The following is a 115,936-nucleotide window of genomic DNA, read 5'->3' on the forward strand; positions in this document are numbered from 1 at the left end:
AGAATGTCAAAGCAACTTGGCCATCTGTTCAATTTCCATTTTATCTTGGAAGATTTCCTTTGGCTGAGTGTATACAAAGTTGACTTTTGATTCAAGAAGAAAGCAGGATAAAGAAAAAGAAGGGAAACTAAGTAGATATTGGGGGAAAAGGGAGCATTTATTGAGATCTGACTATAGCCAGGCATTTTGTATATTTTGTCCCTTTTTATGTCATAAAATCCTGATAAATTGGTATTGTGTCCATACTATTGATAAAAGATACAAGATTTGAAAGACTGCCTGGTTAACTACCAAATCCATTTTCTTTCTATTACGACTTGGAGAATAATAAAAATGTGAGAAGAAACAAGTTTGAAAGATTATAACCCATTCACCTCAGGGGTTTGTTGAGAAGTTGGTGCAAGAGAGGTGTTGAACTCAAATGAAGGGCTAAGGTGAGAATGAAAGCTTAGGAAGTGTCATTTTAAAAGGCTGAGAATCAAAGACAAGGTTCAGATACAAGGTCTGGCAAACCTCCTGAAGCCTAGACTTACATTTTGATGGTTTTAGAGTGTTTGGAAGAATTTTGTGGTTCTTTGACTTAACCTAAGTGAATGGGGAGTGATGAAGACGGCAGTGTGTTCTATTCAATAAGGAGCAGAAGTCGGACAGGTGCCAGACATGAGCTAAGTATTAAAAAAGTGAATCTGCTTACTTTGTGGAGAATGGACAATAAGGACTCAAATTAAAAAAAAAAAAAAGCAAACAACCTAGGGGTTAGGACAGTAGTCTAGGTGAGATAGGGTGATGGTAAGAACCAGAGTGGTAGTGATGGAGAGAGTGAAAAGTGGTTGAATTTACATTATATCTTCAAGGTAGAGCCAATATCATGGCTGATGGATTGGAGGTAATATGTGAGACAAGGAGAGAAGTCAGGGATAATGCTGAGATATTTTTTGACCTGAGCAATTGATTGAAACTGTGATGGGTGATTATCTGTGGAGAAATATATTTTTTAAAGTATATTAACAAATATATGTGGAATCTAGAAAAATGGTATAGATTATCTTTTTTGCAAAACAAATAGAGACACAGATGTAGAGAGCAGACATATGGACACCAAGGGGGGAGAGGGGGTGGGTGGTATGGATTGGGAGATTGGGATTGATATATAAAATAAATGAGAACCTACTGTAAGCAGAGTCCCTGGTGGCTCAGAGGTTAAAGCATCTGCCTGCAATGCGAGAGATCTGGGTTCAGTCCCTGGGTTGGGAAGATGCCCTGGAGAAGGAAATGGCAACCCACTCCAGTATTCTTGCCTGGAAAATCCCATGGATGGAGGAGCCTGGGCTACAGTCTATGGGGTCGCAGAGTCGGACACGACGGAGCGACTTCACTTTCACTTTCCTTTCACTGTAAGCACGGGGAACTACACTCAGTGCTCTGTGGTGACCTGGATGGGAAGGAAATCCAAAAATAGGGGATATATATATATATAAAACTGATTCAGCAACTACACTCCAATAAAAATTAATTTTACAAAAAGGTAGAGGAGGAATTGAGTCCAGGTTAGGGTAGAAAAACTATCATATCTAGTGGTTATTCAAGTGAAATTATTGGGAAGACAGGTGAATGCACAAGTCTGAAGACACTGTATATGATTTGGATATCAGGGCTGGAGGTATGTACAGAAATGTGTTGTTGTTGTTCAGTTGGTAAGTCAAGTCTGACTCTTTGCAACCTCATGGACTGCTGCACACCAGGCCTCCCTGTCCTTCACTATCTCCCACAGTTTGCTCAAATTCACGTCAAGTCTGCAATGCCATCTAACCATCTCATCCTCTGCTCTCTTCTGCTTTTGCATTCAGTCTTTCCCAGTATCAGGGTCTTTCTCAGTGAGTTGGCTCTTCATATCAGGTAGCCGAAGTATTAGAGTTTTAGTTTCAGCATCAGTCTTTCTAGTGAATATTCAGGGTTGATTTTCTTTAGGATTGACTGGTTTGATCTCCTTGCTGTCTAGGGGACTCTCAAAAGTCTTCTCCAGCATCACAATCCAAAAGCATCAATTCTTCGGCACTCAGCCTTCTTTATTGTCCAACTCTCACATCAATACATGACTACTGGAAAAACCATAGCTTTGATTATATGGACCTTTATCAGCAAAGTGAGGTCTTTGCTTTTTAATACCCTGTCTAGGTTTGTCATACATACAGAAATGTATGGCATTTAAATTCGTAAGATTGGGTGTGTTTCCCAAAGGATTATAGAAGGAGCAGAAAATGTTAATCCCCGTGAACCTAAAATGTATCCATAGCCTGCCAGAGTGGGGGCCATGGAGGCTGGGTGATAAGCAAAATTTTAGTCTAAATCAACCTCACAGTGGACCTAAGTCTCTGAATTTGCCTCAGTTGTAAAGACCCTGATACTGGGAAAGACTGAAGGCAAAAGCAGAAGAGAGCAGAGGATGAGATGGTTAGATGGCATCACGGACTCGACATGAATTTGAGCAAACTACGGGAGATAGTGAAGGACAGGGAAGCCTGGTGTGCAGCAGTCCACGGGGTTGCAAAGAGTCGGACATGACTTAGCAACTGAAAAACAACGCCACATTTCTGTACATACCTCCAGCCCTGATATCCAAATCATATACAGTGTCTTCAAACTTGTACGTTCACCTGTCTTCCCAATAATTTCACTTGAATAACCACTAGATATGATAGTTTTTCTACCCCAATCTCAGTTCCCCCTAAGTTCTTGAATGCACGATTGAAATAGGCCCACTGGTAACTGGCAGAATCACCACCTTCACTTGCGGACTGAAGGCTAATAAAGTAGGGAGATCCAAGCAGAAGACCCTGGGACTTCTTTTCCCTACCAATCCCTGGGTAAACTGCAACAGTTGGTACCACCATTGAAGGCTTGAAAGACACAAAAATGGTGATTCCTTCCATATTCTCACTTAATTCGTCTGTTGGTCTAGCCATAAGGCAGATGGGTCTTGGAGAATGACTGTGGGTTTTTGGAAAGTTAATCAGATGTGATTCCAATTGTAGTGGCAGTATAGCTGGAGTAGGTGCCATGGAAGACTGAGCCACCTGTTTTTCCAACTTGCTTACGTTTTAGAACCATTTCAGCTCAATTACAGCATGGTGTTGTGCATGCCTAATGCTGTAAACTCGGATTCAGATAATCCTCAGCTCTTAGTGAACAGCCATGATGAAATTTTACCTTGGGTTCCATGGTCAGGCATTCAGTCTCAGCTAGGGCTCATTAGTTGGCCAGATACTGTTTCTTATAGGAAAATAGACGATGAGAAGAACACAACTTTGCTCCAATACCTTTGGGTTCTGGATGATTCTGGGGCTGGACAGAAATTCTGTATAGTATCCTTATCTGCTGCAGACACTGCTCATCACAGGATCTTCTGAGTTACAAGGCCCAGGTGGCCGGGAGCTTTCATTAATTGGACTAATTTCAGAGGCTTCTCTTGCTTTTGGCTGAATAATCTGGCAAACTCGTGGGTTTCTTGGTCAATGAATCAGAGTAATTAAGCACTTAGATGTGTAGCATGAGCTTCCTTTCTATCTGCCCAAGCCAGTTCCAGCTGATTCTAAAAGATGAAATCTCAGCCAACACAGAGTCTTTAATGTCTTATTCTCTTGGACGCTTTCACTCTTACATAGATCTTCACCATTTTGGTGGTGTCCTGCAAAAAAACTTAGATTTTTATAGAACTTCAATATTTCACTCCCTTGGACAAATGCCATGGTTTGCTGACCATTGTTCTAGAGTATCTTCAGTCAAACATATTCTGTCATCACAAGAACTCATTTCTTCCAAAATCTTACTTCTGACCTACCTCGGAAGTCCCATTAGAACAATTCTTCAGCCATATTAAGAACCATGGACTCTACCACTTTTTACTTTCTCTCATCCCCCCTCATAGCCTTACTTCCCTCCATATCCCACCTGGTTCCACTGATTGTCATTAATACAATAACTAGCTCCTTACTCATACCAGTGATTCTCTTGCTATGCCCTCTCCCCAGCCCATTACATATCTGGCAAACCCCAATTCTGGGGAAATCTCTCAGCTTTATCTGGGCCTCCACACCAGCCTGCAGCCTGGTCTCGCTCTAAATTGATGAGCACACATTACAAATGGATCCTAGGTCATCTTAACCATATTTCCTTCATCAATTGGTCTTTTACTTGAGTCAGCTTGTCCAAATTTCCTCCCTTCTGTGAACTTTCAACCCCCAAGCCCCTGCTCTTCATCCACTTATGACATTACCTCTTAATTCAGTGAGAAAATACTCTCCCTTCTATGGCTGTGTGTAAACAACTCTTGCTTCTAAGACTCCTCTTTCAAAAAACCCTCCATGGTCCCACACCAGCTTCAGCTACCGACCTCTTGTATCAGCACTCCTTGAAAGACTTTTCTCTATTTTTCTCCTCCCATTCTCTCCTCATCCATCTGCAGTCCATCCCTCCACTGAAACCACTCCTCTGAAGGCCAACAGAGACTTTCGTCTTGTTTTGCCAATATTCGGTTCTCTTTCCTTATCTGACTCAGATTCTCAACAATATTTGAAATAGGTTTTCACTAATCCTTCTCAAAACCCTGTCTCCACTTGCTTCTGGGATACCACGCTCTACTGGTTTCTCTTCTATGTTTCCAGCCACTCCTTCTTCATCTCCTGTCTGGCTTCTGCTGATTCTAACCTTAAGTCCTGGAATTCCCCAGTGTTCAACCTTAAGATTGTTTTCCTGCTCATTTAACAGGTGATCTCAAATAATGAAATAATTTAAAATATCATTTATACTCTGTCTGTGCATTCAAGCTGCTATAACAAAAAAATACCATAGACTGGTTGGAGTAACCAGCAAACAATTAGTTCTGGAGGCTGGCAAGCCCAAGATCAAAGTGCTTGCAGATTTTGTTGCATGAAGGGGGACCCCTTCCAGGGCCTGAAAGGGGGCTCTTGTCTAACACTTGGAAATGAATTGTCTGAGGAGACACATGTGCTGACAAAGCAAGAGACTTTATTGGGAAAGGGGCACCCAAGTAGAGATCAGTAGGGTAAGGGAACCCAGGAGAACTGTTCTGCTATGTGGCTCGAAGTCTCAGGTTTTGTGGTGATTGCATTAGTTTCCAGATTGTCTCTGGCCAATTACTCTGACTCAGGGTCCTTCCTGGTGGCACATGCATTACTCAGCCAAGAAGGAAGACAAAAAGGATTCTAGGAGGTGGTAGGAAATATGGTGTCTCCTTTTGAACTTTCCCGAATTCTTCTGGTTGGTGGTGGCTTGTTAATCCTATGTTCCCGACCAGGACCTTCTGTCACAAAATAACTTATGCAGCCGAGTCTAATTCAATGAAACTATGAGCCATGCCGTGTGGGGCCACCCAAGACGGACGGGCCATGGTGGAGAGTTCTGATAAAACATGTGCCAGCAAATTTGGAAAACTCAGCAGTGGCCACAGGACTGGAAAAGGTCAGTTTTCATTTCAATCCCAAAGAAAGGCAATGCCAAAGAATGTTCACACTACCACACAATTGCACTCATCTCACACACTAGCACAGAGAAGGCAATGGCACCCCACTCCAGTACTCTTGCCTGGAAAATCCCATGGACGGAGGAGCCTGGTGAGCTTCAGTCCATGGGGTCAGTACGAGTCGGACATGACTGAATGACTTCACTTTCACTTTTCACTTTCATGCATTGGAGGAGGAAATGGCAACCCACTCCAGTATTCTTGCCTGGAGAATCCCAGGGACAGGGGAGCCTGGTGGGCTGCCGTCTATGTGGTTGCACAGAGTCGGACACAATTGAAGCGACTTAGCAGCAGCATCAGCACACACTAGAAAAGTAATGCTCAAAATTCTTCAAGCCAGGCTTCAACAGTAGGTGAACCATGAACTTCCAGATGTTCAAGCTGGATTTAGAAAAGGCAGAGGAACCAGAGATCAAATTGCCAACATCTGCTGGATCATTGAAAAAGCAAGAGAGTCCTAGAAAAACATCTACTTCTGCTTTATTGACTATGCCAAAGCCTTTGACTGTGTGAATCACAATAAGCTGTGGAAAATTCTGAAAGAGATGGGAATACCAGACCACCTGACCTGCCTCCTGAGAAATCTGTATGCAGGTCAGGAAGCAACAGTTAGAACTGGACATGGAACAACAGACTGGTTCCAAATAGGAAAAGGAGTACGTCAAAGCTATATATTGTCACCCTGCTTATTTAACTTATATGCAGAGTACATCATGAGAAACATGGGGCCAGATGAAGCACAAGCTGGAATCAAGATTGCCAGGAGAAATATCAATAACTTCAGATATGCAGATGACACCACCGTTATGGCAGAAAGTGAAGAAGAACTAAAGAACCTCTTGATGAAAGTGAAAGAGGAGAGTGAAAAAGTTGGCTTAAAGCTCAACATTCAGAAAACTAAGATCATGGCATCTGGTCCCATCACTTCATGGCAAATAGATGGGGAAACAATGGAAACAGTGACAGACTTTATTTTCTTGAGCTCCAAAATCATTGCAGATGGTGACTGCAGCCATGAAATTAAAAGATGCTTACTCCTTGAAAGAAAAGTTATGACCAACCTAGATAGCATATTGAAAAGCAGAGACATTACTTTGCCAACAAAGGTCTGTCTAGTCAAAGCTATGGTTTTTCCAGTGGTCATGTATGGATGTGAGAGTTGGACTAAAAAGAGGTCTGAGTGCCGAAGAATTGATGCTTTTGAACTGTGGTGTTGGAGAAGACCATTCAACCCACAATATGCACAGTTATTTCTTACCAGGATCAGTGCAATAGCTTTTTAATTGGTTTCCATATTTTAATTTTCACATCCCCATGAACACACACACGGAATTTATTTTACAATAAAATATAACTTCTTACCATAGCCCACAGAGTAGATAAATCTGGCCTCTGCCTATCTCTGATCTCATTTATTAGATACTATTGATATTATCCTAGCTAGTAGGTGACCCTCAAACAGAGAAAAGGGGCTTCCAGGTGGCGCTAGTGGTAAAGAACCTGTCTACCAATGTAGGTTAGACAAAAGAGACATGGGCTCGATCCCTGGGTCGGGAAGATTCCCTGGAGAGGGCACGGTGTCCCACTCCAGTATTTTTACCTGGAGAATCCCATGGACAGAAGGGTCTAGCAGGCTACAGTTCATAGGTCCCAAAGAGTCAGGCATGACTGAAGTGACTTAGCACGCACACATGCACACAGGGCAAAAGGGGGGCCAATCAGATTCTCATGAGCACGGAAGGCCAGCCATTCTAAGCAGGGGTAGGGAAATAACACACATCCAGAGGCTTGAGCTGAAATCAGTTTGTAAACTTCACAGAGGCTGCAGGGAGCTTGCAGGCAGTGAGATGGTTGAGAACACCTCTACATGTTAAGTCTCAGAAGCAGGGTGCAGAGAAGACATCAGAGGGCGAAGACTCACTTACTTGTTGTCCTGTCCCTAAGTTGTGTCTGACCCTTTGTGACCCCATGGACTGCAGCACGCCAGGCTCCTCTGTCCTCCACTGTCTTGACTATCTCCCACACACTTATGGGGTGTCTTACCAATCTTCAGTGCTCTGCCTTCATTATGGTCCAATTCTCACATCCATACATGACTACTGGAAAGACCATAGCTTTGACTATGTGGACCTTTGTCAGCAAAGTGATGTCTTTGCTTTTTAATACGCTGTCTAGATTTGTCATAGCTTCCCTTCCAAGACTCAGTCATCTTCTAATTGCATGGCTGCAGTCACCATCTGCAGTGATTTTAGAGCCCAAGAAGAGGAAATCCGTCACTGCTTCCACTTTTCTCCACCCCACCCCTCTATTTGCCATGAAGTGATGGGACTAGATGCCACGATCTTAGTTTTTTTAATACTGAGTTTTAAGCCAGCTTTTTCCCTCTCCTCTTTCACCCTCATCAAAAGGCTCTTTCGTTTCTCTTCACTTTTCATGGTCAAATCACAACCTACTATAATCTAATTCTGCTGCTGCTGCTGCTAAGTCGCTTCAGTCATGTCCGACTCTGTGTGACCCCATAGACGGCAGCCCACCAGGCTCCCCCGTCCCTGGGATTCTCCAGGCAAGAACACTGGAGTGGGTTGCCATTTCCTTCTCCAATGCATGAAAGTGAAAAGTGAAAGTGAAGTCTCTCAGTTGTGTCCGACTGTTTGCGACCCCATGGGCTGCAGCCTACCAGGTTTCTCCATCCATGGGATTTTCCAGGCAAGAGTACTGGAGTGGGGTGCCATTGCCTTCTCCAAATCTAATTCTAATGTGTTACAAATCAGGTACTAAATCTAGTCAGAACTGCATATTAGATAAGAACTGTCAGGGTTCTCTGGTGGCTCGGTGGTAAAGAATCTGCCTGCCGATGCAGGAAACATGGGTTCCATCCCAGATGGGGGAAAATCCCACATACCCTGGAGCAACAAATCCTGTGAGCCTGTGCACCACAACTAGAGAAGAGCCTGCGCAGCAACGAAGACCCAACACAGCCAAAAAAAGAACTGTCAAAACACTGGATGAGCATTTAGGCATTGCCTATGGGTTCTAGGCAGATGAGAAAAGTTCTAGGTTGAGAACAAGCAGCAAGTTTGGGAGCTCTGTATGTGTGCATGCTCAGTCACGACTGACTTGCTGTGAGCCCATGGGCTGTAGTCTGCCAGGCTCTTCTGTACATGACATTTTCAGGCAAGAATACTGGAGTTGGTTGCCATTCCCTACTCCAGGGGATCTTCCAGATCTAGGGATCAAACCCTTGACTCCTGTGTTGGCAGGCAGATTCTTTACCCAGGAAGCCCTTGGGAGCTCTAGATGGTATGAATACAGGGAAGGATGGGCAGATGTTGTAAGTTAGGATCAGATTCTAACTTCAAAAGGATTCTGAAATCAAGAGGCTAGTGCTAACAAGTATAGCTGTAGTCCTGTTGGAGCAGAGGATGTTTTCTCTCTGCTGATACAGACTGCTTGCCAATCAAGGTGGAATTTACTGTAAATATGAAAGAACTGCAGAAAGCAGGGAGAGGAGCCCAGATGAGTCAGTAAGAAAATTCTTTTGGAAATTACCTTGTGGAATTTTAATCCTGCAGCCTCCGCCAAAAGAGTAAAAATTCTCTGTAATTTCTAGACTTGGTTTTTAGCACTGCACCTCTTTTTCAAGTCACTCTTATGTATTTTGAAGATATGAATATTAGCACTTTTTCTGGTATCTTAATCTTGCCTTAGGTACAGAGGTGAAGGTCCTCAACCAGCACACCTTAGAAGTCCATGCTCAATGAGAAAATGTAACTGGACTTCCAAGACAGAGCTGGGAAGTGTTGACACAGAGATGCTCTTAGAGCAAGTTTGTGTGCTTGATGCACAGCAAGGCCAAACAAACCGAAATGTCAGAGTTTGGAGCAGAAAAATTTCTGTTGCAGGGCCATGCAAGGAGTCCAGTGGCTCATGCCTTTGTCAGCTCCAAATTGGTGATTGCCAAGGTCATTTGCCAACTTTCTCTGTGTTGATTGCATCTTGTGCTGCTGTAGCTGTTGACCTTTGACATGCCCTGAAAGGGGTTCGGGGTGGAGAGGGAGGCATTCTATGCTCTAGGAAAACTGGTGAAACAGGTCTGCAGATAGATAATGTCAGGAACTGATTTCATGATCCCAATCCTTGTATCTCCTCATATCTAGAAAAGCACTAAATCCCTTCATGGTGATATCAGCTTCTTGTGACTAGCAGAAAACCTTTTGTAAAATAAGTACTTGATTACACTGAACTTCCCCTTCATGAAAATCATATATACTGACCTTGCCCTAATACCTCTTTGGAGCAGTTTCTCAGAGCTGTCTGAGGTACTCTCTTCCAGGCTGCAGTCCTCATTTTGCCCCAAATAAAACTTAGCTTGCACTCTCACGTGGTACATCTTTTTTTTTTTTTTTTATCAGTACCCTAAAAAGCCCTGAGCTCACCAAAGAGTTTGGGCAAGGCATTTTAAGAGCCAGCTAAGGGAGTTTGTGATCAGCTTGTGCACAAGTCTTTGGTTGATGGTGAGGAAACAGGGTGGTGTCACAGGGGTTAACATAATCAGTCCCCAGGCTCTAGGACGTCTGAGGCTATGGGCTCATTGTATCAAGTAGTGAAGTCTTTCATTTGGTGGTGGTGGTGGTGGTGGGGTTCATATCTGTAACTGTTCGTATCTGTGACTCAGGAAATGTGCATCAAATACTGTTATTTAGATATTTCAGACAGGAGCTAAAGCAGAGAGGAATGGGTAAAGGTCTTGTCCCAGGAACGCCCCATAGCATCCTGCTCAGTTGCAATTCAGAGAAGGCGATGGCACCCCACTCCAGTACTCTTGCCTGGAAAATCCCATGGACGGAGGAGCCTGGTAGGCTGCAGCCCATGGGGTCGCAAACAGTCGGACACGACTGAGAGACTTCACTTTCACTTTTCACTTTCATGCATTGGAAAAGGAAATGGCAACCCACTCCATTGTTCTTGCCTGGAGAATCCCAGGGAGGGGGGAGCCTGGTGGGCTGCCGTCTATGGGGTCGCACAGAGTTGGACACAACTGAAGTGACTTAGCAGCAGTTACAATTGGGCATGGAGTTCAGGCCGGCAAGGGGGAAACTGCAATGTGAATGTAGATTGCACCTTTCTAGACATTCTGCCAGCAAAAGACTCAACCAGGATTTTGCCCTAATTTCTGTCTAGCCCCCAGTATCTTTAGAAAAATGTGCAAGATCTGAGCAAAGGTCAGCTGTCATCAGGAAGAGGTTTAATACTGATTAGTGAAGAGTAAACTCTGACTCTTAGAGAACGAATTGCATTTAACAAAATATCTTGACAACTATGTTTTGACATGAAAGAGTATCCCTCAAAAAATTTTCTGGATTGGCTGGCATCAATCAAAGAAGAAAAAACCATTTCTGCAAAAATGATGGAAGCAGAATTTTGAAAGCCCAGGGGCAAGGTGAGGCAGCCCCTATCTCCTTTATTTTCCTCCTTTCACCAAAGGGACAAGGAATTTTCTAAGGGAAAGGGAGAGTGGGTGTTGGGGAGAGGACTTACTGAGATGCACACAGCTGAGCAGAGATAGGCAGAGATCCTGTATCCAAGCTTAGGGAATTTGTAGGGGCTGTGATCTCCCTGTCTGTGTCTCAAGATTCTTAATAAAACCCTTCTCTTCATAAGTGCCTATGTGGTAGTGCTTTGGAAAAACAAGGAAAAGAGACTGAGCACCAGCTTTGGGTTGCTACAAGTTGGAGAAAAAAAAAAACGTTGCAGGAGGGAAGATGACAGAGAGTAGGAGAATTCTATCAAAGGATAGGATGAATCAAGCAATTGAAGTCAAATCAAGCCTCTGTACTGCAACACTGAATTATATCTTGGAGACAGAGTTTTGGATGAAATAGAAAAGAATAGCCTGCTTTGCCAGGCAAAGGGCGCCACAGCGGGCTAATGCCCTCAAAACTGTGTGTCCCAACCTGAAGGGGCTAGTGAGGAGTTTTATAGTACTGGACTTGTTCAGCTTATGGACATTTTTCTAATTGGTTGGTGGTGAGGTAAGTGGGATGCAGCATCACCAACATTTAGGTTCCAACTGGTCCCGGGTCTCTGTGTTTGTGGGCAGCATACCTTTAATTTCTCCCACTGGTGGGGGTTTCAGTATTTGCAAAACAACTTAAAGATATTGTTATGTACATCCCTTGAGGGGGAATCAGAACTCTGACCCAAGGATTCCGGTTGTTTCTTTTGACTATTCCTTCCTCATCTCTTCAGCACTTCATTTCCCTAATTAGCAACTGTTTGAACCTGCCCCATGGAACTCAGGGAAGGTTGTGGAGGTTGAATGAAGTCTATTTCCTGTAATCAAGAAATGAGGGACACAAAAAAGCTCTTTGCCCAGGAGCCCCACGGCGTCCAACTCAGAATCACAATGACTGGAATATACAAGCTTCTGAAAATTCCCAGTGAATTGTAATGAAAGGAGTATGTGTGCTCATATGTGCAGGATCAAGTCCAACCCAACTTTTATTTAAATCTCAAAGTACTGGTCATCTGGATGGGCTCAAGAGCATTAGGGCACCCAGAATCAGCACAGTCAGGAGCTACAAGGTTCGGTTTAAAGAAGAGGAAGGTGTCCTGCCATTGGAACAGATAATTCAACTTCTTAATATTCCCATTATCTTCTTGGAAGATGTTAATAACTTAACTTTCCAGAAGCCAGGGAGGAAAGCTTTTTTTCTAGTATTTCCTAGCCTTGTTTCCTCCTGTACTATTGTCTGACTGGCCAAAGTGGTCTTCTGCTTATTTCTAAAAGCATCCCTGTACTTTCTTCCCATTTTACACAACAGGAGAGGATACTGACTCATGCTTTGCGGGCTTTAAAAAGCACAAAGTACCTCACAGGACCTCCTCTTTGTTCTTTAAGGCTTTCAAGATCTTTGATGGAGATCAATAAAATTCTATCCCAGTAAATATTGGGTTGGCCACAATGTTTGTTTGGGTTTTCCGGTAACAGCTTAATGGAAAAACCCAAATGAATTTTTTGGCCAACCCAATAAGTTAACTGCAGGTTTTTAATACTTGATGAAAGGGTTTTCCTTTGAGAGGATAATAGCTTTATCCAATTAGAAAAAAATGGATCCTCAAGGATAAGTCACACATCTCGCTGCCTGTTGCCCACAGGAGGCTTCTAAAGATTTCCCATCTGGATCTGAAGTCATGTTGTATAAAGGACTTTCTTATTATGGAAAGGGACAGGGCTGGGTGGAGGAGTAGGAATAGTCAGACAGCTACATGTGTTCTTTGGACGGTTCTAGGGGAACCTTTCAAATGCTTCCAAAACCTAGCCAAATGCTTCCCCTGAAACAGTGAAACAGAGTATCTGTGGGAAGTTTCGACACCAGGCCATCTAATGCTTTTAAGAACCTTATTCAGGGCCAGAAATCCTTACTCATCAGAAAGGATTTTGTGGGTGAAAGGAATGTTCTGGACAAAGTTTTTTCAACTTCAAGAATAGAACCAGAGTGAAATTTGCAGTAAATAAAGGTTAATAAATAATTTCAGCATTATTCACAGTAGCCGAAAGATGGGAGCAACCCGTGTCCATCGATAGATGCATGGATAAACAAATGTAGTATATATATATATATACAGTGGAATATCATTTGGCTTTAAAAGGAAGGAGACTCTGATACACACTACAATGTGGATGACTTTTGAAGGTATTATGCTAAGTGAAATAAACCAGTCACAAGCATGCTACGTGATTCCACTTATGTGAGGAACCGAGAGGAGTCAAATTCACAGAGACATAAAGTAGAATGGTGGTGGCCAGGGTCTAGGGGGTGGAGAATGAGGAGTTACTGTCTAATGAGTGCAGAGTTTCAGTGTGAAGAGATGAAAATAGATCTGGAGAGGGATGTTGGTAATGGTTGCACAACACTGTGAGTATACTTAATGCCACTGAACTGTAACAGTTAAAACTGGTGGCAATGGTAAAAAATAATAAATTTTATGTTATATATATTCCACAACAGTAAAAAAAAAAAAAGCTTAGTGAGAAAGATACTATGCTGTTGGCAAAATTTGTATTTCTTTTGATCATATTTTCCCACATATACTCTGTGAAAGCATTTATGAGAATAAGATTTTCTTGTTTGAATCAGCTGGGGAACTCTCCATACACAAAGCATTAAGTACAAAAAAGTGTCTGATAAGACTTGCACTGACCATTTTAAAGCTTTGTTTGATCCAGCTTTTCTATGTATTTGACCCTAGAACACCTTTTCCAGAGATCCCTTAAACACCTGTTAGAACTGGTATTCTGCAAAACATCAGCTTGGAAAGAACTATTTAAGTCTTCTTCCAAACTGCATAAGAGATGTGTTTGGAAAGTAATGGGTGATTTTCTATGGAAGCTCCATTCTTTGTAGATACACCTAGTGAACTTGTGATCAACAGTTAGAGATTAATTTGTTAGGCTGTATTAGTTTGGTAAAGAGATGGTAAATAAAAAGCTTTCAGTGTGTGGAGAGGTACTCTGACCCACGTACTGTAAAATTAGTTTGAATTTTGCCAATAATGGAGGCAAATTCCATCACCCTGGTGGCAGCTACCTGGATCATGGGCATGTGATTGGCAAATAAAAATCAGTCAGTTGACCATAACTGTCCACAACTGGCTTTTATTTTTAATCTGCCCAAAGGCTCCCCTTTTCCTTGATTGGTATAAGTGGGCTCTTAGGCCTACATGGATGGAAACACTAATGTAAAATGACCTTGTTTTCACAGTTATTATTTCATGCTTGGATTTTGACCTACCTCTCCATCCGGAACAGCTGCAGAAAAAGACATTATCTCATGGTGTATCTTGTGCCCACAGATCAACATTTTGGGCAAATTATTTCCACCTTCTGGATTTCATATTCCTCATCTCTAAAACAAAGCGCTTGGATTAGATTGCAAAAGTTCCTTCCACCTTAAAAAAAAAAATCACTTTTTTTCAGATAAAAGGAGTCATTTTCCCTTTTCTTGCAAGTCAACATTTCTGCCTTTACCTTATGAAGATTTTGAGGTCTGTATGCTTCCAGTTTTATAAGCATTTGCAATTTGCATACAATATTTTTTATATTTCATACCTACCAGACACTTTTCTTAACAGTTCTGTTGTTCTTCTGGCACTTTTATTGCTAAGTTTTTGACCGATTAGTCTTAGAAAAGGTTCAAGGCTTGAAACTATGGCTGGTTTAGAAAATAATAGAACATTTAAAGTGAACCAAAGCAGTTTTAAAAACACCTATAAATTGGACAACCATTATAAGAACTGAAATGCAGGGTGAAACTTCCAAGCTAGAAAAGAGAAAAAAATGTAATAAAAAAGTAAATATGCCAGGAACTCAATATTTTTTTTTAAAAAAAAAAAAAGGAAAGAGAAAAAAATTCTACAAAAGAAAACACAAAGAAAAATGGTAGAAACACGCCCAAATGTGTAATCAATAAAATGCAAATGATGTAAGTATATTAGTTAAAATAGACTTTAGAATGATTTTGAGAACGGTATTCAAAATTCAACCATGTGCTTTTACAAAAGATGTACCAGAAACTTAGAAACATGGGAAGGTTAAAAATGAAAAGGGTGGAAAAAGATGAAACACATAAATCCTAAACAAAAGACAGCTGGCAACAAGATAATAATTTTAGATAAAATGGACTTTAAGGTAAAAGTCATCTTTAGGAATAATGTGATCTCCACATAATATTTTTTATTGGAATATAATTGCTTTACAAGGCTGTATTAGTTTCTGCTATACAGCAATGTGAATCCACTGAACGTATACATATATCCCTTCCCTTGTGAACCTGCCTTCCTCCCCATCTCCCATCCCACCCCTCTAGGTTATCACAGAGCACTGAGCCGAGCTCCCTGTGCTGCACAGCAGCTTCCCACTAGCCATCTATTTTACACATGGTGGTGTATATATGTCGATGCTAGTGTCTCAATTTGTCCCCCTCTTCTTCCCTGCCCCCGAGTACCATTTTTCTAAATTTAACATATGTGTGTTAATCTGCATTATATTTTATTTATAAAATGGGATGCAGTGCACCTCTCCAAGTGTAGGTGGGTGATATGACATAAAGTATTTGAAACTCTTAGCGCAATGCTTAGCATAAGTTCTCAATCATTGATGGTACTTACTATTATTTGTTATTTTTCAAAAAGCTCCGGATCAGCAGTTGCTGCTGAACCTGATGATAAAGTTTCAATAACAGTCTGGTTGAAAGCCATGGTACTTTGTGGATGAATATCAGATGGATGAATCTATTTTTCCACAAGTCCTAGTTTTTCAGTTTTTGTCATTTTTAGCCAACTTTATAGTTTTGCATATTTGAGGTCCACAGCTGGCAAAATTGAATGTTTTGGTTACTATTGGCAGTTCTTAGTGCGCTAAGAATTTCAGAGTCAGGGTAATGCAATGTGTCTTTCTTAGCATCCTGGTCAAAATGCTCACTTTCTCCTGGACATGTCTAGACAGTTTAATGTGATATTTGCATAAAACTCAGAATCTGAAACCACCAACTTTTTTTCTTTTTTTTGGCCTCACCTTGTAGCATAGTTTCCCTAGTTTGACTAGGGCTCAAACCTGTGCCCACTGCAGTGGAATCTCAAAGTCTTAACCACTGGATCACCAGGGAAGTTCCCTGAAACCATTAACTCTTTAAAAAATTTCCTTGTTAGTCATTGCCTGTTTACTAGCTGCCATTTCATTTTAAGAGACCACTTCCAAATGTGTTGAGGATTCACAACGGACTATGGCCCAGTGCATTTCTGCTGTCATTTATTTAATACATCAATAAACATTTACTAAATTCTTCTTAAATGACAGGCACTTTCTGTGTCAGGCATAACAGAGAGCGCAAACATGAATAAGGCGTAATTCCTACTCTGGAGAATCTCACTGTGTGTGTGTGTGTGTGTGCTCAGTTGTGTCTGACTCTTTGCAGCCCCATGGTTTGAAACTCACCAGGCCCCTCTGTCCATGGGATTTTCCTGACAAGAATGCTGGAGCGGGTTGCCATTTCCTCCTCCAGGGGAGCTTCCTGATAGAGGGAGCCAACCTGCGTCTCCTGCATCTCCTGCGTTGACAGGTGGATTTTTCACCCCTGAGCCACCTGGGAAGCTCCCATCTCACTGTTTAGTTAGGAGAAATGACAGATAAAAAATATTGGTCTCTCTAAGGTCAGGAAAAAGGCAAGGATATCTACTCATCACTTCTATTAACATTGGTCTGGAGATAATAACCAGTATAATAAGGCAAAAATTAAAAAAAGAGAAATGATAGTATAAATAATAGAGGTGAGTAATTAAAACTCTTTATTTCAGACAAACAAAATGTCTTTGTATTTCGTCACAGTCTTTGTTTTAGTGTCTAGTTTGTCTGATGCAAATATTGCTACTGAAGATTTCATTTCATTTTTATTTGCATGAAATAATTTTTCCATCTCCTCACTTTCAGTTTCTGTGTGTCTTTAAATCTGAAGTGAGTCTCTTGTAGGCAGCATGTACATGAGTCTTCTTTTTATATCCTTTCAGTCATTCCATGTCTTTGACTGGAGCATTTAGTCCACCTATATTTAATTATTGACAGGTATGCAATATTGCATTCTGTTAATTGTTTTGAGGTTGTTTTATAATTCTTTCTTGTTCCTTTTCTCTTCTTTTGCTCTCTTCCCTTGTGATTTATGACTGTCTTTAGTGTTGTGTTTGGATCCCCTTCTTTGTCCGTGTGTGTCTATTCTCAATGTTTGGGTTGTGGCTACTATAACAATTCCAAAATGGTGCTCAGCAGCACTGGTGTCCTCCTGGTAGAATGAGCTCCCCCAGAATGTCTGCTTCCAGGCTCTGTGTACCCTGGGTCAGTCCCAGTTGCTCCCACCTCTCCTCTCTGGGAGATTCTTCAAGATCAGCAAGCAAGTCTGACCTAGGTTCCTTTCAAATTAATACTTCTGCCCTGAGTCTCAGAGTGTGTGAAATTTTCTGTGCATCCTTTGAGAGTACAGGCTCTGTTTCCCATAGCTCTCTGAGTTTTCCCAAAGCCAGCCCCTTTGGCCTTCAAAGCCAAACATTTTGGGAGCTCATATTCCCAGAGCAGAAGCCCTGGGCTGGGGAGCCCAGTGGGAGACTCTGACTCCTCACTCCTTGGGGAGAACCTTTGCAATTGATTATCCTCCCATTTGTGGGTCATACATCAAGGAGTGTGGGTCTTGACTATACCGCATGTCCCCTCACTCCCACCCTCTTGTTATGGTTCCATCCGAGAGTGTTAATAGTGTCGGACACTTGAGGCCAGAGGTCCCCAAGCGGCAGGAGGAAATAAACTGCAAGTGGCAGACGCTTTTTTAAAAATTTCTCTTCTAATCCTGTGCTGTCATGGTGACACCTGGTTCTGCCCGAACTTAACTCCATCTCAAACCTTGAGCTAACCAATGTGTTTTTCTTATGGAAATATTTTCTTAAGCTATGTTAATGAACTATGTATTTGCTTGGAAATCTGCCTTTCTTTAAGATCCATGTCAATTGTTTTATGGCCGGGCATGATTCACCTTGTGCCAATTCAGTTCAGTCGCTCAGTCGTGTCTGACTCTTTGCGACTGCATGGACTGCAGCACACCAGGCCTCCCTGTCCATCACCAACTCCCGAAGCTTACTCAAATTCATGTCCATCGAGTCTGTGATGCCGTCCAACTGTCTCATCCTCTGTCGTCCCCTTCTCCTCCCACCTTCAGTCTTTCCCAGCATCAGGATCTCTTCAAATGAGTCGGTTCTTTGCATCACGTGTCCTGTTGGAGCTTCAGCTTCAGCATCAGTCCTTCTCTCAGGGGAGTGTATAATTTCTTTGGTTCTGTCTCGTCACAACAAAAATTTGAAGCGACAGACGTTAAAGCCCTCGGCATGTCACAAATCTCGGACAGTGTTACAGCTCCATGTTACTGCTCAGTTTTATTTAGAAAATAAAGGAAAATAGATCCTCGAGGTGTGAGGGTATGCTGACCCAAAAGACATGAAAAGAAGAGTGAGAGAGAGAGAGAGAGTGCGTGCACGCAGGGGAGAGACACCCCTAGCCCTTTGGCTCCTCTTTTTATGTTTTTTCCTCCCCCTGGGCCTGCCCTGTGTAAATTGGGCTAGCCGGGGGTGCTGTTTGCTCTTCCTGAGGTCCTCACTCTGGTTCTCAGACTTTCCTTTGTTCTATTTTCGAGGGCTTTTCCCTTCCGTGTCTTTCAGCCACCGCCATTCTGGACTCCTTTTTCCTATTCTAACTACCTAAAACTTCCAATGAATATTCAGGACTGATTTCCTTTAGGACGGACTGATTGGATCTCCTTGTTGTCCAAGGGACTCTCAGAAGTCTTCTCCAATACCACAGTTGAAAAGCATCAATTCTTTGGCTCTCAAATTTCTTTATAGTCCAACTCTCACATTCATACTTGACTACTGGAAAACTGTAGCCTAGATGGGCCTTTGTTGCAAAGTTATGTCTCTGCTATTTAATAAGCTGTCTAGGTTGGTCATAACTTTTCTTCCAAGGAGCAAACATCTTTTAATTTCATGGCTGCAGTCACCATCTGCAGTGATTTTGGAACCCAAAAACATAAAGTCTGCCACTGTTTCCACTGTTTCTCCCTCTATTTGCCATGAAGTGATGAGACTGGATGCCTTGATCTTAGTTTTCTGAATGCTGAGTTTTAAGCCAAGTTTTTCACTCTCCTCTTTCATTTTCATCAAGAGGCTCTTTAGTTCTTCTTCACTTTCTGCCATAAGGGTGGTGTCATCTACATATCTGAGGTTATTGATATTTTTCTCAGCAATCCTGATTCCAGCTTGTGCTACATCCAGCCCGGCATTTCTTATGATGTACTCTTCATATAAGTTAAATAAGCAGGGTGACAATATACAGCCTTGACGTACTCCTTTTCCGATTTGGAACCAGTCTGTTGTTCCATGTCCAGTTCTAACTGTTGCCTCCTGACCTGCATACAGATTTCTCAAGAGGCAGGGCAAATGGTCTGGTATTCCCATCTTTTGAAGAATTTTCCACAGTTTATTGTGATCCACACAGTCAAAGGCTTTGGCATAGTTAATAAAGCAGAAATAGATGTTTTTCTGGAATTCTCTTACTTTTTTGATGATCCAGCAGATGTTGGCAATTTGATCTCTGCTTCCTCTGCCTTAACCCTAAACCTAACACCTTGTGCCAATGCTATCTCAAAATGCATGTTGTGGGTGAGGGGCCTGATGCAACTCTCTCAGTTTTGAGGAGTTTCCTTTCTCTAATTAGCAGCTTGCTAACAAGGCTATGGTTTTTCCAGTGGTCATGTATGGATGCGAGAGTTGGACAGTGAAGAAAGCTGAGTGCCGAAGAATTGATGCTTTTGAACTGTGGTGTTGGAGAAGTCTCTTGAGAGTCCCTTGGACTGCAAGGAGATCCAACCAATCCATTCTGAAAGAGATCAGCCCTGGGATTTCTTTGGAGGGAATGATGCTAAAGCTGAAACTCCAGTACTTTTGGCCACCTCATGCGAAGAGTTGACTCATTGGAAAAGACTCTGATGCTGGGAGGGATTGGGGGCAAGAGGAGAAGGGGACGACAGAGGATGAGATGGCTGGATGGCATCACTGACTCGATGGACGTGAGTCTCAGTGAACTCCGGGAGTTGGTGATGGACAGAGAGGCCTGGTGTGCTGCGATTCATGGGGTCGCAAAGAGTCGGACACGACTGAGCGACTGAACTGAACTGAACTGAACTGAAGGTTCTTAAGGGTTAAAAATAGTAATATAATTAAACCTACTAGAAACAATAAGAAAAATATTTCAATATTCAAGGCAAGTAGGATATGATTCCAGTAAAAGAAGATATGAGGAATGTAAATGCATTTTGTTAAGGTTAAAAGAAAGTGATTTTGTCCAGAATCTGGTTATTTCTAAATGAGAAAGAAGATAGACAAATTTAGATATGGTAGATTGTGGGTGGTTTGTGGAAGAGGTGACCTGAGAAAAGATAGTGGTCAGGACTAGAATTTGGTTTTCTCTGTTAGGAGGACAAAGTTTTCTCAGAATATTGATCTGTTTTGATAATGGATTGTGAAAGGTCTTTTTTTTTTTTTTTTAATACATTATAGCAATCTGTTGTCTTTCTGTATTTGCCTTTGAAATATTTTATTGTCACTTTGCTTAAATTAATGACTAAATGTTTTTCCATGGTGAATTACTTGACTAAAGGTTTTAAAAAACCTTTTTGACATTTTGAAAAAATTTCCCATGTTCAAATTATAACTGAAGTCCTTTGGTTTAGAACTAACTTTGAAATATTTTTCTCTCCTAAACTAATCCAGCATGTTGTCATGGGAAGCATTGTCAAATAAAAAGTAACATTCAGCCTTCTTTATGTTGTTACTTCTTTATGTTGTTACTATCTTTATGTTGTTAGTAAATATGCAAAATAAGTGTCCCAGAAATTTTTATGTGAAATTCCTGGAAGTCTTATATGTCCTGACATGAAATGTTATCTTTCATCAAAATTGAGTCTACACTAAATAAGGAAATGGCAACCCACTCCAATATTCTTTCCAGGAGAATCCCATGGACAGAGGAGCCTGACAGGCTACAGTCCATGGGGTCACAAAGACTGAAGTCATGACTGAAGCGACTTTCATTTTCACAGAGACTGAACTTGAGCATCAGGGAAATGCCCAGTTTGCTCACATGTGAAGGCAACAGCAAAAGAATCTGTGAAGATTATGTTGCTGCTAAGTCACTTCAGTCATGTCCGACTCTATGTGACCCCATAGACGGCAGCCCACCAGGCTCCCTTGTCCCTGGGATTCTCCAGGCAAAAACACTGGAGTAGGTTGCCATTTCCTTCTCTAATGCATGAAAGTGAAAAGTGAAAGTGAAGTCGCTCAGTTGTGTCCGACTCTTAGCGACCCCATGGACTGCAGCCTACCAGGCTCCTCCGTCCATGGGATTTTCCAGACAAGAGTACTGGAGTGGGGTGCCATTGCCTTCTCCGGAGATTATGTTATGTATAGATAAAGTCCATGCTACTGCAGCGGAAATTAACTTCTCATTGTCAGACTTTTGCCATCCTGACATCCTTGTAACATGGCAAATGTCTGCTCCTAACTCAGAGGAATTAAGATGAGTGAGGAATAGCTGTAAATTAAATAGTTGGGCCTTGGGAAACTCAAGTTGACTGCTTGGCTCTTCCTGGATTCCTGGCAAACTCCACTTTTCTTTTGATGGGTTAGAGCTTCCCCTTACAGCAAGGCTGATGCCCTCACAATGACAAAGGAACTACTGGAAAATAAATGTGTTTTCTACTTGGGGTATATCGTCCACAGTCTCCCTGGGCCAATTCTATGAGCCTTAACAAAAACCTTGCAAACTTCTTGAGATGATCACTGACATTATCACCTTCCATCATCAGGCAAGAGTAATAAAACTAAAGGAAAAATTGGGTTTAAGCAAAACAAGAATTAGTTCTATGGGTTGAATGAACTGATAAATAGAATAATAATTTTAGTGACTTTGTGATCTGAAATATTACTGGCTTTTTATCTTTCTTTTTCAGATATAAGGAAACATTTCCCCTAAGCTAATTATGAAAGTGAAAGTCGCTCAGTCGTGTCCAGCTCTTTGCGACCCCATGGACTATACAATCCATGGAATTCTCCAGGCCAGAATACTGGAGTGGGTAGCCTTTCCCTTCTCCAGGGGATCATCCCAACCCAGGGATCAAACCCAGGTCTCCCGCGTTGCAAGTAGATTCTATATGAGCTGAGCCACAAGGGAAGCCCAAGAGTAATGGAGTGGGTAGCCTCTCCCTTCTCCAGCATATCTTCCTGACTCAGGAATCAACCCCAGGTCTCCTGAATTGCAGGCAGATTCTTTACCAACTGAACTATCAGAGAAGCCCAAGCTAATTATGACTTACACAATTTGGTAAATTAAACCTTTGTAGTCAGAATGAAAACTTTTGTCTTTCCTCTCTACCTGTTTCCACCAGAATGTGGAGTATTCTTAAGTTCATGATAATAGTTACTCACACGAGTTTAACAAGAATTTTTTCTCCTTGTATTGATTGTTGTTGTTTAGTCGCCAGGTCTGACTCTCTGTGAACCCATGGATGGCACCACGTCAGCCTTCCCTGTCCTTCACTCTCTCCCGGAGTTTGCTCTAACTCATGTCCACTAGTCAGTGATGCCACCCAACTATCTCCTCCTCTGTCACCCTCTTCTCTTGCCCTCAATCTTTCCCAGCATCAGGCTCTTTACCAATGAATCGGTCTTTGCATCAGTGGCCAAAGTATTGGAGCTTCAGTTTCAGCACCAGTCCTTCCAATGAATATTCAGGGTTGATTTCCTTTAGGATTGACTGGTTGGATCTCCTAGCAGTCCAAGGGACTCTCAAGAGTCTTCTCCAGCACCATAGTTCTAAACTCTCACATCTGGACACGCCTACTGGAAAAACCATAGCGACTGTTAGACCTTTGTTGGCACTCAGCCTTCTTTTATGGTCCAATTTGTCATCAGAGACGGCAATGGCACCCCACTCACATCTGGACATGTCTACTGGAAAAACCAGTTTCACTTTTCAGCATTGACCTTTGTTTTGCCTAAATCCCAGGGATGATGTCTCTGCTTTTAGATTTGTCTAGATTTGTCATAGCTTTCTTTCCAAGGAGAAAGCATCTTTTAATTTCATGGCTGCAGTCACCATCTGCAGTGATTTTGGAGTCCAAGAAAATAATACTTGTCATTGTTTACACTTTTTCCCCACCTATTTTATGAAGTGATGTGACTGGAGGCCATGATCTTCATTTTTTGAATGTTAAGTTTTAAGCCAGTTTTTTCACTCTCTTCTTTCACCTTCATCAAGAGGCTCTTTAGCTCCTCTTTGCTTTCTGCCATTAAAGTGGTATTATCTGCATATCTGAAGTTGTTGATATTATATTAATAGCAAGACACAACTGGAAACATTGGCAATATTACTATGGCTTTGATGGAAATGTCATATTTGGGAATATACTTGAAATAAAGTATGCCTTAATTAACAAACGTCTTAAAGAGAATAACGTGTATATTATGCCAGCTACTCTCAAATATTAAATGTCATACAGATAACTTTTGGAAAACCTGCAAAAAAAAAAAATAAATCCATGCTTTAATACTGTGTTAAGAAAGCTTCCAGTTAACAAAGCTGTCAGTGAGATTGTTTGTGCTCCCTGGAGTTTTATCTTTCCATGTGGCATTAGAACTGACCCACCTTCTCAGAGATGGGCACATAAATGTCTTTATGGTAAATAAAATAATTATGTTAAATAAAATAATTAGCCCATCATCTCTGTAGAAGGCAATAGATGAACCTTCTTTCTCTTTTCATTATGGAGTCAAGAGATCCATTTTAGCAGAATACCAAGATAGCTGGTGGCAAAGTCTTTGGGGAATCTTGATTCTTAGTGCAGGAGTATATGTCCACAGAGAGATGATTAGGAATCTATCAGTCACTTTTGGTCAAAGGACAAAAGGACAAAACTTGGCAGAGGACAGTGCAAACAACATTAGAGCACAACAGACATCCCTCAACCGCTTAGTCCAGGTAGTACTGGATAACAGGGCTGCCTTAGATTTTTTGCTGGATAAAGAGATGTTTGTGCCATTGCTCACATTTCTTGTTGCACTCATATCAACACCTGAGGAAAAGTAGGTTATACATTTAGAAAAAAAATTGCAAAAAAGCTAAAAGATGTATGGGAAACAGATCCTTTAAACAATCTGGTTAGAGTCCATCAGTAATAGGCAATTTGTTTCAGCTTGCTTTACAGAGGATTATCATCGTCATAGTATGCCTTATTATTCTTTTCCTAGCTGTCAAGGTACATGTGATATGTACTGCTCTTTGCTCTAAGCTGACTGCTAAAAGCACATGTACAATGTTGGAGCAACAATTTGATATAATTGATAATATATCTTATAAAATGTTTACCCATCATCATATACCTCTGTGTTTACTTTGTTCCATTAATCAATTTAGCCTTCCCTGGTAGCTGGAGGTTAAAGCGTCTGCCTGCAATGCGGGGGACCTGGCTTTGATCCCTGGGTTGGGAAGATCCCTTGAAGAAGGGAATGACTACCCACTGCAGTATTCTGACCTGGAGAATTCCGTGGACAGAGGAGCCTGGAAGGCTACAGTCCATGGAGTTGCAGACATGACTGAGAGACTTTCACTTTCAATGAGAGTAATTCGGCAACTCTTTTCCTATAAAAAATAAAAAGAGAGGAAGTCCTAGCCCTGAGAGACCTGTGGGTAGGGAGCAACTACTCTGGCATCAAGGGACAAAGAATCTGGTCATCACTGCTTTCTGTTCAAAGATTTTGTTTGATCACAAAAGGGAAATGATGGTGGAAATATTCACATATGGAGGCATGAGGAAGCCATTCTGGCTTATCCATGAATTAACTTAAACTTTATCCTAACTAGCACAGCCTGTTTTGTGACTTATTAAACATATGTTGTACATCTGCTTTAACAGTAAGAAAAACTGGGTCTGCATTGACTAGAGTGAAACTGTCTATTTTAAAGATAAATGCCTCCTTTCCTAAGACACCAGTTCTGGTGCTTCTTGGGTGATAAGCCTTCTTTCCCAGGCAGCAGGGCTTTCCTGACTCCCTATGTGTGTGCTGACCTGTCTTTTTTGAAACTATGAAGAAATGTACTCCTATCATGGTAGATGTTTTTATTTTTTTCTGACAAGATATAAAACTTCCCCAAACCATGCTTTTCTGGAACTGTTTTTCAGAACTATCGGAGAAACTGCCTCCTGAACTGTAGGCCTCAGTTTGGCTCAGATAAAACTCTCTTTTATTATTGTTATTGTTGGAATTATTATTATAGATTGATTACTGATGATTGCTGTCACCAAGACATATCCCCAGGCATTGCCAAAAGGCTCCTGGGATGGGCATCATCTCTTCCTGGGTAAGAACTACTGTTTTATGTTGACCAGTCATCCTCGTTTGCCCTGGACTGAGATACGTCAAGGCTTTAGTGCTAAAATCAAGACATCTGGAGGCAAACTGGGAGGATCAGCCACCCAACAAGTGGAATTTCATCTCCTGCTTAAGTGGAGGCTGTTGTGAGAGGGGCGTTGGTTGATCTCATGGTGGTTGTCCTGCCAGTCTTTGGTTTCTCTAAGTTACTTCTGTACAAGCACGTCTGCTTTTCTCCCTCCTTGTATCCTTCAAGGGGTATAGGGAAAGTGACCCACCTCAGAGAGGCTAGCGGAGTAGGAGACCAGAGAGAATGCTGGTGTGTATGTGCGTGTGTCAGAGACAGAGACAGAGAGCTGTGAGGGGCATTGGGGGGCTGGACTTTAGAGCCCATTGGTGGTGTCAGGTAGGTGATATGCATGTGTGTTTATACCAGGAGTTGATGGAAACTGGATGGGGAAGGTTTTCAGCTCTGTATTAATTTGGCCTATACTATAAGATAGGCATATTTTATTTGGTGCAGTATTTTAAAATATGTTTATGAGTTATTCTGACAGTTTAATCTATGGTGTTTCATGGAGAGAAACAAAAAGGAAATCTCAAAAATGGTTTGTTATAAGGATTATTTTTATTGTGCTGTTGAGAATACATTTGCAACAGAAAAAAAAAGTTCGGTTGTTTGCCAATTTACAAAGCACTTCCCAAATACATCATCTATCCCTCAGCCTTTTGCTCTTGATGTCATTCATTTGCCCATTTACAGATGAAAATCAATGAGTTCTGAAAGTGAGAAGAGACCTGCTGGAGTCAAATGCCAGAGTTTGCATCTGAAGCACTGGACTCTGCCTCTGGTGACTCCAGACTCCTCCAGCTCTGGGAGAGTGAGCCCTCTGTTACGTGCTGAGTCTGGGCCTCTATAACTAAATGGCGAGATGGCAAGTGTGGACTTGCAGGATGTGACTCATCTCTACTGCCGACTGTGACCATGACCATGGCCCCTCTCCCTTCTCTGTCTTCAAGTAGGGGGATGAAGCAGTTGCCATGTGGGTGAGGCCTAAGACACACGGTCGTCTAGCACCAAGGCTGTATCCACTGTGTCTTCCTCTGTGCTCTTGGACACACGTGTTGGGGGTGTGATGAGCTGTGTATGGCTGTTTGGATTTTCATTGATTATGTAAACTGCTGGCTTGTGCCAAGAACTCTCCATTCCCAAAGCTCTGAGCTTGGTCCCTCCCCTGGGCTGACTTCATTTCCTTTTTGGGGGAGGTGTATTTGTCAAGTTGCCGGGCAGTGAGGCAACTGGCAGTGCCTCTTGGGCGTGAGGTACCTGGAGTTCAGGGACCCCCAACCTGTTGACAATGACAGCAGATGAATTGGTTTTCTTTGTGAATGGCAAAAAGGTAAGCAGAAGCTGACTTTTCCTCTGGTTTCCCTGATCCCTGGGAGGAATGTTTGTCCTCTCTATTTTGGGTTCTCACTCACTTGTTCACCTTCTCTCTTTCTCTTCCTTCAAAGCTATTCCTGAATTTGGGGTATCACTGGGGAGAGAAGACTTTCTCGGGTCTAGAACCCAGTCAAGATCTTCATGGGGCAGAGGAGCGATGGGGAGGGAAGAGAGAAGAGGGGTATATGTGAGCACTTCCCTCCTCCAGGCTGCCAGCCTGTAGAGATGCTGGCACCAAGCTCAGAAATGTGGACAGGGTTCTCAGTGAGATTGGAGGTCACCCACCCCACCTGTATTTTGGTGTCTAATCAAATGTATCCTAAGGCTTTTGTTGCTTTCTTTACTGAGAAAAGCAACAGGAATGTGTTTTCTTGTTAATCTCAGGGTATAACGTGTACACAGCTTTGATTCTGAAATTTCATCCATATCATTGTAACAGCTAACTTGCGTGAGGACATATACTGACATCTTGTGGCAAGTCACAATTCTTGTTTCCTGAAAGGGCATGGGTTCCCCACCCCACGCTTGGTTATATGTATAAATATTGCAAACCTCTTACTTTGATAAAAATTGCCCACTTGGATCAACTTCACTGTGTGCATAGGGACCTAGGAAAAGTGGGGATGGAATGGGGCAGAGGAGGGTCTTATGACATGGGTACCAGTCCTTGCAGCACCCGAAGGGTAAGATCTTTGCAAATTTTAAGGCAGTTGGAGAGAGCTGCAAACACATCGCATTGTCTCCCTTGTCGTCCACTTGCCCTCCCTCCTCCTGTGCTGAGGTGCTTGCTTCAGCTCCCTGATTGGGAATGAAGTGGACAGTAAAAGGGTAGCTGTGGTTGTAGATTGAGAATGGCCATGTGGATTTTATGAGCGAGGACCACACCCAGGAGTCAGAGCAGTTTTGTTTCGCAATATTGGCAATTTTAAGTTGAGAAACTAGGCGACTTTGGAGGAAGTTTTCAAGAATTAAAATGCAACTAGTGCTGAAATTGTCGGGTGTGTTTGGGTGACTAGCAGGGGAATGCTGTGAGCTGCTGCAGTGTAAGGGGCTTCCAAGGTGGTCGCATTCACTTTCAGTGGTGTCAGCGGGTGGCCCTGGGGAAGGAGGTCCCCCGCGCTCTTTCGCTCTTTCGGGTGCAGAGTGGTTTCCCTGTGTTGACTTGCTTTCAGGGTTGGCCTCTGACAGCAAACCAAGAGGTAAGGCAAAGCTTCCACGTTGGTGGTTGTAAGATTTCTGCAGCCAAGAATTCCAACAATGCTGTCACACACAGCAGGTACATTGGAGAGATTAAGAAACAGTTGCTGAATAGGTCTTCTTCACGTATTACTTACACAGAGGCATCTTCCGTGGCATTTTTCTAAGTGATTTTTGTAATGGGTGAGCAGCTGGATTCAGTGACTTAACTCAAAGGTTTGATGATTTATGAAGCCATCAATTCATGTGTGACAGTGCAAGGTTCTTGCTTTAGGGATGGTTGCTGCGATGCACCAAATCTAGAAAGCAGCATTTCAAGGTCAGTCTGGTTTGTTGAAAATTGTTTCCCTGTGTATTTTATTTTCACCTTAGGAAAGCAATTTAAAAATTTTAGATGGTCTTTGTAGTAGAGCCTGAAGTCAGGTAGGTTGATTCCTCCAGTTCCATTCTTCTTTCTCAAGATCGCTTTGGCTATTCCTTCCAAACTGTTTCTCTAGCTCTGAAGAATAATAGCTTGATAGGGATTGCATTGAATCTAAAATTTTTGTAAACACGGACTATATTGATTCTTCCAATCCATGAACATGGTATATTTCTCCATCTATTAGTGTCCTCTTTGATTTCTTTCACCAGTGTTTTATAGTTTTCTATATATAGGTCTTTAGTTTCTTTAGGTAGATATATTCCTAAGTATTTTATTCCTTTCTGTTGCAATGGTGAATGGAATTGTTTCAGTAATTTCTCTTTCTGTTTTCTCATTATTAGTGTATAGGAATGCAAGGGATTTCTGTGTGTTGATTTTATCTCCTGCAACTTTACTATAGTCATTGATTATTCTAGTAATTAAAAAAGAATACATTTGAATCAGTTCTAATGAGGTGGATGAAACTGGAGCCTATTATACAGAGTGAAGTAAGCTGAAGGAAAAACATAAATACAGTATACTAACACTGGAATTTAGAAAGATGGTAACAATAACTCTGTCTTCACTCAGCAAAAGAGACACTGATGTATAGAACAGTCTTATGGACTCTGTGGGAGAGGGAGAGGGTGGGAAGATTTGGGAGAATGGCATTGAAACATGTAAATATCATGTAGGAAACGAGAGTCCAGGTTTCTGTGGTGGTGAGAGGGCCTTGGGGAGGGAGGAGGGAGGAGGGTTCGGGATGGGGAACACATGTATACCTGTTTCATTTTGATATTTGGCAAAACTAATCAATTATGTAAAGATTAAAAATAAAATAAAATTAGAAAAAAAAAAAAAAAAAAAAAAAAAAATAAAATAAAAATAAAAATTTTTAGATGGTCTTATGGCATCAAACCCTACCATCTCTTGAAACTTTGACTAGCTCCAGTCTCTGTGATGAATATTGGCACATTTAATTTTGTAAACACGGACTTTTGAGAATCTACTGGAAAGGTGGTGAGGCAAGGCGAGGAGAGAGGAGGTGGAAACAGTGCTGTAAACCTGGACCAACCAAGGAATTCCCAGTCAATAGAGGCGGCTGTTTCTTCGCGATTCTATTCTCAAGGTGGTCTAGATCTCTCTTTACCAGACACTGTGCAAGGAGGTTACCAAAGAAGCTGATGGAACCTGCTGACTCACTCTTAAATGTGCACTTCCTCCTCTTCCTGTTTCAGACCACTGTCTAGGACTCTTGCCTTCACTCACTGTGATCCTGGAGAGGGTGTAAGATACAAATGATCAAATACCTCCAGAGCCTTCTGTGGTGGTGACAGGCCTTGGTGACTATGGCTTCCACTTTCTCTGATTTGAAGTCAGAGTCAAAGGGAAAGAGTTGCCCAGTATTTTGGTATCACTGTAGTGACCATGCTTTTGGCGGGAATCCTTTTTTTTTTTTATGTATTTTTAATAGGAGGATAATTGCTTTACAATGTTGTGTTGGTTTCTGCTGTATGACAACGTGAATCAGCTATAAGTATGCATATATCCCCTCCTTCTTGAGCCTCTCTCCCAACCGCCATCCCACCCCTCTAGGTTGTTACAGTGCACTGAGCTGAGCTCCCTGTGCTATACATCTGCTTCCCACCAGCTATCTACCCACACATGGTAGTGCAGACATGTCAGTGTTGCTGTCTCAATTTGTCCCGCCCTCTGCTTCCTCCACTGTGTCCACACATCCATTCTCTATGTCTGCCTCTCTGCAGTCCATTCTCTGTGTCTGCCTCTCTGCAGTCCATTCTCTGTGTCTGCATCTCTGTTCCTAGCTGTGGGGCGGTTGGGTTGGGGGGGCGGGAGTGCTGTATTCTTGTTATTCAAACAGTCCCTCTCTGGTTAGTGAAGATGTTGACCCCTGGAGAAGTCTAGAAAATTCTGCATGGAGGGCACAGCTGAAAGTGTCCAGGAGTGACGCCCACGAGAAGCAGCAGTCAGTGATAAGTCAACATTCAGTCACCCACCCACCTACTCCCCTTGTTATCAACATTTACAAGCTCCTCCCAGGCCTGAGCCTATGGGACACACAGGCATGAGAGGAATACAGTCTCAAGACCGGGCATTTACCATTTGGGAGCTAATGAACGGGTTGGCAGAGTAGACTGTGATCAGGTAAATTACCATATTCCAAAATGTATTTCAAAGACAAGAATCCCCACAAAATGCTCTTCTTAGATATTCTTAGACCATTTTGTTGGGACATAGTAGGTGCCCAATTAATGTGGAAAGGATGAATGGATGGATATCAAAACCCTGAGAAATCCTCTACTAAAGAAATTTATTTTTCAAACTTTGAACTTTAAAAGTTAAACTTTAAAAAAAAGTTAAACTTAGAAGGAAGTTGCAAGAAGAATACAAAGAAATCTTGCTAAATGAATGCCAACAAAATGATATATAGGTACCTAGATATATAGATCTATAAGTACATAATTTTATATATTTAAATATGTAATTAGTTGGGATGAACATATAAAGTATAAAATTTTCTTTACGAACCATTAAGGATAAATTTCAGATATCATACTTCTTTCTCCCTTAAACTAAGAATAAGGGTATTCTTACATAACCACAATCTGTTTATAAAAATCAGAAATCTAGTGTTACTATATCATTATTATCTAATCTATAGACTTTATGCAGCATGACTCCAATTTTCCTAAAAATGTAATTTATAGCTTTCTCTCCACAACCCGGGACCCAGGATCATGCCTTGTACTTAGTTCTCAAGTCCGTTTTTGTTGTTGTTATTGTTCAGTCACTAACTCATCTCTGACTCTTTGTGACCTTATGGACTGCAGCATGCCAGGCTCCTCTGTTCACCACTATGTCCCAGAGTTTGCTCAAGTTCATGTCCATTGAGTTGATGATGCCATCCAACCTCTGTCTCATCTTATTTGCCCCCTTCTCCTCATGCCCTCAATCTTTCCCAGCATCAGGGTCTTTTCCAATGGATTGGCACTTTGTATCAGGTGGCCAAAGTATTGGGGCTTCAGCTTCAGCATCAGTCCTGCCAATGACTATTCAGGGTTGGTTTCCTTTAAACTTGACTGGTTGGATCTCCTTGCAGTCCAAGGGACTCTCAAGAGTCTTCTCCAACACCACAGTTCAAAAGCATCAATTCTTTGGCACTCAGCCTCCTTTATGGTCCCACTCTCACATTTATACACAACCACTGGAAAAGCCATAGCTTTGACTATACGGACCTTTGTCGGCAAAGTGATGTCTCTGCTTTGTAATACTCTGTCTAGGTTTATCATAGCTTTTCTTCCAAGGAGCAAGTGTCGTTTAATTTCAGATACCTTTTCCTTATAATTCAAGAACATGTAGGACCCCTAGTACAGGTTTCTCTAAAGAAACTCTTATCACACGTCTCTCTGTGTGTGTATGTATGCTAAGTGGCTTCAGTTGTGTCTGATTCTTTGTGAACCTATGAGCTGTAGCAAGCCAGACTCCTCTGTCCATGGGATTCTCCAGGCAAGAATACTGGAGTGGGTTGCCATGCTCTCCTTCAGGGGATCTTCCCGACCCAGGTATCGAACCCTCATCTCTTATGTCTCCTGCATTGGCAGGCAGGTTCTTTACCACTACTGCCACCTGGGAAGCCCCTTATGACATGTGCTCTCCCTTTAATCACCCCAATCATCGAAACCCTATTGTGCTTGATGATGCCAGAGGAGAAGTGAAACAGGTTTTTATAAATTTCCTTCGATGATTTCCATCAGGACCTGGCACTGCACTTTGTAAGACAAGCTTTCTATCTTATTGAACATTCTGTTCATGGGCCTTTGGTTTGAGACTTTTCCTCCATTTCTAACCCGTGTTAGTGCTGTTGATTGTGATAACCCAACTCAAATATACTCTGCTATGATCACAGGCCGACCGAGTCTGGCCATCTACTGCCTAAGAGTCTACTCTCCAGGAGGCAAAGCCAGAGGTCTGTCCCTGGGGTACACAGATGTTATCCAGCAGTTGGAAATGAAATGATATACTTATCTTAAAGGGGACTTTGCCTTGATCAGCCCAGCATGGCAGGTGCCACACCTACGTGTCTGTCATGGGTCCAGAGCCCAACATGAATACAGAATTTTAGAATTTCAGGGTGTCCGTTTGCACACAATTTGGCTTGCAGATAATATGTTCATCTTATGGAATGGTCAAGAAAAGTACCTTCATTTTCATGATATGTTTAACACACCTCCATTACCTCTGCAAATTCTTGGGTGAGACAATGGCTAAGTATGTGTTTGATATAGTTTTCTTTTGTGTTTGTTTTTATAGGTGGTGGAGAAAAATGCAGATCCAGAAACAACCCTTTTGGCCTACCTGAGAAGAAAGTGTATCCTGACTTTGGAGTGAGGATGAGGGAGAGGGGCCACTGGGAACTCATTCTCTGGGCCCTAGGCCATTTGCTAGTAACTGGTCTGGAGGCCATGGAGTACAGAGAAAAGAGTGCTGGATTAGGGCTCTGGATCTCTGCATTTTAGCCACAACTCTGTCACTTGGCAGCTCTCTGACCCCGGGAAGTCATTTGAACTCTGTGGGTCTGAAATTCTCAGCTGCCAAGTAAGAATGTTGTCCTTGATATTCTTCAAGGCCTCTTGCATTTAAGACTCCAGTAACACTGAGGTTTAATCCTGGGCCTATAAAACAAACAGTTCAAAAAGGCCATCCTTAGCCCTGACCAGCTTCATGGCCTTTCTCCTCCCCACCAGGAAGAATGGGTGTGGGGCCTGGCTCAGCGGACCTTTGTTAATGCAGGAATGCGCTTCCCAGGAAGGCTTTCAAGCTCTGCGAAAGGAAAGGGAAACTCAGAGGAGGGGGTATTCTGGGGGAAAGGGATGCCTGAGGTGGGAATCGTGAAGAGGCACCATCCACTGTGGGAGTGGCAGGTGCCGGGAAGCATGGGGTGGGGGACTCCTGGGGGTGGGGTGTTGCTCCGCCCCCAGTGTGGGGAGGGCTTCTGTAAGATCCCGCATCCCTTTTGTTCTTTCGTAGTAGGAAAGGATTCTGAGACCTTGGAACAAAACCAACAGTAAAGACAATAGGAGATAACATCTATTGGGCACTGCCCATGTACAGGCAGAGTGCAGGAGATTTGTGTAGGCTGTCTCACTGACTCCACAGCGATCCCTTTGATAGAGGAGGAAGTGAGGCTGGGAGTGTTCAGGCACCTGCCTCCCCCACATCATGTTTTCTGGACACATGCTGGGAGAGCTGGACTGAAGCCCAGCGCCAAGGTCTGAACCTCCCACCCACCACTGGAAACTTTCTAGGGGTCTGCTGTAGAGTGATGCCCATCCTGACCTCTGTCAACAAACCCTTACAGCTCCCAGAGGTGGGGGTGTCTTGTGGCTCTTTCCAGTGATGTATTTTGGAACAGCAAAAAGGTGTTCGCACCCACAGGAGCGAACCTGGACTCCATGGCCTTCCCTCTTGTTCTTTCACCTCCTATCAGAGAGTGGCTGGCTCTAGTGTACTTTGTCCTGGATTTTTGACCTGGAGGGGGCAGGTCTGGAGGTTCACAGCACATGGACCTGATGGTATTTTTGTAGAGGCAGAGTCACTCAGCAGGATGAGGGAACTGCACGAAATTCCATTTCCAGCCCATCTACCTAGGCAGCCTGGAAAGAGAGGCTCATTCTTAGATTCTTGGCATCAATTTTAGTTTTCTAATAAGGTTGTAAAGACCCAGCAGGCTCAGAAGTTCCTGATCATAGCATTGGTTGGTTTAAATGCCGAATCTCAAATAAAATCCAACCCTGAAAGATAGCTTCATGTAAATATGAAGTCCTTGTGGCTTGTTGCTGCCTGTGTTAAGAGTTTATTTGTCAGAGTTCCAGGCAAGAGAGAAGACTCTAAACTTGACTTCTACCTTGGCTTCCAGAAAGATCCCCAGGCTAGCAGAAGACCTCTAGACTACTTTGGGCTGCTTCCTTTCATCCTCATGAGCCCCTAGAATGATCTCAACTGCTAATCTCATAGGTCCAGATTAGTGAAAGGAAAAACTCTAGATCTAGAAAGCCCTCTTCAGCTGTACCTTAAAAGAGGCAGCAGCATGGTGAAGGAGGAGGCCCCAAATCCAGAATCAGAGGACTGTGTTTGGGCCCTAACACTCAAAGTAACTGACTGTTACCTTGAAGGGCTCACATTACGTCTTGGGTCTCAGTCTTTCCTCCTTCTTTCCTTCCTTCCCTCCCTCCCTCCTTTCTTTCTTTCTTTCATTTCACTGTTTCTTACAGCAGTTCCTGCCCTACTCACTAACCAAATTATTGTGAACATCAAACATGGGTATGAATGCTTTCCAAGTAGAAGATGCTCTATCATTGTTAGTTATTAACTTTATCTTAAAATTAGGGAAATAGCCAGGAGATAAGATACCCAGCTCTCTCCATCTTTAGCAGGAAGCTGAAAGGCTTGGAGGCCTGGGGGCTTGAGGGAGAAGCAGCAGTGGAGCTTGTGTGTCCCATGGGAAAGAGGCCACCATAATTACTGTTCTCCAAAGCAGCCTATTAGTTAGGCACTTTTCCAACTTCAAAAAGTATCAGAGTCTTAATTTCTCCCAGGACATAAGCGATGTCTCCAATATTGGCTTTTGACCCCAAAATATCCTCATTTTAATTTCCTTTCACATATCTTATGGGATGGATATTCAGAAGCCCTTAATGCAGCTCTAATTTTTGTCCCCAGACTTCATCAGTCCAAGAGGTTTGGCGAGGGAATGAGGGAAGCCAAACTCAGCAAGTCCTATACTGGCCTGAGTGGCTTCACTGCATGTCCAGCTGGGGTGATGAGGGTTGCCCCACATGCTCCATCTTTGAGGCACCTGATTCACCTGCTCAGTGAGCCGACCAGTTTGGGGGCCTGTTAAGGCCACACCTAGAAGACTGTGATCCCAAGAAGATCTCCAGGTATAGAGAGCAGTGGTGCTCCAGTCCCAGGGGAATGACACGTGGGCCAGGGCCTTTCCTCCTCTGCAAGTGGAGCTGGCCCCATCCCTGCCTCCCCGGGCTGCAGGGCAGCCTCTCTGAGTGGGAGGCTGTTTGGGCCTCGGGGCTGAGGGCCCTGAGCCGTGTGCAGATGGATGGCTGTTCACTTGCAGCTCAGCCCAGGCATTTCCCAGCAGCCCAACAAAGACTTTTTTCTTTGAGTTCATATTCCTTAACCCTTGACTTTCCAGTGGGGCTGAGAGGAACCAAGCTGGGCTGTGGAGAAGGGGGCTGTGGGGCTTGTACAGTGATGCTTTCCAAGTATGATCGTCTCCAAGACAAGATCATGTATCCTTTGCTTGCTGGCTGGTTGCCTTTGGGGACTAGGATGCAGGGGTCAGCTTTTGAATGATGGTGTATCTGTGTGTATCTGTGTGCATGTGTGTGTCTGTATGTGTGTGTATGCACACATGTGGGTAAATCCCTGTGTTCCTGAATAGGCTTTGATCATGACCAGGGATATAATAGAATGATTTCTTAGGGAGCATCTTCCTGGCTTTTAAATATGGACAAGATTCTCCACTGCTGATAAAATGAGCTTTCTAAAATTCAGACTCATTTCACATCCCATGAAATCCTTCAATAGGCCTCCATTGCCCCCAATCTAAGTCCAATTTTTTTGCTCAACATGTGAGGTCTTTCAATTTGCCCCACCTTTCCTCTCCAGTTTTCTTTCTCTCCATGGGTCCAGCACTCCGCTCATGCAGAAACAGATATGAACTACCAATGCTCCATGTCCACTCATTTCTTGGTCTCTGCACAAGCTGTTTCCCATCTTGAATGTCCTTTTTTCAAGGACTTCTCTACCTGACTAACTCTTATTAACACCTTAGGACTGGGCAAAATACCACCTCCTCCAGGAAGACTTCCTTGACCTCCTAAGATTGGGTTGGGAGCCCTTTGTGCTGGTTCTTTGGTGCCACGTGCACAGCCCTCCTGCAACCCTTTACCATAAGATATTTAAACTGCATCTTCACGCTGGTTTCTGCTTTCCTGAGTTGAAGGCAAGCTATTAAAGGACAGAGGTTTTGTCTGATTCACCTTAATTTCCTCAGCCCTCAGCAGGGTGCCTGGTATAAGGTTGGTCTTCAGTAACTGATGTTGGTTGCATGAGTGAGTGAGAGATGAGTAAAAGGATGGAGGTGGGGAAGCTCTAAGGGCTATTCATCTGGGGATTTTTGCCTCCCTCTTTGAATGGGAGAAATGGAGGTGAATGAAAGCAGAGAAGCAAAAGTGACAGGAGGTTCTGAAATTGAAGTGGCTAAGGGCCTCCCTAGTAGCTCAGCTGGTAAAGGATCTTCCTGCAACGCAGTTTGATTCCTGGATTGGGAAGATCTCCTGGAAAAGGGATAGGCTACCCACTCTAATATTCTTAGGCTTCCCTGGTGGCTCAGACTGTAAAGAATCTGCCTGCAATGCAGGAGACTTGGGTTAGATCCCTGGGTTGGGACGATTCCCTAGAAGAGGGCATGGCAGCTCACTCCAGTATTCTTGCCTGAAGAATCCCCGTGGACAGAGTAGCCTGGCGGGCTACAGTCCATGGGATCACATGACTGAGCAACTAAGCACATAGAGAAAAAGGGACCTCCCAGAGGCTTCCTCTTAGCTCAGCCTCCAGGATCTACCTGAGTAAGAGGCAGCTGAAAGTGCCCCTGGCTTCCATGCTCCAGCCCAGAGGCCTAGGGTGCACCAGCGTGACCCCACAGGACACTGGAGGGGCTCGGGCCCTGGCCTGGGTAGAGAGATGAGGATACCTGTGGAAAAGAGAACATAATGTAGAGTGAGGAGAAGTGACACAAGCATCACAAATCTCCCAAACCCTGCACTCGGGTCTGCTCTGATGGCCTAAATGGTCAATGGGATGACCTTAATCTGGGGTTCCAGCCACTTTTCTGCCAATGCCTGCCTGGCTCCCATCTGCACCTTGCACCACGTGGCTGTGACGACTGTGGAAGGAATTGGAAGCACCAAGACGAGGCTGCATCCTGTGCAGGTAACCAGAGGCTCTTCCCAAGGCTGCAGACTTGCTCTGGATTGCTGGGATGAGGATTGCAGCCTGAGGCAAGGATGCATTCTGGCCAGCCACCCCCCTCAATTCCTTGTGGAGGTCAGGAGCTAGCTGTGAGGTGGCAAGAGGAGACACCCGAGCCTGAAGCTCTCTCCTGTGTTTGAGTGGCTGGTGACATTGCATGGCCCCGTGGGAATCAAGAGATCAACTGGATCTGGTGGCTGGAGGTCTAGCTGTACCAGAGCTGGGGGGAGGAGGGGCAGAGGACCTTCCTCTCTGTGCCCAAGTGTGCTTAGGAAGCCCCCTGCCTTCTCGGATTGAAGATTCCAAATGCTGTGTGCCTTTGATCAAAAGCCCACCTACTCCCTGCTCCCTCCCACAGGAATTCCATTGCACCTCTCACCTCCCTCCCACAGATCACCCAGACACAGGCTCATTAAAATGGCGGTTAGCAAGGGCTGAGTCAGGGACACATGGGTGTCTGACCAAGGCTTTCTCCCTGATGGTATAGAGCACCTGATGATGGGTTGGGATTGGGAACTCTTTGGGCAAGAGTGGGCAGTAGTCAGGGTTCTGTGGAGTGAGAAAGGATGTTCATAGACTAGGTGGAAGAGGGCCCACACGGGAACAGAGCACAGTGGAAGGAAAGGCCACTGTTCCCAGTGCTCATGTTAAACTGAGGTCTTTGGGAGGGTGTAATCACAGAAAGTGTCTGAGCTAGACCCTTTTCTTAATATTCCCTGTACCATATCATTCGGATCTTGTCTTCCTTGCATCCCTGACATGAATCCTGGAGCCAGGGCTGCCAGTTGAGCAAGCCAATTATACCCCGAGATGGAGCATCTTGGACCAGTCATAGTGGGGTGAGGTGGTATTACATCAGAGTGGGGCGAGGTGGTATTACGTCACCTGTGTGGCTTCGCTTCCTAGGCAGGAAAGTGGTAGGTTACTAAACTTCTCCAACTTGCAGCAGGGGTGAGAGGGTTAATGAGGGCTTGTAATTTACTTTGAAACAAATAGACGAAAGAAAGAAGGAACTATTTAAACACAGGGATCACATCCGTAGAATCAGGGGAAAGCCCTCCCTTTCCAATGGTACAGAGCCTTATTCCCGATGCACTTCTTTTGGCTCCAGATAAGCTTAGATTCCATTTTCCCTTGTCCGTTTGCATTTTCCTCTGGGATTCTATGACACCACATTTCCCCCTCCCTCCGTGGTGGAACCATGTGCAGCCCCTCCTCAGCTCAGTCCCTGACCGCTGCAGCGCCCTGGGTTCTGGCCTGGGCCCAGTCCCTTCTCCACCTTCATACTCTCCCGACATGAGTTTAAGGCCATCTCCATATCTTCAGGTTCAACCTCTCCTCAGAAATCAGACTCCGATTTCCAGCTGCCTACTTGAATCACTAGATGGATGTCTGATCTCAGACTTAACAAAAACTCTATTTCCTCTCAACTTCGTTCTCCTCTGGTCTTCCTCCGTCTGAGTCAATGGCAAAGCATCCACCCAATTGCTCACGACAAAAATCTAGGAGTCCCCTGTGATGTTTGCATTCCCTACACCCAGTCCATCCAGAAGTAATAGCTACTCTGCCTCCAGACTTTACAATGATTCTTCATTTGTTTCTCTGTCTCCCCTACTACTGTTTCATCCAAGTCACATCCCCTCCCGCCTAGGCCACGTCAGTGTCACGATCCCCTGTGTCTGCTCATGCCCCCACAGCCATTCTCTACTCAACAGCTAGAGTGATTCTTTAAAAACACAAATTCAATCATATCAAGCCCTGCTGAAATTCTCCTAAAGGCTTCCTGTCATCCCACCCAGAATCACAGTCAGGATCCCTAATCCTGGCTGTGAAGAGCTGCAGCTCTGGCTGCTTCCTATTCCCCCAGCTGACATCTCTCGTCCCAGGGTTCCACCTGTCCCGGCCTTTCAGCAGATTTTCACACTGTCTGTGCTCAGAGCCTTTTTACTCACTGTTCCTTCTGCCTGGGTAACTTACTTCCTTGTTCCAAATCAAGTTCACCTTAAAGGTCGCTTTATCAGAATGGCCCTTCTGACCACTCCAAATAGCCACTAGTCACTCTGAGTCATGTCATCTTGTACTAATTCTCTATATAGCACCAACCTGCACCTCGAATTTTCTTCTTTGTTTTTGTCAGTATTTCCCCCACAAGGATGTGAGCTTCATGAGACCAGGGACTTCATCTCTCTTCTACATGCTCCATCCCCAGGGCCTATACTATGCCTGGCACATAACAGATTCTCAGTAAATACTTCTCAAATGAATGACTATCTGTGCTAACATTCTAGCAATTTTACTTGACGTACATTCCGAGAGAGATTTCCAAGAGATTAAAAACTAATGTAGATGAGGAGAATTCCGTTGTAATAAAGATCTGGCAGGTCTGAAAACTCTGTGATATTCAATGCTTTCAGTGAATTCTATAGCACACATTCCCCAATTCTTAAATCTCCATCCATTGGACTTCAAGAATTGCCTTCACTTAAGAATACAGAGTCGTTCTAATTTGGAATAAAATGCATTCATCTGGTTGATTTTGGATTGTGGGGTAGTGTAGTTGAAAGAACCTGACACAGTTCTTGCATTCCCCACGTGCGATCTTACGCACATACGTAAATCTCTTAAATCTTCCTCCTCTGTCTTTAGTGAAGAGAGTGGTTCTAATTGCTGCTGTTCTTTGAGGGGGGTGTTCTATTTATAACTGCCACTGGTTGACTCCCTACTCTGTGCTAGGTATGATGGCTAAGCATTTTACATGAATGATCTCACTGAATTCTCAGCACAGTTCTGGAGATAAGTGCTAGGGTAGCGCTAAACAAACGGACAAGGTTTAGGGAGGCTTGGTAACCCAGCCGAGGTCACAGCTGGTAAGTGGGGACACTTGGGTTTGACTTTGGGCAGCGCAGACCGTCAACGCGGGCTGTCTTCAGTTGAGTCACGTAGGGAGCCTGGCAGGGGTTCTGTCAACACAGGTGTCTATGTCATCTGCCCCTTTTAGGAGAGAATCGCCAAAAGTCACGGCTCTCAGTGTGGGTTCTGCACCCCCGGCATCGTCATGAGCATGTACACACTGCTTCGGAATCAGCCCGAGCCCACTGTTGAAGAAATCGAGGATGCTTTCCAAGGTATGGGCCTTGTGCAGGGCCCAGGAGCCAAAGGGGCAAGTGGGTTTCTGAGGAGGGTAGGGCAGGGGCAGAGTGCAAGCCAGTAATGAACTAGAATTTCCAGGAACTTTTGAGGGAAAGGCTCAGGCTATCCCATCATGGTAGCTAAGATTTACTGGGAAATTGGCCCTATCTTAATTTGAAGAGCACTTGGTTGGTTTGAAGACTTTCTGGGTTCTCCTGCCTTGGTGTCCATCTTCCTGCACTGTCTTCCTGACCCCACTCTGTGCTGGGAAGGGTGACCTTGAGTGGCTGGCGTGGGAGGAGATCATCTGTGAAATTGCACGGAAGCCAATGACATGGCATCTGCCCTGGCAGCTTCCCCAGAGCAGGGTTCCATGGGGCAAAGGCCATGTATGAGGAAGGCGGCCCTGATTCTCAGTCTTGGGCAGGGACTGGCTCCCCACTTTGCCTTCTGCGAATGGACCCAGGTGGCTGGACCTGCTATGTCTTCCTCTGAATTGAATAGAGAAGGCTTCCCATCCATTCAATTTCTTTCAGTGCATCATTTATTCCAGTCAGTTATATGAAGTCTGGTCATATGTCAGGCACTAAACAGGGTACAAGGACACAGGAATGGAAGATAGCCCCTCTCCTCAAGGAGTCCATGTTCAGAAGGGGAAGAGAGTTTATAGTTTGATAAGCTCACTGATAAAGCTTTGACTAGGAGTCACCATGGGAGGACTTAGGGGGGGGCACTCAATTCAGTCTAAGCATTCTAAAAAGGCTTCTTGGAAGAAGTGGTAGATGTTTGGAAGTCAGGGGTACAAGTAAGAGGAGGATCATTCCAAGTAAAGAAAATAGAATATGTAAAGAGAGCATTTAACTGAGCTGGGAGCAAAGCCACAAACCCCTTAGCTGCCCTGGGGCCAGTGCTGACATTGCAGGTTTTTCCTCCGCCCACAGGAAACTTATGCCGCTGTACAGGCTACAGACCCATCCTCCAGGGCTTCCGGACCTTTGCCAAGGTGAGTGGGGGCTCTGGGACAGCAGTGGCCCAGTTCCTGAAGCAGCAACACTCAGGAATCACAGTTGGGAGCGATGCCAAGGGCATCTGGGTTACAGAGAAAAAAGATAAGTTGACCAGCTGGCAGGAACTTCTGCTGTAGGTACCTGGCAAGGACGCTGGGCTCTGCCATTCTTTTTTGGGGTGTGGGGGGAAGTGGTGGTTCTCATCAATAGACCAGAGACTTTCCTTCCAGGAAAGGCCTGGAGAGCTGGCTCCTGAAAGAGACACGCCACCTAAGAGTAAACTTCCTCCAGGGCATTCGGGCTTGGCATCCTGCCTTGGTGTCTGGCATGCTCAGCCATGGTGCAGGTGCTGAATGTGACATTTAGTAACAACCCAGCCTGACTCAGCACTCGCGTCCCTCCTCCCTTGCCATCCAGGCTGCTTTCTGCAGCTGGCACTCTCCCGGATTTACGAAACTGCTGATTAGATCTCTAGATAGTGTGTGAAGCCCTGCAGTATTCATATAACTCTGAGTGAGAAACCACAGCTGGGATGAACAGGCACCGATTACATAAATGTAGCACACACACCTGCCATATGGTAGGGAGGACCGAGAGCTGGCTTCCCCTTTCTTTGCTTAATCTCCTCAGATTTCACCTGATTCCCCAAATGGGTCAAGTTGATCCTAACTCCTATCAAACTGTCTCATCTCAGTTTGATTCTGGGTTGAGGGGAGAGTCACAGACTCCTGTGTCTTTCACTGACCTTAGAGTTGGTACAGTGCAAAAAAAGGAGTATTGTGTCCAAATAGTCCAAAAGGGTGGAGGTGGGACTTCTAAGGATGGGAAACAGCACACCCTGGTGAATGCTGTTGATATTGAGGAACCAGGAAGTATGAATTTAAATGAAAGTGATTGAAAGCTTAGATTCAGTCTGCAGACCTGGGTTCAAATCCCATTCCATCACTTAATTGATACATGATATTGGGCAAATTTCCTCATTTCTAAAATAGGGATTATAATAATACCTACCTTAAAGTGCTTGTGGAAAGAACTCCTTGTAAAGCTCTTAGAACAGTGCCTGGCAGATCCTACATTTTCAGTAAACGGCAATATAAATTATGATGCTGGTACGTTTTTTCCCGTTACCCAACATTTAATCTTCATGTGCTGCTTAGGCTTCCCTGAGAACCATGGATTGTTAATCTTGTCCATGTATTTATTTCGTAGGAGGCTTCTCAAAGAAAGATAATCTGACCAGTCCTCCTAGTTTCTCAAAAGAGAAGGACTTTTGGGTGTAGCTGGAAAGTATCCTCCTTCTGAGAGTCAGAGTTTTATCATTGTTGAGATGTCTCCTAAGCCCCCTTTATAGCCATACCTCCCTCAATCCTGCTGCCTGGCATGTAGAGCAGAGTCAAGTAGAGCTGGGTGCTTTAAGTAGCCCAGGTGACCGGCACACAGAGTGTGCTCAGAAGCTCATGCATGTTACTCACTGGAGCCCCCAAGGCCCTCTTCAGAGCCTTTTAACTCTTGTTTTACACACAGTTCTGACAAACTCAGGTATCTAGTTTACATGGCCACACTGGAAAAGAGTGAGGAAGGTATGCTATAGGAAGGCAGCCCGTTCACAGCAAGAAATGATAACAAAGAAGGAAATGAGGAATCATAAAAATAATCTTGAGCCTAATCATTTTAGCCTGGACTTCTCAGGTGGCACAGTGGTAAAGAATCTGCCTGCCAATGCAGGACATGCAAGAGATGCATGTTTGATCTCTGGGTTGGGAAGATCCCCTGGAGGAAGAAATGGCAACGTATTCCAGTATTCTTGTCTAGAAAAGTCCATGGATAGAGGAATCTGATGGGTTACAGTCCATAGGGTTGCAAAGAGTCGGACGTGACTGAGAGACTGAGCATGCACACACCCAGAAAGGGGAAATCTCTCTGGGGAAAAACCCTAATCTTATCCAACCTCAGCAGACCTTGAGGGCAGTGACACATAATCGTACATCACAACAAATTATGTCATAAAAAAAATCAGTGAATTATTAAGAAAAAATATCTAAGTAAGAATATGCTGGTACTTTAATTATTTGTGAAACATACTTTTGTGAAATACATCCTCCCCAACAGGGATCAGGCGAGAGAGGCTGTTGTCTTACTGTATGCAGGGCCTAGTATTCCCCTACATTACTCCTTCTCCAAAAAGAGAGATGAGAAGAGGCCCTCTTCTTTCTGTCCAAACACAGAGGGGAAAGGCAAAGTGTTGTTTAGTCTCGAAGTCATGTTCGATTCTTTGTGACCCCATGGACTGCAGCATACCAGGCTTCCCTGTCCTTCACTCTATCTCCTGGCGTTTGCTCAAACTCATGTCCATTGAGTCACTGATGCCATCCAACCATCTCATCCTCTGTCACTCCCTTCTCCTCTTGCCCTGAATCTTTCCCAGCATCAGGTCTTTTCCAGTGAGTCGGCTCCTCATGTCAAGTGTCCAAAGTATTGGAGCTTCAGCCTCAGTCCTTCTAATGAATGTTCAGGGTTGATTTCCTTTAGGATTGACTGGTTTGATCTCTTTGCAGGGACTCTCAAGAGTAGTGGGGGGGAGGGTAGAAAATAGACAGCTCTGAGATCCAGGGGTAAAGTAGTGACTACAGGAGGGGTCTGCCAGCAGGGTGGTTGAGGCAAGCCTGAGAATTCTTGCAGGTTTCCAAAGGACCTTCAGCCTCCTTGGCCCTCTGAGAACTTCTTCAGGGACACTGATGAGCTGCGACACATCGTTTAGTAAATGGTGGCATGAACGCTGTCTTCCATGATTCATGTAGAGAAAGGTTCCTCCCGACTACTCCCCTAGGAGCTGGCTGCTCTGGAAATGTGTCTAGGACTGAGCCTGGGAGTTTTCCCCACTCTTGTAGAACTCCACGATTCTATAGTGTCTTCTGGGGCCCTGAGCTGAGACTTCTGCCTCCTTAGGGCAGATCAGTCAGGTAAACACTCCCTTTCCCACCTTCAGTGCATTGGTTTGGGGATGTAGCAATCTGGGCCATAGTCTGTGCTCCGTCATTGGCACCTTGAGAGGTCTTGAACAAGTCCTCTGTCCATAGGTGTTGAGTCAGCAGACCTGTACATACCCTCCCGAACAGGTCCATGGTGAGGAATAAAGAGTGTGAACTTTCTGGCAAGAAGTGCCTGATAAGGAGTGAGAGGCTGTCAGGCACATCCCTGACCCAGTTCTGGTCCTAGACATCTTTGGCAGGAGCCCCACAAAGACTCCAGCCTGGGAGGTGCCCAGGACTTGATGGTTTAGAAGTAGAGGCATGAGCGCTGTGAGAACCAATGGGAATTTCTCTCGGGAGGCTTCCTCAGGAAGCAGTACTGAAGCAGGAAAGTGAGCACAAAAAGATGTTTTGATAAAATAGGACCTAGGTTTTATGGAGAAATTTTCTTAAAATTAAATTTCTCTGTTACTTCCAGGAGAGATCCTGTTTACATATCCTCAAGTTATTTAATCTATATTTATCAAATGAGAGAAAGTAGCTAAAGCAGAGGCCCTCCCTATGGGCAGAGGCAAGTGGGCTGTGGGGGTGCAGTATCTGCTGCTCCTCTAGATGCTGGGGTGGGCTTCAAACCCAGGTTTCATTTGACAGGAATAATCTAGGTTCTTTAGCTTCTGTGAAAACTCTGCAAATATCTTTGTGTGACATTTGTGATCATTTCTCTAGAATGGTGGATGCTGTGGAGGAAATGGGAACAACCCAAACTGCTGCATGAACCAGAAGAAAGACCACACGGTAAGTGGGTCTTTTTGGGCTTGGAAGCCTGAGGGCCAACCTCAGGTCAAAGGAGCCAGTGGGCTATCTCCACACTCTGGGCTGTGGCAGCTGGAAGAGGAAACCATTATGTTCAAACTGTGAAGTTGGTGAATGTACACCTTAGCCCTGGATCCTCTGGCAAAACCTCTTTGTCCCTGCTTCCTGGGAGCTACCTCTCCCCCAACCCAACCCCCACCCCAACCAGCCTGCCTGGGGGCTGTGGATGAGCTCACTTGGACAGAGGGCTGGGCCAGCCCTATGGGGCATTTTAATGCAGGGGACAGTGTATCCCTTATCTTCTCCCCTTTCTAGCAGGTTACTCTCTCACCATCTTTATTCAACCCAGAGGAGTTCATGCCCCTGGATCCCACCCAGGAACCCATCTTCCCTCCCGAGTTGCTGGTAGGTGATGCCCCCTGAGCCCCTGGAGACCTGCTGAGTCCCACTAGCACCCACTGGGGTCTTTGTGTCCTCTTTCTCCTCTGGGTTTCAGCCTGAATTTTCCTTTGTTTCTCTTACTCCAGGTCCCTGTGCCGCATGTTCCCACAGGGACCCACACTTCTCCTCTTCACACGTGTTGCTCACATGTGAGAAGTGGATCTGTCTGTCATGCCGCGTACAGTAGTAGGAGCTCCAGAAGTGTTTGCTTACATTCTGCCTAAATCTTTTGTCTAAGCCCCAAAGCAATGCATTTTCCTTTCTGTAAGCTGTCCATTTATTTACAAAACAAACAAAGGAAAAAAAAAAAAGCCGTGTTCAAAGGACACAATCCATGATCTGCAGCCCTGTCTTAAGGACCTCTCATGCCCATTTTCTCACCTTGATGATCTTGCTCCTCCACACCAACGTTTACGGCAAACAGAAAAAACTCAAGCCACTCTCAAAGATTCTCAGGTGCAGACTTTTCTAGGGGTGGTGAACATATGAAGATGACTTTAAGAGTTCACTGGGCCAGAAAGAATGGCTTTGTAGCAGACCACCAGAATATCTTTCTCTGGATCATGAAACTTTAAAAAACCATCAGTTTGATTCGGGGATTTTCCCTCCTGACTCTGCATCGCCCCTCACGCACTAGAAGCGGCCTTCCATTATGTTCCCTTCTGATAGCCCTGCTCCTGCCACCCCGTCCCCCCCTCTCACCTCCTGGAGACAGTGTAGGACAGTTGAAGTCACCTTGTGGCGGCGACCTTCAGCAGGTCCCGTAACCTTGATCCTCAGGCTTCTCCTTTCCTGCAAAAGAAGAGACTAACAGCACCTTCTTCCCCGAGCTCTTCTAAAGACTAAATGAAATAACGTATGTGAAAGAGCCGCGACCCAAGTCCTGCCTCAGTACCAAGTGTTTCCCCTCGCTTCTTCCCTGACATGCACTTTCCCTCTGAATTCAGTACGAAGCAAATCCATAGTTGATCCTCTTGCAAACTGAAAGCAATGGCCCTGGGAATCACAGCGGGGAGGAGGAGGTCACACGGTAAGAAAATGGCATTTTCCAGAGGCTGAAAGACGTTCCACCAAAGCAGCTGCGTTTTGAAGGGGAGCGTGTGACCTGGATCCAAGCCTCCACCTTGAAGGAGTTGCTGGACCTCAAAGCTCAGCATCCCGAGGCCAAGCTGGTGGTGGGGAACACAGAGATCGGTAAGGGTGTGGGGCAGCTCTGGGTCAGTCTGTCCAGTTCAGCCCCTTGTGGCTCTGTGTGTCCTACTCTGCCTTCATTTCCCCACTTCATAGGTGGAGGTGATAGTGCCTCCTCTAAGGGGCTTCCCTGGTGGCTCAGACAGGAAAGAATCTGCCTGCAGTGTGGGAGACCTGGGTTTGATCCCTGGGTCGGAAAGATCCCCTGGAGAAGGAAATGGCTTCCCACTCCAATATTCTTGCTTTTAGAATTCCATGGACAGAGGTGCCTGGTGGGCCACAGTCTGTGGGGTCACCAAGAGTTGGACACAATTGAGCGACTAACACTCACTTTTCAAGGGTTGCTCTGAGTATTAACTGAGATCCTTGCTGATTGTTCTCCATAAACATTGACAGAGACCTGGCCCTATGCCAGGTATTCTGGGGGAGCCAGGGGTACCCAGATCACCTAGACCAGACTCCTTCCCTTGAGGGTCTCCCAGTCTGAGGGTAAGGGAGCAACATGAGTCAAGCGTCTGGGCCAGTACCTGACAGACCCTAGGGGTTCCATGAATGTCACTCTCCTGCCCCCTTTTTCTGGAGGTGATGTGGTAAGGCAAGGGAGAGGAAAGGCCCAAGTGTGCTTGCTGTGTTGCCCATGTCTGTGGCCACCTGCCCTGTGGTGCCACCCCCCAGACATGAGCCTCACAGAATGTAAACAGGCCAAGGAGGCTCCAGAGGTGCCGTTCTCAGCCCTGGTGCTTGAAGACTCAGGAGCAGAGATGCCCCAGCCCCTGCTAGGCTCAGTCCATTCCTACACCTGGTGTGGCCCGTTTCCCCTTGGCTGGGTCCCCAAGCCCAGTGAGGATCCGGGGAGAGGATGGAGGCACAGGTCAGGATGGTCTCAGAGGACCCTCAGAGGCCAGGGCCGTCTCAGAGCAGCCCATTCTAGCCTGTCGGGGCTCCTATCTCTGGCTCTGGAAGAACCCCCCCACCCCAAGCCCTGGGTTCTGGTTGGTTCTGCAGCTGCAGAGAGGAGGGCCCGGCTCAGGTGTGTACTGGCGAAGTGCAGAACTGAGCCATGCTTGTGAGCACACGTGCCATATGGAGTCCCCCGCTGCAACACCGGGACTCACTGGATGGCAGGGTGAGACGTGCTTCAGGGGATAGGATCGTGACGGCCTGTGCGGCCATGACCCGAGGGCCCGGGGTCACAAGAGCTAAGGTGGAGAATGACTGGCTGGAAGAATCTTTGGGGCCCTTGGAGGTATGGCATATTCCTTACCAAGAATCACACAATGTCTTGGACTTAGTTAGATTCTAAGAGGAAATGTATTCACAAAGATACTACAAGCTCCAAATTAGAAAGAATTGCCTAAGATCACTCCACAGCTCTACTCCTCCTCCCTCCCACACCCTACCTCCCCCAGTGTAACCATCTACTGCCGTGATGTTGGGGGAAGCTGGCCATCGAGAAAACCTTATCAAGATGAACCACTTATTGCCCTCTCCCTTCTTTATTCTATGAGCTGATATTCAAACAGACCAGGCTTCTCAAAGCCTGCTCCACCCTTCAGAGACCCTTCGCAGCACGTGAGAAGATGGCGGACGATGCACAGATATTTCCTTTTTAACCTTTTCTATTTGCAACCCTGTGGGTGGGGCTGGGAGGGGTGCTGTGCTGACTGGGTCTGAGGAATAGAGGCAGGTCTGTTCAGAGAGGTTTCTTGGTTCACTGGAAGGACAGAAATCAAACACAAACATTCGGTCTCATCAAGCCATGCACCGTAAGAACTCAGACAGATATTGGGAACTAGGAGTTGATTTGAATTTTTCTCTCAGTCATTTTTCCTTTTTGTCTGAAAGTTAGACCTTCACAGTATATTACTATTATATCTCAACTCTAATAATTGCCCTGGTACTGAAATGTGCCCATTCTTAGCTGTATAATTTAGGAAAGAAACTTAACCTCCTTGTGCTCCAGTTTCCTATCTATTGTTGTTTAGTGGCTCAGTCGTGTCTGACTCTTGGCGACCCCATGGACAGTAGCCCACCAGGCTCCTCTGTCCATGGGGTTTTCCAGACAAGAATACTAGAGTGGGTTGACATTTCCTTCTCCAGGGGATGTTCCCGACCCAGGGATCAAACCCATGTCTCCTGAATTGCATGCAGATTCTTTACCGTTGAGCCACCAGGAAACCCTTCTTATCTATGAACAGAGAAAATCACAGTATTTCATAGGGTTATTATGAGGATTAAATGAGTTATGTAAAGTGTTTAGAAGGGTTTCTGACTTATTTTCATGCCCTTTTTCTAATATTGTGAATAAACACACATGCACATAGACACACATGAAGTCAAGTTCATCTTATTTGAGTTCTGATGAGAGAGAAAAAGACATAGCTTCCTGGCTGATCATGTGGAAACTGCACTTTATCCCATGTCTTGTCCATTGCACCTCCAAGTCCTGAGACACCCACCGAGCATGTGAAATCCGTGCTGTCTGCAGAGGTGGGAGCCCTGCAACTTGGGGCTTTTCATTTCTCTCGAGGCATTGAGATGAAGTTTAAGAATCAGCTATTTCCTATGATCATCTGCCCAGCCTGGATCCCTGAGCTGAATGCAGTGGAGCACGGACCTGAGGGTAAGGGGGGGCCTGCCTGAGCCCACAGAGGGGCTGGCATCCTGGGGGTGGGTTGTGCAGAGGATGGTGGCGATCCTGCTGCACCCGCTTTTTCAAGACTCACCCTGCACGGGGGAAGCGAACACCCTCACTGCTCTCCTCCACTGAGCATCCGTGGTCGGGTACCAATGGGCTCGGGGCTTGATATTTTCAGTGATCATTCTCAATCCTGGCTGCACACAGACTCATTCATGAGAATAGGGGGTAGGTGGGGAGGGGGGTTGGGGTGCTTTGTTAAAAAGAAATGCCAAGAGTTCACCCTCAGAGATCTGATTTTATTGCGAGTCACTGGTTTAGAGAGAAAAGCACTCTGGTTTTAGGCCTGGGCTTGAGTTCTGGCTCTTTTATTAACTGTGTGGCATTGGGCAGGTCACCAGACCTCTCTGGGCCTTAATTTCTTCACCCATATAAGGACGTGCATCCTGGTTCATCCTTACTCAGTTGCTATGAAGCTTCCTAGGAGCTGTATGTGGAAGTGCTTCTTGAGCTGTGAGGTAGATGGCTGTCATTCCGAGCATGTGTTCCCAGGGATCTCCTTTGGAGCTGCTTGTGCCCTGAGCTCTGTGGAAAAGACCCTGCTCGAGGCCGTTGCCAAGCTTCCCACCCAGAAAACGGAGGTGTTCAGAGGAGTCCTGGAGCAGCTGCGCTGGTTCGCTGGGAAGCAGGTCAAGTCTGTGGCGGTGAGTCCCTAGTTAGGGGCCCAGGATGGGCACTTTCCCAAAAGGCGAGGGGGCCAGTCTGGGTTCTATTACAGCCCGAATAGGCCTCAAACTTGTGTTTAGGATTTCCTGGGGCTTGTTGAAAATGCAGACTCCTGGACCCCGCTCTCAGAGAACCTGACTGCAGATCTGGGTTGGGGCGCAGGGGTCAGGCTTTAACGAGCCCCACGGGTGCTTCTGATGTGACCCGAGGGCCACCCTGGGGGCACGCGTGCTGTGACTCCATCTTCACCCCTGAGGCTGGAGAGATGGGGCTGCCTGCCCATCTATTTCTGAACTTAGCCGAGGCTGCCAGCAGGTGGATGAGAGATAAATTAGGGAGAAGCCAAAACAGAAAGGCGGACTGCCTTTCAGAGTCAGGGGTAGAACCAGAGGTAAAGCCCCTTGAGAGGAGAGAGAGGCCCATGCGTTGACTGCAATCAGCCTTCAGACGAGCCCCCAAATCCAGGGTTTGCAGACGGCGTTCTCATACTTGGCGCCATTTGAGTCTCACAGCTGTTGATGGGGTTGGGAGGAAAGCTGACCCTTCCGTTCTACTGTTGTAGCTGTTGTTTTAAATTAGAACAAAAAACAAAGCAAAACAACCTACTCCCATTCCCCTCGCCCTACCTCCAGCACCTCTTCCAATTACAGATAAGGAGACGCAAACCCAGAAAACTCTAAGTTCCCCAGTTCAGATGAAATCTATTTGTGGGAAGGATTTTTTTTCCTCCCTGGAGCAACTGGTTTTCTTCCCTTTTTCTAATAATGGGAACTCTGTGTCTGATTCTCCTTATATTCTTTGCCAAGGAGGCTCAGCTAGAACACATTGTTCATCCTTAAGGCTTCCTATTCTCTTTCCTTGATCTTTGTCTTTTATTTCTCTTTCACTAACTCTCTACAGCCTCAGTGATAAACCGTCTCAGCCCTTTCAGAAAAAGGTTGGGTGAAATCAATCAAACAAACAAATGTAAAGGAGCTGATCCTGGTTTACATATAGGTAAACTTCAGAGCTGGGACCCAACCCCAGGCATTGGAATCTCAAGTTTTGCATGTTGCCCAAATGCCCGGGTTCTTACTGTGCTGGTCTGGTGTCTACAGTGGGTGGAGGATCTCAGAGCTCTCCCTTCAGATGTCCCCCACCTTCCGCATTTGGGAGCCAGATGTGTGAGCTGGACTTTGCTGGGGTGGGCTCTCACATGTTCTCCTTGCTTGTCCTAGTCCCTTGGAGGGAACATCATCACAGCCAGCCCCATCTCTGACCTCAACCCTGTGTTCATGGCCAGTGGGACCAAGCTGACCATCGTGTCCAGAGGTGAGCTGCCTCATGCAGAGGTCAGGAAAGAGGGCCAGGGCTGGAGTGGAGTCTCACAGGATAAGTCACTTAATGCAGAAGCAGAACCCAAAGTTCAATAATGCAGCTTTCCTAAAGCTTGGATCCCTGGAAACTCCTTTTAAGGAGATGCACCCAGGCTGGGGGCCAGGAGGGCTGGACCATCACTTTATTAAGAATTCACAATAGGACCTGTCACCCAGGTCACACCACTGAGCCATACTCAGTGGTGTGTGCTGGGGCCAGAGTATGCCACTCAGCATAGCTGATGGCTGGGTTTTCAGGGAGTCTGAGCATTTGTTAAGCATGGCTATTATTAAACAGTAAACTCTATACCCTCACAATGAAATAAATTATATTAAAAACAAAGGTAATAAATACTCAAAATTCACCATTTCCTCATTATTTTCCTTCATGTTACAGCTGTCTATATCTTTGAGGTTATTTCCATTTATTCCATTTGTAGACTAGAAATGCTATGTAATAGTTTACTCCTGTGCCTCTTTCCTTGCTCAAGGGTTTCCCCAAGACCACCTCTAGGTCTAATGACTTTCAGGAGGACAAGGAAGACTCACAGGACTCAGTGTTGAGTCCGCTCATGGCTATGACTTATTACAGAAGGAGAATAGAGAGCAAAATCAGCAAAGGGAAAAGAAGCATGGGGCAGAAGAAACCAGGCACAAGCTTCCAGGGCCTCCTCCCAGGGGAGTCACACAGGACACTCTCATTCTCCCCAGGAATAATTTGAGCTGTGACAACACACATGAAGGATTGTCTACTGGGAACGCTCATTAGAGACTCAGCACCCTGGGCTTTTAGTGGGGCTGGTCATGTAGCTCTGCCTGGCACGTACCAGAAGTCCAGACTTCCAGAAGGAAAGTCAGGTGTTGACCATAAACCATATGATTTATACAAACATTTTAGGCATTGTGAGCTGTTCTTATCAGGGAATGGTGGGAACTCTCCTGAAAGCTAAGGTCCCAGAGGACAGCCAGTGGCCAGCCTTGTAAGCAGACCTCTCAGAGGGTGGTAGGCCTGCTGTGTCAACTCTTTGCTACCCTCTTTTCAACTTCACACTGAGCTATGCTGCTCTGGTAGCTTGACATTGGCCGTTGTAGAAGTATTTATACCACAGAAGCTTGTGAATGCTGAGTCAGGGCTTTTTCTTAAAGAACTGATTGTTAAACTGTCACCAGCACATCAATGCTTAAGGGTTTCGGATGGAGCACCTGGGTCCCTGCCATGCCAGCCACTCCCTCTGACTATGGGCATCAGGGGCCAGGAAGGAGAATTCCCCTGGTGATCTGTCCCGTGCTTTCTCACACCGGTCCCTCTCTGTCTTGCCTCTGTACAGGCACCAGAAGAACAGTTCCAATGGACCACACCTTCTTCCCCAGCTACAGAAAGACCCTGCTGGGTCCAGAGGAGATACTGCTCTCCATTGAGATCCCCTACAGCAGGGAGGTGAGATGCTGTCAGAACAACCCAAATCAGCCCTGCTCCTGCCAGGCTCCAGACGAAGAGATCAGAGTCTGCCTCAAGGACCACGCTTAGCATCTCTCCACTTTAACACTGATGTTCTTGTCTCTGAGCCTGGCCTTTATTAACAAACCATATTCCTTTCTGGAAAATGAGGAGTTTCAGGGTATTGGGCACAGGGCACAGACAAGGAAACCAGACAGGTAGATGTATGGTTCTGAACAAGTCATTCATCTTTCTGAGCCCCAAATCCTCATCTGTAAAACGGGCCCATATTTACTGACTGTGCAGATTATTGCGAGGACCGGAAAGAAAGGATTCATAAGGTTCCTGGCGGGTGTCTGGGAGTCGGTGGGAATCAGCAGCTGGTGCTAACGACACAATTCCAAGAATATACCCAGCTGTGGTAAATCTCTGCCCCAGTTTTCATATGATGAGGTATGCAATGTGCGTGCCAGATGGAGTGGCACCTCCAATGTGAGTCAGGTCCTCATCTGTTAAACCTGGGCTCGACCAGGTGCTTTTTCACTGATCATGCCCTGGGTTCCCTTGGATGGGTTTCTGCTTCATGGGAGGATTTTCTGGCCTGGTGGTGCAGGTCTGGGATCCTCTGGCCACCTTGCTTGTGTTCCTTGGGGCCTGTGGTATCCTGACCTGGCGTAGTTTTGTCCTACACATTCCATGGGCATTTAGAAGAGTGATCTGGGAAAGGCCGGGCACCAGCAGTAAAGGAGAGCATTAAGGGTTTACAGAGCTGGTGCTCTAGCAAGTGTTACAAGGCATGCTTGCCCTTGCTGATTTTGACCTCCTTAATGAGAATGCTGATTAAATTAAAGCAGTTATGTCCCTGTGGTGTTTCTTAATGATTTTCCAGCTTGTCTTTATGGGCTATTTTGAACAGTGATTCCCAGAGTTTTTGTATTTCACAGATCAATATATTTTTTTTAAAAAACTTATGAGATGGGGAAAGAAGGAGGAAACGGTCCAGTTTGTATTCTCCTGGGTAGAGACATAAACAAAAAACATTTCATAAATGAAAGATTTTCACACCAAGAATTTGGAAGTCTTTCTCAAGAAAGAACAGCCGATGGCCTGACTCTGACCCTGCATGAACCCTGGGGAAAATGTTGCTTTGGGCTAGCACAGTCCTGGAAGTGGTTGGAACCTGTGTTCCAGAATCAAGTTCAGCTCTGGGCTCATAGCCCCAGTGCTATGTTAGACATCAGAAATCTCATCAGGAGGGCTCTCCTTGGCTTCTTCAGCAAAAGCCCGGGGTCATTTTGAACCTCAACAGTGTTTCTCCAATACACTTTCCCTTAAACCTCCCACCACTGATGTTCATCAGAACTTGGTGCCAGGGACAGTTCAAACCTTGTGCAGAACCTGACACAGATGGGTCTTTACCTAGAAACTACTCACACTCTCCTCCCATCTCCAAAGAAAGAGCCTGGCTTGGACCCAGGGGAAATGTATGCTCAAAACACAAAGAAAGCTACTGTTTCATAGTGTGAGTCTTCCTTTCAGGAAAAGAGAATTCTAACTGAAGCCAGTAGACTGGTGGGAGAGACAAGTCAGGGAGAGCATCTATGGAGGCCCCAAGCTGACACTGGGTTTCAACACCCTTTGGCATCTCATTGTATCTGCTTGAGAGGCAGTCATGTTGATAGAGGCTTTGGCACAGTGCCTGGCTGTGTCCCTGGACTTCCTGTTTTCCTGACCAATGGTCAGAAATCCTGACCCTTTCCCAGTTTCTGGGAATGTTACCTGGAAATCCTCTGGGAAAGGCGGTAGTTATGTCCTTATCTTTGACCCCTACCACCAGCTCCTGGCTGCTCTGTGATGGTCTTCTGACTTCACTGCACCCTTCCTGCTTCAGACTCATTGTTTGCAGCCTTTGCAAAGCAAGGTGGGAAAGAGGTATTTTTCTGTTATTTTTAGGATGAGTTTTTCTCAGCATTCAAGCAGGCAAACCGGAGAGAAGATGACATAGCCAAGGTGACCTGCGGCATGAGAGTCCTGTTCCAGCCAGGAAGCACGCAGGTAAAGGAACTAGCCCTCTGCTATGGCGGAATGGCGGACAGAACCATCTCAGCCCTCAAGACCACGCAGAAGCAGCTGTCAAAGTAAGAGCTAAAACTGTAACAAAGCTCCTGCTGCTCCTGCTACTGTGATTACCAGTAGTGCTACCATTGCTGCAACTATTGCTATTACTACTGCTACTACTAGAGCTGCTACCACTACTATGATTACAGCTGCCACTAGTGGTATTACTATTAGTAGTATTGCTGCTGCTGTACTACTGTTAGCATTACTACTGCTGCTGCTACTATTAGTACTATTACTACTTATTTCTACAGCCACAACTACTATTACTACTGCTGCTGCTGCTTTTATTACTCCAATTACTACTGCTGGTGCTACTCATCTCATTTCTTCTACTACTGTTACTATTGTTCTACTATTATCATTACTGCTATTCCTACTGCTATCACTACTATGACTAATACTACTATTGTGGCTACTGCTACTATTACAGTTGCTACTACTGTGCTGTCTCTTCTGCTGCTAATACTATTGTTGTTGCTACTCCTAGTGTTACTGCTACTGATGTTTCTGTTACAGAAGCTATTATTAATGCTATTACTACTACTTTACAGCTACAATAACTATTACTGTTGCAGCTAGCACTGCTGCTGCCACTGTTACTGCTAATAAAAGTATCCCTATTGCTGGTGCTGTTCTCCTACTAGTAGTATTGCTTGTACTGTTGCTATTACTACTGGTGCTTCTCTTATTTCTACTATTACTTCTGCTTCTACTGCTATTACTATTGCTTCCACTACTACTATTAATGCTTCTGTCACTGCTAGCATTACTAGTACTAGTACTGCTGCTACTACTATTGCTGTTGTTACTACTACTGTTACTGCTGCTACACTATTAGTACAGCAACTGCTATTACTAAGGCTATCATATGGCAGCAGTTGTAGCAAGCACTTTGCTGGCACTGTTCTATGTAATCCTTACAGTAACCATATGTCTTGATAAAGCTTAACTTTGGAGTTAGGCTCCTTGGTTCCAATTCCTGGCTTGAACACTTGACAGATGGGTAATATAAGTCAAGTTACTTAATTCTCCCATATCTCAGTTTTCTCACGGTAAAGTGAGTATAACAATTTTCCCTACTGTACCTTTTAATTTACATTAAAAGTAATGTTTCATATGAAGCACTTAGGACATTGCTCAGTGTGTGGTAGGAACTCAATAGATTTAACTATTATTTTTTTGTGTGGTCTTTTAAAATTTGTATTTAATCTTAAAGAAGAGGAAATGAAGCCTTAAGGAGGTTAAGTAACTTGTGTGAAGTGAAAGTGAAAGTTGCTCAGTCGTGTCTGACTCTTTGCAACCCCATGGACTGTAACCCCCCAGGCTCCTCTGTCCATGGAATTTTCTAGGCAAGAATATTGGAGTGGGTTGCCATTGCCTTCTCCAGGAGATCTTCCTGACCCAGGGATCAGATTCAGGTCTCTGCATTGCAGACAGATTCTTTACTATCTGAAGCACTAGGTAAAGTCACATAACTGTAAGTATCTGAGTCACATTTTTGAGCTGAGGTTCATGACTCCACTCACACAAGTGATTCTGAGAGCTGGTTGGGAACACTCTCCCATGACCTGCTCTCTGGCAGGTTCTGGAATGAGAAGCTGCTACAGGACGTGTGTGCAGGCCTGGCGGAAGAACTGTCCTTATCCCCAGACGCCCCTGGAGGCATGATTGAATTCCGACGCACCCTCACCCTCAGCTTCTTCTTCAAGTTCTACCTGACAGTACTGAAGAAACTGGGCAAGGACTCGAAAGATGTGAGTGTGGAGCCTGGCGAGGCCGAGCACTTGTGTGCTCCTGGAGCACTTGTGTTTTGGGATCTGGGAAGCTGACTGAGGTAGGAACGGGCTGTGGACAAGGTGGCAAATGCTCCTCTGGATGTCTAAGGACAGAGGAGTAGGGACCAGGGACCCAGCCTAGAAAGTCACATGGAAATGAGCCAACTTGGTGGTTGAGAGACAGAGCACTGGGCTGGGAGTCAGGGATGTGGGTTCTTGTCCTGGCTGTGTCATTACCTCAGATGAGAACTTGAATAGGTCACCACTCTTGCTAAGCATTAGCTGTAAAATCTGGGGGTGGGTAGACCTGATGAGCCTTCTGCAGCGTAGCTGATACAACTGTGATTATGTACTTTGAATGGGAGTGTAGTGTGATAAGAATGTGAGGTGGGGCTGCTGCAGCCAGGGTGGGTGGGATTGTTGTGCATTCAGAACAGGGTGTTAGTTGAAGTGGAGCCCAGCTCCTGAGGTGGGTTTGCCAGCAAGCATTTATTTCGTACTTTTTATGTCATAAGATTGTACTGCACATGGTGGGTGGCTAAGTGTGGGAGAGAATAGGATCAATAAAGGCCAGCCTGGTGTGACTACTGAGGCGAGGGAGTTGGGAGGGGGGAACACCAAGGAGAAAAGGCTTCACATCTGTGGGGACAGCAGAGATACCTCTTTTATAAACATTTATAATAATTTTTCTGATTATGGAAGTAAAAAACTTGTGGAAAACTTTAGAAATACAAAAATGTATAAAGAAAAATTTAAAATTACTCTCAGATCTTAGATAAAACCACTGCTAGTATTTTGCTTATTCCTCTGATCTTTTCCCTATGCCTATCTGTCCAATCTGTGTGTAATCCTTTTTGTCTGCCCAGTCTCTCTGTCTCCCTTCCATCTGTCTACCTATAAACCTATCATCTTCCTGTCTTCTGATCTGGATATATTATTTTCTAAACAGATTTGGTATCATGCTGCATACAGAGTTTCACATGCCACTGAATTTTGTTGAGATTATATTATGAATAATTCCCCTATATTAAATATTTCCCACAAAATTGAGGGGGAAAATAATGACTTTTCCAGGAAGGCTGGGGGAGAAAGATATTCCCAACAGAGCAGCACACATCAGTGCAGGAAGCAGGGAAACCTTGGTTGGGTATGTCAGAGGAAATAGGGTGCAGGGATGGGAGAAGAGACGCTGACAGAGCCCACGTTAAAATGTTGAGATAGATCCAGCCAGTATCAGAAGGAGTGCAGATGAGGAGATGAGAAAGCTGTTACTTTTACCACTTGGGAGCAACCAAGGTTGGGAACAGTGATAGAAATAGTCATGATCACCTGTCACCTTGTCTCCACAGAAGTGTGGTAAACTGGACCCCACCTACACCAGCGCCACTTTACTCTTTCAGAAAGACCCTCCAGCCAACATCCAGCTCTTCCAAGTGAGTACATACTTTATGTGGCTATTATCAGGGGCCCTGTAGCTTCCCTGGTGGCTGAAATGATAAAGTGTCTGCCTGCAATGTGGGAGACCCGGGTTCAGTCCCTGGGTCGGGAAGATCCCCTGGAGAAGGAAATGGTAACCCACTCCAGTATTCTTGCCTGGAAAATTCCACGGACTGAGGAGCCTGGTAGGCTATAGTCCATGGGGTCAGAAAGAATCGGACACAACTGAGTGACTTCACTTCAGAGATGCTGACCATTGGTGAGTGGCTGATTTACATTGTATGTCAGTGCCTAAATCTCCTTACCATTGTGCATAAATGTCTAGTGAGGGAAACAGGAATTATATCAATGTGAATGAAGCTATTTCCCCTCTTGCTCACCTCATTACTCTCTTGGGCTTACTCTCACCTTCATCTGTTTCTTAAATTTTTTTTTTTTCCATTTTGTTTTTTTTCTGGTTCCTCCATGGGCTAATGTGCAAAGCTAGGCATTCTCTTGAGCATACCAAGTAAACAAAAATTTTTTTTAAAAATTTCTATTAACAGCAATTTTTTGAGAGGCACTAGGTAAAGGATCAACTTTTCGGATTTTGTGGGCCACGTACGTTCTGCTACAATTCCTCAACTTCGTCATTGTAACACAAAAGGGGCCAGAGGCAATACATAAATGAATGTGCGTGACTGTGCACCACTGAAACTTTACAAAAGCGGAGAGTGGGCCAGATTTGGCCATTGTCCACAATTTGAAGAACTCTGCTCCTGAGTGTAACAATCCAAAGCATGAACTCTGGGCCTGACTGCCAGGACTTGAATCCAAACTCTGCCATCATGTAACTGTACACCTGGACAAGTGACTTTCTCTCTGTGCCTCTTGGGCAAGATAATTATACCCAGCTGCAGATGTGGGTAAGGTGGGTCCCTGTTTCACAGCACAGTTTTGAGGATTCAATTTGTTAATAAAAGTAAATAACTCAGATAATTCCAGTATATAGTAAACTCTAAATAAAATACTAGCCATCATTATTACTTTGAAAAAAAAAACACATAAAACGGAATTTTATTTTAAACTGAATACACTTTAGAACATTTTGAAAAATATAGAAAAACATAAAGAAGAAAATAGAAATCACACCAAACCTTACCTCCAACTTAAAGTGAAAGTGAAGTCGCTCAGTCATATCCGACTCTTTGTGACCCCATGGACTTGTAGCCTGCACCAGGCTCTTCTGTCCATGGGATTTTCCAGGCAACAGTACTGGAGTGTGTTGCCATTTCCTTCTCCAGGGGATGTTCCTGACCCAGGGATGGAACCCAGGTCTTCCACCTTGCAGGCAGATAGATGCTTTACCATCTGAGCCACCAGGGAAGCTTATTACCTCCAAGAGAAAATTATTATTATGTTTGTGTGAGACAGTGAGAGAGTTAGTTGCTCAGTTGTGTCCAATGCTTTGTGACCCCATGAACTGTAGCCCACCAGGCTCCTCTGTCCATGGGATTCTCTGGGCAAGAATACTGGAGTGGGTTGCCATTCTCTAGAGGATCTTCCTGACCCAGGGATCGAATATGAGTCTCCTACATTGCAGGCAGATTCTTTACCACCTGAACTATCAGGGAAGCCCATATGTTTGTGTACTTCTCTCCATTTTTTTCCTATGTGTATATGGACATACTTGCATTTTACCATGTTTTTCCCACAGAATTTGAATCATTACATGTACACATACAATAGTGTATGTCCTGTTTTTACACTTAACATGAGCATTTCCTTCTAATTAAAATTCTTCAAAAATCTCTCTTAGCAATTGTGTATTTTCCATCCTGTGAGCATAGCCTAGTTTATTTACCCAACCTTCAACAAATGGACCTTTAGGCTCCTTGTTTTGTTTGTTCCTGTATACAGTTAGCCCTCATCTGTGTACGTGGAATCCATGGATACAGAGGGCCGACTGGACCGCACCACTTTATAGAAGGGACTTGAGCACCTGTAGATTTGCTCTCCGGGGGGTGACCTGGATCCAGTCCCCCACAGACACTGCTGATGACTGTACAGTGATACTGTGACCACTCTTCAAGTGACTTCTTACCTGCCTACTGTTTCTTTGCCCCTGTGCTCTCCTGCCTCCTACATTCTCACTCCTCACATTTGCCTTGGCCTGAAGCTCTCCACGGTTCCCCAGGGCCTATAGAGGAACAGTGTCCTCTGAAACCTGTGACCATGTTGTTCCAGGAGGTGCCCAATGGTCAGTCCAAGGAGGACACAGTGGGCCGGCCCCTGCCCCACCTGGCTGCGGCCATGCAAGCCTCTGGGGAGGCCGTATACTGTGACGACATCCCTCGCTACGAGAATGAGCTGTTCCTCCGGCTGGTCACCAGCACCCGGGCCCACGCCAAGATCAAGTGCGTGCAGTGAAAACACTTGGGGAGGAGGGCGCCGGGAGCATCCGCCAGGCACTGGAGATGCCACGACAATGAGCCTTCTCCAGGGCCTCCTGGTCCAGAGAGGAGCACAGTGACTCGTATTAAACCCAGACAGGAGAGGAGCAGGATACAAGAGGGGCTCAGTGGTGCCTGGGAGGGTGGGGTGATGATAATGGAGACATAGTCAGGGCCCAGATCAGGAAAGCCTTAGGGGTGCTGACCAGGGATGTTACACTTGGCCCAAAAAGTGATGAGGAGCTGCTGAAAGACCTTTCTTAGATCTGCACTGTGCATAATGGGCTAACTGCTGCTACTGCTAAGTTGCTTCAGTCGTGTCCGACTCTGTGTGACCCCACAGACGTCAGCCCACCAGGCTCTCCTGCCCCTGGGATTCTCCAGGCAAGAACACTGGAGTGGGCTGCCATTTCCTTCTCCAATGCATGAAAAGTGAAAAGTGAAAGTGAAGTCGCTCAGTCGTGTCCGATTCTTCGAGACCCCATGGACTACAGCCTACCAGGCTCCTTCGTCCATGGGATTTTCCAGGCAAGAGTACTGGAGTGGGGTGCCATTGCCTTCTGCATAATAGGCTAAACTTCAGTACAAATCTTCAGAAAACTTGAGTCAGCACTAAAGGGAAGAAGGAGGCCTTAGCATAGCTGGCATTGACTTCCTGTTCCAGTGCCTAGCAAGTTGACCTTGACCTTGTGCTTAAGCTCTCATTTTCCCCATGTATAATAGCATATTTAAAATGATAGTGTCCACAAAGTACTCAGTAGAGAACAGTCACTTGTACTTGTTTATTAAATTTTGAAAGCCCAAATGGCAAGAATTGCCACCTCTAAGACGATGATGATAATAAAGAATAGATACTCATATCACACTTAATGTTTGCTGCAGCCTGGTTTAAGCATTTTATACATAATGTTTAATCTATTCCTCTCCACAGCCCTATAGGCAGGTCTTATTATTACCCCATGTTCCAGGTAAGGAAACTGAGTGGTACAGCAAGAGCCCTAACGTGCTGATTCTGGATGGTTATTAACTATGATGTGGGTGTTAGTTGGAGCTCTCCAGAGTAAATGCTGTTTGGTTCCCTTGTATGTGGAGACCAGAACAGGGCCTATGGGGACAGACTTGTCCTATTCATCTTATATCCCCCCAGCACTCAGCTCATGGCCTCCACATGGTAAGTATCTAAGCAGCATTTGCCAAATAGGATAGGATAGGAGGGAGCAAGAGGAAGAATTAGGGTGAAGGAAAGCCTGTCGAAAAGAAGATAAGGTTATCTGATTGGTTAATGGGTCATCTTTTTTTTAAGAGGAAAATGTTTTGCCATTTAACTTCATGGATCCTTGAATTCTATCAGTGGACCCTTCGAGGATATAGATCTCTCTTCTAAATGATAGTATCTGTTCTTCCTGCAAAGGGATGGATGGTATTGGATGGGGAACTACAAAGAGCAAGACTTATAAGGTATCAAAATACAGTTGAAGGTATTTCAGAGACTTTCTCTACTATACAATCTTTGGGGAAAAAATGACTGATACACAAGGTTGAGGTGTGGCATAGTTTGGCACTTGCTCAGGTGACAGGTCTTCCGCTTCAGTTTTCCTTCCTGACTCCTCACACTCCTTCTTGCAGGTCCATTGATGTTTTAGAAGCTCAGAAAGTGCCAGGGTTTGTTTGCTTTCTCTCTGCTGATGATATTCCTGGGAGTAATGAAACCGGACTTTTTAATGATGAGACAGTCTTTGCGAAGGATACGGTATATCTTGGATTTTTTTTTTTAAATATGAAGTCAGTGGAATGAGTATCTAAGCTTTAATTTGTGTTCATTTCTTCAAACCCCTAATCTTGAAAAGATTATGCATTTGCACATACTGTGGCCATCATCCAGTTGGGCAGTATTTGGGACAATCAGTAAAGGGAGAAATATGCCTGGCAGCACTGTTAACTTAAGATGTATTTACTTACTTAATTGATGGCTGCTGCTTTGAGTATCAGACATGGTAGGATGACTCCATACCAGAGTGGTATTAAAAAAAAGGTTGGTGACTGTATTTTAACTAAAAATCAGGTTCTTAGGGTACAATATTAAGCTCCTTTATTAAAAGGAAATAAAAGTACATTAAGCAGAATGTATTACATACATTAATCTATACATTAAGCAGAAAGTAAACAGAATAAAAATTATAATTATACTACCACTACTATGTGAACTGATAATTCACTTACATGAGCGTTTAACTATTGATTTCAACCATATATGGAGTTCTGCCAAAAAAAAAATTTAAGCATTCAAGGCAGGTGCTACAAAAACCTGTATACTTATAGGATAGTTCTCAGATAGTCATTTTATAATTCCAGTACAGATCAAATATTGCAAGTTGACGGTGAGTAGGTGTTGCTTAAGGACAAATTCAACTTATTACTGAGGTAAACATGAAGGAGAGAATTCAAAACTACAACCCTGAGTCATTAGAACTAAAGGAGAGCGTTTGATAGAAGACAAATTGCTTTACGAACTTCAAGAGCCTCTAAGACCATAATTATGGTTAGTGAGAGTTGTCCAGGTTGGAAATCCTCTATGCTAACCAGCTAAGTCAAGAGCTTAATTGAGTCCTAAAGAGGTAATTATGAGACACAGACATGTTAAATATTGGTTCCTATTGTCAAGAAATATTATGTTCCAAAGTGATGAGCTGGACAATTTTTGTTGTTGGGGATGATGTTGGAAAACATCCCTGAAGGAGATACATAAAGTTTTTAAAATAGAAACTGAGTTCATTCAATGAAGAGAAAATAATAATTATTAATTAGTTTATAAGTCTAACAACCAAAAAAACTGACTTGTAGACTATCGTGACTAAGAACCAGTATTTGAGAACTACCGCTTTGGGGCATCTAGATGAACTATGGGACATGATTGCTGCCTTTGAGAAACTTTTGGTATAAATCTGAGAAAGAGAAGATAAAAAAGAGTGGAGTGGTAGAAAGAAAATAATACTACAAGTCAGAAATTAAGATTTAGTTATGGTCCAGTAACGAGCCAATTTAGATCTTTCTGTCTTGGTTTCCATCTCTTCATATGAAGAACAAGGGTGTTGTGTGGCTCTGAGTGGACAGATACACTTCACGGTGCCATGCTCTCCTTCTGCTGCTCATGGCAAAATCACTAATCAATCACCACACTTTATCCTGAGCAGCTTCTCAACAGGTTGCACTCAGAATTGGCCCTGGAGATGAATCAAGTTTGCTATTCTGAGACTAGTTATCTCCAAGTCCTACTCCAATTCTGCTAATTCGAAACACTTAGGAAGAAGCACATAAGCCCCAGTAGTAAGATAAGAACATGAAACGGTCCCAGGACATTCCTTAAATGTACCTTAGAAAACTACGGGGGCGGGACTTCCTTTGTTGTTTTGAACAATCCAAAATAATTTGCTTCATGAGGAATGTGTTATGTTCTTTAACGGTCTGACTCTGCTCCTAGGTGACTTGTGTTGGTCACATCATTGGTGCTGTGGTCGCTGACACCCCAGAACATGCAGAGAGAGCTGCCCATGCAGTGAAAGTCACCTATGAGGATCTTCCTGCCATTATCACAATTGAGGTAACTGGGGGATGATGGGCTGGCTGGAGAGGGGAATGCTTTCTGTTCCTGGAGGCACCTTTATTAAGATACTCTAGAGGAAATGTGAGGTGCAGGTGGGATTTTCCCAGATAGGCTTTTAAATCTCCTCCAGTCCTATGATTATGCGATCCTGTGAATCCTCCCCCATCGTGATCCTAGACTCAGTCCACTAATGGCCAAACTGAGTTCTTCCTTTCCAATTTCAATTTCAACTGGTTTCTTGAGAGGTTCTTTGCTTTTCCCCAAGAACCAGGGTTGTGTGTCTATATCTGAGGAAACAGAGAAACAAGACACCCTGGGTTACAACTGAGCTTACTTTTAGTCTGCTTAAAATACTGATAGAGATGCCTGTGTGATTTATGCGAGGAGAAAGAAGTAATCATTCAGGAGCTTCTTTTCCCCAGCCCCTTAAACTCACCTTCCATCCTTTAAAGTCAAGTCATTGAAACTTCTTTTTAATCCTCAGGATGCTATAAAAAATAATTCCTTTTATGGATCTGAGCTGAAGATTGAGAAAGGAGACCTCAAGAAGGGGTTTTCAGAAGCAGATAATGTGGTTTCAGGTATGGCTGCACCATGCAACGGTAGGAATGGGGTGGCCCTGGTTTCTGAGTGAAATTTAAGAGATGTACCTGAGCCCTGCAGCGAGGAAGTGATTTCCTGACATTTCTTAACAAAAGAGTCTCTCTGATGTTTGTAAAAAATACTAGACAGGTGGCTAGGAAAGATGGAACGTTAGCATCTTAGTCTCCACTCTCCTGTCTCTAGACCAGACATACCTAAGTGATTCTAGGCATGTTGGATTTGGAAGACTGCCTAGAGAAGATAAGAATCACAGATGTCTAGCCAGCCTTGGGTCCACCAGGCTCCAAGCTGCACAGAATCCTTGTCCTCCCCATCTGCATGAAGGCAGTCCTCACCCATTGACAGCTAGTGCTCTCTCCTCTCCCCACCTCCTCCTCCTCCCACTGTGCAATTAGGTCTAGAGCTCACATCCTAGGGCAAGGCTACTGAGCAGACCCCTTTGGGGTTTGTTTTTTACATCAGTTTCTGTGCATTGCTGTAACTAATAAGCCAACTCTCCAATTGGCCTGACAACCTCAGCTCTGGAAGATGCAGTTTATTTTCTTCTCAGTCACATTCATTAACTCTTTTTCTATTTTTTTAAAAGGTTTACAATGGTTTAAAAGGTTTACAAAAGGACTTCCCTGGTGGCTCAGATGGTAAAGCATCTGCCTACAGTGCAGGAGACCTGGATTCGATCCCTGGGTCAGGAAGATCCTCTGGAGAAGGAAATGGCAACCCACTCCAGTACTCTTGCCTGGAAAATCCCATGGACAGGAGCATAGTAGGCTACAGTCCATGGAGTCGAAAAGAGTCGGACATGACTGAGCGACTTCACTTCACTTCACAATGGTAGTTTAAAAATCTTTGATTTCCATTGGCTGCAATGAGAAGAAAGCTTCACATCTGACGTATTTCAGTGTTGTCCTGGTTTCTTTGTTGGGGTTTGGCTGCCAGATGGATTAGACTTTGAGACTCTTGCCCACCCTGGTTAGGGAACTGAAAGGTTCCTTGTGGACCGTTGGTACTGCCCAGGGCCCTGGACAAGTACATTCTCTCCTTAAGCAAACTCACAACCTCTGCAGCATTGGGTTCACTGTGGGCAGTGTTGTTGCTTCCCCAGGTGAGCTGTACATTGGTGGCCAAGACCACTTCTACCTGGAGACTCACTGCACCATTGCTATCCCGAAAGGCGAGGAAGGGGAGATGGAGCTCTTTGTGTCCACACAGAATGCCATGAAAACCCAGGTAGGAATCCAGCAGGTCAACAAGGGGCCAGGGGAGAGGGAGATGTGGGCTGGTCCAGGAGGGGACGTGAGGGTTGTAGTCTGAAGCCAGGCCCTGTCTCCAACAAGTTGGTATGACTGAACTTGTTATATAACCTTTTTCATCTATAAAATAGGGCCTGGCATGGATGTTGTAATGGTTAGATGAGTTTTAAAACTTGGATAGAGCCTAGAAAGTGTTAGCTGTTGTCATTCCAACGCTGTATTGCTTTGGTCAGATCATATCTGACCTCAGTTTCCTCATCTGTTAAATGAAGGAGTTGAGCTTAATGAGAGCCACGGGGACCACGAGATGATCTGCAGTGGCTCAGCTAGTCCTCATTTCTCTATTGTGTGTAACATGACAGTGGTTGCCAGTGTTTTTGGCAACTGGTCTTACCCTCATGACCCACCAGTTCTTGGCTAAATGGAATGGGTTTTGACCCTGATAGTATGCTGTGAACAGCTGCTTACCCCTCTGAATAAAACAACTAAACAAGTATGTGAACTCAGTGTGCAGTAATTGATGTGTGCCGGACCCTGGCACCACTACCCAAGGGGTGCCCTGGGACAGGAAGGGGATTCTTGAATCAAGGAATTTCAGAATTCACAGCAATAATTAGGCTTCTGTGTGTCAGGTAGGCTCTGGGTCAAGCATGAAGAAAGTCCTGTGATGCATTCACTGGGAGTATTTTGTTCTTTTGCCCACAGTCCTTTGTTGCAAAAATGTTGGGGGTTCCAGTAAACCGGATTTTGGTCCGAGTGAAGAGAATGGGAGGAGGCTTTGGAGGGAAGGAGACCCGGAGCACCCTGGTGTCTGTGGCTGTGGCCCTGGCTGCATACAAGTGAGTTCCAATGGGCTCTGGGGAGAAAAATAAGGCTGCCTCTGCTGGGAAGACTTCCTGGGTTTCCTTTGTTGGAAAGTAGATACCTTTTGCTTGGAATTTGCACAGCCCTCTGTTTATAGAACTCTTGAATATAGGGGTGAAGGCAATATCCCCTGGCTCATTGTGTCCATGTCTTATCTCCTCTATCTGGCTGTGAGTACCTTGATGGCAAGGACACAGCCCACATCCCATAACCCACACCTGTATATCTCTACCTTGTCCAGCATAGTGTTCTGGTGGAGAAAGAAGGCTTCCTTGCAGTTTTTATCCCTGAGACTCACCAGGCTCGGTTGTTGTAGAGATTTCTCACCCTCTTGTGTCTCCCTCAGGACCGGACACCCAGTGCGCTGCATGCTGGATCGTAATGAGGATATGCTGATAACTGGCGGCAGACACCCCTTCTTGGCCAGATACAAGGTTATAGATGTCAGGGGTTGTGCCGGGTGGGCAGTGTCATCTGCTTAGGAAACTGGGGATGAAGATTCAGGGATCCTGGGATACACTCTGACTTTTGTCATGATAACCGATAAAGTTCAAAGAAGAAATAGCAAAGAGAGAAATTCAAATAAGCCAACAGCAACATAGGAGGGTAATGCAGGCCAGCTCCCAGGAGATGCCCCGGGTTGTTATGCACAACTTCTGTGAAATTGCTATGGTCCAAATCTGGTCTTTGTCCACTCAGGCTCAAACACAATTTATCAGCAGACCTGGGGTAAATCCATTCTGCAAAGTGGTCTAATGTTAATGTGCTATAATCCTGGGAGCCCTCCTCTTTGGCCTCTTCTGACTTCATTCCATGACTTAACTTACCAAAAGAAACTGTTTTGCTCATTCCCAAATTCTTATGGGCTCCAAGCAAGTAACTTGGTCTTTGGAGGTTTCAGGCTCCTTGCTCAAGAAATGGCCTGTCAGGGTTTGTGTGTCTAGTTCACAAGAGGTTGGGGAAGTGAAAGCATGTTCATGCTTGTGCAAAGTGTAACTTCTGCTATCTGTTGCCCAAAAGCTATGGGGGGGGGGTGGTCTCTGGTTCCTCTCCTAGTTTCTCTTCCCAACATTTCCCTCCCTGACCTGTCATGACCAATGGTCTCTTTTCTACCTCCTCACTTCTGCTGGTAGAACAGAAGCCAGGAGCAGAGAGGAAAAAGGACGAGTACAGAGAGAAGGGTCCATCAATGGGAGATGTTAGTTCCTTTCTTCTTTGCCTGTGAAGTCTGCGGATCTCTTAAGTTCTCCTTTATTTCATGGTGTGGTGTCTTATTCTTTCTGTTTTTTTCCAGGTAGCTTAAGTGGGAGGAGATGATTAGAGACAGACAAAGGAAGGGAATTATTGAGAGCTCACTCTCCTTTTTACCAGGTTGGCTTCATGAAGTCAGGGAAGATTGTGGCTCTGGAGGTGGATCACTACAGCAATGCCGGGAACAGCCGGGACCTCTCTCACAGTGTATGTCAGACCTGCCCCTGCATCCTGGGGTGACTGGGAGGTCCATGTTATAGCACGGATCATTCCTTTATTCCTTTTTATTGATGAAGAATATTCCATTGTATGAAAGGACCATATTTTGTTTCCCATTCACCACTAGATGGACAATTGGGCTGTTTCAACTCTTTAGTTTTTATGGACAATGCTGCTTTGAATCTTCTCATATGACACAGATTTTTGTCATTTTGAAAACTAACAAAGTTACCTTGATGGTACTATCTTTAAGATTTTTAAATCTTAGCTTTATGACTATATTAGTTATATATGTATGCTGCTGCTGCTGCTAAGTTGCGTCAGTTGTGTCCGACTCTGTACGACACCATAGATGGCAGCCCACCAGGCGTCCCTGTCCCTGGGATTCTCCAGGCAAGAACACTGGAGTGGGTTGCCATTTCTTTCTCCAATGCATGAAAGTGAAAAGTGAAAAGTGAAAGTGAAGTCGCTCAGTCATGTCCGACTCTTCATGACCCCATGGACTGCAGCCTACCAGGCTCCTCCGTCCATGGGATTTTATAGATTCCTGTAAAAAAGAAATTTCAGAAAAACAGAAGTTCTCTATTATTCCCACTTTGGACATGCTAAGGGCTTCTCTAATTGGCTCAATTTGGAAGCTTTATACTTCAGATCTAGGGTAAGAAACTGTTCAGAAAAGAAAACATTTCTAGTAGTCTTACTAACTATAAAGCTTGCTTCTTGATGTTATAGGAAAATCAGGTTGAGAAAGATACAGGGCTTATTCCCAAAGATTTTACAAGTGTTAAAATTCAATCCAGCAAATATTTATTGAACCCCTAGGGTGGTGACATAAAGAATATGACATTGTTTCCACCCTCAAGAAGGTTACAATATGGTGGAGACAGATAATAAAAGACAAAATGAAATAGAAGTACAATTGAAAGTACTAAGGAAAGCAAAAAATGGAATTGAGACACATGAAAATCATCTAAGATGACTAAGACTGAAAAGCAACCTGTGGGAAAGAGACTACAAATGGGGAAGTAAACTAAAGTCAAAATGAAACAAACAAATAAAAGCTATCACTTAGCTCATCAAAGAGATGAGACATTACACTTTAAAGAAAGAACAGAATGCTATTAAAATTGAGCAGTCCAAGAATAAAAATGAAGTCTTGTGAATTAAAACTGTGAAGGTGAAAGGGTTGAAAGAAACTGAAGACACACTCTTAAAAAGGAGGAAACAATGCAGAAAATAGTAGAGAAAATACAAGAAAATCTGAGGACCCATCCAGGAGAGCCAAATAATAGAAGCTTCAGAAAGAAAGAATAGAAAGAAGAGCGAGGAGGAAAACTGTTAAGAAGGAATTCAAGAAATTTCCCCAAACTGGTGGGCATACATTTTGAGATTAAAAGAGCCCATCCAGGAACCAGCACAATAAAGGAAAATAGACTTATGGTAGTTCTTTTCCTAGTTTTTTAAGGAATCTTCATACTGTTCTCCATAGTGGTTGCATCAGTTTAACCGATGCATGTTGATGTATGGCAAAAGCCTTCACAATATGGTAAAGTAATTATCCTCCAATAGAGTAAATAAATAAAATTTTTAAATATTTTTAAAAATTAAAAAAAGAAAATAGACTTATGCTAATTTACATTATTGTGAAATTTCAAAAACCTGGGGACAAAGGAGATTTCACAATTTTCAGAGAGGACAAAACCAGGACTCATTCCAAGAATTGAAAAGGTATTGATTAGATTTCTCAGTACTGGCGAGCTAATGATTTCAAAATGCTGAGGGTAAATGAGAAATTTATTTCCAACCTGGAATTCTATATACAGCCAAATCATGAATTAAAACTGAAAGCAGAATAAAGACATTTCAGACATGCAAGTTCTCAAAAAGGCACCTCTCTATATACTCTTTTTGGAAAGATTGAAGGTTGTACTCCAATAATATGAAGGTGTAAAACTAAGAAAGGGGAAGACATGGAATCTAGAAAGAGGAAATGCAATGTGGAGAGAGGCAGAAGGAATCATTGGGATGAATTTGAGGGGAAAACCCGTGAGTGACAGCTGAACAGACGCGTCAGACTGTAGCATGCCAGGCTCTTGTCCATGGAGTTCTCGAGGCAAGAATACTGGAAAAATACCATTTCCTTCTCCAGGGGATCTTCCCAACCCAGGGATCAAACCCGGGTCTCCTGCACTGCAGGAAGACTCTTTACCATCTGAGCCACCAGGGAAGCACCACCACAGAAGCCTGGGGCAGCCAATTTAAGTGAAAGTTGGTCAGAAGGCTCCAGAAACAATGTCTTAAAAAAGATGAGACTTGATAGAAAATCAAATATGTTTGAACATATTGTAAACAGTTTTTTAGAAATATGTGCATAGAAAACAAAGCCAAGGTAAAAAGTAAAGATAATTATTAGCTCCAAGTGGGAAATATTATCAATAAAGAGAGAAGTAATTCTAGCATAACTCCAGGGTTCAACTGTAAGTGATGTTTACAGAATTATTACATGGACGGTTAATCAGATCAATATATAACTATATAGGGATGGTGGGAGACAGGAGGCCGGTGTGTACAAAGAGAAAGAGGGTTGGGGCGGGGGTGGGGGAGAGAGGACTAAATCCTCCTTTCCCATGATGGGAAAACAGTATAAAAGTCTAAAACTGAACAAGAAATGGAAATGTAAACACATTATTTAGAGACGTGGAAGACAATGTAAACGACTGGCAGAGTAAGTGGTTGCTTCTGGGGAGTGGAAGGAGGGGCTGCTGGTTTGCATTACATGACTTACGGAAGTATTAGATTCTTAGAACTATTTGTAGTACAAGTTTAATGGGAATAAAATCACCAACTTTTTTAAAAGAGGCAAATGATCAATTCCAACTAGAGGATCTGGGAGGGGCTTCCTCATGTGGGAGCCGTAATGGGGATTTTAGCAGGTGGATATGGTGGGGAGGGGCGTTAAGGTGAGAGTAACAGGCTATCAGAAAAGAGGATAAGAGATATACTGGGGAAAGGTCAGAAAGTGTCCTGAATTCCACACTTAAAGATATACAGACTTTATTCTGGTGTTAACAAGTGGCACTCTGAAGCAAGTGCTTGACTTGCTATGATCTTACCTTTTAGTATGAAGCATAGATTAGAGGGAAGAGACGCAGGCCAGGAGTGCACTAAGGAAAGTGTTGTGATATCCCAGGAAAACAATACTGTGGGCCCAAAGAAGAGCGGTTGACTGTGGGGCTGGCAAAGGCAGGGGTGGCTGCAGACGTTGAAAGCTCGCCTCCTTTTTTGAGGAGCCAATGAGATACATGCACTGTTCTCTCCCAATCTGGTTTCTTGTGTGTGCTTCAGATAATGGAACGAGCTCTATTCCACATGGACAACTGCTATAAAATCCCCAACATCCGGGGCACTGGGCGGCTGTGCAAGACCAACCTGTCCTCCAACACGGCCTTCCGGGGCTTTGGGGGGCCCCAGGCTCTGTTCATTGCCGAGAACTGGATGAGCGAAGTTGCAGTGACCTGTGGGCTGCCTGCAGAGGAAGTAAGCTGGGAATTTGAAGGAACAAGTCAGAGGGGCTTAGCCTACTTTGGATTTTGGACATCTCCGTTGGGGTAGACGATGGGCAGGCGCCTGGGAGGGGCGGGAAACTCCACTTCCGGTTACGCCCCGCTGGTCTCTTGCCACGGCCATGGCCTCAGCGTCTCTCTGCTTGGGAAGGTGCGGTGGAAGAACATGTACAAAGAAGGGGACCTGACCCACTTCAACCAGAAGCTTGAGGGGTTCAGCGTGCCCAGGTGCTGGGATGAGTGCCTGAAGAGCTCTCAGTATTACGCTCGGAAGAGTGAGGTCGACAAGTTCAACAAGTAAGCGCCGTGGGGGAGGAGCCTGACGTTCTGGGGTTCTCTAGGGTTTCAGATTTTATAGCCCTTTCGCTGAACTCAAAATAAGAATAATAACGTAGTAGATAACTGAGACGGAGAAGGCAATGGCACCCCACTCCAGTACTCTTGCCTGGAAAATCCCATGGATAGAGGAGCCTGGTAGGCTGCAGTCCACGGGGTCGCTAGGAGTCGGACACGACTGAGCAACTTCACTTTCACTTTTCACTTTCATGCATTGGAGAAGGAAATGGCAACCCACTCCAGTGTTCTTGCCTGGAGAATCCCAGGGACGGGGGAGCCTGGTGGGCTGCAGTCTCTGGGGTCGCACAGAGTCGGGCACGACTGAAGCGACTTAGCAGCAGCAGCAACAGATAACGGAGAAGGCTGCTGTGTTTGCTGACTCATCCATGGCCATCTCTTTGAGATCCTGATATGTTCTGCAGCCCAGGGGACCCCGGGTCACAGCACTCAGGATCATAGCAGTGTGGTACATTTTCGCACTTTTGTCTGCCTTCTGGGCAGACGATGCTTTGGCCCAGGACTAAGAACACCATAATTATGTGCCTGCCTCTGACACCAATCTATAAATGTGACCTTGGTAGTCACTCCATCTCCTTGGGTCTCAGCTTCATTATCTGGAGAGTAGGGATAATTGTGCTGGCCTCTCTCTCACAGAGTTACTTGGATAAGCAAATATACAGCACAGAGGAAGTATTATCAGCAACAAGCCACAGTTCTTTCCTGGCGTCATCACAGTCCAAGACCACCAGAGCGCTCTGACCCAATCCTGATCCCTCTCAGGGAAGCAGAGTGATGACTCTTTAAGGTCGAGACTTTCAAGGGTGGACCTTGTTCCAGCTCCACTGGAGGATCCAGAACCCAAATGCCCACTGTTCTCACTTTGTCTGCCCAATCGAAGCACAATTCGGTTATGACCAAGACTGAGTGGGCACTTCCAAGGATGCCTTGTTCCAATTTTACAAAGATATTGCATGAAACATGTCCAATCTGACATGAATATGGTGGAGAAGTTACTATGAGATTTTTTTTCTTTCCTCTAGGGAGAATTGTTGGAAAAAGAGAGGATTGTGCATAATTCCTACCAAATTTGGAATAAGCTTCACAGTTCCTTTTCTAAATCAGGTAATTGCTTTGCATAATTTTGTCCATCTTCACTGCCCTGGGGTCCCATTCCCCTTGTTTGCACTGTTGCAAGACTTCCCAAGTGGCACAGTGGTAATAATGATCTGCCTGCCAATGCAGGAGACACAAGTGATGCAGATTTGATCCCTGGATCAGGGAAGATCCCCTGTAGTAGGAAATGGCAACCCACTCCAGTGTTCTTGTCTGGAAGATTCCATGGACAGAGGAGCCTGGCAGGCTACAGTCCATGGGGTTGCAAAGAGTCAGATATGACTGAGCACGACACAACAAGAACATATTGTCATGGGAGCAGGGCTGACCAGAGGAACTCTCTGCTGTTTAATCTGTACCTCCCTATTGGACCTGGGGTCAATGCCTAGTTATTATTTTCCTGACTATTGGACTATGGACAGCTGCTCTGCCTTTCTAATCCCATCTGTTTGTCTAGAGAAGCGGGACAAACATATATGACTGCCCTCCCTCTGAGGATGGGTGACAGAGAGAGAGATTTTTTTTTAAAGTTTTGCAAACTACTGAAGGTCTATATTATTAAATCATGAGATGTATACTACTTTGATATTTTTGTCTGAGGTTTCTATTCAAAATGCTACTGCTGATTTTCTTTTTCCTGGGCTCCAGTACTTTTGGTCCCGGGCCTTAAACTGAGTTAGGATTTGCTGAATTTTGTGTTTGGCATTCTTCTCTTCCCTTAGGCAGGAGCCCTGATCCACGTATACACAGATGGCTCCGTGCTGGTGAGCCACGGGGGCACAGAGATGGGCCAAGGCCTTCACACCAAGATGGTGCAGGTGAGCAGTCTGGAGACAGTGTCCATCCTCCCCAGCACCGTGATGTCTGGGGGAAGTATGATGCTGTGAAAAAGTGAGCATTGCCACATCCCAGAAGCAGAGGCAGGCCCAGGTTCTGGCCCTTGCCCAGCTGCTTATTTACATGTGACCTTGGGCAAGCCTGCTCCTCCTCTTGGCCTCAGTTTCCCCATCTATGCAAAGGTGTTGGTGATGATTCGGGCCACTTCCATCACCAGCACTTAAGGGCTCTGTGCCCGTGTGTAAGGTGTGTGTTAAAGGTAACTGGCTTCCCTCACACATATGAGACTCCTCTCAGTGGAGCTGGATTAGAGTTGTCACACCTGCTTGGCTTGTGGGCACTGGCCAAGCTGAATCTTTTTTAAAGCCAGGGTTAGTTTTAAAAAGGCATTGTTCATCACCATCAGGTTTCTGAATATTTTGAATCCAACCAAACCACTCCATAAAGTGTTACTTCAGATTCAGACTGATGTGAGAACATCCCAGCCTCAGTAGAATTGTGGTTTATGAAATTATTTTCTTGCCTGTTAAGAGTGAATCTGAATCCCACCTTGGGGAGAAGGCAGCCAAGCCCTGCCAGGGCCTTCCCTAGAAGGTAGTGTCCTCTTTGTTCGCAGGTGGCCAGCAAAGCTCTGAAGATCCCCATCTCTAAGATCTATATCAGCGAGACGAGCACTAACACGGTGCCCAACTCCTCTCCCACGGCCGCCTCCGTCAGTACCGACATCTATGGACAGGCCGTCTATGTAAGGAGCCTCGGGGGCTGCCGAGCTGAGGGCCAGCCCAAGGCAGGGGTTCGGGAGAGTCCCCGGATAGGAGCTGCAATGGCTCCCTTGCGGGCTTGTGGCGATAGCCGTGCCTCTGGTTCTCTTCACCAGGAGGACACCAGGCTAAAAGAGGGGCCCAGGAACCATTACCACTTCCATCAAGGCCTGGAAGGATGAGCGTAGAGGGGGAGGGGAGTTGGAGGAATGCAGGGGATTCTGGGAGGACACACACCCTGGTGGTAGAACTGAGCAGGAGACAATGGATCGAAATTGAACCTTGATTGGGGGTCAGCCAGGTCATCCCCGTGCTTCCCCCACCTCAAGGTGGGTAATGTCATCAGACAAAGGAGTTTGAAGGGAGAAGGCACCTCCTTAGGGATCCTTCAGCATTTCCTCCTCGTGTCAACTTCAGGACTGAGTCGTGAAGTGCTCTCTGCACAAGGGCCAGTGGCTCCTGCCCAGGGCCTGGAACATTCCTGAGAGGGTGGCATGGCTGTCTGAGTGGCACTCTGGGCACAGCACTGCTTGGAGAACCTCAGGATTTTGCTTGAGTTGGGGAATGCAGAGGACTGATGTGTCTGCCATGTGGGCTGTCTTCTTTAGGAAGCTTGCCAGACCATCCTGAAAAGGTTGGAACCCTTCAAAAAAAAGAATCCTGATGGCTCCTGGGAAGACTGGGTAAGTTTGCAGACAAAAGAGAAATTAAGAGCAGGGTTGTGTCCCCGACCCTGGGCAGGAAGAGGAGGTCAGAATCTAGTCACAAAGGCAAAGAGAAGTTGAGGTGTCTGTATGCTTTCACAGGAGAAGCAAATGTTCAGCCTTGCTGGCCCCCTTCTCTACAGCGTTCATAGTTGAGGGAAGTCACTTGAGAATTTTTGATCCAAGATCTTGACAGCCCTGAGGGAATTGGGGGTTCACCTGCCCTGAGCATCATAAGATGGGGGTGACTGCTACTCCTGCCTTACTGAGAATTCTCTCAGAGGTCATCCCATGTCCCATTCATCTGCAGTCTTAAAGAGTCTCAATTTCTTCAAACCTCCATTTCTGAGAGGGCTGCCCCAGGAGCCTCCTGCATTACCCAGCTCTGGAGTCTGGGTCCACAGAGACTCTTGTCTGTGAGGGAACAGGGAAAAAGACATTGTGTCCATGCTCAGTCACTTCAGTTGTGTCCGACTCTTGGGGACCCGGTGGACTATAGCCCGCCAGGCGCCTCTGTGTGGGATTTCCCAGGCAAGACTACTGGAGTGTGTTGCCACGCCCTCCTCCAGGGGATCTTCTTGACCCAGGGATTGAACCCGTGTTTCCTGCTTGGGAGGAAGATTCTTTACCACTGAGCCACCTGGGAAACTCCAAAAGATGTTCCCCACAAATTTATATCATGCCTGTGATTTTAGGAGTGATACGCGCACTCATGAGAGGAATGAGCCCAGTTCTCTGATTTCTGGTTTAGAAGCCTGCATGTCAGAAACCCTCAGAGGGAAGCTGCCAGGAAGTGTCTCTCCGATGGGAGACTCAGCTCCGCCCACAAGCAAACATGCGATGGTGGCCCCACTTGACCTTCCCCTCATGTTCCAATGAAAGGACTGGATACAATAGTAACCCATAAAATGTGACCACACATGAACCAACTCAGATTGTGCAAGTCTCCCTCAAAACAGTCAAAGAAAATAAGCTGTTTCTCCTAGACCTACTCATCTTACTGTGCCTCGCACAACCTGTCCTTCCCTGTCCACACTCACAGATACCACGTGAATGTGGGTTGATTTTGGTAGTGTGGGTTTTAGCATGGATTTGTAAGACAATGTCAACGTTTTCAACGACAGTCTCTACAATCTGTTGACCTGGGCATTGTCTTCATCTACTGGCCATGTAGTCCAGTGTTCCTTATAAGCAGGTAACCCTCCAAAAGGGTTTTATCAGAAGAGTGTGATTGGGACATGACAGGCATCAAAGCTTTTTAGTGTCTGTACTGTATTGAAAAAGGCAAGCTATTACTGCCACCACTACTATCTATGTATATATCTGATGTCATATAGCAAAGACCCTAGAGAAATTCTTTCTGTAAACTTTAGTTTTCTCATCTGTAAAATGAATGTAATAATAGTACTGATCTTATAGGGTTGTACTGAACACTAAGTGAGGCAGTGTCTGCAAAGGACTCAATAGCATCTTTTATATAGTAAAGTTCTTGGAAGTTGACAATGATCATGATGCAAGCTACATCAACAACAAATTAAATTTAGAACTGTGAATATTGAAAGAGAGAGAAGGAAGAAAGAAAGGAAGGAAGGAATAAAATAAAAATTTATTATGTAGTTGTTGTTCAGTTGCTAAGTCATGTCCGACTCTTTGCAACCCCATGAACTGCAGCACATCAGGCTTCCCTGGCCTTCACCGTCTCCTGGAGTTCGCTCAAACTCATGTCCATTGAGTCAGTGATGCCATCCAATTATCTCATCCTCTATTATCCCCTTCTCCTTCTGCCCTCAATCTTTCCCAGCATCAGGGTCTTTTCCAGTGAGTCAGCTCTTTACATCAAGTGGCCAAAGTATTGAAGTTCAGTTTCAGCATCAGTCCTTCCAGTGAATGTTCAGGATTGATTTCCTTTAGAAGTGACTGGTTTGAGCTCCTTGCAGTCCAAGGGACTCTCGGTGAGAGTCTTCTCCAGCACCCAGTTCAGAAGCATCAATTCTTCAATGCTCAGCCTTCTTTATGGCCTCTCACATCTGTACACAACTACTGGAAAAACCATAGCTTTGACTATACACACCTTTGTCGGCAGAGTAATGTCTCTGCCTTTTGATACACTGTCTAGGTTTGTCATAGCTTTCTTCCAAGGGGCAAGCATCTTTTAATTTCATGGCTGAAGTCACTGTCTGCAGTGACTAAAGAGATAGAATGGATGGAGAGGTGGACAACTTTATTAATAGAACACAAGTCTAATATGTTAAGTAAGGAATGAGCATTGTACAGAGTTGCTGTTGTAATGGCCAGAGTAGGGAGTCATCACAGGAGAGGTGAATGAAGAGGCAAGCTTGAGCTGATTGTTGATGAAGCAAAGGATTTTGACAGATACAGCAGAGGAACCACATAAATGAAGGTGCAGAAGTGTAGGGATGAGAAGGATTGGGAGTTTAACGCTGGAGTTTTGATTTGAGTAGCAATGCTGTGTGGATTACTGGAAGCCATAGAGAAGACTGGAATCCTTACTGTCAGGCATTTGCTCAGTGGCTCTGTACACAATGCAGAATCATGGAAAGCTCTAGAGTAGGTAAGTGACAAGGACTGTGTGGTGTGTTAAGATGATCCCTCTGACTGGACTGGGCTACATGGCAGGGCGGGAGGCGACTTGAGGCTGGAAGACCAGTTAAGAGGCTACTGTGGTGCTCCAGGCTTCAGATGACCAGGGCCTAGTGCAGGGGTGGTGGTGAAGAGCAGGAGGTGCCATGTGGAAGCGAGAGTCACTATTGAAAAAAAGCTGATCAGCTTCCAGGTGAGGAGGAGGAGCTCATGAAAGCTTGGTGCCGGGCCAGGGTTTCTGGAAGCCATGCTTCCCCCTTCCTGATGCCATTCCCTCTCCTCAGGTCATGGCTGCCTACCAGGATAGAGTGAGCTTATCTACCACTGGGTTTTACAGGTAAGTAAGGTGCTGACCTTGCCCCTCTCACAATGAGTTGTCATCCTAACCTCTGCAGGCCCCTCCAGCGCTGCACTCTATCAGCCTTTGGTCAGGAGAGAGCAGGTCCACCAAAATGCTTCTCTCTCCAATGGACTGCCACTAACTTCAGTGTATTGAAGGGGCCCTGAAATACGTGAGCTTACCAAACTATGTGCCAAAAGCATGAGCTATCGTATCGAAAGACCTCTGTTCTAGTTCTGGTCTTAAAGTGTACCATTCCATTGGGGGGTCACTGGTCCCTCTCTGAACCTGTCTCCTCTTTTATGACATAATGGGTCGGTCACCAGCCATGCCCCTCAGCATTCTCCTGTAAGAACCAGGGGCGTCTGGTGTTCTGAGGGTCACCCGTGTGTATTATTTGTGCTTTGCGTCAGATTGCTTTAAGCAGGCTCTCCTGCAAAAGAATGAGAGGAGGATCTAGAGCACGTGGTCTTGTTACAAAATGTAGAGTGGAACATAAAATGGGATTTAGAAAAAAGCATCTTCTGAAACTTGAAAATTCAGTGAGACCCTGTTTCAGCAGAGGCCTTGCCTGTCTGATCTAGAAGCTGTGAAAAGAAATGATCATATTTACTGTTAGCCATAATGTTTTAGCTTTCTCTGGGAAATCTAACTAAGACCTTTTCTTCCACGGATCAGTGGATGTGCAAAATAGTTGCAAGTTTACTTTAAAAGGTCTTGTGTGAAAATTTATAAATATATACACTATATACGTAAAATAAATATACATATGTATTTTTTAGGGCAAAGCAATGTTTTGCCAGTGCTCCCTGGTTATGTAATATTTGACTTACACAAACACAAACTAATGAAGATTTTCTTATAAGTTCCTATTTCATTGTTAGAGTTGATAGAACTGGAGTTTTATCAGGGAACACCCAGATGAACTTGATAAGGTTAGAGGTCAAAGAACATGGCCATCTCTTGGGAAAAGACTTTTCCCTCAGCCCTGTATTGGTTTTGTTTTCATGCAAATTCTTATCACATCAGCTCACATTATTCTTTCTGTGTAAGGTATAGAATAGCTCAGGTACAGAGTGCTATAAACAGAGAACACACACACACAACCAATGTAGCTCATGCAAAATTGGAATCATAATATAAGATAGTCAGGATTGAAAAAAAAATCATGTTGATATTTGGCAGAAAACAACAAAATTCTGTAAAGCAATTATCCTTCAATCAAAATAAAGAAATAAAAAAAAAAGAAATGAACCAAGTCTAAAACCTAACACCAAATGCTAGAATAAACTTGCTAGTAAATTTTTAAAAAGGAATAGAAAAAAAAGAAAAAATGTAAAAAAGAACATCTGCTTTTTTTTAACAGCGCTTTGCTCAAATCATCTCTTGAAACTTAGGAGGGGTCCGTAGATGAAGAGTAATACCAGGTGGCTGCACCCATGTTGGTACGGGTTACTGATCTTGTTACCTTTCACCTTGAGAAAGGTGAGCAGCCCCGGGTGAGCTTGTATGAACAGCCCAGGAGCCAGCCCAGAAGGAACCTTTGGTTCTGAGCTCTTGAATTCTAATTCAGTAGATCCTTTGGAGCATGACTTGCACGTCCTCCATGAGCTCAGGCAAACTTGTCACCTCTGTTTCTACCACATAGAGGCCGGCGTGCTGGGACCCTGCACCGCTCAGCTCTGCAGAATGATTCATATGAAGGCCATTGGCAAAATGGAGCAGAGACAAGGGGCAAGATGCTCAGCCGTGCAGGGGTTTCACGGACAGGTTCAAAGTGCTCAGAACTCACAGACTTTTTAAAGAACAGCTGAATAAAAAATAAAGCCTTTAGGGCCTTAAGATTTTATGGGACGAACTCTTTGTATGTGTATGAGTTGGGAGGAGGGACATGTCCATCTTATTCATATGCGATATTTTCTCTTCTCCCCAGGACACCCAACCTTGGCTACAGCTTTGAGACCAACTCAGGGAATGCCTTCCACTATTTCACCTACGGGGTGGCTTGCTCAGAAGTGGAAATTGACTGCTTGACAGGGGATCATAAGGTGAGAAGTTTGCAAAACGTCAGTATGAAAGGGGAAAAGAGAAACTCTAAAACTGTAATACAAAGAGCGAAGGAATGAGCTTCCTGGTTGGGAAAATAGTGTGCCAAGTTGTGGCTTGGCAAACTTCCTGAAAAGAACCAAAAGCTAAATATTTTAGATTTTCTGAGACTCTGCCTCAGTTATTCCACTCTATCTTGTAGTAGGTAAATAGATATGAATGTATGCAAGGAGATGAGCGTGAATGTGTTCCCACAAAATGTAATTTATGCACCTGGAATGTGATTTTCATATTGTTTTCATGTCACGACATATTCTTTTTATTTTTGTCAGTCATTTAAAACCATGAAAACCATTATTAGCTCACAAGTTCCACAAAAGCAGAGGACGGGCTGCGTTCAGCCCATAGAATGTATTTGTCACTGCCTTTCTTACATGACTGACCTGGACTCAGGTTCAAAGCCCCAGGAAGCTGGGTGCCTGCCCCTCCTACTCACACTGCTGTCTGAGGGTGCCTGGAGCTCTCTGCTTGGGAAAGAACTATTCCTATTGCTCTTAATAACCTAAGGGTTGCCCTGACCCATCTATTATTCCATACATCCCTTTCTTCTCAAACTGCTTTTGTTGTGCTATCCACTCTAGAACCTCCGCACAGACATTGTCATGGATGTTGGCTCCAGTCTGAACCCTGCCATCGATATTGGACAGGTAAGGCTCCTGGGGGATCAGGGTTTGGGGGGGACTTGGCCACCGATGTGCCCCACTGCCTCCTAGGATCCCTGGCCACAGTGTCTCCCCCGCTGTTATTTTTAAGGAGGTCTGAGCATGGTGCCAAGTGAGTCCCCCTGAGAGTGGGATTTAGTGGATGAGAGTCCACCCAATTCCTGAGGCAGAAGACAGATCCACATGGATAAACTTGAAAAGGGCATTCACACGGCAGAAAGCAAGATGATGGGCAGTGGGAACACTGAATATTCAGACACACACGTGGCACCGAGGGGAGTGAAGATCGAGTTTGAGTTCAGTGTGCAGGCAGTGGGGTCTCAGGACAGAGGCACCTTCTCCCTCTTTATTCCTCTTCCACTGATGATGGCTGTTGTACTCTAGCAAGTAAATGCTACCAAGCCTGAGGTTGTGGAGAGTCCACCCCAGGTTCCAGCAAGAGGAATAAAGGGATGGCTGGAAGAAAGTCACTTTGGGAAAATATGAGAATATTGAGCAGAGCAGGTAGAACAGAGTCAGGGGGAGAAATCAAGAACCGACGTATCGAACATGCGGTAGAAAAGGTTCATTGTATTTCCCAAAACTGGACAATCACTGAGTATATAGAAACTTAGTCATAAAACTGTTTCTTAAGTCATTGAACAGCGGTGTGGGGAGCCCCTCCTATGGGCAGGCACTGAGCTTGGCATAGCAGACGCAGAGATGCTCAGCGTCTGGTCTCCCTCTGAACACACTTGTTTAGCCGTGATGGTGCCACATACCATGATTCTGAGCAGTGAGGCTGGGAGAGCAGACACGTGGGCCAGCAGAGCGTGGCGTGTGCCCTTCAAGAGATCTGTGAGCTGCAGCAGGGGCCGTCTTCTCCCAGAGGGCAGGCAGGACTGGGAGTTCAAAAAGCCTGGAATCTACTAACCACGAAAGTCCTGTCTTGTGCTGCGTGCTTAGTCGCTCATTTGTGTCCCCCTCTGTGCAGCCCTGTGGACTGTAGCCCGCCAGGCTCCTCTGTCCATGGGGATTCTCTAGACAAGAACACTGGAATGAGTTGCCATGGCCTCCCCCAGGGGATCTTCGCAACCCAGAGATCGAGCCTGTCTTGTGGGACTGCCCCAAAGTGCATGGTCCCTCTCAGTACACGGGGGGTAGTGGTCCCCTGAGGGACACCCTCAGCCACCATCACCCCACGAGCTCACTTCTCAGCTCGGGGGTGCCGTTTCTCCTGTGGCATCATGGAAGGAACATCTGCATCGGCCCTGAAGTAGGTTTCATAGGAAATTACGCCTACCACTGCCTGTCCCGCTCCTGGAACCGCTGACAAGTTCTGAAACCGATTTCAGTGTCCCTGCCTTTGCTCTGCCTACACCAATGCTGGCAAAGGCCCAGATGGGTTATCCCAGGCTGGGGCAGGAGCCGGGGAAGGAAGCAGTAGGGGGCTGTTTCCAGCTTCTCTCCGGTTCGCCTGGGCAGGTGGGGCTTGGTGCCTGCTGTGGAAAGCAGCACCTGTCTTTGGATGGGGGGTGGGAGGCAGGGTAGCCATGGTTTCTGTCTGTCCTGCAGGTGGAAGGGGCGTTTGTCCAGGGCCTGGGCCTCTTCACCCTGGAGGAGCTACACTATTCCCCTGAGGGGAGCCTGTACACCCGCGGCCCCAGCACCTACAAGATCCCCGCGTTTGGCAGCATCCCCACAGAGTTCAGGGTGTCCCTGCTTCGCGACTGCCCCAACAAGAAGGCCATCTATGCCTCCAAGGTACTATTGCCCTGGGTCTGTGCTGCCTTCCGGTCTGCATTGTGGGAAACCACCCGCCATGGGGGTCTGCAGGGAGCTCGCATGGAAGAGAGAGAGAAGGGCCTGGGGCAGATGATGGGCGGGCAGGGCTGGAGGTGGGGTGAGGGGGGCGGTGAGCAGACCTGCCTGGGAGCACAGGGCACTGGGTTGAGGATGACACCACCTCCCTGTCATTTAAGCCAGCTTTCGGGGTGTACTCAGAGGGATTCCTTAGGTCAGTCTTATAGGTCAAGTCCTGACCTACACCCACGTCTCAGGTGTGCATCCTTGAGGCTTGGTCCCAGAGATGCTCTCGCAGGTCCTGCACCCCTGTCGTCTCTTGAGAATCAGCCCATTCCCCTGTGCACACACTTTCACCTCCTTCAATGACCGCCACTAGACCTTGAGGCTTGATCAGCATGCCTGGATGGTTATAACTACCCTCGGTTTCCTCCGTGTCCCCAATAAGTATGAAAAACAGTTAATAAAATTCATTAAACTGATTGACACAGTTGTTGGTCTAAGAAGGAAGACAGATAATTACTTGTCGTCAATGAAACACATCTCAGTTTACTTTCCAGTTGGGAGGGCCTGGAACACTGTGGTCCTTGCCATCGGCTCTCACAGTTTAGCGTGCGTTGGGTCACTGGGGGCTCAGGGTAAAAAGGTAGCTCCATGGGACTCCCCCTTAGAAATTTTGATTCAGTAGGTGTGGGGTAGGGTCCTTAAACCTGCATTTAAAAAAATATATTTATTTATATTTGGCTTCCCTGGGTCTTCGTTTCTGCGTGGGCTTTCTCTCTTTGCGGAGAATGGGGCTGCTCTCTACCTGCAGTGCCCGGGCTCTAGAGGACAGGCTCAGTGACTATGTTGCATGGGCTTAGTTGCCCCACAGCATATGTGATCTTCCCAGACCAGGGATGGAACCCATGTCCCCTGCATTGGTGGGTGGATTCTTAACCACTGGACCACGAGGGAAGCCCAGGCCTGCATTTTTAACAAGTCTCCCTGCTGACTCTGTTATGGGCAGTCTCTGATCTATGCTTTGGGGGATGAAATGGCCTTTGCTAGAAAATAGTTTCCATCCTGTTGGTCATGATACCTCTGTTTCAGCAACTTGTAAGTATAATTATGGTGACTGTAAATATTGGTGACAGAGTTGCAGGTAGATTATTCCCTGAGGTTTATTGCTATGAGGAAAGGATCAGATTTTTTTTTTTTTGTCTGTAAAATATAATGCTTCATACAACTTTTAGTGGTCCATTATATTCGCATGGTGTCATCAGAGAAAATCACACAGTGAAATTTAAAAGACATGTGCCCACAAGGAGGAATCATTTATTAGACTGCTTGTTCTCGGCCCCTGTTTAGTTTTGAGCTCCTGCCTTGCTCTGGGGTCCCTGGGGTCTCCAGCCCTGCAGCTGTGGAGGTTGGCTCTGATTCCCTGTCTGTGCTCTGCTCTTGTCTACTCAGGCGGTCGGGGAGCCGCCCCTCTTCCTGGGCGCCTCCGTCTTCTTTGCCATCAAGGATGCCATCCGCGCGCTCGAGCTCAGCACACAAATAATAACACGAAGGAGCTCTTCCGGCTAGATAGCCCTGCCACCCCAGAGAAGATCCGCAATGCCTGTGTGGACAAGTTCACCACTCTGGTACGAGGGCCCCGCAGTCCAGGGAGGTGGGGCCACAGGCTGGGGAAAGTTCTGCTGCAGAGGGAGGGCTGAGATGTTAGGCTGTCTCTCAGCCTTCCTGTATTTTTGGCTGGGAAGCCATGGGTCCACACCGCCTTCTGCCATGAGGCACCGCCTCCAACGTGCAGGAAGATAACAAGAATCCCCTTAAAGCTGCAGCTTGGGCTGGGTCTCCTGAGAGGAAGGAGGGCTGTGTGATGCCCTTATCACCCACTGATTCCATTATTTGCATAAAGATGAGGGTAATGGATAAAACTCCAGAAGAGCCTGATCTTTAGTGTCCAGCAGTGGCATTTTTGAGACCCTTCTTTGTTAAAGACACTGTGTGCGGTACTAAGGAGACAGGGAAAAAAATGAATCTGTGAGACAGAGCACATTTGTCCTGTGGTCACCCTGTGCCATGCTGATTCCGGGGATGTGTAGGTGCCCTGGAAGGCATCGCAACCTTTTCAGACACCAGTTGATTGCCCTGTGTGGTGACTGGTTACTGCCTTGGAGGTGTGTGTAGCAGAGAACTCCATGGTCTCTGGAATCATTTGGGGAGGTCCCTGTGTGATACTTGTGGGGAACAATGCCTGGTGAAAGGAGACCATGCCAGGACAGATTCGTCCACTGTCGGAGCCTCAGAAGCAGCCCAGTCTCTGAGTTGGGCCGAGTGGGCCTTGCACTCACTCTCCAAAGGCTGTTGCAGCCTCTTTTGAGTTAGCAGAACCAGATTCTTCCTGATACCCAAGTCATATCTCCTCCTGGGTATTTGATAGGAAATTTGATAGACATTTTGGGTTTCAGAGGGGGAAGGTACAGGAGAGGCCCTGGAGACAGGCAGATCTGCAGTCAGCACAGAGGGTGAGGGAGGCAGATGGGTCTCCAGTCAGGCGGCCCTTCAAGTTTTGCAATAGCTTTAGCCTCAGGGTGAAACACACACAGACCATGTGCAGGGCTCCCAGGCAGCAAGGATGCCTACAAATGTACAGCAACCTCGCTGTAGCCCAGAACCTTCCCACCATGGCCTCAGGGCTGACAGTAATCCAAACCCACCTTCTCTGAGAGCAGAGCTGCTGCCTGGCTCCCAGTAAGCTCACAGAGATTGTAAAATTAGCTCCGTGCAAACCGTCTGATGCAGAAGTCAGTGATCTAATGCAGAAGTCAGTCATCTGATGAGCCCCTCCCTCTGAGGCCCCGGACTCAAGCAGAGATTCTAACCCAAGTGCCTTGGCTATGCTGCAACACAGAAGTGATTTAAAAATCCCTGCTATGGATTTTCATGAGCAGCTGATCCATGAGCCAGCTGGGCTTTTGAAAAGCTGTGAGCGCCATGTGAGAAAGGACCACTTCTGTATCTGGTCATCCCAGTATCTCCAGAGTCTGCCGCAGTGCTTGACACATGGGGCATGCACAGTGAAAATTAACGAATGGCCAGGATGGGATGGGGTCCTGCCCCGGAGGCATCCCCCCAGCTGGGACTGCAGGGTGGTGTTTGGTCTGGGGGTGGTGGTTGGCGGTGCGGGGATGTGGCGCAGCGTCCTGAGCTGGAGGAAGACCCTTCAACCAGTTCTCTGTCGTTCCTTCCTAGTGTGTCACTGGTGCACCAGGAAACTGTAAACCCTGGTCTCTGAGGGTCTGAAGAAGAAGCCCCATAGGAGTCTTCTTATGCTACCCTGGGGATTCCGTGGAAGATGGAACTTGCCCTGCAGAACATGAATCTCTGAAAGTTTCAGGATGACAGAGGTGTTATTCTTCAGGATGATGGTTGGAAGAACATTGAATGGATTGGAAGATTTTGATAAAAATATGATTTATAATCATGATGATAAGCAAATTCAAAACTACTAGGCCTGAATGGCTAATAGGCAATTAGCATCATTTCATGTCTGTTTTAATCACGTATTTGAAATAGGTGTAGGAAGTATTCGTGCTATGTCCTAACTCCCTGAACAGCTTGTATTCGCTCAAGTGCTAATAGCGTCTCTCCTTCAAAGAAGATTCTAACATGCCTCCAGAAGCTTAAAACAGAGTTACTCTAAGCCTGGGTGTCTTCCTCAAAAAGCCTTTCCTTTGATTCAATAAACATCATATTATAACCTCAGATCCACACTTAGATTTGCAATGGGACAGTGGGGTACAATTCAAACCTCTGATCACCTCATTGGAGAGAATAAAGAGAGAAATTCATTACTTGAATTGTCTTCTTTAAAAAAAAATTTTTTTTTTTAATTTACTTATGTGGCTGCGCTGAGTCTTAGTTGTGATACACAGGATCTTTTAGTTGCTGTGTGTGGGCTCTAGTTCCCTGACCGGGGATCGAACCCAGGTTCCCTGCATTGAGAGTGCAGTCTTAGCCACTGGACCACCAGGGAAGCCCATGAGTTTAACCTTCTTAAGTTGCATGAAGTAAGATTAATCCATAAAAGCAAAAGCCAACGAACCCAATTACTCAGTACCTACAATGTGCCAGTTTCTTCCTCTTCCTCTGTGCATTAAGAAAAGATCGGGCTTAAAAATCTTCAATTGAAGCCAGTAATTCCCATCTAGAAATGAGGCTACTCGAATTAAGGTCAGCTGGAGAAAAAAACAGCCAAGGACCCTGAGTTCTCATCCCAGCTGTTTCTCTGTGACCTTAGACTGTCACTTCCCTATTCTGTGCTTCATTTTAGTGCAAAATGAAAGGATTGGACTGGAATACTCTCTTAAGGTCTTCTTTGGATCTGAAAGTCTATAAATATATGACCTGAAAACTCCAGTTATTTAAGAGATCTTCAGGGCTCAAAGACATGACTCCTTTACTATGAGGAGTGCTGTCTGGGTTTAGATTCCCCCCAGTTGAAAAGAGAACTGGAGAAAGGCAGGTATTCCCTCTGCTGGCTCTGACGGGAGATCTCATCACTATCTGGTGCTGGTGGACAGTGTCGCCAGGTCATGTGCCTTCACTGTGTAAATATCCAAATTCTATTGGATGGGGTCCACGGTTCTGGCCCGGAAGGACTGTGGAAACCATGCATTTGACCCCGGTTCTTGATGTTACTAATAAATGAAACTGTCAGCTGGTTGGCACGTGAGAAATGCTTATTAATCATCATAATCATGACAAATGCTGACATCTGCTATATGTTAACCAGTCTGCATTGCTAGGGAATCCACACACCAAACTCACAGGTGCACACACATACACAGATGCATTTCCTCAGAATATTCTGGATTGTTTACAGCATGGTTAAAACTGAAGCGCTTTAGAAATAACACCAGTATTTGCATTAAGATCTGCACAGGTCTGTTTCATTGATTTTCTGGAATATTCTATTAGGGTATGGTTAGGGTATAGGACATGGCCTGAAGCTGAGACAGGTCAGCTGTTAATAGTGAGGCTATCAGGGCTGAACAATGACTGTGAATTCCCTTCTGAGCTTAGGAACAGAGGCAAGGCAGGGTGGTCGTGAAAATCAAACAGGCAAGTGCTCTGTGAGCCATAAGTCACTGTGCAGTTCCAAGCTGTTGCCCTCCTCAGACACCTGGCCTTGGCTTGCTGTCTTCCTCTGTAGACTGCTTCAACTTGAGGGTCCTTGGGCTTGGGATGCCAGCATTGCCTGCAGTATCACACTGCAGCCGGCAGGGGGCGGTGGAAGCACAGACGTGAGACCGTCCTCTGCAGCGGGCCCAGCAGCATGGCCATCTGCTATGGGTTAGATTCTAGGCAGCTTATTTAGTGTCTCGGAGTTTGTAGACCCGACACCTTCAAAGTTCTCTTTAAGAGCCGGATTTGAAGCTGACTTAGGGTTTCAGACTGACAAAAAAATCTCAAAGGAGCTCAGAAGACGGGGATCAGCTGTGGGAGTCTGAGCTTCAGATAAACAGCTGGCGGGGAAGGCAGGTCTTACTTTCTTAGTATCTGCAGCTTGTGCGGTGCCGGTTTTCATGTTTTACTTGTATGTGTGTGCTCAGTTGTGTCTGATTCTTTGTGACCTCGTGGACTGCAGCCCACCAGGCTCCTCTCTGCGGTGGGATTTTCCAGGCAAGAGTACTGGAGTGGGTTGCCATTTCCTGCAACAGGGGATCATCTGGACCCAGGATTGAACCTGAGTCTCCTGCATCTTCTGAATTGGTAGGTGGATTCTTTACCTCTGAACCACCTGGGAAGCCCTTTTACTAATGAAATCTCATTTAATCATCCCAGTGGCCTTAGGAGGTAGCACTTTAATCTCTGTAACAACATGAGAAAGAAATCCTACCCATAGCTGTGCAGAGGGATTACTCATGGGCATTGACTCCTGGAAAACAGGCTGCGACTGGGCCATGCGGGTGGGGAAACCTGGTGTATGCTGGGCGTCAGTCTGCTTGTCGGAGTGGACCCATGCTACCCAGGCTCCCAGAGGTTGGTGGAGGCCCCTGAATGCCTATCTATTCGCCTGTGCTTTGGGCGGCTTAGGATTCTCACAATGACTTGGCCAAGTTGTGGACTGTTGTCAGAGGCAGCTGAAAACTTCCTTCTACTCCAGTTAAGGTGGCTGGGAAGCCAGGACAGGAGGATAGGATGGATGGAGGTTGTAGGAGGAACCCTGGGCAAGGGATAAGGGCAGAAATTGTCCTAGCTGATTGATTTACAACTGGGAACATCCGTGAGCCCATGGTGTTTTTAGCGGAGGGGGAGCTTAGACCATTCCTACCGCTGCCTGTTTTAGGTCCTGGGACAAAGCTCTTTGGAACACACAGCTTCCTTGATCTGCTGAGGCTTGAAGTCACCCTGGGGCCCCCCAGGCTCAGGGACTTGCCCTTGTCTCTGTTCTGGACTGTGGGAGAGCATGATCCCAAGGCAGGAGACGGATCCCGGGACAATCGTGTCACCTGATAACAAAGCAGCCCACCAGAGGGAATGGAAATGTCAGGAACTACCCAGAGGGTTTGGGCCTCATCTCTGTCCTAGAACAGGCCTGGCCTTGACCCTGCGTAGTCCTCTAGACTGATTTGCATCCTAGAACTGGAAAGGCCCTGGGAACCATCAGACTCAAACTTTTTGTTTAAGAGCCGAGAATCATAAACCCTGAGAGGGTAACTAACTTGTCTAGGGCCCCACAGCCCTTTAGTGAGAGAGACAGGCTTATGACAAGACTGCCTGAATCCTGGTCCAGGTGCTTTAAACTAAATTGTACACCCACTGGTGGAGCAAGCCTTCTCTTAGGCAACCTCAGATTGTGGGGGACATGCTAGAAATCTAGTCATGTGGTTGGGAAGAAGATAGGGCGAGCTTGGAGCCCAGGAATACCTCACTCATCTGTGCTCTAGGATAGGATGCTGCAATGGGAATCCTTCTGAAGCCCTCCAGGTGAGACCAAACAGTAACTGTGGAACATCCCCTTGTTCCAAATGAGGGCTAAGTCACCTATCCGAGCCTTGCAGGAGGGACGGCTGAAACTGACTTTGCCGCTTTTAGCTCATGACCTACCTCAGGGAATAAAGAAATAGAGAGTTTGAGAGACTGGAGGGAGAGGATGTCTGAAGATCTTTGAAGAGGGCAAGATGTATGTCCTCTCTGTTGAAGAGAAGGGAAGGAAGGAAGAAGGAGGAAAGAGAGGAAGATTGTGTATGAGGCAGGGTTTCCCCTCACTCGGCCAGGAGAGGGGAACTTCACGGGGTACACTCAGAGACCCAATCCTAAGAGCTGCTTGAGTGGCTGTGGTTGGATCAGCCCGAAGCACGGAGCAGCAAGAAGAAGGGGGTGAGAGCAAGTTACACATCCTCCAGTGTTTGGGCAAGGATACCAGTTGTGGCCACACTGGAGGGAGCCACCCGTGAGGACTGCCTGGATGGGGAGATGTAATCCCAACAGAGGGAGGGACCATTTTATGCCCAGAATCAACTTGCTCCAGTGGCTATGAGAAATGCTCACACATCCCTGCCTGCCTCCTCTGTTCCAGCCTGACCTCCACTACCACAGTCCTCACTCCCAACACAGATCTTCACCAGGGAGAACATGGCAGGGCTCTCCACTGTGCCTCTGTGATGGCTGGCGCCCGATACCTGGAATCTCTCATGCAGAAATCTTCCCTGAGAGTGAGCCCTGAATGTTGGGGGAGGAGGCTTAGGGGCAGCAGTGCGCAGGCTTCTCCGCTTACTCTGATGTGCTCAGAACATCAGCCTAGGAGCACAGAGTGTGTTTCTGAAAATCCGGGCAGCCTGTGGCTTGCTGCCCTCTCCCCCTGCCTCCCCCAATCAGAGCCTAGCTGGAGTGGAGACCAGGGCCCTTCCTCTGTGCAGCCAGTTGTCTTAGTCATCAACAGTGTTGAACTGACCCATGCGTGTGCCCTGTGTTCTTCCCATGAGATGTGTATTCCCTGGGGTCCTCCTAGCTGTGTGCTGTGCTGGGGGGAGGCTGGACTGAGCACCTGGGCACTGTCCTGGGCAGTGGCACCAACATGCCTGAGGCAGCACTTGGCTGTTTAGGAACTGAGGGTGGGCAGGCCAGTTAGCTCCTCTGAACCTTCATCTTTTCATCTGTAAAATAAGCTTGGATAATCATACCACTCCTGCAAGAAATTATTGTTTCCAAATGGACACCCATGAGGTATCTATCTCAGCATGGGAAATTGCCCTTCCTGCAACAAAATTATAAATGAAGGTACTCAACTTTAATACCTGCTTCCAGTCCTTTATCAAACCAATATAATTATCTCATGCTATAGTTTCTTAAAGCATTTCTATGTATTGAGACAATTACACAGAAGTGTATCTGATTAAAAACACAGCCCTCGAAACATGACTAATAGCCCAGACCAAGGTATCGTCCTATGATTCTGTGAGAAAAACACAGATATATCCAAAACACTTTTCATGAAATAGCTCTTCTTTTCCATGACTACAACCAGAACTAAATACTGTGTATAGAAATTACTTGTGGTGATTAAAGCATTTGAGAATCTAGATTGATCATTAACATCTTACCAAGACAAACTCTATATGTAAACTCTGTGAAAATAAGTTCCTGTGATGGGCTGATGGAAACCTCAAGGAGGGCTTTGTCTGTTACTCATCCACCCCGCTTCATCCACTCATTTAGCCATTCATTTGTTCCTTTATTCAAGAAGAATAAAATGGTTTCTATTTAAAATAAGTGTTTGGTTATCTATCTGCCTGTGAAACTCTTTTCCTATAACAGATATTTGAAATTTAAGATGGTTCTCTTATTTTATTTAAATATAGATATTCCCATTACTTTATATTTGTTCCAGTTATTAAGCAATTCCTTCGGCTCCACAATATCTCTTCTATCTGCTCAATAAAGCTGGGGCAAAACCGTGTAAGGCATTCTTGCTCTGTCTGCTCCCTCTGCTACAGTCTGCCAGTAGAGGGCAGTAGAGGGCGACTGTGGGGCTGGAGGAGGAGATGGACGTGTGCTCCATTCTATTACTATTTGCCTCTTTTTTAAAAATTAAATTTATTTTTAAATGAGGCAAAGATGAATATTTTTAATGATAAAAGGTACAATTCACAAAGAATATAGAAATCATAAAACCATTTGACACCTAACAACAAAGAAACAGATACATAAAGCAAAAATCAGAAGAAATAGAAAAAAATACAATCATAGTGAGACATATTAACATTTCTGTGAGAATATTTTATCAAGTGTATAAAAAATAATATGAGCATATTGAATGATGCATTAATAATTTAAATTAATATATTTCTACTTAGATTAATTTATATTAATCTTACATCCTGCATAAATATACTTAAAGTTTTGTATCTCATATGTTGTTATCAAATGTCCATAGGACATTTAGAAAAACTGGAAATAATATAAACATTCAGTTCAGTTCAGTCGCTCAGTCGTGTCTGACTTTTTGCGACCCCATGAATCGCAGCATGCCAGGCCTCCCTGTCTATCACCATCTCCCGGAGTTCACTCAAACTCACGTCCATCGAGTCAGTGATGCCATCCAGCCATCTCATCCTCTGTCATCCCCTTATTCTCCTGCCCCCAATCCCTCCCAGCATCAGTGTCTTTTCCAATGAGTCAACTCTTTGCATGAGGTGGCCAAAGTACTGAAGTTTCAGCTTTGGCATCATTCCTTCCAAAGAAATCCCAGTGCTGATCTCCTTCAGAATGGACTGGTTGGATCTCCTTGCAGTCCAAGGGACTCTCACTAAATTTCAAAAAGTATAATTTTTTTTGTGATTCAGTTATACATACACCGTATGTTATTTTTGAAATTATTTTTAAATTAGAAATCTTGCATCCTATTCACATTAAGTCAAACAAGTGGAATCAAAATGTCATAAATTTTTTAGTTAGGCAAAAAGTCATGTTTTCTAAAATATATATATTATACATATAATTTACATATGTATACAAGAGCTTTTCTACTATGCTTGATAAAGACATGAGAAAACATCAAAAAAAAAAGAAGAGATGAAGAAATTGGAAAACGTGAAATAGGAGCACTGAATGTGAGATAGAAGAAGTGATGCAAAGTAGATAAAAGTAAACAACCCTCACATGGGCCAGTTGTTTTTAAACAGAGCTGCTCGTTAGAAACATCTCTGGAGCTCCGGAGGAAAAAAGCAACACCTGGGCATCAGTATTTTTCAAAAAATTCCAAGATAATTCTGATTTGCATTTGGGTTTTAAAAAGTGATTACAGGTTTTTCTGTTAAATGGTAGTTTTGGTGATATAGAATTCTATTATTTTTCTGTTGACCAATCGTGATACAATGGTTTTAAGTGAGTAATAGCTATATAATCACAATAGTAAAAGATGTTTATCGGTTTTCACAATCAATAGCCAGACAAAAAGTAAAAGATAATTATAGTTTCACGCCATAGTGGGAACATGATTATCCTAACAATATAAAATGATTACATACAGTTTGGGGGGTCAAGCAGACCGATGTGACAAGTGGAAGTACATACATGCACACGTTTTCACCTGCTCAGCCGGTCTATGTCCTTTGGTTGGTGCATTTAACCATTTACATTTAAGGTGATTACAGATATATATGATCTTATTACTGTTTCCTTAATTGTTCTGGATTTTCTGTAGGTAGCTCTTTTCCTTCTCGTTTCCTGCCTAGAGAAGTTCCTTTAGCATTTGTTGTAAAGCTGGTTTGGTGGTGCTGAATTCTCTTAACTTTAGCTTGTCTGGAAAGCTTTTGATTGCTCCATCAAATCTGAATGAGTCTTGTTGGGTAGGGTATTCTTGGTTGTAGGTTATTCCCTTTCATCACTTTAAATATATCATGCCATTCGGCTTGTAGAGTTTCTGTTGAGAAATCAGCTGATAGCCTGATGGGAGTTCCCTTGAATATTGTCATTTTTCCCTTGTTGCTTTTAAATATTTTATTTCTGTCTTTAATTTTTGTCAGTTTACTTACTGTGTGTTTCAGTGTGTTCCTCCTTGGGTTTACCCTGCCTGGGACTCTCTGTGCTTCCTGGACTTGGTTGACTATTTCCTTTCCCAGTTAGGGAAGTTTACAGCTATTATCTCTTCGAATATGTCCTCAGGTCCTTTCTCCCTTCTCCTTCTGGGACCCCTATGATGCAGATGTTGATGCATTTAATGTCCCAGAGGCTCTTAGGTTGTCTTCCATTTCTGCTCCTTTTTTTTTTCTATGTTCGGTTCTGTGGCAGTGATGTCCACCATTCTGTTCTCCATGTCATTTGTCCATTCTTCTGCCTCAGTTATTCTGCTATTGATTCCTTCTAGCGTATCTCTGTTCTTTAGTTCTTCTAGGTCTTTGGTAAATATTTCTTGCATCTTCTCAATCTTTGCCTCCGTTCTTTTTCCAAGATACTGAATCATCTTCACTATCAGTATTCTGAGTTCTTTTTCTAGAAGGCTGCCTATCTCCACTTCAGTTGTTTTTCTGGGGCTTTATCTTGTCCTTCATCAGTGACATAACTTTCTGCTTGTTCATGCTGATTCAGTTCAGTTCAGTCACTTAGTCGTGTCTGACTCTTTGCGACCCCATGGAATGCAGCATGCCAGGCCTCCCTGTCCATCACCAACTCCTGGAATTTACTCAAACTCATGTCCATTGACTTGGTGATGCCATCTAACCGTCTCCTTCTCTGTCGTCCCCATCCCCAGATTCGTCTACCTGACTGTTGTCCCTTCTAATTTTCTTATGCTGTCAGTCTCCATCATCAATCAGCCCTTCCTTTATATAGTCACAAATATTTCTAGGTCCATTTTTCAATTCTTCATTGTCACAGCAATTCATCTTATTAAACAATAACCATCCATACAAGCTGTGAAACATCCTTCCAAGAAAAATTTAGCAGTCTACATATATGTGCTACGCCCTGCAAGGAAAATAAAAGATGAATAAGGCTCAGATGCTGCCCTGAGTGGGCTTCGCAGGTGGCACTGGTGGTAAAGAACCCACCTGTCAATGCCAGAGACGTAAAAGATGTGGGTTCAATCCCTGGGTTGGGAAGATCCCCTGGAGGAAGGCATGGCAACCCACTCCAGTATTCTTGCCTGGAGAATCCCATGGGCAGAACCTGGCGGGGTCATCCATAGAGTCACAAGGAGTCGGACAGGACTGAAGTGACTGCCCTGAGTATCACATCATCTAGTAGGAGAAATATGATGTATGTCAATAACTGTAATTATATAACCCAGGTGGACCATGGCAATGGCTGAAGAGGCTTGGGGGCAGAATGCTTTGAGACTTAACAGGGGACACACCAATAGATGGAGAAACCAGAGGCTTCATGGGGTGGCATTTGTACTGAATGATGGTGCTAAAGGATGGTATGTTAGTTTCCTACTGCTTCCATAACAAATTACCACAAATTTAGTGTGTTAAAACTATACTTGGTAATTTACAGCGTGGTGACAATAGTTAATCATACTGTACCACATACTGGAGTTGCCAAGAGCACTGTGATCACACAGCTCTGTAAGTCTGTGGCGCTGCAGGGTCCTTTGCTTAGTTGCACGGGGTCACAGTTAAGGTGTTGGTGGGGCTGTGTTCCTTTCTGGAGGCTCTTTAAATGCATCTGCTTCCAAGTTTATTCTAGTTGTCAGCTGGATTCAGTTCCTTGTTGTGGCAGGACTGAGGTCCTGATTCCTTGCCAGCTGGAAGCTGGGGGTTTTTGCTCCTAGCAGCCACTCCCATCCCTCCTCACACTTTCCATGTGCCCCATATCCACCCCCCAGCAGTGGGGGTTGAATCCTCTCATGCTTTGGAACTTCTTCTGCCTCATCTCTTCTGACCTCAGCTAGGGAAACTGATTGGATCAGTTTTGGATTACCCACTTAGGTAATCCAGGCTCATCAACCCATTTTCAGGTCTGTAACCTAATTAACATCTGTAACCTTGTGCCTTGCAAGGGAGTGTATTTACAGGATCCAGGGATTAGGACGAGCACATCTTTGGAGAGCTCTTATCCTGCCTGCCTCTGATGGGTAGAAGTTACATATGCTGGGCCTGGCCAGAGGACTCTTCAGGCAGAGGAAATGGAAAGGATGAACCTTGGAGGCCAGAGACGACCTGCAAGGAGCACTGAGAACAGCCAGCCTTTCTCCTGGGGCGTAACCATGTCTTATGATATGCGTGCGAGCTCTTGGGTCAAGTAACAGCCTCTGAATGAGAACAAGGCAAACACAGACAACTGACGGAGGGGTGTGGGAAGCGCAGGGCCACCTGCCTAGTTCCACGGTGGAAGCTAGAGACCTGATGTGGATACTGAATTCTTCAGCATTCCAGTTTGTCTTTTTACATTAACAGACTAACATTCACAGTGCTCTAGTTATGTCCTCAAAGTTCTCATTTATAAGCACCCGGACTAAAACACGTAACTACTTTTCACTCCCTGGGACATCTTAAATTTATTTCACACATTACAAAGAGAAGTATCCTGACAAAGTTATATATTCACTGTCCAGATATAAGGGAAAAAACACAATAGTGGAAGAAAATTAAGTCTTATTTATTTCAAAAACCAAACCACTAGGAAAATATATCACAGTCTTGAAACAGCAGACAATATTTCAAGTAAGTTGGTAAAAAGACAAGGTCCTTATCAAAATGATAAGGGGCCAGAACTGGGGCAAGAACGCATGTAGCCAAGGCCCTGGCAAAAGTGGTATTTGGTGATGGAGGGCGGTCCCTTTATCGCTCTAAAGGGGCCACAGTTCATCCCTGAGTTGCTTACTTTTCCTCCCTCGACTTTTTTTGTTGCCAGGGGATTGTCTCAACAAAGCTCTGTTATTTCAGGAGGCAAAGTAAGCAACACTGGGCTTAGGCTTTCATCCTGTTTCATGACAGATTTTTCCAAAGCCCGTCCTTCACAGCCCTCTTAACTAAGCAGCCGATAGTTCCTCTTTCACTGTTCATTCCTGAATATGAGCATATTATACTGTCAAAATCCCGTTCCCCTCAAGGCTGTGTGTCACTGTAAGATTGTCTGGCTGCTTGGCTGACTCTGCCGCAGGCAGCCTCAGGGCCCGCCACGGCTGCCAGGGAGAGGGAGCACACCTGCTTCCCTTACCAGTGTGAGGTCTCTTACATTTTTGCAGGGTCTCCCGGCTGAATGATGTAATGTGTGAGAATTTTAAGAAACACACATCCACATCTTGATGGTCAGAAATGAGTACCTGCAGGGACCCTTTCAAAGTTTTTATCCAAACTGCCTCTCCCAACTTTACATTTTAATGTCATGCCCTTGTCTATAAAAGAAAAACAAGCAAAACCAACCCCCGGAAGCCCCCTGCCCCCTTCTGCATTAGTGACTGCATGGATTTTATTAGTTTGTGGAAAATGTTGTAGTGATCCTTCTGGTAAACAGCAGGTGGACACCAAACAGAACACCTTTCATACTCCATTAGACCATAAGCTGGTTACGTGAACCTGCCAGCCTCTTGGTATCTGTGCAGTAAGAGGATCTGGTACCTTGGAGGGCCCTGGTTTGGTACAAGGGAGACTCCCTATTGGTAGGAGAAGTACTTGCCACATGAAATTCAGGCTCACAACAAACCTCCTGTGCTATCTGTGACCCAAATTTTAGCACCGCTCTTTCTCCATTTCACTTTCTAGGATTGAAACACAAAGGAACCAGCGTCCAGAGGAAAGAAACACAGGCCTTAGACTTGCTGCCATTCTTAATTTCCTCATTCATCAACTCTCCTTATTAAGGAGACCCAAATCCCCATTCGGCTTTTTAAATTGATTCCTGCCCTCAGCCCTGATGGCCACTAGCAGACAGCTACTTCCCAATGGAAGAGAGAGACTCCTTCATCTTCCTGGTCATGGTTGGGATGAGGTTCATGTGGTCATCCACACACTTGGTCACGCAGGTCTCCAGCTGCCGCTTCACGTGAAGCTCCTTACTCCCTGCGTCTATTGAATCTTTGGCCTTGTCATTGCAGTACATGGTGCACCGGGCCAGGCGGTCCTGCGGCAAGAAGGGAAAGGGTAGAGAAGCGGAAAGGCTGACCTTCATTTACCAAGTGCTGATCCTGTGCCACGTTCTATACTACGTGTTTTGGCTTGACGTGTATTATCTTGATCAATTAAAGGGACACTATAGTGGAACTGACCAAGACTGTCCTGATTAAAACAGACGGTGGCACCATGAGGGCCCAGACAAAGCATTCCTAGAAAGCAGCTGAATGACCGAATAAGTTGTAAGAAGTGCCTTCCAGGACGTAAGAAGGAACTAGAGGCTACTGTCACTCAACTACAGACTTTCAAACACCCTGATTTTATAAGGTCTGGCATCACTACAGAAAAATACTCAATTCAGCAAATATTTATTGAGCTTCTACTAGATGCTAGGGACCCTATTGTTGGGGAATACAGCGATGAGTAAAACAGATAAAGCTCTTTCTTTCACTGAACTGATACTCCAGTGGAGGGAGATGGACAAACAAGTAAGTGAAGACATTGGGGAAACAGCTGGATATATGAATCTGGATAAGGAGTGAAGCTGGTCTAAAGATATGAATGCAGGAGTTGTCAGTATATAGATATTTGCTATGAGACTACAGAACTAGATTGAGGTCCAAGCATAACCCTGGGCACTCCAATGCTCTTCAGAGATTGGAGAGAGTAAAAAAGACAGTAAATGAGAACAAGAAAGGAGCAGGGGCGGGGCAGGGAGTGACCAGGACAGTGAGCTATCCTATCCTGGTGGCCAAATGAATAAAGATTTTTAAACAAGGGGGAGAGTGATCCACTGTGTCAATGATGCAGGCAGACTGAGTAAGATGAGGAATGAGAAATGACCATTGGATTTAGCCCCATGGAAGGGAGTGGAAAGAGTGGTTCTGGTGCAATGGAAAAGTAAGTCTGATTGCAGGACTGAACAGTGAATGGAAGAGAACGTTGTACAGTAATTCAAGAAGCAAACTTGGAAAGACTTGTAAAATAAAGTGTCAAACACAGAGAAACCCTTTGGAGTTTCATGACCTTGGAGAAGTTATCCTTTTACAGTGCCAGTCATTGTGAAGAATTTTACATAGAATATAAAAATGTTTCACATTGGATATAAATTTGTCCACATGAAAAGAATCCCAGGCTATGAAATACTGATTCAGAAGTGGGCCCTCTTCCACCCAAGTTTCAGGAAAGTATACCCAGAGGAAGGGAGTAAAAGGAAGCTGGGGACACCCTTTGCTGCTCCAGAAAGAAATATGGGGCAGGGCAGGGGGAGAGGAGGCTCTTAGTGACCTCAGAGAGGCTTATGAGTCAGGCATCAATAAGTCAACCAAAATAATGCTTCATGTAAATGACTGCTCTTTAGTGACACAGGAGCTGCCCTCTGGGTACAGTAAGTAGGGGCATCCTGGGTGGGAAAACCCACGAAATGATGGTAGGATCTTGCTCTAATCTGTACCTTTTAAAGACTGGCTTATTCCACTTTCCTGGGGATTCTGCTATTGTAAGAATGAACTAACATATTTTACAAAGCTTCATACAGTACAGTAGACATATATTTGATGTCTATGAAAAAAAAAAGCATAAGGCTCTTGGTCATGAACTCCCTTTTGCATTGTTTCTATGGGAAATTCTTACAGCACTCAACCTCTAGGACCTTTTCCAGAATTTTAAACCCTGTAAAGACTAGCCGGACATAGGACTGTCACAGATGTTAACACAAAAACAAGACACTAAAGCCAAGAATTCTGAACCAACGCTTGTCATCTGCAAAAGAGCAACATCTAGAGCTGGAGTGGTCTGGCTGGGGTATTCCTCACCTGGAACTTCTCCAACTCGCTGGTCACCAGGGCCTGAGCTTGAGCCAGAGGTGCATGGCAGCGCTCAATGCACTGGTGCACTTGCTGCATGGACGCCTGGCTTTCCTCACAACAGGCAGCGCTGCACCGGAACATAAGGCCCTGTGGGGGGAGGGCAGAGACGGGTGAGGCAGGAAAGCCTTCGTGCAGAGATGACCACCACCGAGTGCAGCAGAGGCTAGGGGGCACGTCGCACCTGCACCTCTCCTTAGAATAGACACCAAGAGCTTAAAACCACGAATGGAAATATTATCCTCGGTGCCTAGCAGAGTGTTTCATTGCCGCTAGCTCACTGACAGTTGTTGAACCGAAGGCTGGATGGACGGGGAGGGTGGTGGAGGATGAGACTGGGCCAAGTTCTGAAAACCAGGTGCCTAAACCACAGGGTTCAGAGGTCAGCGATCTAGTAACCATCCACCAAGGGGCAACTGGTCCACTGACTCCAGGGACACCTTGACAAGCGTGGGATCAACAGCCGCACAACATTCAGGGGATCAAAGCGGAACAGCATATGAGACATCGCTGCGTGAGCCGAGTATGAGCAGGCCATTGAGGAGGCCGAGCACCGTCGGCTTTCCGGTCTTTCACCTTGGCGGTGCTCTTTGGGCGGGCTCTGGCTGCTCACTTGCGAAGCGGCCGCACAAGACGGGAAGGTGGGGGAGGCTGAAACCTTACTCCAGGGAGCTTCTCAACCCTGGCGAGGGGACATCCCCTACCCCGCCTGGCCTGGGGGGTGGGGGGCGGGCAAACGGCCTTGCGCGTGCCGAGGGCGCACAGATTTCATTCGCTCAGCCGAAGCCCCAGTTCTAAGAGTGAACAGTGCTTCCAAGGACGCAGCGACGACCCCAGGGACACCCCGACCCGGGTCTGCAGGCTGGGAGGCAGTAGTGCGTAAGGATCCTGAGGCGGCTGCGGCAAGGGGAAGAAAATTCCGGACCGTACTCGCTCCCCCCAACCCCGGGTCGGCTCCCGCCCCGCTACCTGCATCTTCCGGATATTCTCCCTCTCCAGACTCTTCACCATGGAGTCCACCGCCTCCTGCACCCGGAGCTGCTGCAGCTCCGCCATGGCGACCCGCGCGGTTCCCTGCTGCGCCGGCGCCCACATGGCCTCCCGCGCACGGGCCCGCCCCCTCGCCGCCACTTCCCGGGTCACCGCGGCGCGCCCTTCCCCTGCCCACGCCGCCCCCTAGCGTCCGAGAGGAGTAACTGCACTCCTGGCGGCCCGCTCCCGCGGCGCTCCGGGGTCCCGCCCCTGGCGTCCCCGCCCACCCCCCGGGATTCTTTACCAGGTCTGCGCACCTCTGCTAGAGCCAAACAGTTCTTTTTCTCCTTACCTGTCTGGGTCCCTGCTCCCCTCTCTTACTTAAAGTTCTTTAAATTCATTTTTGTTTATTTTTAAGAAACTGAAGTAAGTAATGCTCAAAATTCTCCAAGCCAGGCTTCAACAGTACGTGAACCGTGAACTTCCAGATGTTGAAGCCGGATTTAGAAAAGGCAGGGGAACCAGAGATCAAATTGCCAACATACGCTGGATCATAGAAAAAGCAAGAGAATTTCAGAAAAACATCTATTTCTGCTTTATTGACTTTGCCAAAGCCTTTGACTGTGTGGATCAAAACAAACTGTGGAAAATTCTTAAAGAGATGGGAAATACCAGACCACCTGACCTGCCTCCTGAGAAATCTGTATGCAGGTCAAGAAGCAAGAGTTATAACTGTACATGGAACAACAGACTGGTTCCGAGTCAGGAAAGGAGTACATCAAGGCTGTATATTGTCACTCTGCTTATTTAAATTACATGCAGAGTACATCATAAGGAATGCTGGGCTGGAAGAAGCACAAGCTGGAATCAAAATTGCTGGGAAAAAATATCAATAACCTCAGATATGCAGATGACACCACCCTTATGGCAGAAAGCAAAGAAGAAATAAAGAGCCTCTTGATGAAAGTAAAAGAGGAGAGTGAAAAAGTTGGCTTAAAACTCAACGTTCAGAAAACGAAGATCATGGTATCCAGTCCCATCCCTTCATGGCAAATAGATGGGAAACAATGGAAACAGTGACAGACTTTATTTTCTTGGGCTCCAAAATCACTGCTGATAGTGACTGTAGCCATGAAATTAAAAGACACTTGCTCCTTGGAAGAAAAGCTATGACCAATCTAGACAGCATATTAAAAAAACAGAGACATTACTTTGCCAACAAAGGTCTGTCTGGTCAAAGCTATGGTTTTCCAGTAGTCATGTATGGATGTGAGAGTTGGACTATAAAGAAAGCTGACCACCAAAGAATTGATGCTTTTGAACTGTGGAGTTGGAGAAGACTCCTGAGAGTCCCTTGGACTGCAAAGAGATCCAACCAGTCCATCCTAAAGGAAATCAGTCCTGAATATTCATTGGAAGGACTGATGCTGAAGCTGAAACTCCAGTATTTTGGTCATCTGATGCGAAGAACTGACTCATTTGAAAAGACCCTGATGCTGGGAAAGATTGAAGGTGGGAGGAGAAGGGGACAGCAGAGGATGAGATGGTTGGATGGCATCACCAACTCAATGGACAGTTTGAGTAAGCTCTGGGAGTTGGTGATGGACAGGGAGGCATGGCATGCTGCAAAGAGTTGGACACAACTTAACTGATACTTGATTTACAGTGTGCCAATCTCTGCTGTACAGCAAAGTGAAAAAAAAATTTAATATGATTCATGTAAAAGATAGGTGTGCAGATCTTAGATGTAAACAGCTTGATGAGTTTTAACAGGCCTTGACCTTTCCCTTTCAACCTCTGCCCTTTTTCCCCCTATTGCTCCTGACCCCAAGCAACCACTGATCTGCTCTTTCACTACAGATTTCCTTTTCTTTTCTAGAATATAATATATGTATTTATATATAAATCATTCATTCCTATGTACTTTTGGGGGGGGTCTGGTTCCCTTCACCTAACATAACACTTTTGAGGCTGAGCCTTATCTTCAGTTCTTTTTGCTGTATTATTCTGTAGTATTCTATTTAATGGAAGTACAGCAATTTATTTTTCCATTCCCCTGTTGATGGGCATTTGGGCCCTTCCCAGTTATTCTGAATAAAGTGGTGACTGTGAACATCACTGAGCAAATCTTTTGTAGACATAAATTTCAATTTCTCTTGGGCAAATAAATATCCAGAAGTGGAATCATTGGGTTGTTGGTAGATATATTTATGCATTCATTTCTAATAAGAAATTGTTAGCTTCACAGGCACAATGTGGGAGCTATAGATATTCAGTTGACAAGGAAGCATTTATGTGTCAGCAGCAGTGAGCTGTTTCAGAGCTTCTGGAACAGTTCTGTCTGGAAAACCCCTTCCCCCACCTCCTATGCATTCATTTATTAGGACTTCCCTGGTGGCTCAGCAGTAAAGAATCCACCCGCCAATGCAGGAGCCTCAGGAGATATGGTTCAGTCCCTGGGTTGGAAAGATCCCCTGGCAGAGGAAATGGCAACATACTCCAGTATTCTTGCCTGGGAAATCCCATGGCTAGAGGAACCTGGACAGCTACAGTCCGTGGGGTTGCACAGAGTGGGACAGGACTGAGTGACCATGCGTGCAGGCATGCATGCTTCCAACCCTTCCTGTTACAGGCTACTTCCAAACTTTAGTGAGTTATCTATCTTATTAATCTGGAATTATTTCTAGTTCTCCCAATCCAATGTCTGCTCAAGGTCTGCAGGTCTACAGAGGAAAGATCTAATGCCTTAGAGATGGACTACCAGGCCTTTCAGAATCTGCTGGAACCTACCTTTCCAACACCAATCTCTCCACTCACTACCATATGTCAGCTATGCCCAACCACTGCTGCTGCTGCTGCTAAGTCGCTTCAGTCATGTCCAAGTCTGTGCGACCCCACAGATGGCAGCCCACCAGGCTCCCCCGTCCCTGGGATTCTCCAGGCAAGAACACTGGAGTGGGTTGCCATTTCCTTCTCCAATGCATAAAGTGAAAAGGGAAAGTGAAGTCACTCGGTCATGTCCGACTCTTAGCGACCCCATGGACTGCAGCCTACCAGGCTCCTCCATCCATGGGATTTTCCAGGCAAGTCCTGGAGTGGGGTGTCATTGCCATCTCCAGCCCAACCACTGACAGTCCCCAAACATGTCAGCACCCCTTCCCAGGTCCCCAGACCACCAGCTGTGCCCCTTGTCCGAGGTGCCCTTCCCCACCTCTCTTCTTCAGCTTGTGGGCTCCTACTGAAGACTTAGTTTAGATGCTACACAATTGGTGTCTTATCCTGAATGCTCCTGTAGTGCTTTATGTTTTCTGCCTTTTTCCTATCACAGTGTCTTTTTTACAAAGCAGGGGTCTCAAACTCACCAGCATTTTTGGGTCCTAGAGAGAGGCAGCACCAGTGAGTGAAGCTGGTCTGGGGTCAGTACCAGTGTGGGCAGAGTGATGGGGACTGTGGTAGACCAAAGAACATTTTCAGTGTTTCCCCTTAAACAACATGGCCATACAACACAAGGTAAACCTGATTCTTCAGGTGCTTTCATCAAGTGATTAAACTGCTTCCTTTCCTTTTCATTACCCTTGCTAGCTGGTGAGCCTTTTGAGAACGTTGTGTTGTTCTTTCCATTTTCCTTAGCACTAATAACAGTACAATACACACACATAATCAGGGAAATTTTGCTGAAGACAGTAACGAGTGAGAAGGTGATAGCTTATCTTTCTGTAAATTTTCTCCACTTTCAAGTTTGCCTGATAGGTGGTGTGGCCTCTGGCCCACTCTGTGTACTTGGAAAGATTCTGGGCAACTTGGTGAGGGGCTTTTGGATAAGATGGAGCAAAACCAAGCCCCTTTGGGAGAAATAACTCTAAAACCCTAGGGGGTGTGGACACTGGGCAAGGGATGGGAGAAATCTGGTTGGGACCTGGCTAGAGGTTGTCCCTAGTCCTACCAACCCCCTAGTCCCTCAGCCTACATCTATCTGAGCCTCAGTTTCCTAATATGATGAAAAGAAAAAAAAATAAAAAAAGAGGGAAGCAAATTTATATTCATTGGCTGGTTTCAGGAAAGTACATAGAATAGAGTACTTTTAGGTTTGCAGAGGAAAATCTCTTTTTAATACAAAGAATTATTATGGAGAAATTTAAAGAATATTACTAAGAATTATTATTAAGAATCAAATCATTGAACAATGAGCTTACTGGTCACTGGAGAGAACAAGATGAGATGTGGGATGTTTTATGGTGAGTTTATGACAAGACTGAGGAGATTTGAGGTGTTTTCACCTAAAGCAGCGACTTCTCTCACCCTTACCTGCCTGCAACCCTCGTGGGTCAGAGGCTCACCTTCCTTGGAGACGTTTAAAGCCCAGTTCCAGGGAGATAATGCAGATTGGCAAGCACGTGGTTCTGGAAGCATCCGTCTTATATATTTTCTCTGTTAAACAATATAGCCGTGAGTGCTGTGGTCAGTAGGAAGTCAGCCCAGTGTTTGACAACTTGACAGATCTGGATTTGATTTCTACTTTGCCTCTTACCAGTGATGTCATCTTAGACAAGTTATTTGTTTATTGGGGGCTGTGCTGGGTCTTTGTTGCTGTGAGGGCTTTTCTCTAGATCCTGTGAGCAGGGCTGCTGTCTAGTTGCGGTGCGCAGGCTGCTCGCTGCAATGGCTTCTCTTGTTGAGGAGCATGGGCTCTAAGGCATTCGGGCTTCTGTGGTTTGGCTTCCGGGCTCTAGAGCACAGGCTCAATAGCTGTGGTGCATGGGCTTAGTTGTGCTGAGACATGTATGATCTTCCTAGACCAGGGATCGAACTCGTGTCTCCTGCATTGGCAGGCAGATTCTTCACCACTGAGCCACCAGGAAAGCCCTAGACAAGTTATTTAATACTTGACTACCTCACCATGTGGTTGTTCTGTGACTTTTGCCCCTGGATAATGTCTGCCTCCACTCAGGCCAGGCAAAACTAGTATAGTCCTTTCTTCATGTAATTATAGACATCTTTATACTTACAGAGCAAAGTATCCCAGGAGGAGTCTCTTCTGTGGGTGAAATATAGCCGAACCTGGGACCCTCTTACTGAAGTGCTTGCACCTGGACAAATGTCTCCTTGAGCCAAAGAAAACAAAGGAACTGTAGGTGATTGGAAATAACTGCATGCATTGTGAACAATAGAATACAAAAAGGACATAAACCAACGGATATTTCTGTGGTGCCTGGGGCAAAAGTGAGGTACTGCAAAAGGTCCTGCACTCAGTATTACCAAGGGGGCGGGCAGACCACCTAGCAATGCCCCCTGCCCAGCCCATGGATCCTCACTACCCTCCCCCCAACCCCACTGTTAACCTCATTTAATGACCCAAGCAGCTCTCCTCGGGGACCCAGTTCTTGTCTTCTCTCCCTCTTGCTGCAGCACAAACTGCAATAAAGTCTTGCCTGAAATTCTTGTCTGGTCTCTTATCAATTTCTATTGATTAAAGAGTCCTAGGGCCCAGGTCGATAACAATCTGTGTCTCTGGTCAAGAATCATAGAGTTTAAAGGGTTCCTAGAGATCTGTTTGCTTTTGCAAAATTTTTAGAAGAATCATTTGTTTTCAAATGTGACAACTGGGGAAAACTCCAGTATGAAGAACAGATGAAGATGTTATTTTAACAGTCTAAATTAACTTTCCAAGTTCAAATGTCAAAGAATTGTTTAAAGACTATCCAGATAGCCACTGGCCAAGTTATTAGTTATTTGAATTCAAATTAAATGTAAATAAAAACAATTCAGCTCCTTAATCTGATGAGCCACAGTTCAAGTGTTCACTAGGCAAACTTGACTACAGTATATAGACACAGAGCATTTCCTCCATCGCAGAAAGTTCTATTGAACAGCACAGCTTTAGAACAATGAGGCTGTTTTGCTCAGGGTTGTGAATGATGTTCCTATATCCCTATAGCAGTCTCAGATCCAGTGAACATCTTGGTTTGACTTTACTTGCGCGGACTCTAGACAACCTTGATTTCACTGGATGAGTAGTTACACACTGTGGTCCTTTCCAACAGCTCTTTTTTTTCAGTCTCAGGATGGCCTTCCATTAAGCAAAGGTGGCAGAAGAAGCTTTAGTTGGAGCCCAGACCAGAGTTAGTTAACCCAATGGCAAAATAACTAATGATGTCTTGTGGGTTAAAATAGGGCAAAGAACTTATTTGAGCAGGTGTTTTTTGAAGGATAGCTCAGAAAGTATTTAAATATATTTTACAAATTAGAATTTTGAGATGTGTGAAATACTCGGGCCTCTCTTGTGGAGCCCTAGGCTACTGCAGGGCACAGTTTGAAAACTCTTGATCCAAATCAAAGTTCTCATGAAACTGGGTCCTAAAAAGACAAAGGGATTCCACATGGTCACACAGTAGGTGATTATCAAAAGCGGAGTAGAAATAGATTTTTCTGACTCAGTTCAGTGTTTTTCATACACTGTTGAAACGATAGGGTCCAAACATGGCTTCCCCCATCATCCGGGCCCTGGTCTTTGGGGCCTTGGTGGCAGAAAAGGTAGGCTCTGGAGCTGGACCTGAGCTGGGAACTGAGCTTGGCCTCACCCTTTCTGACTTGGGATGTTATCTTTGGTGATAACAATGGCAGCTTCCATTTATTGAGCACATATTGTGTGCCAGATATACTATTATCCTCATTCAACATGATCAGATCAGATCAGTTGCTCAGTCGTGTCTGACTCTTTTCGACCCCATGAATCGCAGCACGCCAGGCCTCCCTGTCCATCACCAGCTCCCGGAGTTCACTCAGACTCATATCCATCGAGTCAGTGATGCCATCCAGCCATCTCTTCCTCTGTCGTCCCCTTCTCCTCCTGCCCACAATCCCTCCCAGCATCAGCGTCTTTTCCAACGAGTCAACTCTTCGCATGAGGTAGCCAAAGTACTGGAGTTTCAGCTTTAGCATCATTCCTTCCAAAGAAATCCCAGGGCTGATCTCCTTCAGAATGGCCTGGTTGGATCTCCTTGCAGTCCAAGGGACTCTCAAGAGTCTTCTCCAACACCACAGTTCAAAAGCATCAATTCTTCGGCACTCAGCCTTCTTCACAGTCCAACCCTCTCATCCATACATGAGCACAGGAAAAACCATAGCCTTGACTAGACAAACCTTTGTTGGCAAAGTAATGTCTCTGCTTTTGAATATGCTATCTAGGTTGGTCATAACTTTCCTTCCAAGGAGCAAGCGTCTTTTAATTTCATGGCTGCAGTCACCATCTGCAGTGATTTTGGAGCCCAGAAAAATAAAGTCTGACACTGTTTCCACTGTTTCCCCATCTATTTTCCATGAAGTGATGGGACCAGATGCCATGATCTTCGTTTTCTGAATGTTGAGCTTTAAGCCAACTTTTTCACTCTCCACTTTCACGTTCATCAAGAGGCTTTTTAGTTCCTCTTCACTTTCTGCCATAAGGGTGGTGTCATCTGCATATCTGAGGTTATTGATATTTCTCCTGGCAATCTTGATTCCAGCTTGTGTTTCTTCCAGTCCAGCGTTTCTCATGATGTATTCTGCATATAAGTTAAATAAACAGGGTGACAGTATACAGCCTTGACGAACTCCTTTTCCTATTTGGAACCAGTCTGTTGTTCCATGTCCAGTTCTAACTGTTGCTTCCTGACCTGCATACAAATTTCTCAAGAGGCAGGTCAGGTGGTCTGGTATTCCCATCTCTTTCAGAATTTTCCACAGTTTATTGTGATCCACACAGTCAAAGGCTTTGGCATAGTCAATAAAGCAGAAATAGATGTTTTTCTGGAACTCTCTTGCTTTTTCCATGATCCAGCGGATATTGGCAATTTGATCTCTGGTTCCTCTGCTTTTTCTAAAATCAGCTTGAACATCAGGAAGTTCACAGTTCACATATTGCTGAAGCCTGGCTTGGAGAATTTTCAGCATTACTTTACTAGCATGTGAGATGAGTGCAATTGTGCAGTAGTTTGAGCATTCTTTGGCATTGCCTTTCTTTGGGATTGGAATGAAAACTGACATTTTCCAGTCCTGTGGCCACTGCTGAGTTTTCCAAATTTGCTGGCATATTGAGAGCAGCACTTTGACAGCATCATCTTTCAGGATTTGGAATAGCTCAACTGGAATTCTATCACCTCCACTAGCTTTGTTTGTAGTGATGCTTTCTAAGGCCCACTTGACTTCACATTCCAGGATGTCTGGCTCTAGGTCAGTGATCACACCGTCGTGATTCTCTGGGTCGTGAAGATCTTTTTTGTACAGTTCTTCTGTGTATTCTTGCCACCTCTTCTTAATATCTTTTGCTTCTGTTAGGTCCATATCATTTCTGTCCTTTATCGAGCCCATCTTTGCATGAAATGTTCCTTTGGTATCTCTGATTTTCTTGAAGAGATCTCTAGTCTTTCCCATTCTGTTGTTTTCCTCTATTTCTTTGCATTGATTGCTGAAGAAGGCTTTCTTATCTCTTCTTGCTATTCTTTGGAACTCTGCATTCAGATGTTTATATCTTTCCTTTTCTCCTTTGCTTTTCGCTTCTCTTCTTTTCACAGCTATTTGTAAGGACTCCCCAGACAGCCATTTTGCTTTTTTGCATTTCTTTTCCTTGGGGATGGTCTTGATCCCTGTCTCCTGTACAATGTCACGAACCTCATTCCATAGCTCATCAGGCACTCTATCTGTCAGATCTAGGCCTTTAAATCTATTTCTCACTTCCACTGTATAATCATAAGAGATTTGATTAAGTCATACCTGAATGGTCTAGTGGTTTTCCCTACTTTCTTCAATTTCAGTCTGAATTTGGCAATAAGCAGTTCATGGTTTGAGCCACAGTCAGCTCCTGGTCTTGTTTTTGCTGACTGTATAGAGCTTCTCCATCTTTGGCTGCAAAGAATATAATCAATCTGATTTCGGTGTTGACCATCTGGTGATTTCCATGTATAGAGTCTTCTCTTGTGTTGTTGGAAGAGGGTGTTTGCTATGACCAGTGCTTTTTCTTGGCAAAATTCTATTAGCCTTTGCCCTGCTTCATTCCGTATTCCAAGGCCAAATTTGCCTGTTACTTCAGGTGTTTCTTGACTTCCTACTTTTGCATTCCAGTCCCCTATAATGAAAAGGACATCTTGTTTGGGTGTTAGTTCTAAAAGGTCTTGTAGGTCTTCATAGAACCATTCAACTTCAGCTTCTCCCAGCGCTACTGGTTGGGGCATAGACTTGGATTACTGTGATATTGAATGGTTTGCCTTGGAAAGGAACAAAGGTCATTCTGTTGTTTTTGAGATTGCATCCAAGTACTGCATTTCAGACTCTTTTGTTGAGTATGATGGCTACTCCATTTCTTCCGAGGGATTCCTGCCCACAGTAGTAGATATAATGGTCATCTGAATTAAATTCACCCATTCCAGTCCATTTGAGTTTGCTGATTCCTAGAATCAGCATTCCTAGACATTCCTAGAATGTCGACATTCACTCTTGCCAACTCTTGTTTGACCACTTCCAATTTGCCTTGATTCATGGACCTGACATTCCAGGTTCCTATGCAATGTTGCTCTTTACAGCATCAGATCTTGCTTGTATCACCAGTCACATCCACAGCTGGGTATTCTTTTTGCTTTGGCTCCATCCCTTCATTCTTTCTGGAGTTATTTCTCCACTGATCTCCAGTAGCATATTGGGCACCTACTGACCTGGGGAGTTTCTCTTTCAGTATCCTATCATTTTGCCTTTTCGTACTGTTCATGGGGTTCTCAAGGCAAGAATACTGAAGTGGTTTGCCATTCCCTTCTCCAACGGACCACATTCTGTCAAATATCTCCACCATGACCCTCATTCAGCAAAGGAGTGTCAAATAAAGAATGAATACAGACTTGTTGCAGGAAGGGGGACCCCTTCTAGGGCCTTAAACTGGGCTCTTGTCTAACACTCGGAAATGAATTGTCTGAGGAGACACATGTGCTGACAAAGCAAGAGATTTTGTTGGGAAAGGGCACCGGGTGGAGAGCAGTAGAGTAAGGGAACCCAGGAGAACAGCTCTGCCACGTGGCTCAGTCTGGGATCAGTTTCTGGGCTGTCTTTAGCTAATCATTCTGACTCAGAGTCCTTCCTGGTGGTGCACGCCGTGTTCAGCCAAGATGGATGCCAGAGAGAAGGATTCTGGGAGGTGGTCGGACATGTGTTGTGTCCTTTTGACCTTTCCTGAACTCTTCTGGTTGGTAGTGGCTTATTAGTTCCGTTTTCCTTACCAGGACCTCCTGTCGTAAAACAACTCATGCAAATGGTTACTGTGGTGCCTGGTCTGGGTGGGCGGTTTCAGTCAGTGTGCTTCCCCTAACAGACTTAATAAGGAGAAATTTTAGTTCAAAACACTTATTGTAATGGGGGAGGAAGACTGCTTTAAAGAGGCAGGTAACTATTGCAATAGGGAGCACGAGTTGACTGAAAGACCTGCAAATTTCTTCAGAGTTAGGCACAAAGGGTTTTCCTTTCACAGAGCAGTAAACAAAGCTAGAGAGACCCGGGTGCAAGGAAGCGGGACGAAAGGATGGTGAGATTAGATAGTGGATCAGAGATTGTTTTACCCTGAGGTTAGTTTATTTTTCTGAGAAGGATCCTTTAAGGGGCTATATGCTGATTCAGGCTGAGGGTGGACAGGAGTTCAGGGCTCTGGAGAGGGGAGAAAAGCTTAACAAAATTTGGTTAACAATAACAAGTCTTATTCTGATTGAACAATAAGGACAAGCAGTTCAGCTATGTATTTGTAAAACAACAAATAAGAATTTGGAGACTGTGTGACCTCCAAATAAGTAAACAAGGAAGGCATCTGCACCCTTACAAAGTCTTGTGGGGAGGGGTGGGTCCTTGCAGTGAGGTATTTTTGGAACACAAAGGGTGTGAGGATTTCTTAATATTCACTGGCCTCAGGTTAAATTCCATATTGTCCAGGAAGTGGGTTTAGAAGTCAAGCAAATTGGTTAAGGTCACAGAGCTAAAACACTGCCTAAATGAGACTCAGATAAGATCTGATGGACTCCAAAACCACATTGTACTCTGTCAACTAAGGGCTTCCCTCATAGCTCAGTTGGTAAAGAATCTGCATGCAATGCAGGAGACTGGGGTTCAGTTCCTGGGTCGGGAAGATTCTCCTGGAGAAGGAAATGGCAATCTAGTCCAGTTTTCTTGCCTTAAAAATCCCATGGACAGAGGAGCCTGGCGGGCTACAATCCATGGGGTCCCAAGAGTTGGATATGACTTAGCGACTAAAACACTACCACTGTCAACTTAAAAAGGATGCACGATGTGAGAGTTGTGAGTTAACTTTCATCTGGGCAAAATGAGGACTGCAGGCTGGGAGACAGTGCCTCAGAGTTCTGAGAAACTGCTCCAAAAAAGTAGTGGAGGAATGTCAATATATGTGATTTTGGTGAAGGGGGAGTTCAATGCAATCAAGCACTTATTTGACATAAGGTTTTCTGCTAGTCACAAGGAGCTGATGTCATCATGAAGGGATTTAGTGCTCTTAGACATGAAGAGCTTCTCCATCTTTGGCTGCAAAGAATATAATCAATCTGATTTCGGTGTTGACCATCTGGTGATGTCCATGTATAGAATCTTCTCTTGTGTTGTTGGAAGAGGGTGTTTGCTATGACCAGTGCTTTTTCTTGGCAAAACTCTATTAGCCTTTGCCCTGCTTCATTCCGTATTCCAAGGCCAAATTTGCCTGTTACTCCAGGTGTTTCTTGACTTCCTACTTTTGTATTCCAGTCCCCTATAATGAAAAGGACATCTTGTTTGGGTGTTAGTTCTAAAAGGTCTTGTAGGTCTTCATAGAACCGTTCAAATTCAGCTTCTCCAGTGTTACTGGTTGGGGCATAGACTTGGATTACTGTGATATTGAATCGTTTGCCTTGGAAATGAACAGAGATCATTCTGTCATTTTTGAGATTGCATCCAAGTACTGCATTTCAGACTCTTTTGTTGACTATGATGGCTACTCCATTTCTTCCAATGGATTCCTGCCCACAGTAGTAGATATAATGGTCATCTGAGTTAAATTCACCCATTCCAGTCCATTTCAGTTTGCTGACTCCTAGAATGTCGACATTCACTCTTGCCATCTCTTGTTTGACCACTTCCAATTTGCCTTGATTCATGGACCTGACATTCCAGGTTCCTATGCAATATTGCTCTTTACAGCATCAGACCTTGCTTCTATCACCAGTCACATCCACAGCTGGGTATTCTTTTTGCTTTGGCTCCATCCCTTCATTCTTTCTGGAGTTATTTCTCCACTCTTTTCCAGTAGCATATTGGGCACCTACTGACCTGGGGAGTTTCTCTTTCAGTATCCTATCATTTTGCCTTTTCATACTGTTCATGGGGTTCTCAAGGCAAGAATACTGAAGTGGTTTGCCATTCCCTTCTCCAGTGGACCACAGTCTGTCAGATCTCTCCACCATGACCCCCCCATCTTGGGTTGCCCCACGGGCATGGCTTAGTTTCCTTGAGTTGGACAAGGCTGTGGTCCTAGTGTGATTATACTGACTAGTTTTCTGTGAGTATGGTTTCAGTGTCTTTGCCCTCTGATTCCCTCTTGCAACACCTACCGTCTTACTTGGGTTTCTCTTACCTTGGGCATGGGGTATCTCTTCATGGCTGCTCCAGCAAAGCGCAGCTGCTGCTCCTTACCTTGGACAATGGGTATCTCCTCACCACCGCCCTTCCTGACCTTCAACGTGGGATAGCTTCTCTAGGCCCTCCTGCACCCGCGCAGCCACCGCTTCTTGGACGTGGGGCTGGTCCTCCCAGCCGCTGCCCCTGGCCTCAGGCATGGGGCGTGGGCTAGCTCCTCTCAGCCACTGCCCCTGACCACAGACGCGGGGTAGCTCCTCTCAGCTGCTGCTCCTAACCTCGGACGTGGGATAGCTACTCCCGGCCGCCGCCCCTGACCTCAGACTTGGGTAGTTCTTCTCGGCCGTTCCTGTGCCGTCACAGCCTGGCACTCTCGGCCGCTGCCCCTGACCTCGGACGTGCGGTAACTCCTCTTGGCTGCCGCCCTTCGGGCATGGGGTCCTCTCAGCTTCTGCCCCTGACCTCGGACGTGGGGTAGCTCCTCTTCCACCATGCTTAGTGTGCCAGTCGCAGCAGCCGCCAGGAGCTGACTGTGGCTCAGATCATGAACTCCTGATTACCAAATTCAGACTTAAATTGAAGAAGGTACGGAAAACCACTAGACCATTCAGGTATGACCTAAATCAAATCCCTTATGATTATACAGTGGAAGTGAGAAATAGATTTAAGGGCCTAGATCTGATAGATAAGAGTGCCTGATGAGCTATGGAATGAAGTTCGTGATATTGTACAGGAGACAGGGATCAAGACCATCCCCATGGAAAAGAAATGCAAAAAAGCAAAATGGCTGTCTGGGGAGGCCTTACAAACAGCTGTGAAAGAAGAGAAGTGAAAAGCAAAGTAGAAAAGGAAAGATATAAGCATCTGAATGCAGAGTTCCAAAGAATAGCAAGAAGAGATAAGAAAGCCTTCCTCAAGGATCAATGCAAAGATATAGAGGAAAACAACCGAATGGGAAAGACTAGAGATCTCTTCAAGAAATTAGAGATACCAAGGGAACATTTCATGCAAAGATGGGCTCGATAAAGGACAGAAATGATATGGACCTAACAGAAGCAGAAGATACTAAGAAGAGGTGGCAAGAATACACAGAAGACATGTACAAAGAAGATCTTCATGACCCAGATAATCATGACGATGTGATCACTGACCTAGAGCCAGACATCCTGGAATGTGGAGTCAAGTGGGCCTTAGAAAGCATCACTACGAACAAAGCTAGTGGAGGTGATGGAATTCCAGTGGAGCTATTCCAAATCCTGAAAGATGATGCTGTGAAAGTGCTGCACTCAATATGCCAGCAAATTTGGAAAACTCAGCAGTGGCCACAGGACTGGAAAAGGGCAGTTTTCATTCCAATCCCAAAGAAAGGCAATGCCAAAGAATGCTCAAACTACCACACAATTGCACTCATCTCACATGCTAGTAAAGTAATGCTCAAAATTCTCCAAGCCAGGCTTCAGCAATATGTGAACCGTGAACTTCCTATGTTCAAGCTGGTTTTAGAAAAGGCAGAGGAACCAGATATCAAATTGCCAACATCTGATGGATCATGGAAAAAGCAAGAGAGTTATGCTTTATTTCTGCTTTATTAGCTATGCCAAAGCCTTTGACCATGTGGACCACAATAAACTGTAGAAAACTCTGAAAGAGACGGGAATACCAGACCACCTGACCTGCCTCTTGAGA

General features: G+C 45.1%; 2 protein-coding genes across 2 annotated transcripts; one reads left to right on the forward strand and one right to left on the reverse strand.

Moving 5' to 3' along the window:
- Positions 1-26,803: 26,803 nt before the first annotated feature.
- Positions 26,804-87,581, forward strand: XDH (xanthine dehydrogenase). Its single transcript, XM_070379775.1, is given in 37 exon segments — positions 26,804-26,958; positions 32,935-32,992; positions 35,834-35,930; positions 37,527-37,635; positions 40,673-40,799; positions 41,745-41,806; positions 45,506-45,574; positions 45,911-45,997; positions 47,086-47,227; positions 49,755-49,847; positions 50,415-50,566; positions 51,806-51,899; positions 53,272-53,381; positions 55,335-55,519; positions 57,085-57,256; positions 58,627-58,710; positions 60,941-61,110; positions 62,773-62,896; positions 64,625-64,744; positions 65,232-65,328; positions 66,453-66,577; positions 67,306-67,439; positions 67,811-67,898; positions 68,836-68,922; positions 72,280-72,471; positions 72,649-72,794; positions 73,874-73,955; positions 74,669-74,764; positions 75,400-75,528; positions 76,153-76,227; positions 79,134-79,186; positions 81,123-81,237; positions 81,877-81,942; positions 83,512-83,700; positions 85,192-85,255; positions 85,258-85,367; positions 86,980-87,581. Coding segments are annotated over 37 exon segments (3,996 nt in total). The 5' UTR covers positions 26,804-26,916; the 3' UTR covers positions 87,031-87,581.
- Positions 87,582-97,314: 9,733 nt separating this feature from the next.
- Positions 97,315-101,780, reverse strand: FAM136A (family with sequence similarity 136 member A). Its single transcript, XM_005904300.2, has 3 exons — positions 101,624-101,780; positions 100,604-100,744; positions 97,315-98,799 (listed from the first exon to the last, which is right to left on the reverse strand). Exons 1-3 carry the CDS (start codon positions 101,747-101,749, stop codon positions 98,611-98,613), a joined length of 456 nt encoding a protein of 151 aa, XP_005904362.2. The 5' UTR covers positions 101,750-101,780; the 3' UTR covers positions 97,315-98,610.
- Between the last annotated feature and the right edge of the window lie 14,156 nt (positions 101,781-115,936).

Source organism: Bos mutus, chromosome 11, assembly GCF_027580195.1.
Source record: "Bos mutus isolate GX-2022 chromosome 11, NWIPB_WYAK_1.1, whole genome shotgun sequence".
NCBI lineage: Eukaryota > Metazoa > Chordata > Mammalia > Artiodactyla > Bovidae > Bos > Bos mutus.

Bases quoted from the DNA above. Each gene is read 5' to 3' on its own strand.
- FAM136A (XM_005904300.2), bottom strand. From the start codon at position 101,749: ATGTGGGCGCCGGCGCAGCAGGGAACCGCGCGGGTCGCCATGGCGGAG. The intron at 100,745-101,623 runs GTAGCGGGGCGG...CTCCCCCCACAG, and splicing joins AGAATATCCGGAAGATGCAG to GGCCTTATGTTCCGGTGCAG. The intron at 98,800-100,603 runs GTGAGGAATACC...TTCTTGCCGCAG, and splicing joins GCGAGTTGGAGAAGTTCCAG to GACCGCCTGGCCCGGTGCAC.